Raw genomic sequence first — 144,179 nt, forward strand, 5'->3', positions numbered from 1 at the left:
GCAACAAAACCTTCAAGACTGAACTATTCCAAAGAGTATTTCTAATGATCATCCAACGCATTAGGTTATTAGAGTCTATTTATTGTCTGGACAAATGGCCCATTTGCATTGAAAAGCATTCAAGAGATTGCAAATCCTATCACCAAGATTTCAGGATAACTTCTGGTAAAGAGAAAGGCATCATAAACACGCAAAAGATATGTAACCCATATCAAGGCTTTTCCGATAGCGCATCTGGGTCTAATGTGCAGATCTCAAAGATTAATGCTGCTTCGAGGTATTACACCTTCAGCAAAGCATGCCAAAGCAGAGCAGATATGCAAGGTTGATAATTCGTAAGAAACAGATGTCTATTGTCTTACTTTACCGCTATTCCTTCCTTTTTTCTGAGCTCAAATAATGGTTTGTCTACCAATGGGTTTAGCATGCTTGCTTTTAAGGGCAGAAAGCAAAGGTTAGAAAACTGAAGAGAATTAGCAGTGTATTTTGGATATGATCAAAAATCAATGGCTTCAAGCCGAAAGCTGAGCAGGATTTTGTTGTTGTGTAGACTTATGGTCCCGTGATTGGCAGACGCCGGGTGTCTGTCTCTGCAATCTGTATAACCGGAATTTCAATGGTAAAAGCCGTATACTTTAATGAAGCTCTGCATATGTGTTTCTGTCCCACAAAAATTTGAAACAGTATCAAAGGCCAATTGTTCACATTACGCTTTTAAAACCTGACAATGACATGGCGTGTATAAAACAGGAGCGAAAACTATGACTCTGAAGAAAGAATGTCAAAAGTGGCAAATGAAAACATGGACAGGATGAAATTCATTGAACAAAACAGAAATGCTTACAAAGAAAAGGAACAGTCAAGTGCAGTGGAGCGAGAAAAAATCAATTGCAAGTGAGACAATTAGAGTTAGAAAGTACATTTGAAAGGCTGGAGTTAGAAAGAAGGGCAAGAGAAATATGGAAGGCCCTAGCAGAAGAAATGGCAAAAGAAAGCGTGTTTGAGTTGGAAAAGGTGAAGTTGGAAAATGAAGAAAAAAGACTTCAAATCAAAGGAGAAAGAGTACAAGATAGGAGTGATAGTCAGCAAGCTCAGTTTACCCAACCCCCGAGTAGGGATATGTGCAAATATGTCCAAACATTACCAAATTTCGATGAGAAGGACGCAAAAGGCGTTTTCATCTCATTTGGGAAATTGGCTACATAGATGAAATGGCCAGAGGAGGTGTGGTTAATGCTAATTCAGACCAAGACTGTAGACAGGGCGACTGAGGCGTTTGCAACATTGTCAGAGGAGGTGTCAGGAAAACATGAAGAAGTAAGCAAGGCTGTTTTGAGAGCTTATGAAGTGGAACCAGACGCATAGAGAAAAGAGTTCAGAAATATATGGAAGGAACCAGGTCAGACATATATTGACTTTCAAAGGATTAAGCAGAACAACTTTGAGAGATGGTTGAGAGCATTAAAGATAGAAAATACATCAGGCTATTAGAGACATTATTCTGCTGGAGAAGTTTAAAAACTCACTTCCAGAAGTGATAAGAACTCATAATGAGGAACATAAAGTTGTAACAGCTAAAAGAGCTGCAGAGATGGCAGATGAATACACATTAGTGCATAAGTTGAAATCTAGCTTCCGACAGCAATTTCATTCCGTGAGGGATAGATATTATGAAAGAGGTAGATCCTTCAATCAAAAACGAAATGTAAACCATACTGGAAATATATTATGACCGGCGATGATAGACACCCAAGAAGGTGGAAAAGAGGTGAAAGACCACAGGTGTTTTCACTGTGATAAAGTGGGACACAAAAAATCAAAGTGCTGGTGGCTTAAGAAAGGCACAGGGAAAAAGCATATGGGAAAAGATGCTGAACCAGTGGGATTAGTTAAAACAGTGATGAAAATCTTGAGAGAAGTCGAGGAGCTGAAGTGGAGTGCACAGCCTAGGCATGAGCTGGATAGGAAGGTAATACCCGATCTTCACTTCACTTGTCTGGGTAAGGGTTACTCAGGTCGAGCAGGGGAAATAGGTAAATAAGTTAAAATATGGATACAGGATCTTGTATGTCACTGTTAGGAAGTTACATATGTAAGGTTAAAACTGTGGTGTTTGACAAATGTAAATGTTGAAAAGAAATCCTGAAACTAAAAGAATAAATCATATAGCATTGTTTCTTTGAAGAAAACATATGTCTTTCTGTGGATTTCAAACTGCAGAAGCAAGTTTCCAACATTTGTATCCAATGCCTCGCAGTCCGTGTTCCAACATAGCAAAATAGGCTTTTGAATTGAACCAAAGAGTTTAAAGGAAGTACGCAGCGACAGGGCTAATGGAATGGAAATGTGAGGTTTGTTGGCCGCCTCACGCCATTCAGTTTGCAGGAATGTTGAGGTAATTCCAGGTATTTAAACAGACAAGGGGAAATAACTGTTAGAGTAAGCTTGCCACCTCTTTAGTCGGAAGGAAGGAGAGGCGAGGCTCTCAGACAGATTCCTGCAGTTAAATATGTATATCTTCAGAAAATCACTGTTTGAAGAGAAAGAGATACCAACTCTCAAAGGTGGAAGCAACAGATGAAAGTTCATACTTCTAACTGACGCCTGGTATTACATTATTTGATTGTGACTATATTCCATTAGGATTTATTTCATTATTCCTGAATGAGTCTTGGAATATTCGAACAATATTCCATTGGGGAGCTTATTCAGTCCATGAATTATTTTAATAAGGTTGTCATCAGTTTAAAATAAAGACCTGCTAATTGTTCATGATAGAGAGTGTCTGATCCTGCTTTAATTTACTGAAACTAGTTGCATCCTACTATCTCATACACATTCGTATAATATTACGTGTCAAGGTATATCCCTTTGTGTAGTTCCAAAATCATACAAAGAGAAAAATCACCTCCGCGTCATAACACTAATAGTAAGAGATGAAAATATTTGCACTCCTTTCGAAATATTGCCCGAGAGAGTGGGAATCTGTGGAATAAATGGTGAGATGAGTATTATTCCCTACTGTAAATAAGCTGGAGAGTCCAATTCAGTCTGGGGAAGTGGATAGCGGGAATGATGGAAAACGTGGCTATTCCAGGAATACGGGTTATTCTCGGAAAAAAATATAGCTGGAGCACAGGTGAGAATAATCTTCATGGTGGTGGAGAAGTCAAATTAGGACCAGGGAACTGAGGAGTTAAAAGAAAATACTCGTGATTTTTTTTCCGGACTGTGTGGTGCTAAGATCCCACAGCCTTTAGTTAAAAGAGGAAGGAAGAACAAAAGAGACAGATACATGAGTTGAGATCCAGTTAGGAGACACTCTGCTTGATGAGATGGTAAACGAAAAACCCAAACAGATAGAAGACCGGGCAGAGGTGTTTAGTTCTGAAAGATTAATGTGGTTACAACAGAAAGCTGAGATGATAAAGGATTTATATCATGAAGCCTTTACGGAAAATGAATCAGAGTGTATTCTAGAATGCTATTATCTTAAGGATAAAATGTTAAGGTGGAAATGGAGACGTTGGCGGGTTAGTGCAAATGACAAATGGGCAGAAGTTCACCATACTATGTTGCCGGTAGAATACAGACAGCAAGTATTGTGGGTATCACACAAATTGCATGTAGGAGGTCATCTAGGAATGAGGAAGACACAGGCTCGGATACAGAAACATTTTTACTGGCCTGGATTAGATAAAGATGTGGTTGAAATTTCCTGTACATGTCTCACATGTCAGGTGGTAAGAAAGACGCAGGCAGTGGTAAAACCAGCGGCCTTGATGCCAATTCCCGCATCTGAAGAAACGTTCACACGGATTGTAATTGATTGTGTAGGTCCTCTCCCTAAAACCAAAAGTGGGAACCAGTCTTTATCAACCTTAATGGATGTGTCCACCAGATTTCCAGAGGCAATTCCGTCACAGAATATCAAGGCAAAAAGGTTGTGGAGGAGTTGATTGCTTTCTTTACGCGTTATGTTTTCCCCAGGGAGATTCGGTTAGAACAAGAGTCCAATTTTACTCCCATTAATTTAAGGAGTCATGGATAGTTTTGGCATAAGACACTTTACCTCAAGCATGTACCACCCTGAATTCCAGGGAGCATTGGAAAGGTGGCATCAGACGCTAATTGGAATCAAGGTATCCCCTTTATGTTATTTGCTATTAGAGATGAACCAAATTAATCAATTCAGTTTACTCCATTTGTGTTGATATTCGGACATGAAGTCAGAGGTCCTTTAAAATTAATTAAGGAAACGTTTTTTGTCTGAAGTCAGGTATCTCACAGTTGGATTATGTATGTGAAGTGAGAGAAAGATTTAGCAGAGTGGGTGAATTAGCTAGACAACATTTCAAGGTGGCCCATCACCTAATGAAACAAGAAACAGGTACGAAATCTAAAATTCGCACGTTTGCGAGTGGGGCTAAAGTATTGGTGTTATTACCAATGGTAGGAGATGCCTTGAAAGTTAGATTTAGTGGTCCCGATCAGATGGATAAGAAATTAAATCAGGTTAATTATCTGGCAAAGATGCTAGAAAGGAACAAAATGTACAGGACGTGTCATGTGAACTTGCTAAAACAGTACTACGACAGCAGGGAAAGGAAAACAGAGAAAGAGGTTTTAGTTACTGCCACTCAGAGTGAGGAATGAAATCCAGATGATGTGGATGTTGATGTGCCTCTGAATCAATTGAATAATGAAGAAGTCCTTCAGAAATAGAAGTTGTAAGGGCTTTGGCTCACAGGGCTTTGGGGCAAAGGGCGAAGCGGGGTACGTTTTTTCTTCTCCATTCCTATAAAGGAAAAGCGTAGCTATGAGTGATAGGCCAGTGTGTTGCTTTCGGTGTGGGATGTGGGAGTTCCCGGAAACACCTAGCCGCCCGGAGGTTCACAATTGCACCAGGTGCGTGGAACTGCAGCTCCTGAGGGACCGCGTCAGGGAACTGGAGCAGCGGCTTGATGACCTTAGTCTAGTCAGGGAGAATGAGAGACAAATAGACATGAGTTATAGGCAAGTAGTTACACCGGGGCCTCAGGGGAAGACACGTGGGTTACAGTTAGGAGGAGTAAAGGTCATAAGGGTAACGTACCAGAGAGTACTCCAGTGGCTGTCCACGGCTCGGCGACAGGTGTGAGAGGGGAGCGGTGTGAGCAATTAGTGATGGGGTCACCTGTGGTTGACCCCTCCAAAACAGGTATATTGTTTTGGACAGTGTGGAGGAGGATGACTCTCCACGCGTAAGCCACAGGGACCAGGTTACTGGCACACAGTCAGGCTCTGTGGTCCGGAAAGGAAAGAGAGGGATTAGGAGAGCAATAGTGGTGGAGGACGCGTCGGTTAGAGGCACGGACAGGCGATTCTGTGGGTGCGAACGGGACTCCAGGATGGTAGTCTGCCTACCTGGTGCTGGGGTACTGGATGTCTCCGAGCGGATAAGATGTTTATTAAAAGGGGAGGATAAAGAAACGGATGTCATTGTACACATTGGTGCGAATGACGTAGATAGGAAGAGCAGGGGGATCCTACGAGAGCAATTCAGGGAGTTGGGAAATAGGCTAAAAAGTAGGTCCTCCAGAGTGGCAATCTCTGGGCTGCTCCCAATGCCTAGGGCCAGTGAGGCGAGGAATAGGGAGATAGTACAATTGAACGCTTGGCTAAAGGACTGGTCCAGGAGGGAGGGATTCATATTCCTGGATCACTGGGAAGTTTTCAAGAAATGAGGGCACCTGTACAAGGACGGGTCACAACTAAATTGGAAGGGCACGAATATCTTGGCTGGGAGTTTTGCTAGTGCAATTCGGGTGGGATTAAACTAATATGGCAGGGGGGGTGGGGATCAAAAAATTAGGTCTACAAGTGTAGAGGCTGGGGACAAGCTTGGGGCCAGGACAAGGCTGGCAAAGAAGAAGAGCACTCTGGGGGAGGATGACCTCACTGGGCCTGGAGGACTGGAGTGCATCTCCTTCAGTACAATGAGCGTAGCAGGTAAGACAGACGAATTTAGGGCCTGAATGCTTACGAGGAATTTGGATGTGGTTGCGGTGACAGAGACTTGGTTGAAAGAGGGATAGGACTGGCAGCTGAATATTCCGGGGTACAAGTGTTTTAGGCGAGACAGAGGAGGGGCCAAAAGAGGTGGGGGAGTAGCAGTATTAGTTAGAGAGCATATTACAGCGGTGCAGAGGGAGGATAATTCAGAGGGGGCGTGTAACGAGTCACTGTGGTGGAGCTCAAAAACAGGAAGGGCGCAGTCAGTATGTTGGATGTATGCTACAGGCCCCCCAACAGCCCAAGTGACGTGGAAGAACGGATATGTCAGGAGATAATGGATAGGTGCAGGGAAAATAGGTTGTTGTAGTGGGAGACTTCAATTTGCCTGATATAGACTGGAAATCGCGTAGGGCTGGGAATCTGAATGGAGAGGCATTTGTAAAATGCGTACAGGAAGGTTCTTTGGAACAATATGTAGAAATTCCGATGAGAGAGGGGGCTATACTGGACCTTGTACTGGGGAAGGAGCCCGGTCAGGTCTTCAAAGTTTTGTTAGGGGAACATGTGGCAAATAGTGACCACAATTCTGTTAGCTTTAGGATAGTGATGGAAAAGGAGGAGTGGTGTCCCAAGGGTAAGGTGTTGGATTTGGGGAAGGCCAACTTTAGTGGGATTAGGCAGAATTTGGCAGCCGTTGATTGGGAGAGGCTGTTTGAGGGTAAATCCACATCTGGCATGTGGGAGTGTTTTAAAGAACAGTTGCTAGGGCTGCAGGATAGGCATGTGCCTGTAAAAAAGGATAGGAAGGGTAGGATTCGAGAACCGTGGATAACCAGGGAAATTGAGGGATTGGTCATAAAGAAAAGAGTGGCGTACATTAGGTCCAGGCAAGTAAAAACGGAGGGAGCTCTGGAGGAATACAAAGAAAGTAGGAAAGAACTCAAACGAGGAATTAGAAGGGCAAAAAGGGGTCACGAAATGTCCTTAGCAGACAGGATTAAGGAGAATCCCTAGGCATTTCGTTCATACATTCGGAACAAAAGGGTTGTCAGGGAAAAAATGGGACTCTCAGGGACAAAAGTGGGGAATTATGCTCAGAGCCCAAAGAAGTTGGGGAGATCCTAAATGAATACTTTGCGTTGGTATTCACAAAGGAGAGGGATGTGCTGACTGGGAGTGTCTCGGAGGGGAGTGTTGACCCGTTAGAGAAAATCTCCATTACAAGGGAGGAAGTGTTAGGTTTTTTAGGGAATATAAAGACTGACAAATCCCCAGGGCCTGATGGAATCTATCCCAGGCTGCTCAGGGAGACGAGAGATGCAATCGCTGGGCCTCTGACGCAAATCTTTGTCTCGTCAGGGGAAACAGGTGAGGTCCCAGCGGATTGCAGGATAGCTAATGTGGTCCCGTTATTTAAGAAGGGTAGGAAGGATAACCCGGGAAATTATAGGCCGGTGAGCTTATCGTCCGTGGTGGGGAAGTTGTTGGAGAGGATTCTTAGAGATAGGATGTATGCGCATTTAGAAAGGAATAAACTCATTAATGATAGTCAGCATGGTTTTGTGAGAGGGAGGTCATGCCTCACTCAACTGGTGGAGTTTTTTGAAGAAGTGACTGGAATGGTTGACGAGGGAAGGGCCGTGGATGTCGTATATATGGACTTTAGTGAAGCGTTTGACTAAGTCCCTCATGGTAGGCTGGTGCAAAAGGTTGGATCTCATGGGATAAAGGGGGAGGTGGCTAGATGGGTGGAGAACTGGCTTGGTCACAGAAGACAGAGGATGGTAGTGGAAGGGTCTTTTTCCGGCAGGATGCCTGTGACTAGGGCTGTTCCGCAGGGCTCTGTATTGGGACCTCTGCTGTTTGTGATTTATATAAACGATCTGGAAGAAGGTGTAACTGGGGTGATCAGTAAGTTTGCAGATGGCACAAAAATGGCTGGACTTGCAGATAGTGAGGAACATTGTCAGAGGCTACAGAAGGATATCGATACGCTGGAATTTTGGGCAAAGAAATGGCAGATGGAGTTCAATCCTGATGAATGTGAAGTGATGCATTTTGGTAGAACTAACGTAGCGGGGAGCTATACGATAAAGGGCAGAACCATAAAGGGTGTAGATACGCAGAGGGACCTGGGTGTGCAAGTCCACAGATCCTTGAAGGTGACGGCACAGGTGGAGAAGGTAGTGAAGAAGGCATATGGCATGCTTGCCTTTATAGGACGGGGTATAGAGTATAAAAGTTGGGGTCTGATGTTGCAGTTGTACAGAACGTTGGTTCGGCCGCATTTGGAATACTGCGCCCAGTTCTGGTCGCCACACTACCAGAAGGACGTGGAGGCTTTAGAGAGAGTGCAGAGGAGGTATACCAGGATGTTGCCTGGTGTGGAAGGGCTTAGTTATGAGAAGAGATTGGGTAACTGGGGTTGTTCTCACTGGAAAGACGGAGGATGAGGGGTGACCTAATAGAGGTGTATAAAATTATGAAAGGCATAGATTGGTTGAACGGTGGGAAGCTTTTTCCCAGGTCGGTGGTGACGTTCACGAGGGGTCATAGGTTCAAGGTGAGGGGGGGGGGAGGTTTAACACGGATATCAGAAGGACGTATGTTACACAGAGGGTGGTGGGGGCCTGGAATGCGCTGCCGGACAAGGTGGTGGAGGCGGAGACACTGGGAACGTTTAAGACTTATCTAGATAGCCAAATGAACGGAGTGGGAATGGAGGGATACAAAGGAATGGTCTAGTTTGGACCAGGGAGCGGCGCGGGCTTGGAGGGCCGAAGGGCCTGTTCCTGTGCTGTACTGTTCTTTGTTCTTTGTAATAATGTAGTGAGCCATCTGTCTCAGGAACTAAGAACTGAATTGAAAGACTAGTTACAATACTATGAGGGCTATGTCGAAATAGAAAGGGGAGAACTAATGTCATAGTGCATGAGGTTGACGTAGGGAATGCTGTTCCAATAAAACAACACCCATATTGGTATAATTCTCTTAACGGCAGCGCAGGTCGAGATAGAAGTGGAAGCGATGCAAGAAGACAACATCAAACAGCCAAGTCAAAGCGAGGAGGGTACACCAATTATGTTTCTGATTCAGATGGAAGAGGAGAAAGTTTGGTCCCAAACCAGTGTCCTCTGTTTGAACAGAGGGAAATATGATAGAATGATAGGATGAGGGATGAGGGATGAATTGGCTAAGGTAGACTGGGAGAGCAGGCTGGCAGGTAGGATAGCTGAGGAACAGTTGAGGATTTTTAAGGAGATCCTTTTCAGTTCTCAGCAAAAATATATTCCAGCAAAAAACAAGGATTGTAAGAAAAGGGAGAACCAGTCGTGGATAACGAAGGAAATAAAGGAGAGTATTAAAATAAAAACAGCTGCGTACAGAATGGCCAAAAATAGTTGAGAAACAAGTGATTGGGAAAAATTTAAGAAACAACAAAGAGAGACTAGGAAAGCGATAAAGAAAGGAAGGATAGACTATGAAGCTAGGCTAGCAGTTAATATAAAAAATGATAGTAAAAGTTTTCATAAATATATATAAAAGAATAGAGTGGCTACAGTGAATGTTGGACCCTTGGAGGACGAGAAGGGGGAGTTAATAGTGGGAAATGAGGATATGGCTGAGTCTTTAAATAAGTTTTTTGTGTCGGTCTTCATGGTGGAGGACACAAATAGTTTGCCAAATATTAACGATAGAGGGTTGGCAGCAGGAGAAATACTTAATACAATTAATGTTACCAGAGAGGCAGTGCTGGGTAGACTAATGGGACTGAAGGTGGACAAGTCCCCGGGTCCGGATGGAATGCATCCCAGGGTATTGAAAGAAATGTCAGAGGTAATAGTGGATGCGTTAGTGATTATTTATCAAAACTCGTTGCATTCTGGGGTAGTGCCGGTTGATTGGAAAACGGCTAATGTTACGCCGCTGTTTAAAAAAGGAAGGAGACAAAAGGCGGGTAACTATAGGCCGGTCAGCTTAACGTCTGTAGTAGGGAAAATGCTGGAATCCATTATTAAAGAGGAGATAGCAGGGCATCTGGATAGAAATGGTTCGATCAATCAGACGCAGCATGGATTCATGAGGGGAAAGTCGTGCTTGACGAACATGTTGGATTTTTATGAAGATGTGACTAGGGCGGTTGATGGAGGAGAACCAGTGGATGCGGTGTTTTTGGATTTCCAAAAGGCGTTTGATAAGGTGCCCCATAAAAGGCTGCTGAAGAAGATTAGGGCACACGGAGTTGGGGGTAGTGTGTTAAAGTGGATTGGGGACTGGCTATCCGACAGGAAGCAAAGAGTCGGAATAAATGGGTGTTTTTCCGGTTGGAGGAAGGTAACTAGTGGCGTGCCGCAGGGATCGGTACTCGGGCCGCAACTATTTACCATTTATATCGATGATCTGGAGGAGGGGACGGAGTGTAGGGTAACGAAGTTTGCAGACGACACAAAGATAAGTAGAAAAGTGAATCGTGTGGAGGACGGAGAAGATCTGCAAAGAGATTTGGACAGGCTGAGTGAGTGGGCGAGGATATGGCAAGTGGAGTATAACGTTGATAAATGCGAGGTTATACACTTTGGAGGAAATAATAACAAATGGGATTACTATCTCAATGGAAACAAATTAAAACATTCTACCGTGCAAAGGGACCTGGGGGTCCTTGTGCATGAGACGCAAAAGCCCAGTCTGCAGGTACAACAGGTGATCAAGAAGGCAAATGGGATGTTGGCCTATATTGCGAGGGGGATAGAATATAAAAGCAGGGATGTCTTGATGCACCTGTACAGGGCATTGGTGAGGCCGCAGCTGGAATACTGTGTGCAGTATTGGTCCCCTTATATGAGGAAGGATATATTGGCATTGGAGGGAGTGCAGAGAAGGTTCACCAGGTTGATACCGGAGATGAGGGGTTTGGATTATGAGGAGAGGCTGAGGAGATTGGCTTTGTACTCGTTGGAGTTTAGAAGGATGAGGGGGGATCTTATGGAGACTTATAAGATAATGCGGGGGCTGGATAGGGTGGAGGCGGAGAGATTCTTTCCACTTAGTAAGGAAGTTAAAACTAGAGGACACAGCCTCAAAATAAAGGGGGGTCGGTTTAAGACAGAGTTGAGGAGGAACTTCTTCTCCCAGAGGGTGGTGAATCTCTGGAATTCTCTGCCCACTGAGGTGGAGGAGGCTACCTCACTGAACATGTTTAAAGCGCGGATGGATGGATTCCTGATCGGTAAGGGAATTAAGGGTTATGGGGGTCAGGCGGGTAAGTGGTACTGATCCACGTCAGATCAGCCATGATCTTATTGAATGGCAGGGCAGGCTCGAGGGGCTAGATGGCCTACTCCTGCTCCTATTTCTTATGTTCTTATGTTGCTCTCCAAATCTGATGGTACTCAACAATTCTGCATACATCATCAGAAGATCAACTTTGTGATTAAATTTGAATCATATTCAGTTCCAAGTTTGGAGTATTATGTTGGAAAAGTCAGACAAGCTACTTACATCGCAAAGTTGGACCGACTTTGCAGTTACTGGCAAATACATTTGTCAGAGGGAGCAAAATATGTTTCAGCCTTTGTAACCCCAAATGGGCTGTAACAATTTAAAGTAATGCCCTTTGGGATGGAAAACACACCAGCTGCTTTTCAAATGCTTATGGACAGAATTGTTGCAGGAGTGACTAATTGTGTCGTCTGCATGGATGATTTAGTGATCATTCATAGAAAGATCACGTGGAGCATCTGGCAGAGCTCTTCGAATGACCACGGATGGGAAAGTTGTTCATAAACTTGGTGAAAGCAGAATTTGTGAAAAGAGAAGTGACATTGGATACGGATGGATGACACCGAGAAATGTGAAGACGAAGGCCATCGAGGAATTTCCAAGACCATCATCGAAGAAGGAAGTGCTGCAATTTTTGGGATTGAACGGATTCTACAGAAAATTAATACCAAACTTTAGAAACATAGTGGCACCATTGACGGACTTGTTAAACAAGAACATGGACAGTGCAATGTTAGGAGGGATTTGAGAATTTGGATGCAGTGTTAACCACTGTACCTAGTTTATAGACAGCAAATGTATTAAAACCCTTTAAAGTCGCCATCGATGCCACTGATGTAGGTGTTGGAGCTATGTTGTTAGAGGAGCATGATTGTAGAATCGACAGGCCAATCACTTATTTTTCAAAATAAATCTCAATATCCACCAGACAAAATATTCAACTATTGAAAATGAGTTCTTGAGTTTAGTAATGGTCTTACAACATTTTAGTGTTTACATTGCAAACAATGCATCAGAAATGATTGTGTATACTGATCACAATCCTTTCACATTTCTGAAAAGATTCTCGGGCATGAACGCCAGACTATTTCGTTGGAGTCTTATGTTACAAGCAATTAATTTACAGATTGGACATGTTGCACTTTGTGAAAATGTTATTGCAGATGTGTTATCGCGAATATAAAAGAAAAAGAAATGAAGTTGTCTTTTCATGATGATAGTTCATTTTTATTCCTTAATGGGGAGGTATTGTGAAGTAAGTGTTTGTAAAATTTTAAGAGAACTTGTAAAATGCTAAGAGTTGTGAAATTGCATGGCCTGTTAAAAAAGGTAGATTTCATGCTATGCTTAGAGAGGTAAAAGAGATGCAGATGCAACTGCAATACACAGAGAGCTTAGAGTGGAACATTGCATTGTGAGGATAGTAGTACTGCCAGGAAAATAGGTTGTTTTCGAATTTTAACCAATCATTTTCAACTAGATATTTGAATAACTGCCGCCTATCAGATTTGAATTTGATGTCTTCGTGACCTGTGAAGTAATTCTATTATAGGGATTTTGGTATGTCACCAGGGGGATAGAAGCCAGTTCCCAGCTTCAGAAAGCCAAAGAGCAACTGTGTCAGACAGCAACTGCCTCTCACAGCAATTGCCTCTGATAGCAACTGATTCTGTCAGACAGCCTCTGTCACAGATCACAGCTTGAGAGAGAGATACAGAGCCGGCAACTGTTTCTGCCAGGGCAACAGCCACATTTATGACTTAAAATATAGCCTTATTTCGATAGTGAAGACAGAAGAACTCAGCGAAAATGACAGAAGATTCGGAAGACGACAAACTTGGTTGAAATTTGCGAGTCACGAAGAATTATATTTTCTTTCTTCAAACATTGAGAATTGTAATTATCTAAACAGCATTCCATTAGAATGTTTGTTCTTAGTTTAGTTAACCTGTTCACTGTTAGTTCTATAAATAAAGCGTTACTTGTAGCTTTTACAGAGTGAGTCTCAGGTAGTTATTTTGATTTAACCAGTAAATGCTGCTGAAGCGCTGGTATTACCCCTTCTCACACACTCTTTAACAGATTATGCAGCGAGGTAGTTCTCTTTGAGTTGTTGTGTGTTATTTCTCAGAGAGGAGATCAACCTCCCTATTTATCACAGTAATCTATTCCTAAACTGGAACATTTCATTCAAATCTCACTTTCAGCTTCTGAGTTTCCAGAGGGCAATCATTTAAAAAAATCCTCATCATGGTTGTCACCTAGCTCCGATTCGACATCTTATTTTCAAATGTCTTGGGATACAGGAGAAAGTTTTTTTTTTATTGCGTGCTACACAGCTAAAACCATCCGTTCATAGAATACATAGTGGAGTAGGATAGGGTGCAGAAAATACGACTGTGCTTCAGGTGGGGTGAAGAGAAAGATCAGCTTAAAATGTGATGGGACCAGTCAGACGTCTGATGACAGCAGGGGTGAAGCTGTTCCTGAGTCTGTTGGTACGTGTCTTCAGCCTTTTGTATACATTTTTCCGATGTACTTGAAACTTGCACATCTGATGTGCTTCGTGTAATTTTTCAAGATGTAAATTTTAAATTTAAAGTCCGTGTCTGGTATGTGTGGGGCGCTTGATTATGCTGGCTGCTTTCCCGAAGCAGTGGCTAATGTGGACGGAGTCAATGGATGGGAGGCTGTTTTGTGTAATGGACTAGGACTACGTTCAGACTGTTTTGTAGCTACGTGCCTTCTTGGTCAGATCAGGAGCCATACCAACCTGTGATACCACCGGATATAAAAATGTTCTCTATGGTGCATCAGTAACAAATTGTGAGTGTCATAGTAGACATGCTAATTTTCTTTAGCCTGCTGAGAAAATAGAGGCCTCAATGGGTTTTTTGAACTACAGGGTCGAAGTGGAGGGAAGACAACATATTGTTTTTGATCTGGACACCTAGAAGCCTGAAGCTCCCTCCCAGCTCCACTGCATCACCGTTGATGTGGACAGGGGCATGTCTTCCACTTTGTTTCCTGAAGTTAATAACTCCCTCCTTCATTTTACTGATCAATACAATTTGTTCTAAAGACACCGTCCTTTCCTCTACAAAACCTTTGATTATTTGCCTCTCCCTTCAGTCCTGTGTATGTACCCTAGAACTCCATGTTTGAGTGTCTGAAGTCTGTCTTCCTCTCCCTGCTTAGTATTGAAACAACTTTAGTCAGAGACACAATGATACTCTCTCTGAGAGTGCGGAGCTGTAAGTAAACCCCAGCAACACTGGATTCCTATGCACTCCTTCTGTCTGACCAGTCAGCGGCCGTTAGCAGGTTTTGACCATCAACTCCTCCTCCAATGCCTTGCCATGGTCCTGCAGTTGGGGGTGACTGCACCGTTTCCATTCATGTCTGTTCCAATTCAATCACCGCAAAGACTACTCATCTTTTCCAGGCTTTGGCAAGATAAATTGGAACGATGAGAAACGAGGAGATGTGTGTTCCACATAGGATTGTTCAGATGAAAACGTGAGGAATGAGAATCCATGGGAACCTTGATCAGACAATTGAGCAAATACTTGCAAAGCGATAATTGCAAGATTATGCAAGAAATAAGATTCTGTTGAATTAAATTGGACAGATCGTCAATGCGTGTACCTTTTGTTGTGAGGTGGTGTTCTGTGAATTACTGGAATACATCATTAAATTGCCTGAAATGCATATTTTAAAAATCGAATGTTCGAGAGTCCATCGTCTCTCTCTATTCACTGCAATGAAACAGACAGGATCCGACTTAAAACGTTTGTGAAACATGTAATTGAATCGAGTTGCTGATAAAAATATTGCCATCAAATGTGTTCGACGTGTGGTAACAAACTGTTGCATGATGCTGTTCAAACATATCGTCGACAACTGTGCTCAACGTGTGGTAACAAACCATTGATTTGCGCTTTATAAAAATCGGCTATAAATTCGCAAGCAGCAACATTTAATTCAAACCCACACTCGCCCACACACACGTTCATCAGCACACATAGAGACATAGAGCAAGGAAACAGACACGTTGGCCCAAGTTGACCATGCGACCAAGTTTCTAGCAGGAAGCTAGTCCCGCATTTGGTCCATATCCCTCCATATACTTGTCTCCCATATAACTGTCCAAATGTTTCTTAAAAGACAAAATAGGACCCGCCTCTACTACTGCCCCGGCAGCTCGTTCCAGACATTCACCACTCTCTGATTGACAAAGAAATTGCCCCTCTGTTCCCTTTAGTATATCTCTCCTCTTGCCTAAAAAATATCCGCTCTGGTTTTAGACTCCCATACTTTTGGAAAAAGACTTTGACCAGAAAATTGTGCACATACTTGCAAAGCGATAATTGCAAGATTATGCAAGAAATAAGATTCTGTTGAATTAAATTGGACAGATCGTCAATGCCTGTACCTTTTGTTGTGAGGTGGTGTTCTGTGAATTACTGGAATACATCATTAAATTGCCTGAAATGCATATTTGAAAAATCGAATGTTCGAGAGTCCATCGTCTCTCTCTATTCACTGCAATGAAACAGACAGGATCCGAATTAAAACGTTTGTGAAACATGTAATTGAATCGAGTTGCTGATAAAAATATTGCCTTCAAATGTGTTCAACGTGTGGTAACAAACTGTTGCATGATGCTGTTCAAAAATATCGTCGACAACTGTGTTCAACGTGTGGTAACAAACCATTGATTTGCGCTTTATAAAAATCGGCTATAAATTCGCAAGCAGCAACATTTAATTCAAACCCACACTCGCCCACACACACGTTCATCAAACACACATAGAGACAAAGAGCAAGGAAACAGACACGTTGGCCCAAGTTGACCATGCGACCAAGTTTCTAGCAGGAAGCTAGTCCCGCATTTTGTCCATATCCCTCCATATACTTGTCTCCCATATAACTGTCCAAATGTTTCTTAAAAGACAAAATAGGACCCGCCTCTACTACTGCCCCGGCAGCTCGTTCCAGACATTCACCACTCTCTGATTGACAAAGAAATTGCCCCTCTGGTCCCTTTAGTATATCTCTCCTCTTGCCTAAAAAATATCCGCTCTGGTTTTAGACTCCCATACTTTTGGAAAAAGACTTTGACCAGAAAATTGTGCATATACTTGCAAAGCGATAAGTGCAAGATTCTGCATGAACTAAGATTCTGTTGAATTAAATTGGACAGATCCGTCAATGTGTTTACCTTTTGTTGTGAGGTGGTGTTCTGTGAATTACAGGAATACATCATTAATTTGCCTGAAATGCATATTTTAAAAATCGAATGTTCGGGAGTCCATCGTCGCTCTCCATTCCCTGCAATGAAACAGACAGGATCCGAATTAAAACATTTGTGAAACATGTCATTGAATCGAGTTACTGATAAAAATATTGCCTTCAAATATGTTCAACGTGTGGTAACAAACTGTTGCATGATGCTGTTCAAAAATATCGTCGACAACTGTGTTCAACGTGTGGTAACAAACCATTGATTTGCGCTTTATAAAAATCGGCTATAAATTCGCAAGCAGCAACATTTAATTCAAACCCACACTCGCCCACACACACGTTCATCAAACACACATAGAGACATAGAGCAAGGAAACAGACACGTTGGCCCAAGTTGACCATGCGACCAAGTTTCTAGCAGGAAGCTAGTCCCGCATTTTGTCCATATCCCTCCATTCCTTGTCTCCCATATAACTGTCCAAATGTTTCTTAAAAGACAAAATAGGACCCGCCTCTACTACTGCCCCGGCAGCTCGTTCCAGACATTCACCACTCTCTGATTGACAAAGAAATTGCCCCTCTGGTCCCTTTAGTATATCTTTCCTCTTGCCTAAAAAATATCCGCTCTGGTTTTAGACTCCCATACTTTTGGAAAAAGACTTTGACCAGAAAATTGTGCATATACTTGCAAAGCGATAAGTGTAAGATTCTGCATGAACTAAGATTCTGTTGAATTAAATTGGACAGATCCGTCAATGTGTTTACCTTTTGTTGTGAGGTGGTGTTCTGTGAATTACTGGAATACATCATTAATTTGCCTGAAATGCATATTTTAAAAATCGAATGTTCGGGATTCCATCGTCTCTCTCCATTCCCTGCAATGAAACAGACAGGATCCGAATTAAAACTTTTGTGAAACATGTCATTGAATCGAGTTACTGATAAAAATATTGCCTTCAAATATGTTCAACGTGTGGTAAACTGTTGCATGATGCTGTACAAAAATATCGTCGACAACTGTGCTCAACGTGTGGTAACAAACCATTGATTTGCGCTTTATAAAAATCGGCTATAAATTCGCAAGCAGCAACATTTAATTCAAACCCACACTCGCCCACACACACGTTCATCAAACACACATAGAGTCATCGAGCAAGGAAACAGACACGTTGGCCCAAGTTGACCATGCGACCAAGTTTCTAGCATGAAGCTCGTCCCGCATTTGGTCTATATCCCTCCATATACTTGTCACCCATATAACTGTCCAAATGTTTCTTAAAATACAAAATTGGACCCGCCTCTACTACTGCCCCGGCAGCTCGTTCCAGACATTCACCACTCTCTGATTGACAAAGAAATTGCCCCTCTGGTCCCTTTAGTATATCTCTCCTCTTGCCTAAAAAATATCCCCTCTGGTTTTAGACTCCCATACATTTGGAAAAAGACTTTGACCAGACAATTGTGCATGTACTTGCAAAGCGATAATTGCAAGATACTGCATGAACTAAGATTCTGTTTAATTAAATTGGACAGATCCGTCAATGCGTGAACCTTTTGTTGTGAGGTGGTGTTCTGTGAATTACTGGAATACATCATTACATTGCCTGAAATGCATATTTTAAAAATCGAATGTTCGGGAGTCCATCGTCTCTCTCCATTCCCTGCAATGGACACAGGGGCATCCATATCCGTTACCGACCTACCCTTACACACTACAAATAAAATGATTTATCTGACCGGGATAGCAGGGAACAAAACATCCGCCTACCTGAGCGAGACCACGTGAGTAGAAATAAATAATCTATATATCCCAATGAAGTTCTATGTGTGCAGAAATAATGAGGGAACCATAATGGGGAACGATTTAATGAAAGAATATGAGATCTTGATAGACTGTGGGAAGGCAGAATTAATTTGGCCAAGACAGGACGGTCGAAAAACTAGAATAGGGAAACTCACAAGTCACCTCGAGACCATTAAGGTGGCCACAGTCACCACCAGAAAATGGGAATTAGAGACAGGAGGGTTCGGAGCCATTTGTGCTTCCGTTCCCGGAGTATGGGCTGAAACAAAGTTAGATACCGGTTTATCCAAAACGGACCCAATAAAGGTACCGGGACCAGAGCATAAGCCACACCGGCAGTACCCAATCTAACCAGAAGCAGAGAAAGCTGTAGTAGAAATTGTGAAAGGGTTAGTGGAAAAGGGGATCCTGAGAGAAGCCGCAAGCACCACTAACTCCCCAACATGGCCAGTGAGTAAAGCTGACGGGAGCTATAGGCTCACGATAGATGACACCGGACTTAATAAAGTCACGTCCAAGCTACACCCCATTGTAGCAAGCCCTTCTACAATCCTGAATGGACTGTCACAGGAGCATAAAATATTTACAGTACTGGACATAGCTAATGGATTCTGGTCCTTACCATTGGATCCTGAATCCCAAGACAAATTTGCATTTACAGTAGGGGACAAGCAGTACACCTGGACCCGTTTACCACAGGGATTCCACAACAGCCCCGCTATATTCCATCGAGTGATGAGTGACATCCTAAACAGGGTAGAACTGCCAGAGGGTAACACGACCTTACAATATGTAGACGACATCCTAATAGCTTCAGAGTCCATATATTTATATTTAGTACTGAACGAATTAAAAGCCGCAGGGTTAAAGGTCAGCCCCAAAAAGGCGCAGATCGGGAAATCACAGATCCTATACCTAGGGCACCTTATATCCCAAGGACTTAAAGAAATGCCGGCGGACAGGAAAGAGGCAATACAACAGGTGCCGCGGCCGGTTAGTATAAGAGGGGTTAGAAAGGTGCTAGGACTATTCAACGACAGTCGGAGTTTCATCCCAGGGTTCTCAGAACTCGCAGAACCCATACAGAGACTCGTTAAAGGGGGGAAGCCAGCTTTAGTCCCCGTAGAGTGGGGACCCGAGCAAGAAGAAGCTTACACTAAATTAAAAACAGAACTCATATCAGCCCCCGGACTAGGCTTACCCGATCTTAACAAAGACTTCCACATTTATTGTAATAATGAGGAAGGGTTCTATTCCGCAATAGTAACACAGTACCAGGGCGACAGAAAGAGACCCATAGGATATTATTCCACCTCAGAGGGGCCGGTAGTTACCGGACTGCCAAGGTGCATAGCCGCCTTGGATTGCGCCGCCTGGGCCATGAAGGTTAGCGAGCCAGTAATCATGACAGGGAATATAATCCTCCACACCAAACACACCTTGGTGGAAATGCTGAACACGGGAAAACTAAAGTCAGTCTCCAACATGAGGAGGGCTAAATGGGAAGCTGTCCTCCTACCTCCCAGCAAGTCCGTAACAATAATAAGGGATACGGGAAATAACCCAGCAGAAGGAATCTTAGATGAAGGAGAACCCCACAATTGTGGGGATGTGGATGTGGGAGAAGGGGAAGGTAGGATAAAGGATATGCCCCTGGTAACAGCGGAAGAGACCCTCTTTGTGGATGGGTCACGCAAATATGTGGAAGGATCACCCCGGACAGGATGGGCAGTAGTAAATGATAAACTAGAAACAGTAAGGTCAGGAAGAATTGACGGAAGCTTGTCCGCACAAGTGGCAGAACTGGTGGCACTCACCCAGGCACTTGAGTTGTCCGAGGGTAAAGCGGTAAACATTTATTCAGACAGCCGCTTTGCCTTCGGAGTCATACATGATTATATGACAGCTTGGGGAAGGAGAGGGTTCATAACCACAGGGGGAACCCCTATCAAGCACCAGCAGAGAATTGAGGCATTATTGAGAGCTAGCGAGAGACCTAGAGAAGCCGCAGTAATAAAAATTAAAGCGCACCAGAAAGAGCCCGGAAGAGATAGCCCCGACTGGCTAAATTTCAAAGGGAACCAAGCCCCAGATAGGGCAGCACAGTTAGCCCTAGAGCAAGAAATGATTGATGAATTGCCAATAGCAGCAATAGAACCAACAGACGCCGAAGTAGACATTCAGGGTTTGCATGAGGATACCCCAAAGGAAGAAAAGGAGAAGTGGGAAGCTCAGGGAGCAGTTAAGGGGACCGATAACATTTGGAGACGAGAACATAAGGTAATAGCACCAGAGTGCATACAAAACACCCTATTGGGATTACATCATGGACTCTCACATGTGGGTAGAGAGGCCATGATAACTAATATCGGGAAGGAGTGGTGGTGGAAGGGAATGGGAAAAGATATTGCCCGACACTGTCACCGATGCGTGGCGTGCGCGCAACACAACCCTGGTAGACCCATAAAAATTAAAATGGGACACCAGCCGAGACCCAAGGGACCCTGGGAACATCTACAACTAGATTTTACAGGACCACTGCCACAGTCCCATGGCAAGACTTACCGTCTGGTCATCATAGACCAGTTCACCAGGTGGGTGGAAGCGTTCCCGACTTCAAACTGCACTGCTACCACAATGGCCAGGATATTGGCAGAGGAGGTAATCCCAAGATGGGGGGTACCCCTACAAATTGATTCGGACCAGGGAACGCACTTCACTGGAAAGGTGATAAAAACAGTGTGCCAATTAATGGGGATAAAACAAAAATTTCACATCCACTACCACCCGCAGAGCTCTGGAATGGTGGAGCGTATGAACAGAACACTAAAAAATGCACTTGCTCAGGCCGTGCAGACATCAGGGAGAAGGTGGACAGAGGTATTGCCCACCATACTAATGAAATTAAGAGCTACCACAAACCGGAAACCCGGATTAACCCCTTATGAACTAATGACAGGACGGGCAATGCAGTTACCAGAAAGCATCATAACAGGTGGGACCGATGTCGGTCCACTAAAAGATAAAATCAAAAGATACGTTCTGGACCTGAGCACCCAGCTAAAAGGGATGCGCAAATTGGTAAGAGATCATCAGGAAATAAAAGACGCAGAGAGAGAGCTGGAAACGCTCCCTGACGTCCCAACAGTGGGAAGTCGCGTCCTAGTGAAAACACTACCCGACAAGCCAGGGTTTGCACCAAAGTGGAATGGGCCATATGAAATTATAATTAGTGGGGACACCTGTGCCTGTATAGACATAAGAGGGAAAGGTGTCTGGAAGCACTGGACGCAACTGAAATTACACAAAGGAGATAAGTAGCTAAATTGATGAACTAACAGAACTGCTTTCCTCAACACAAGCAAAGACTGCAAGCAAGAGCCGGCGTGCGCGGGTTAATAAATGAAATAACTGTAAAAAAATTGAATTGTAGTGTTAAGTTTTATAACTGTTGCGAATATGTATGTAATCGCGTATGTAATTGTATTATTTTGCGTTGTGGCAACTGTAAATCTGACTGGGCTCGAAGATAACTTGTTTTACAAAGCCCACATACATTTACACGGGAATCGGACTGTATGTTACCCGTTAACCTAATCTGTAGAAGCCCTATTTGTAGCCACCCCTGGGTGGATCCCTCATGACTTATATACTGAAGATACATCAGAGACCCCCTGTAAGGGACAAATTGGCAAATAAAAAAGAGGTTTACAGGGGAGATGTGTGGGACTTGTAAACTCCACAGATCCTACATGCGAGGGGTCCCAAAAGGAGGGAGGAAAAGCTTGCCCAGATACTGCAAGCTGTCCGCTTTGTTTCACGGGGCAGGGATGGGGATGTGCCTATGCCTTAGTCCCCAACAATGATTCTTGTGTACAGACACAGTGTGTCCGTCAACATTGTCGGATTAACAAGGGACAGATTACTTGTATTTGTGACGAACGGAAATGTTTAAATATAACCGCGGGAAGACAGCTTATTTGCGGGCAATGTAATGGAACTCACGTAAGCTCAGCCAAATGGACATATCCCTTTGATACCTATCAGGTGGTGGGATCAAACGGGAAGCCAAATAAAATGAACAATTGGCAGTATGAGCAAACTCACAATCGGGACACTAAATATTACCGGGCTAAGAAGGGGTATGTATTCCTCTTCAATGGTACCCACATGACAGAAACACCAAACCTCCCAAAACGTTTTGCGGTAGGAACAATCGGGCCACTGACTGTTCTATGCCCTCAGAATACTGGGAAGCCCCGGGTACACTGGGATCCTCACTGGGGTATGGGTTCCTCGGAGCTTTATCTCTAGGGGGGTCAGCCGGTGTAATTGGAGCAAAGAATAGAAACCATATTGTTTGTGGACTAACAATCCTGGGAAACAGCACTTCAAAAGCATTGGAGGCTGTTAACCAAGAAATGGCTGAACTAAGATTGTATGCTCAGCAGACACGATACGCAGTGGACTACCAGTTAGCACAAGGGCGAGTATGTGCAATCATAGGCAACAAATGCATAACCCATGTCACAGATGAGTTTACAATATTACACAGTTCATCAATGACATCAGGACGCAACTTGATAACTTTAGACAGGGACCCAAGAGAGGAAGTAGTTGGCTGGCATGGCTGGTGGGAGAATCCTGGGAATCGTACCTGTTCCATGGATTGGTCATACTCATTGTCATTATAATTGTCTGTTGTCTGACTGTGGGATGCCTTAAAGTCTGTTTTAAGATAATGTTGACAAGAATTGTGCCAGGAGCCAGTGTGTACATCGAAGAAGAGCCCCTAATGAAGATCCCCGAAGACGTCAGAAGAAATGAAGATACTGGAAGCAATAAAGACATCAAAAGAAGCAAAGAAGGAGAGAAGAACGAAGACCTGTATATGTGAATGCATGAATTTTGGTCTGGGGATTGTTCAAGCTATAATCCGACCAAAAAGAGGGACTGTAAGGGGAAAAATACAAGGGAGCTCACTTTAAAATGGCAATACAAGAAAGCACACTTTAAAATGGCTGCCTGGCACATAAAGGGTTAACTGGGAAAGAAGCCAAAAGAGCAGACACAGGCTCCTGCTGTTCAGAAATCACTTTAAATTAAAACCTAACAGACAAGCCATTTCCAAATCACAGACAGTGACTCATAGCAAACAAAAAAGTCAGGAAGCCAAGCCAAGGGTCAAAACATATTTTAAGATAAGGAAAACCCGAAACAAAGAGTTTAGATTAACGTTAGGGAAACACGGGAAAATATGAATGCGAGGAAACCAATTAGTACCTGAATGAGACGAAACTGACCATTGACACATACGGACATGAGGAAATGTACCCATTCATATTATGTTAAATGTCTATATCTGCTTGTACTCACTTAAACATGAAGGAAATGTACCATTCATAAAATGTTAAATGTCTATACCTACTTGTACTCACTTAAACGACGTGATAATGTTCGAATCACCGGTTTACCCATTGTGTAAAGGGTATAAAAATGAACCGCTCCCAACATACGAGTGAGAAAAGGTGTTCTACGAACATGTGCCTTAACTCCCGGAGCTCCGTTTAATAAATCGTAATTTCTGAATCTCGAAGTCTGACTACTAGTGGATTTTTCGCACAACAACACTAATCTATGTGTGGCCTTACCAATGTCTTGTACAACTTCAACAAGACATCCCAGCTCCTGTATCCAATGTCCTGAACAATTGAAACAAGCATTCCAAATATCATCTTCACCATCCCGTCCACCTGCGAGTCCACTTTCAAGGAGTTATGAACCAGTACTCCTTGATCCCTTTTTTCTATAATTCTCCCCAACGCCCTACCATTAATTGAATAGGTCCTGCCCCAATTCAACATACCAAAATATATCACATCGCCTTTATTGAAATTAAACCCCATCTGCCATTCATCGGCCCAGTGGCCCAGTTGATCAAGATCCGGTTGCAATCCTAAAAAAAAAACCTTCCTCATTGTCCATCATTTCACCAATCTTCATGTCATCTGCAAACTTACTAACCATGCCTCCTAAATTCTCGTCCAAATCAATAATATAAATAACAAATGGCAGTGGATCAGCATCAATCCCGCTGCTCACCGGCCTCTAGTTTGAAAAGCAACCCTCGACAACCACCATCTGTTGTCAAGCTAATTTTGTATCCAAATGGCTACCTCACCGTGAATCCCGTGAGATTTAGCCTCATGCAACAACCCACCATGCAGTACTTTGTCAAAGGCATGGCTAAAGTCCATGTCGACAACGTCGACTTCACTGCCCTCATCTACCTTCTTCGTTACCCCTTCAAAAGACTCAATAAAATTCGTGAGGCATGATGTACACTCACAAAGCCATGCTGACTGTTCCTAGTCAATCCTCGCATCTTTGAATGCCTATAGATCCTGCCTCTCAGAGTACCATCTGACAACTTAACACTATAGATGTCAGGATCACTGGTCTGTAGTGCTCAAGATTTTCCATGCATCCATTCTTTAAAAAGGCACAACAGTTGTTCCCCTCCAATTCTATGCACCTCACCTGTGGCTATATATGATTCAAATATCTCTTCTCGGGTGCCCCCAATTTCCTCCCTAGCCCCCTCCCAGAACATCCTGGGATACGTCTCATCAGGTCCCGGGGATCTATCTACCTTAATGCACTTTAAGACTTCCAGCATCTTCTTCTCTGTAATATGTACACTCCTCAAAACTTCACTATTTATTGCCCAAGTTGGCGCACAATCACGTCTTTCTCAACAGTAAATACCGAGGAGAAATATTAAATTGGAATCTCACCCGTCTCTTGTCGATCCACACATAGATCACCTTGTTGAAACCCAAGAGGCCCTAATCTCTCCCTCGTTACTCTTTTTGCCATTTGTGTATTTGTGGAAGCCCTTTGGATTCTCCATTGCATTATCTGCCAAAGGAATCTCATGTGCCTTTTTTGCCGCCCCCCCGCCCCCCCCCCCCCCCCCCCCCGCGAGATTTCTCTGTTAACTCTCCTCTGACAACCTCTATACTCTTCCAGGGTTCCAACTGATCCCAGCTGCCTATGCATGTCATATGCCTCCTTCGTCTTGACCAGAACCTTAATGTCCGAGTCATCCAGGTTTCCCAGCTTCGACCAGCCTTTCCCTTCACTCAAAACGGAATGTGCTAACCCCAAACCCTAGTTAACACACTTAACAGTCGTTAATTTGCCTGCTAGCAAACTCCCCCTATCAACTTTTGAAAGCGCATGTCTAATACCATCAAAATTAACCAAATTTTGAATTTTAACTTTTGGGTCAAACCTAACGTTCTCCATGGCCATCCTAAAACTAATGGAGTTATGCTCACTGGTCCCAAAGCTGTCTCTCACTTACACTTCTGTCACTTGTCTTTTCCTTATTTCCCAAGAGGAGGTCAGATTTTGCCCCATTTTTAGTTGGGTCATCCACATACTAAATGGGATATTCCCCCTGAATACTCTCAACAAATGTCTCTCCATCCAAACCCTCAGTGCCATGGCTGTACCCGGGAAATTTTGGGATATTTAATGTCCCCTGCTATTACCACCTTCTTTTTCTCGCAGCTGTCTGTAATCTCCTTACATATTTACTCCTCCATTTCCCGCTGCCTACTTGGGGGCTTGTAATACAATCCTATCAAAGTGATCTCTCTTTTCTTATTTTTCAGTTCTACCTATCTAGACTCAATGGGCGAACCCACAGAAACGTCCCCTCGCAGTATTGAAGTGATGTTCTCCCTAATCAAAAACGCAACTCCCATTCCACTTTTACCTCCTGCTCTATCTTCCCTATGGCATCTGTACCCTGGAACGTTTTGCTGCCAGTCCTGCCCAGCCCTTCGCCATGTTTCAGTAATAGCTATAGTATTGCAGTCCCATGTACCAATTCATCCCTGAGTTCATCTGCCTTGCCCCTTGGATTGAAATAAATGTAGTTCAGCTGGACTCCCCTTGCTCTCTGCCCTGCTTTCTAGACCATCTGACCGGTCGCACACGCGCGTGCGCACGCGCGCGCACACACACACACACACACACACACACACACATGCACGCACACACACACACACATAAACTCACGCTGACATACATATACACACTCAATCACATATACACACATAAACATACATGCACACACATTCAGACACACGCACATACATATACAGGAACTCACACACACGTCCATGAAACATGCACACATACGTGCAAAGGCATACATACACACATACATTCACATACACACATACATACACATTCACGTAGACTCAGATATACACTCATGTACGCACACGTATATTCAAACTCACATAAACACGCACGTACTGACACATTCATAAACATATAAACACACCCTCAGATGCACACACACATACATGCACACTCACATAGTCACACATACATGCACCATTACACTCAATGCACATGGATACACTCAGACACACACATGCACACACCGACATATACTCAGATACACACACACATACACACACACTCATACACAAAATATACATATGTGCAATCTCACATACACACACAGAACCCAATCTATCCTAAGGAGTGGAATGATATGAAAGTGCTCTATAGACAATTAACTGACACACCAAGTAGAGTGCTTTAAGGTCCTCTGACTTTGCAATACCTGATGGTCCATTCTGTAGATCTGTTGACGTGTGTTGCAGTTGTCACGTAGGTGACTATTTCAGTTACCCTCAAGGTCATGCTGATTTCCTGTCTACTTGGGCTTCGAGAGCATGTTTAGATTTTTGTGCAAATGTGCTGCTTAGCAAAGCAGCAAGCAGTCCCGTGCAAGCAGGAGTGGGAGTCAGAAAATACCGAGTGAGTAGCATGTTCAGATGTTTAAAGTGCGCTTTTCTTATGATCCGAAATCAGTCAAGCACTTGTGAATTGTATGAAAAAAGAAACATTTCATTGTTTTGTTGCCATTGTAAAACTAGTTCTTTTTTTTTCAATTATCAGTCAGAAATGTCAAACATTTTATGCATATTGATTTCATAATTTGTGATATTTTAATGCATTGCTAATGCGATAAATGTTACATCAAATAATATTTAACGACCCGACCTGTACACCTCTCTGCGGTAAAGAACTCAATAAATTCACAATCCACTGAAAGACGAAATTCTTCCTAATCTCGAAAGGGGCGAACCCTTACAATAAGATCATGCTCTTCGGTCCTAGACGCTCCCACAAGATTAAATGAACTCTCATCTTCTATCCTGCCAGGTTTCCTGAGAATTCAAATGTCTCAACAAGGTCGCCTCTCATTCATTCAAATTCCAGTGAGTCCGAGCACGAACTACTCAATGTCGCTTCATAAGAGAAATAGTCTATACTCGGAATCAACCCAATGAACTTTCACTGGACTGCCTCCAATGCCGATAACGTTCCTGAGATAAGCGGACAAAAACTGTTCATAGTATTCTACGTGTGATTTAACTAATGTATTGGCCTCAGGACGGAGGGCAGTTTAAAATTCAGCAAAGGAGGACCGAGCGGTTGATGAAGAAGGGAAAAATAGAATATGAAAGTAAGTTGGCGGGGAACATAAAAAATGACTAAATGTTTCTATAGATATGTAAAGAGAACAAACGTTGACAAAAATGAATATAGACCCCTTGCAGTCGGAAACTGGAGAATTCATAACAGCGAATAAAGGCATGTCTGAGGAATTAAATTTGTACTTTGCTTCAGTTCCCACAACAGAAGACACGAATAATGTGCCAGAAGTGCTGGGAGAAGCATGTTTTAGTGAGGAGCTGAAACAGATCAGTTTTAGTAGAGAAACTGTTTTGGGGAAACTGATGGAATTGAAGGTGGATAAATCTCTAGGTCCTGATAATCTTCATCCCAAATAACTTAAGGACGTAACCCAAGAGTTGTAGATCCATTGGTGATTATTTTTCAAGATTCTTTGGACTCTGGAATAGTTCCGACAGATTGGAGAGTAGCTAATGTAAGCCCGCAATTCAAAAAAGGAGTTAGAGAGAAAACGGGGAACTGTGGACCAGTGAGCCGAACGTTGATACTGGGGAAGTTCGGAGAGTCTATTATCAAGAATTTCACAACTCAGCATTTGGAAGGCAGTGGTACAATCATAAAAGAGTCAGCATAAATTTACAAAAGGTAAATCATGCTTGACGAATCTTTTGGATTTTTTGAGGGTGTAACCAGTATAGTTGACAGAGGAAAAACAAGTGGATGTTGTTTACTTAGATTTTCAGAAGGCTTTCAACAAGTTCTCACATAACAGACCACGATGTAAAATTAAATCACATGTCTTGAGATGGATAGAAAATTGTTAGCATATCGGAAGTAAATAATTGGCGTAAATAGGTATTTTTTTCACATTGGCAGTCTTTGACTCGTGGGGTTCCACCGAGATCTGTGCTAGGACCCCTGTCCACATTATATGTTAATGATTTGGAAGAAGGAACTCAGTGTATTACCTCCAAATTTGCAGATGATGCAAAGTTGAGTAGGAGGGTGAACTGTGAGGAGGATGCAGAGATATTGCAGTGTGATTTGGACAGGCTGAATGTGTGGGCGTCTGCAAGGCAGATTCATTATAGTGTGGATAAATGTGCGGTTTTCCATTTTGGTCGAAATAATAGAAAGACAAATTATTACTTGAATGGGTGTAAATTGAGAGAGGTGGATACTCAACGTCACCTTGGAGTCCTCGCGCATCAATCACTGAAAGTAAGCGTGCCTTAGCGAGAGGAACTAAGTTTCGGGATAGGGATATATTGTTGTAATTGTATAGGACGTTGGTGAGACCACACCTGGAGCATTGTGCACAGTTTTGGTGTCCTTATCTGAGGAAGGATGTCCTTGTTAGAGAGAGAGTGGAGTGAAGGTTTACCAGGCTGATTCCTGGGATGGTAGCTCTGTGATATGAGGAAAGACAAAGTCGGTTGGGTTATATTCACTGACGTTTCGAAGTGTGAGAGCGGATCTCATAGAAATGTATAAAATTCTAACAGGGTTAGACAGGGTAGATTCCAAAAGAATGTCCCCAATGGTGGAGGAGTCCAGAACTAGTGATCATGTTTTGAGGATAAGGGGCAAACATTTTCGAACTGAGGTGGGGAGAAATGTCTCCACCCAGAGGGTTGTGAATTTGTGGAATTCACTACCAGCGGATGTAGTTGAGACTAAAACATTGTCTGATTTCAAGAAGAAATTCGATATAGCACTTGTGGCTAAATGGATCAAGGGATATGGAAGGGAAGGTGGATCAGTATATTGAATTCGATGATCAGCCATGAGCAAGATGAATGGCGGAGCAGGCTAGAAGGGCCGAATGGCCGACTGCTATTTCTAGTTTCTATATGTGTGTATAGTTTTAGCAAGACTTCCCGAATTCCTATCGATATTTTCTTTGAAATAAAGAACAAAATTCCACCAGCTTCCTGATTACCTGCTGAATATACATACTAGTGCTTTGAGAGTTATACAGGATGACCCCTCCTTTTAATAATTATCAGCTCCATTATTCTTCCTACCAAACTATAAATCACTGTCGAATGAACTGACCTGATGCGAGAACAATTCTATTAATAAGGTGTATTTTTTTCTGCCAGTGTCTGTCACTGTCAGTCAGGACAGATTGTCTCCTTAATGAATGTTGAGCAATGTTTTAATGTGCTATTTACCTTCTTGTGCTGATTTGCAAGTGAGTACATACATCTCTGCTTTAAGAGAAGGACAATGGAGTTCTCGACGATATCTGGCCAGATTAATTTCCGCATTGGAAGCTAGTTCCCCTCTGAATTCATCAGCCATTGTATTTTCAGGCGAAGCAACATCAATTGATATTCAAATTCTAATGATAATGGTGGCGACATTCTGTGCATACACAAAATCTAACCGGATTGACGGAGGTCCTCCTCCCTGTGTCATCCTTTAATAAGATATTCCCTTCGTCCACTACCACCTTCACCTTGGCTGCCCAAAAAAAAAAATTCTTATTTACATTCTTGTTTTTCAAAGCTAAGATAATTTTCTTCCACCAGTCTTGCACGCAATGTGGTATAAACATATATGTTTTAAGTTTCATGTTGTTGCTTCTCTTTTTTTGCCAGAAAATTGTTGTACCACTGTCCTCTGGTTATTACTTACCATTTTACTGCAAATTGTTTCTTCCTATCTATTCCATCTACAATGCCGATATCATAGATTTATAGAGTCATAGAAGTCTACAGCACAGAAAAGGACCCTTCAGCCCTTCACATCTGAGCCGATCAGAGGCAAACCATCCAATGATTCCAATCCAACTTTCCAGCTTTTGGCCCATAGTCTTTATGTGTGGTATCGCAAATGCACATCTAGACGCTTTTTAAATATTATCAGGGCCTCTGCCTCCACCACTCTTGCGGAAAGTGAGTTCCAGACACCCATCACCACTTAGGAGGCATTTTTTCCCGATTCCAGAACCACATGCAATACACTAGCTGTGGTCTAACCAACGTTTTATATAGTTCCAGTGTAATCTTCCTATCCATTAGATCACTCCTTCCAACTTTGCAAGAACAAAAGCAGATTCAATAAGCATTCACATATAACTAAAAATATTGATTTCCGGTATCAGTTCTGGAGATCTCCACGTCGGCCTTTGCAATACTTTGGAATTCTCTCTAAATCTGATGTAAAGAACCAGAACCAATAATTCAGCTGTTGCCTAACCAGTTAGTTTTCCAGTTTGAGAATTATGCCATTGCGTTCATATGCTTTCCTCAGTCTGAAGCCACGGGTCGGGGATGCTTTTAATGGAATTTGCTTCACACGTTACTCTATATGCGTCCCCAGGACTATTCTATGTGATTATTGAAAAATAATGCATTTATATTATATCCCTTCTTACTATTTTTCCCATCAGAGATTTCCCGTAAAGATGGATTTGAATAAATATGAAGTCTTCTTGTGTAAGTCCTTAAAATTTGTCTTCCAGTGATTGCTTCAATTAGAGATTATGACATCGAACAGATAATTCTTACCTTTTTACCATTTCCCGGACGATTGCTGTAATTTACCTCCATGAACATAAACCCATTTTCTTAATTTCTGAGATCATTTCACTGTTTTGGAATAGATCCAGTAACACGAAATTTATAACGTATGAAATATGCATTTATAGTTATTGAGGAGGCAGTGGCGTAGTGGTACTGCCACGGGTTTAGAAATCCAGAAGTATTACCTCATATCCAGAGACCCTGGTCCTAATCCTATTCATGGCAGATGATGAAATGAGAAATCAGCTTTTTTTATACATCTACATTACAAGTCTAAATGGTTATATTCGATTTTTGCAAAAAGAAATATGGTTCTCTAACGTAATTTAAGGAATGAAATTCTTATCCGGTGACTCCAGTCCCACATTAATGTGTTTGAATCTGAAATGTTTTGCATTTAGCGACAAATTTAGGATGTGCTATTAATTCCTTCATCACATGAATGAATTTATAACAATTGCATGTGAATTATTGCTATTGTTGTGTTGTTATGATTCACATGAATTTAGCTATTTTTTTTTCGATTTATTTTAGTGCTTCTGATTGGGACTTGCCTTGGTCTTTCCAAAGGTTGGTAAATGTGTTCATCATCAGGTCAATGTCTTTTTACAAACCTCCGGTTGACAAACCCAAAATGTTGATTGGAAACCATGTTTAATTATTACAGATCGATAGCATAATTAAGTTTCCATAAAGTACTATCTTCAAACTGTAGTCATATCTGGCTTACTGCTGTTGCTTCATTGATATTATTTAACTCGATGCTTTCACCATCTAATTGGTATAATACTCCTAACAGTGGAGATTATCATTAATAATAGCGAACATTTTCTTGTGTTAATGACAGAGAACTGAGTGATTCCAAACATCGCTTTCGTGCATATGTTATTTCGTACTAAGCTTTTTCCCTCTGTTAAAAAAAAATATCGTGACGTATTTTCAACTTTTCAATGCTGAACTTGTATTTGAACTGACAAATCGCCTCTCAAATGTCCTTTCTCAAACTTTCTCACATACGATAGCCTCTTGGAGAAATCATTTGCCACTTAACCCTGCATGCTTCTTGGTAGCACCACACATAAACTCCACAAAATTCCATGTCACTTGCATAATGTTCTCTATCAAATTCAATGGTGTTTCAGTTCCTTTACATGTACATTGCAACGGGACATTCAATTGCTGACTCTATTTTGATTTGATTTGATTTATTATTGTCACATGTATGAGGATAGAGTGAAAAGTATTGTTTCTTGCGCTATACAAAGCATACCTTTCATGGAGAAGGAAATGAAAGACTGCAGAATTTAACGTTACAGTCATTGCTAGTGTGTCAAGAAAGATCAATTTATGCGAGGTTGGTCCATTCAAAAGTCTGATTGGCGAAGGGAAGAAGCTGTTCTTGAGTCGATTGTTACGTGACCTCAGAATTTTGGTTTTATTTTCCTGACGGAAGTTGATGGAAGAGAGTATGTCCGGGGTGCGTGGGGTCCTTCATTATGCTGGCTGCTTTGCTGAGGCAACGGGAAATATAGACAGAGTCAATGGATGGGAGGCTGGTTTGCATGATAGTTTGGGCTACATTTACGACATTTTGTAGTTTCTTGCAGTCTTGGGTAGAGCTGGAGCCATGCCAAGCTGTGATACAACCAGAAAGAATGGTTTCAGTGGTGCATCTGTAAAGGTTGGTGAGAGTAGTGGCTGACATGCCAAATTTCCTTCGTCTTCTGAGAAAGTAGAGGCATTCGTGGACTTTCTTAACTATAGTGTCGGCATGGGGGGACGAGGACAGGCTTTTGCTGATCTGGACACTTACAAACTTTAAGTTTTCGACCATTTCTACTTCGTCCCCGTTAATGTGGACAGGGGCATGTTCTCCACTATGCTTCCTGAAGTCGACGACAATCTCCTTAATTTGTGTTGATGTTGAGGGAGACATTATTGTCGTCGTACCAGTTCACCAGATTCTCTATCTCATTCCTGTACTTTGTCTCGTCGCTGTTTGAGATCCCATTCATCATGTCATCAGAGAACTTGAAAATCAAGTTGGAAGGGAATTTGGCTACACAGTCATAGATGTATAAGGATTATAGTAGGGGGCTGAGGACACAGCTTTGTGGGGCACCGGTGTTGATGATGATCGTGAAGGAGGTGTTGTTGCCTATCCTGACTGATTGTGGTCTGTGGGTTAGGAAGTTCAAGATCCAGTCTTGAGAGAGGAGTCGAGCCCTCGGTCGAGGGGTTTGGAGATAGTGGAAAACGGAGAAAACATATTTTTTTAAAAACGAATAAACTTAGTTGAAAAACAAAACACAAGGTGATTTTCCTATCTATTGAAAAGGTGCGACACATTGTGCTCATATAAGGAACCATTATAGTGCACAAGTCTTTGGTGCTACAGCATCCACTTTATGTGTTTGTAAGTCACAACAATGAAATGCGATGTTGATTTAACGTTGGCTTAATTATGTCCCTTTTGACATATTTATGAAGGTCAACTGAAGCCAGTAATCACAATGACTCCATCGTTGGCAGGATTCATTAAGGGCGAACAGGTCACAATCATCTGTACCCTTCATTCTGGGTGTTCATCAGCATGGGTTTCCGTGCACAGATTTGATCAAAATAAATATCTGGGTAGCGGTCGGACTACTGGCGATCAATGCTCTTTCCGCGTCAGAATTGATGTAACTCATACTGCAAGTTACATCTGTGACTACTCACATTTGGATTCTATAAGAAGGAAAACCTCCTTGCAGAGTGACCCTATGATTGTTACAGCAATAGGTACGTGAAAAATTTACGAAATCGAAAAATGCATGCCAACTAATTAACCTGAAATCTTAGCAGACTCGTCAATATTTGCTGAGAATGAAATTATGAGTTGATTTCAAGCCAATGCTTATGGTACTTGAGCAGATAAATTCCAAAATATTTGGTACTGCCAAAGCCTGTTTTTTAGTGACTCACCGCCCATTTTCAATTTTGCCAGTGTGAACATCATAATCAAATGATTAACAGTTGAATCAAACATAGATGTAACACATGTTATCAACATAGTTGGTATAAATATTGAATGGGGAGGTCCCAGATAAGGAACACTGGCTCAGAAAACCGTGAGTTTTACTTTAGAAAATGTGGAGGAACTGATTCAAAGGACTGGCAACACGTTTATACTGAGAAGCAAAATATACTTCACATAAAAAGATTAATTGTAATACAATTCTTCCCTCCCTTACATTTACAAATACATAGTTTTCACTCTGAAATCAAATGGCAAATGCCACTCAAGTGACCTTCCGTGGCTGTGTGTGTGAAGTTTGCATGTTCTCCCCGTGTCTGCGTGGGTTTCCTCCGGGTGCTCCAGTTTCCTCCGACGTCCAAAGATGCGCAGGTTAGGAGGATTGGATACGTTAAATTGCCTGTTATTGTCCAAAGATGCGGAGATTTGCTGGATTGGTAATGGTAAATTGCCCGTTGTTAACTAGCGGTGTGCAGATAGGTAAATTAGCCATGCTAAATTGTCCCTTCGTGTCCCAAGATGCGTAGGTTAGGTAGCCTGGCCGTGCTAAACTGCCCCTTATTAACCAAAGGTATGCAGATGAGATGGAGCAGCCATGCTGTAGTGTCCCGGAGTGACAAAGATTTGCCGGTTCGGTGGATTGTGTTGTTACAGGAATAGAGCGGGGCAGATGACCTCGGCAAAATACCCTGTCAGAGAGAATCGGTGCAGACTCGATGGGCCTAATGGCCTCTTTCACGCGGTAGGGATCCTACGATGCTCAACGATTATTTTCTGTGCACATTTCACAGATCGCCCGAAATCACCGTTAATCGTGATGAACAACCAATTCGCCATTTTAATTAAAGGAGAGTTCGCTAAGTTTACCTGTGCTGTAAGTTCTGCATATTCCTGCCACCAGATGTACCTGCACAGAAACGCTGAAATAATGCACCGGGCTTCCGTTCAAAGCGACGCCAATTATCGTTTTGCCAACTTTGTAATTGTTTCAACAGTCTCTGCAAATTTTACATGTGTTTGCGAAACGCGAGTGTTGGATCAGTTGCTAAAATCGGAGCACAGTGACTTGATCAGTATCGATGTGATCGGTAAGAGGCAGTGTTTATATTTATTCAATGTTACAAGTGCATGGATTTTCTTACAATTGGAGTTCCTCTGTTTCAATATGAATTCCTCCCCAGTATTGCAGGTAACATTTTCATTGTTTTCCTCTCTGACAGACCAGCCCCGGAAGCCGACAATCTCTCTCAATCCCTGGGAAAAAATATTTGTGAGAAGGGAATTAGTGATCATTAATTGCAGTGCCGATTTTCAAGCCTCAGTTTACAGGTTCTTTCTTCACATTAATGGAGAGGAAACTGGCAGTCACCAGGCGGACGTGAACAGCACTTTCGCCACCTTCCCAAGACAGCCAATGTTTTCCGTTGATTACACCTGTACCTGTTGGATAAGGGTGTCGGGCAAATGGAAATATTCTGCGCAGAGTGACACAATCTCAGTCACTGTAATTGGTAATTGAAAGATTTTCAAATTAAGAAGAAACTGTTAACTCCTCGTCCCCTTTCTACCAATTCCAAATGCTCGTTTGCAATTAAAGATAAACGTGGTTTTATTTGTTTGGTTTTTTTTTTCTCCAAATCAGATCGACCACCGAAGCCGTCCATTCGATTGAATGAGTCTGAAAGCATTTTTTTGAAAGGCGAAACAATCAGCATTATCTGTGAGACTGGAGTTCAATCTGCAAGCAGCCAGGTTCATTTGTACCAAGGCAGTGACGGTCATTCCGTCTGTCAGCAGAACAATAACAGTGGATCCAATGTGGTCAGTTTCCGACTGGTGGCCAGGAAAACGGAAGATTACTGGTGTGCTGATCAAACGGCCATACAAGGACGTCTCATAGTCTCCGAAAACAGTACAGCCATGCGCCTTCCTGTAATTGGTGAGTTGAACTTCGTTCTGCAACTTCATAATCATGTTTTGCTATGAAATATCATTCACAATGTAGACCGATTGCTCATGGAAATTCTCTTTAAGAATCGAACCTTATACCCCCAATTTGGAGTACAAATTAAATTTAACAACGCCCCACCTCCCCGCTCACCACCCCGGCTTACTTCAAATGTCTTTAAAAGCTGCAAAATCATTTTCGGCCCCATTGCAATTTAAGCATTCAAACAACTAAGACCCTCTCTATTTACTAATGAATATATTTAAACTTTACTTGCTAACCTCTAAAATCACTTGACCTGAGCGTCATTACAAATGAATAGCTTTAGCTACATCATTTAGGAACACAGAGAAAAAATCATTACAGAATCACATAATGTTCTCATATGTATGTAAACATGTATATATATATATATATATATATATATATATATATATATATATATATGCATCCATTCTCTCATTGTTGTCCGCATGTAATTGATGAAATTGCCCAAGAGTGTATAATGATTCATTTTGCTCACAATCACAATTTTACTTGAGGCTGGTAAGGCTTGGTGCAACTGGAGAGAACTTCTTTCTCTGTGCAGCTCAGCTACAGTAACATTACAGTAGCCTCGAGAATGTTTTTTTTTGGACCAGCCCACTAGCTTTGAGTGATTTGCATATTTGAACGGCAATATCACTTTTTCCAGCGATGTACAGATATTATGATTTACCTTTCTCAGATGCAAAATCGATATCCTACCCCTCCATTGTGCTGCATCTTTAAAGTTGCATTTTCTACCGGTTTGAAAACCATTTGGTTTCTTAGTGAATCCATGGAATAATAAAATACGAAAGTGAGATCATAAATACTTTTGTTCCCAACTAAATAATAAGCAAAGTGCATTTTTTCTCGTTGGCAACTCAATTCATTCGGATTGGCTAACAATAGGAGATTATTGTAAACCTATGTACGGGTGACCATTGTTAATTGTATTCCATTTCAGATCATCCAATAACACCAAAGCTTTCAATTAATCAGACTTTTACCACAATTTTAAGGGGAGAAATGTTGTCATTGACTTGCAAAGCTCCACCTCAAGAATCGGACAAGATATTTTCTGAGAAGATGTTTTTTCTGTACAAGTTGAACAACTCATTTACAGTGGCAGCACTTACGACCGTGACGGGGACAGATTCAGCTATTTTTAACATCACAGCAACAGTGAACCCTGGTGTAGAACATTACTGCTGCATGTATACCACAGAGGTCTCAGGTCGACTGCTTCACTCCAAGAACAGTGACCCTATGATCTTGAATGTAATAAGTAGGTGGATTTTCCTTTGTATTTTATTTAAAGAACACTGATTTCAAACCCAAAATATGTTTTTCTGAGCAAATTATACTTGGCTTCCAAAGTAGAATAGATTTGCTTATTCATTTGAACTAATTGAATAGTTATTGCTATTATTTACACAATTAATTCGAGTTAATTACCTTGTATTTACATCTCATTGGATATTAGTATTCATTACGTCTGAGTGCATTGAGTTCCTTCTTCTTTGCAACTATGTTCTCCTGTATCGTTCATCCATTATTTACCTGGGTGAACTCTTTAATGCAGTAAATAGTTTCTCTCAAATATATTTTATGAGCATCGTTGTCTTGTGTTTATAATATACCAATAAAAAATGTGCTATATATCAAATACAAAATATAATGCAAAGGAAAAATTGCCTTCCATGCCCCACATTCTCCTACCCAATCTGAGAAAGGGAAATCCCTTCCGAAGTCAACGGATCTTCAAATGATCCTTCAAACTTTCCGTCCCTCCTGCCGACACTCTCCCGGAAGGCGTTAGTGGGAAATGTACTACTTTGCATACCTATTTCACCACAGAGCAATATGTGAGGCGGAGTATAATATTGAATTATTTTGTGGTAACCATCTTAAGAATGGATCCCAGCAATTTCGCACTGACAATTACCAACGTCTCTAATAAATCTACAACCACTTCATCGAAGGTGCTCGGATACACTCCACCTGGTCCAGGGAATTGTCAAACTTTAAGTCTATTAGTTGGACCAGCATTTTTCCTTAGATCCGTCTTCCGTTAATCTCTTGAGTTTGAAATATATTTGAAAATTTGGAAGGTTAACAAAAACACAAAATATATATGGACAGCAACAATTCGAGCAACAGAAAAAGAACGAATGTTTTCTTTCTGAAACAAAGAATATCATTTCATGTTATGTAGAAATCATGTTTGTATCGACATTAGCAAATTGGTAGATTATGCTGTAAGAATGTCTGACGAAAAACGATTTTGAGCCCAAAGAGTCTGATTGGATCAGGACCAGAGATATTTTAAGGATGTGCATTATAGAATTTTACAACACGGAAAGAGGCCCTTCGGCCATTCATGGCTGCATCAAACTAGAATCTGTTCTGATCCCATTGTCAACAATTGGTCAGTAGCCTTGCATACTCCGGCGTTTCAAGTGCGCATCTGAACGTATCTAAAATGTTGTGAAATTTGCCGCCTCTCCCATACTTGGGAATTGGCAGGGAGTTTCACATCACCACCACACACTGGGTAAAAACAACTTGCATCAAATCTTCTGTAAATCTTCTTTCCCTTTACTTAAATATATGCTGCTGGTCATTGACGACGCTACCAACAGAACCTTTTATTCCTATCTATCCCAGCTACTTTTGTACACCTTAGTCACGTCCCCGACGTCCATCCCACCATTCGTCCCCACCCTCACTTCTCCTGCCCCCACGAATCACAAGCACTCCCCACCCCCACAGCGTTTTTTGTTCCAAAAAAAACAACCCCAGCCTGCCAGAGCCTCTTAATAGCTTTTATCTCAAACGAGCTCAACAATAACGATTTATTTAATTGTATGTAGTTTCATAGAGAAATAAATCAAGCAAAAAAGTACGTGAGTAACTGAAATAGAAAATATCAAAATGATAAGATGGATTTTATAGATCTGCTACCAGATCATGTTCATACATATTGTTGTCTAATAGTCAGACTTAATGTTTCGTTTTGCACTTTTTAGCCCATCCGTTAAAGCCAACCTGTTTGTTGGAAGCTCAAGGTCCTGCCACTGACAATGACCAGAACGTTACTGTCAACTGCACAGTGCCCAAATCGCACACTTCCGTGAAATTCCATTTCTATGTAAATTCTCAAAAGCAGCCTAATCTTTCTCAAGTAACAGACGGACAAAGTTTTGCTACCATTCAACTGACTGTACCTCGCTTACAGAACAGGACACAATATTATACATGTCGATATGAATTAAAGATTGCTGGAAGAACGTTAGAATCAGAGGCATGTAATCCACAAAGACTTGTCCTGTCAGGTAAGGAGATCGATAATATAATGGAAAACCTGACTTGTATTATTAAATGTGCCTTTGAGTAATATTATTGCATGCTTGAAAACTTTGTAAACTGTGTTTCCTCGCCGTGCTGACTGTTGTGTGATGCAGCAATAACTTAAAAGCCGAGCGTAGAGTAAGCAGGCACATATGGAAGGATACCAGAAATAGGTGGGGATGCAAGTGGTGGGGATGGCACAAAGATTATGCAGAAGAATATAGCCAGGTAAAGTGCGTGGGCAAAACTTGGTGGAATTAATATAATGTAGGAATATGTGAAGTTGGGTCACCAGAGCATGACCTCGGGTATCTGGATTACTCCTCCAGTGACAATAACACTGGCCCACCACACATATCTGCAATGAATGATTTGAGTGCCTCAGTATGTGATTTCCTATTTATTTTCAAGATATATTAACTAGTTGTCAATTTAAAAATAATGAAAAACATGACTACCTGCAAAATATGTTCGACCCTATTATTGTCGTTTGTTTCAGGTGGAATGAACCGATATTTTTTACTTGTAATGGGATCGCCGATTCTTCTCCTTTTGTTGATCATCGTTTCAATATGTAGCATGATGATCATTAAAAATGGTATGCAACCAATTGTGGTGAATACGTGTGATGATTCAGATATGTCTTTCTATTGCCTGATAGATACCAGTAACTTGCTATTTATTTTATTCTCGTGAAATATCATACAGGGCACACTTATTGTGACTCATAGAGGTTTACAGCACATAAAGAGTCCCTTTGGCCCATTGCATCTGTGCAGGCCACCAAATATCTATCTTTCTAATCCCATTGGACCATCGCCATGAATGCTATGACTTTTCAAGTGCTCATATAAATGCGTCTTATATGTTGTGAGGCTTCCCGCCTCTACCAACTTTTCAGACATTGAGTTCCAAATTGGAAAGAATGAGATATCGTTCTTGGGGCTCAATGGATCAAGGGATGTGGGAGGAAGGCGGATCAGAATATTGAATTTGATTATCAACCATGATCAAAACGAATGATGGAACAGGCTTGAAGGCCAAATGGCTTACTCCTGCTTCCATTTTCTATTTTCAATTCCCACAACCCTCTGGGTGAAAAATCTTTTCATCAAATCCCATATATCTAACCTATAAATTATGCCCCCTTGTTATTGACACCTCTACTAATGGGGAAATATTCTTCCTATCTACCTTATCAATGTCCCTTCTAATTTGGTACACCTCGACCATGTTTCCCCACTCGACCTTCTCTGCTCAATGGAAAGAAAATCCAGTCTATCCAGCACCTATTCATAGCTGAAGCACTGCAGCCCAGGCAACATCCCGGTTAATCTCCTCTGCACCCTCTCAAGTGCCGTCACATCCTTCCAATTGAGTGACCACCAGAACTGCACACAATTATCGAGCTGTGGCCTAACGAGTATTTTATACAGCTCCATCGTAACCGACCTGTTCCCATATTAAATGCCTCGGATAAGAAAGACCAGCATCCCATATAGCTTCTTAATCGCCTGCTCCATCTGTCCTGCTGCCTTTAAGGATCCTTAGACATGTGCGCCAAGGCCCCTCTGGTCCTCTGCAATCCCTAGCGTCCTACAATTCATTGTGCATTCACTTACCTTGTTAGTCCTCCCGGAGTACCTCACCACACGCTTACACACTTTTCAGGGTTATAAGGAAACAACATGTCCTAAGTTAATGTCCTATAGCACTATCCTTTTATTAGTTTAACAAACATTATTAAAATAAGTGACGCATTTGTCACTTTGCTAACAATTATTGCTTAGTCAAAAACGAAAGCAATTGCTTGTTTACCTTTAGCAGCAGCATAAACATCATTAGATAATAAGCAAAAGTTGATTGTCAAATTCATTGACGAAATCAAAAGTAACAAACCCACTAATCTGAATAAATAAATCACAAGCAGGAAAGTTGTCAGTCATGTGGCCATGAATGTAATTAATTGGTGTCGATATCATTATCCCCTACTGAGCATGCATGTCATTTTAAAAAGAATAGGTCCCATTTTTAACAAGTTACTGAAGTAACAATTCTAGTTCTTTTGTTGAAGGAAACAGATGGAAAGGCGACCACCTGGAAGTTCATTTCCAAGCGGTTAGCCATTCTGACTTGGAGATATATTGTTTCAAAATCATGATAACCCCTCCCTCACATCAGTACGGGTGTACCCACATCACATGCACTGCAATACTTCAAGAAAGCAGCTCACCACCACCTTCTCAATGGCAATTGGGGATAGACAATAGATGTGTGTCCAGCCAGCAGAGTCCATAACTCTGAGAACATTTAAGAATCAACTGCATTGCTATGGATCTGGAGTCATACGTAGGCTCGAATGGGATAATTTCCTTCCGTAAAGCACCTTAGTGAGCAATGTCTGTTTACAAAAATCGACCATTCTTTCATGCTTATCATTAGACTTTTAAATCCAGATTTTAGTTGTATTCAAATTTCACCATATGCCATTGAGGGATTCGAACCTGGGACCCAAGAGGATTACATTGTATCTTTGCATTACTAGTCCAGCGGCAACACAACTATAGCACTAACTCTCCTAAAATGTGTCAGAACCGACGAGTGAATACCTCTTGATTTAGTGCCACAATTGTTAGGAACCCAGTCAATGTTTTAATTGCACAGAAAGATCCTCGAATGGAATCCTGGCTGGAAAAAAAAAGCTTTTATTTTTCTCATGTAACGTTGAAGAGCAGAGTCACAGGACCACTAATTAGTTTTATCAACAAGAAAAATACATTTAGTACAAATAAAAAGTTGGATTATTATACAGTACCTCATTTACTCTCCCCCCCCCCCCCCCCCCCCCCCCCGCGGCCCTCCTGCACGCTTTAGCAAATACACACAGATTTTAAGATTAACAAGGATTACAAATTACTTTTTAAACGACAATATCCCCCTTAACGCAAAGTCCCTTTTAAGCATACAAATTGGCTTTGGTCAGATACCTGCACTCCGCCCTGAAACCAAGTTAGTGCCTGTGGTTTCCTCTTCAGAATTCCCCTCGATAATTGTCACATTGGAATATCCAAACTCCACTCCCAAACATCACACTTTAAAATCTTCTCTCACAGCAATGCTTTCACATTGCAGTTTGCATTCCAAACTCCAGTTCAGGATTTCCACATTAGACCTTTTAAACAATGCTGCTAATCCACTTTCAACAGTAAATCAGGCCCAGGTTTTACACCAGCCATTTTAGGATTTCTTTGTCTGGAATGTTATACACACTGTCCACAATTGCTTTAACTCTTAAGTCCCAGACTCTAGGAAAACGACATCAACATTTTCTATTGACTGCTGTCCCACTTCAAAACTGAATACTGCAATTGTCTCTTAAACTCTCAACACTATTTATTCTTCCTTGAGGTCTTGTGAACAATACATTAGTATCTGTTCTCTCATCCTCAATCGTCTGAACAAAGTCTTTCTGTCTCAATTCACTGGTTATCTGCACTGTTACCTGTTTGTTAGGAAGCTTGCATCGTTGCAATCATCTTGTCCTGCCCATCTTCTCCTGACGAGAAGAGAGATGTTCGAGTCGAGAGATAATTCCCCTGTGTCCTGTCTCGAACTGCAATATATCCAGCCAAAGAAACACCTTAAAAGTGTGTCTGCCCTGGCAAGGGCCTCCAGTTACTACTACTTATTCTTCTCGATGCAACCCTCTTAAGAAGAAGCGAATCGCAGCTGGAATTCAGGAAGTCACCCAAACATACAAACACCCTTTTCCGACCCGAATCTAACTATATGTTTTACCTTTCCAGGCACAAAAGTATTACATTAAACCACTTAATACTGTACGTTGTTTCTAATGATTACCAGCATAAATTTAAATCACTTAAAACTACCTTTGTTTGTTTTTCTACCATAAAGCACTGCTCAATCCAAATATTTCCGTTTTGTATTCAATATTAATTCGTCTGGAAATCTACATGTGTGAAAATATTTTATTCGACTTAACTATTGTTCATTTTCTATTTATTCAATAGTGCAATCGAACAATTCAGGGAGAATAAGGTAAAATACATTATCTTTACATGTTTGCTTGACAGCAGAAGTTTTAATTTGCACAGATTGCAGAGTCCTGAGCTGCATGGAGGGTCTGAATGTCTTAGTGCATGTATCACAAAACACTCGTATGCAGGTAGAGCAAGGAATTGGAAAAGCTAATAGAATGTTATCATATATGTAAGGGAATTGATTACGTATATAGGCAGGTTATGCTTCATTTCTGCAGGAAATTGACGAGACCACATCTGCAGCATTGTGTAGAGTATTGAATTCCTTATTTAAGGAACGATGTAAATGTGTAAGAAGAAGTTCAGAGGTTTACGAGACGAATTCTAGGAATAGGTTGGGTGTCTTTTGAGGTAAAGGTGGAGAGATAAGGTTGGTATCCGCTCGAATTTGGAAGAGTATGTGGCGACTTGATCAAAGCTTTAATATTCTGAGGGGTATTGACGGGATGGAAGTGGAGAAGATGTTTCCTCTTGTGAGAGAACCTAAAACTCGGGGCTAATGTTGAAAAATAAGCGATCACCCAGGTAGGAGAGATATAAGGAGATTTTATTTTCTTTCAGAGGGTCTTACATCACTTGAACTCTTCCTCATAAGGCAGTTGAAGCAGTCGTTCAATATTGTTAAGGCAGAGCGAGATAGATCTCTGATATCATTGGAGGGAGTTGTGAAAGTTTATCGGGGGTAGGCAGGAATGTAAGGTTGGGATAACAATTAAATCAGTCATGATTTTATTCAGGGGTGGTGCAGGCTTGAAGGGTCGAGTGGCCTACTCCTGCTCCGAATTCACATGTTCGTATGTTTGCAAAATGCTCATATATTAATGACATCCAAATGTAAAAATAATCGTAATGCAAAACATTTTAGTAATTTTAATAGCACATTAGCATTGTGAGAAGATGTATAATGAAATGCTGATCCAGAATTTGATAGCACTTGGTGACATGTGGAATAAAATATAGTGGCATAATAGTTAGATTAACAACCGAAAGTCAACGAATATGATAAAATTCTCACTGGACTCCAAATATGTTCTGGACATCAGACCTTAGAAAGGATATCAAGAAAGTATATGGATAGAGGGAAATGTGCGAAGGAGAATAGTGTCTGAGTGGAGTGGATTCAGTTATCTAGTAATCGGAGGAAAATAGTTGTTTCGATGCTTCTTGAAGTTTAGTTGAGGTGTCATAACCTGTGTGAGTTTTGATAGAGTGCATGGGAAGTGATTAATTACCCTTGAATGAATATAGGCAAACAAGAAATACATAGTTAAATCAATCTGTCATCAACATTTTCACATCGTGGTGTTTAATGATTGAAACACTGCCTTATAAAATTTGAATATATTGCAAGATTAAAATGCAAAATGGTGCAGAGGTCAAAAGGGCAAGTCGTGCCTCACAAATTTGATAGAATGTTTTGAGGAGGGAACGAAGTGAGTTGATGAAGGTCGGGCAGTTGATGTCATATACATGGATTTCACTAAGGCATTTGATAAGGTCCCCCATGGTCGGCTTATGATGAAAGTAATGAGGTGTGGAATAGAGGGAAAGTTGGCCGATTGGATAGGTAACTGGCTATCTGATCGAAGACAGAGGGTGGTGGTGGATGGAAAAATTTCGGACTGGAGGCAGGTTGCTCGCGGAGTGCCACAAGGATCAGTGCTTGGTCCTCTGCTCTTTGTGATTTTTATTAATGAGTTAGAGGAGGGGGCTGAAGGGTGGATCAGTAAATTTGCTGATGACACCAAGATTGGTGGAGTAGTGGATGAGGTGGAGGGCTGTTGTAGACTGCAAAGAGACATAGATAGGATGCAAAGCTGGGCTGAAAAAGGGCAGATGGAGTTTAACCCCGATAAATGTGAGGTGATTCATTTTGGTAGGACAAATTTAAATGTGGATTACAGGGTCAAAGGTAGGATTCTGAAGAATGAAGAGGAACAGAGAGATCTTGGGGTCCATATCCAGAGATCTCTGAAGGTTGCCACTCAAGTGGATAGAGCTGTGAAGAAGGCCTATAGTGTGTTAGCTTTTATTAACAGGGGGTTGGAGTTTAAGAGCCGTGAGGTTATGCTGCAACTGTACAGGACCTTGGTGAGACCACATTTGGAATATTGTGTGCAGTTCTGGTCACCTCACTATAAGAAGGATGAGGAAGCGCTGGAAAGAGTGCAAAGGAGATTTACCAGGATGCTGCCTGGTTTGGAGGGTAGGTCTTATGAGGAATGGTTGTGGGAGCTGGGGCTGTTCTCTCTGGAGCAGAGGAAGCTGAGGGGAGACTTAATAGAGGTTTATAAAATGATGAAGGGGATAGATAGAGTGAACATTCAAAGACTATTTCCTCGGGTGGATGGAGCTATTACAAGGGGGCATAACTATAGGGTTCATGGTGGGAGATATAGGAAGGATGTCCGTGGTAGGTTCTTTACTCAGGGAGTGGTTGGGGTGTGGAATGGACTGCCTGCAGTGATAGTGGTGTCAGACACTTTCGGAACATTTAAGCGGTTATTGGATAGGCACATGGAGCACACCAGGATGATAGGGAGTGGGATAGCTTGATCTTGGTTTCAGATAAAGCTCAGCACAACATCATGGGCCGAAGGGCCTGTTCTGTGCTGTACTGTTCTATGTTCTATGTCATGAACGCAGTGAAAATTGTGTACTTGTTTTCAAGAAGAAAGCATTGATAGGGGTATGTTCTCATTATGGAAGTTTATTTTCATAAAGAGGACAAAAGTACTTTTCCACTGGTCTGGGAAAGGGAACACAAAGGCCAGCAAAACAATTTAGTCACCAAACAAATAGAAATTAAACCGAGGATTCAAAGCTTAGCATCAAGAAATTTGCGATTGTGGAACTCAAGACCGCAGAAACTGGTTGAAGGGGATATTGTGGATGCATTGAACGGCGGCGGGGTGGGGGCGGTGCAAGGGAATCACATGACAGGGGAGGGGGAGCTGGCCATGCAGATTAGTTGAGATGAGAAAATATGGAGGATGTTTGAGTGGAGTGTACAAGCTTGCATTGGTTGCTTGTGCCAAATGATCTGTTTCACAGTGAACATACTTTCCAATCTTTTCCCATCCCAACATTTTCATCCTAATAGACAGTGCCAAGGTATAGAGTCAGTCCATCAAATGTGCTTTGGCCAAGTCTTAGTACAACATGAGTACAATTTCCAACTGAATGTATTCCATTCCAAATGCCTGTATTTCATTCGATTGAGATGAAGACGAGTTATCCTTTTGAATGAGTTTCCACAGTCCATTTGTACTACCAATTGCACGACATGGATAACTTTCTGTGTTCGTTCTGGGGATGTGGGCATCGCTGGGAGGGTATTTATTGCCCATTACTTATTGTCCTTGAAACTGAGAGGTTTGCTAGACCATTTAAGAGTCATCCACATTTCTGTGTCTGGAGTTACATGCAGGCCAGACGATGTAACGAATTCACTCTCTAAAGAGCACTGGTGAACCAGGTGGGTTTTGACAACAATCGTCATCGGTTGCATGATCATCATTAAACATTTTAATTCCAGTTTTATATTGATTTCAAATTTACCAATCTAACCTGGGACTTGAACTCTGTTCCCCAGAACATCACCAAGGAAATTGGATTATTAGTCCAGTGGATGAATTGAAAACGTTCCCACTTGTTGCAATTGTACAGGGAGTTGGTGAGGCCTCAGTTGGAATACTGTGTACAGTTTTGCTCCCTTCACCTTAAAAATGAAATACTAGCATTTGAGGCAATCCAAAGGAAATTCATCGGGGTGACTACTTGGATGAGTATTATCCTTTCAAGAGAGACTAAGTCGTCCGGGTCTGTATTCCTTGGAGCTCAGAAGAGTGAGCGATGATCTTATTCAAACATATAAGATCCCGAGGAGGTTTGACTGGGTAGATGGTGAGATGGTTTCACCAGTGGGAGAATTTTCAACAACAGGACGGACCGACAAGATAAAGGGCCAGTCATTTAAAACTGATGTGAGTAGAAATTGCTTCTCGCAGACGGTGGTGAATCTCTGGAATTCTCAGCCCCAAAGAGTAGTGAAGGCTGAATCACTAGAAGAATTTAAAGTGGAGGTGAATGAATACTTGATAGACCGAGGAATAAAAGGCCATGGGGAAATGGCACAGTAAAGCAGTTGAGGCCGGCATAGATCAGCCATGATCGTGTGGAATGGCTGCACATGCTTGAAGGGTCTGGTGGCCTACCCCTATTTCTTGTGTTCGTGCCCCTAGATTTTCCCTGCACAGCAATTGAGATGAATTGGTTGTAATCCATTCAGCCAAGCATTTGCGAGTCCACAAATCCGTTCGTAGCCTTTTCTTTCACTGTGAGATTAGAACCAATGAATGAACTTGAAAATAAAATAAAAACTGTGCATTGTCAGTTCCAGAGGACAATCTTCACCTTTGGAGCAAGACAACTGGAATGTGACACCTGGCTGTGAGTACCCACTGAACTGAATATACCGTGCATGAAGCCATAACCAATGTAAGGCAGAAACGCAAGCCTAGATTTCACCCATGTTTATTGCTGCCATGAATAAAGGAGAACCAAGAGTTCATTGCCACTAATGTCATCAGTCATAGAATCATCACATCAGCGAAGAAGAGGTGCCTTGGCCCATCGAATCTGCAATGATACATTAAAAAAATCTGACCTCCCATCTAATCCCATTTACCAGCACTTGGTCCATAACCTTGAATGTCATGATACAACAAGTGCTCATCCAGATACTTTTTAAAGGATGTGATGCAACCCACCTCTACCACCCTTCCAGGCAGCACATTCGAAACCATCAGTGCCTTTTTAAAAAAGTTTTTCCTCACTAAACCTCCTGCACCTCACCCTGAACTTGTGTCCCCTATGATTTTTCCTTCACCTAAGTGGAACAGCTGCTCCTTATCAACTCTGTCCATGCCCCTCATGATCTTGTACACCTCAAACAGGTCGTAACTCAGTCGTCTCAACTCGAATGAAAATAAACAGAGGCTATCCAACCTCTCTTGATAAGTTAAATATCCAATCCCAGCATGCTCGTGAATGTACTCTGCACCTCCTCCAGTGCAATCGCATCGTTCCTATATCTCTATGTGGAATACAAGTGAATGGTGCTAGAACATTCAACATTCCAGATGATTGGCTTATGGTCAGAGATGAATGTAACAAATAATTCATTCTGGAGCGATACCCCCGATTTTCGCCCTCCTCTCATAATTGCTTTTGAATGGGAAGAGTTTATACAATCAGAGTTTGCTCTTTCTCAACTTTCTTTCTAGAAAGAAAAAGTTGTATTTTTTTCACAATTTATCCCTCGCTCTCATGTTTTGAACGCTATTCTCTGTCTATTAACATTGTGCTAACGTTATCACTGTATGTTTAGAACTGTATCCCTGGCAATTTGTACAATTGACACCATTCCTCAAGTATAATGTGGTCCAGAAGAGGAAAGAAAATGCCTTCATAATTGGCAGGCAGTTCCCCGGGCATTGTGGTCTTGACTCCCCGCTAAATTTAACGGGAGGAGCATTCTGGACAGTGGTATCCCCAATAGCACCATCCTAACAGCGGTTTTGCACTAAAACGGCAACCTGAAATGTAACCCCTATCGAGTTGCAATTGTAATTGAAGTTCGCATTGCATGGCTTTGACAGGTCGCGGGTCCGGTGACTGGATTTCTTGGGCATGTGAACAATGGTCCATTCATAACTAGATGTACATTTGTTAACATCTGTTTTGCAGATTCATCGATCGGCTGGAGCCTCACCACGGTCCCGGAAAATGTACGATTGTTTACCTTTGCAATAATTTAGAGAGTTTCTTCAGCCATTGGTTATCCCAGGAATTTACCCCCACGTTCCATTTTGAACAATGATGGACCGAGTGGCAGCCTGGAGTTTTAGGGAAAAGAGTGGTATTTTCCAACAGCGGGATTCTCCACTCTCACCGAGGTCAATGGTCTTCTGACTGGATCACCACATTTTACAGCACCACCCTTTCCATGAGGGGGCCATCCTACTGAACCTACATTTAATTTGTATGGGCCGAATTCTCTGACCCCGTCTGCAGTTGGGATTCGCCGGTCCTGCTGCAGCGAATGGAGATGTGGCTGAGAGCCAAAATTTCTCTCTTCGCTGGCAGCAAGAATGGGTGTTTTACCAAGCTTCTCAAGGGGAGTTAGGTCGGAATGGTAAATGTCTATATTGCCAACAACTCCCCCATCTCCTTGATGAGGAGCAAAACGCAGAATGCACACAAACGACTAATCATTTAAATTAACTGTCATTAGCCAATTGCAATTATCATTTTTTTTCAGTTTGGACACACGGATGATATGGTCGATTTGACGGATTTAAACACAGCATCTCTTGGACGATGGAGAAGGGAGACATCCCTTTATGCCAATATAAAATAGAGACAGGCTCAAGGCTGCTGTAATCACCCAGTTGGAGCACGATTAGAACAAACATTCACAAACGCTCTGGCTTCTGACATCTGGAATCTTTCAATTCCGAGCTCTCTGCAAAGTATGTTTTCACTCCTCTCTCACTGTCAACATTGTACATTCAACGTTTATTAGATTTTTGCTTCTTTGTTTATTTTTTTACGCGCTTCATTGAAGTCTTTCCTGACTGACGTCCAGACAATTTTTACATAAATGCTGGGCCAGCAATCATTGCTCATTGTAAATTGCCACTTGAATGGACAACGAGTCAACGATATGGCTGAGGATCTAGAGTCACACGTAGGCCAGACCAGGTAAGGACTGAAGATTTCCTTCCCTAAAGAGAAGTGAACTAAGTTTTTTTTAAAAAACAATAATCGGCAATGGTTTCATGGCCACTTAAATTCCAGATTTGTATTGAATAGATGTACCACCATTTGCAGTGGCGAGGTTTGAACCTGGGAACCCATTTTGACAATACCACAATGCTACTCAAAACTGGTCTGACCTGCATTTAATTCCAGATCTACCGCTGTGTTTGACTGTTAACTGCCATTTGTTCTCCCTTAGGCCTTTGTCTACCAGCCTTATATGAGGTTTGTCATGGACCACGTTCTATGTATTACTGCCCACTGTCCATCGCAAACCTCCTCTCAGCATTATCAAAAGTGTTGAGATGTTAGTTGAAGTTTTAAAGTGATCCAGATTAAGAAAATAAAATTTCAACAGAAGACAAGCAGATTGTTTATAGTGGTTTTAACATACTGTCTTCAGTTTAAATATCCATGTTTGCAACAATAAGCCAACTGATAAATGAACGGAAGATGTTTATACTTCTCACATCATTAGATTTCACACACTATTTCAATCCACGCTCCATTCTTAGAAAGAATATTGCAATTAATATCAGCTAATTCCCCTCTCAAGCATTTCCCAATTGGTTTGTGCATGACCAATAGCTCAAAGTGGCAGAGCGGTCCAGTATACTGGCATTAATTAGGATTCAGATGGAAGAAATTTGTTTGAGGGTGTAACCGGAAGAGTTGTTCAAAGCGAACTGGAGAATTTGTTCTATTCAGGATATCAGAACGCTTTTGACAACCTCACACACAGCAGATTACGATGTAAAGTTAAAGCATATGGGATTGAGGGCAGTGTGCTCAGATGGATAGAAAGATGGTCAGCAGACAGGAGACTGTTGGCATGAATGAGCATTTTTCCAAGTTGCAGACAGTGACTGGTTGGATGCTGCAAGGATCTGTGTTAGGACACGAACTCTTCACATTACATATTAATTATTTTGAAGAGGGAAACGAATGTATTATCTCCAAATTTGCAAAGTTGGTTTGGAGGGTGAACTGTGGGGAGGATACAGAGATTGTTCAGGATGCTTTGTGCAGGCTGACTCAGTGGACAGATTTATTTGCAGATGCAGTATAATGTGGACAAATGTGAGGTTATCCACTTCAATAGAGGTGGATACTCAGTGAACAATCTCTGCATCCTCCCCACAGCTCACACTCTCAACCAACTTTGCAAATTTGGAGAGAATACATTAGTTTCCCTCGTCAAAATAATGAATATATAATGTGAACAGTTAGTGTCCTAAGACAGATCCCTGCAGCATCCCACTAGTCACTTTCTGCCAATTGGAAAAAGGTTCATTCATCCCAACTGTCTCCTGTCTGCTGACTTTGGTGTCTTCATGCATCAGTCACTGTCAGTATGCGTGCAGATAGAGCAGGCAGTAAGGAAGGGAAATGAAATGTAGACCTTCATATGAAATGATTTGATTAGAGGAATAGGGAAGTTTTACTGTAGTTGTATTGGGCATTGGTGCGGCCACACCAGGAGCATTGTGTGCAGTTTTCGTGCCCTTACCTGAAGAAGGATGTCCTTGCTATAGAGGGAATGCAATGAATATTTATGAGGTTGATTCCTGAGGTGGCAGGTCTGTCATATGAGAGACAAAGTCGGTGAGGATTTTATTCACTGGAGCTTAGAAGAGTGAGAGACGATCTCACTCATAGCAACTTAAAAACAATCGTGTTTGACAGGATAGATTCAGAAAGAATGTTCCCGATGGTGGGGGAGTACAGAACTAAGGGTCATAGTTTGAGGATAAGGGACAAATCGTTTAGGACTCGGGTGAGGAGACGTTTCTTCACCCAGACAGCAGTGAATATGTGGAATTCGCTACCACAAGATGTCGTCGAGAACCAAAGATTGCGTGATTTCAAGACAAAATTAGGTGAAAGGAATCAAGGGATATGGGAGAAAGATGGGATCGAAGTATTGATTTTGATGATCAGCCATGATCAAAATGAATAGCAGAGCAGGCTCAAGGGAGCGACTGGCCTCGAATTTTCCCATTGTGAAGACCACATAACACTTTCGTTCTTCACCACCTGCTGCACCCGCATGCATACTTTCAGTCACTGTTGCACAGCGATACCCAGATCTCGCTGCACATTCCCCTCTCAATCTATCTTCCTGTTTTTGCTACCAGAGGGGATAATCTCACACTTATCCACACTATATTGTAACTATCATGCATTTGGCCACTCATTCCACTTGTCCAAATCACACTGAAGAATGTATGCCTTGCACATTCACTAGCTGCTGCCTGCCATTCGGAAAGGGATCTGTTTAGTGCGCCTGTAGATAAAAACACCCACTCAACTACCTAAAAGTGGCCTAACAGTAAATCCTTCAATCACAGCAAGCGAGCACAAGGATTGAGTCGATAATTAATGGACATGCCAGGGACATAGATTGTAATACCCAGAGTCATGTAGCAGAAATGGGCAAGTACTGAATAGAATGTATACTCCGATAGAAGACAAAGATAAATCCCCACACTCAATCATACAACTGAGGAAAATAAAATCTGAGAAATGAAAAGAACATCCGCAGTATCATGCAAACAACTGACTGGTAAGGTATACTGATCGCCCACTGACAAAACTGAACCACCAGGTGGCACTGGTGGCACGGTGGTTAGCAATGTGTGTTTTTTATATTAGCGTCACAAGTCGGCTTATGAACACTACAATGAAGTAACTGTGAAAATTCCCTAGTCACCACAGTCCAGTGCCTGTTCGGGTACACCGAGGGAGAATTTAGAATGACCAATGCACCTCAACAGCCCAGCTTTCAGACTGAGGGAGGAAAATAGAGCACCCGGAGGAAACTCTTGCAGATACGGGGAGAACGTGCAGACTCCACACAGATAGTGACCCAAGCCGGGAATCGAACTTGAGTCCCTGGCGCTGCGCAGCAGCAATGTTAACCATTGTGCCACCATGCCACCTGCACTGCTGCCTCACAATGCCAGGGCCCCGGGTTCGATTTGTACATTTTCCCATATCTGCTTTGCTTTCCTCCCACCTTTCAAAGAGATGTATAAGTTAGGTGGATTAGTCATAGAAAATGTGTGAGGTGACAGGGATAGGGTGGATGAGTTTGATTGGGTAAGATAGTCTGTCAGAGATTCGGTGTAGACTTGGGCCGAATTAATTCTTCAGCACTGTGATTCTAACAAGGATGTATTAATATCTGCACCAACATAACATGCACACAAATATGAGCAAATTGATACAAAGAACAGAAACTGACACATACAGAATAGAATCTCAGATCCGGCAAGGGGTTGAAAGTTAGAGGGTATAATCTAAGAGGACACACCAGCGAATGAGATGTACATTGTGAAATCCACTCTCCTGCACCAAGAATATATGGGATGGGAGCTAAATACACACTGTACCAGAGACTGAGTAATACAGAAGGAAAGTACACACGCATCTCAGATACTGACAGAGAAATGGTAAAACCCATGCTCAGAATGCAAAAGCTTCTAAATGAAACCAGCTCTCTGACGCAGAGAATGGGGACTTGAATATAAAAACATTTCAGATACATTGTGAAATTCATAACCATGTCTCAGACTCTTGCAGGCAACAAATGATCAAAATACTCTCCCATCAGAGACTGACAAGGTCAGACTACTACTCAAAGTTAGAAAGCAGAAACTTGGTGGGTGCAATTTAAAATCTACAATAACCTAGTGGACATGGACAGACCAGTGTGAAACTCACACCCATGCAGTGGGGACAGAGTACAAATCAAAATCACACTTGCAAACTTCACAGGAACACGGTACGGTGGTGCAGTAGCTGCCTCACAGCTCCAAAGACCTGGGTTCGATTCCAGACTTGGATCATTGTCTGTGTGGAGTTTGCTCATCCTCCCCATGTCTGCGTGGCTTTCCTTTGGGTGCTCCAGTTTCAACCCAAACTCCAAAGATATCTGTAACTTTAGGTTGATTGGCCATGATAAATTGTCCCTTGGTGTCCCAAGATGCTTAGATTAGAGGGAGTAGCAGGGTAAATATGTGGGGTTGTGATGATAGGGCCTGGGTGGGATTGTTGTCGGTGCAGACTCAATGTGCCGAATGGCCTCCTTCTGCACTGCAGAGATTCTTCTAAAAATCAGGGCTCACATATCAGAGTCTGATAGATGCTCTCACATAACAAAACAGGTACTGAATAAAACACAGCATTTACCAGAATAAAATAGACAGGTACAGAGTGAAAATCATCACTCGCAAACCAGAGGAATAAACCCACACTCCATAAAGTGAGAATTAGACTAAATACCACACCCACATAACAGAAACCGACAAGCACAAAAATGTTGAAGTAAACTGAGGGTTTGGATAGAAAAATGAATACAGAAATTGACGAACATTTTACCTTTAATATCTAAAAATTGACAGCAAGATTCAAAGTGCAAGATTCAGAATCACATTCTGAAGTTCAGCAGGAGCAAAGTAAACCAAATACTCCTCTAACAGAGATTGGTAAGGTGAGTGTGTCACTCAAATTTCAGACATCAAAAACTTGCTAACTACTTTTTCAAATCCACAACCAGCTTCTAGATATGGACAGGACAGTGTGAACCTCAAAGCTGCATAGCAGGGGCTCAATACAAATCAAAACTGCACTCACAAACAAGTTTGACAGGTATTCTGGTGAATCAGTACTCACACAGCAGAGCGTGAGAGATCCAAAGTGAAATCTACTCAGGTACAAAACAGATATTCTCTGATCTTGTACACCTCACCACCATTGCCAGTGAGAACAGCGAATTTGGCACTAAGCCAAATCTCCATTCACTGCAGCAGATCTGGGAACCCCAACCAGAGGCAATTCAGAGAATTCCAGCAGGAATTGAAACAAACACCCAATTAGCCAGCGAAAATTGACAGATTCAAAGTAAACTCCTGGCTTGTGTACCAGAAAGTGGCAGATCTGGGATAAATCCCACACTCCACAAAGTGAGAATTACAGATTAATTTGCACATTCTCGCGACAGAGATGGAGAGGAACAAAAATACTGAAGTGTACCATACACTGACAAAAAGACAAAATATTTTACCAGAGACTGAGAGGCAGATCATTAACACACATTCATATACTAGAGGCAGACAGAGAGTAAGTCAACACTCAGCCCAGGAGCTGGCCAGTATGGAAGGTGAGCAAAACACCAATACCAGACACTGACGAGGACAATATTATGTGTAGATTCTTATACCAGAAAGTAAATAGCGCAACACAAAACCCACACGACTAACACAGTGGATCGAAATACTGATTCACAGAGTAAAGACTGCTAAAATACAAATCAGAAACCTCCAACATATGTTCTGGAGCCACACTAGACACCAACAGTTTTTCTGTTTTGACACAAGCAAGGATAAGGTGTTCCACTCCAGGTTTGATATGTTGGCACACTCGGAAGCTTTCAATAAACCAAAATTTGTTTAACAATAGCTTAGCTTTTACCAATTGAAATACTTAAAAATGACAAGACAATTCTTAACTGCTAATCTATCTATTAGTTTCAATTCAAGCAATAATTCTCCTATAGCCTTAAACTCTTCTTCGAAATCAGTGAGCAACAACCCCAGCCTCTCTTTGTAGCTGAAATACTGAAGCCAAAGCAACATCCTGGTGAATTCCTTCTGCATCCTCTCTAGTGCAATCGCATCATTTCCATCGTGTGCCGACGAGAACTGGACACAGTGTTCGAGGTGTAGCCTTGGCATTATTTTATGCAGCACCATCCTAAACTCTCTGCTCTGACATTCTATGTCTTGACTAATCAAGGCAAGAATCCGATATGCCTTCTTAACTGTTTTATATACCAGTCCTGCTGCCTTGAAGGCTGTTTGGAATCATAGAACTCCGACAGTGAAGAAGGATGCCATTCGGCACGTCGAGTCTGTGCAGACTCTCCAGAAGAGCATTTTATCCAGTCCACTCCACCACCCCCGCTCCGCACCCCCCCCCCCCCCCCGGCACCCCGCACCCCCCCACCCCGCACCCCCCCACCCCGCCCCCCCCGCCCCACCCCGCACCCCCCCCACACCCCCGCCCACCCCGCACCCCCCCCACCCCGCACCCCCCCCACCCCACCCCAGATAAAATCCTCGAACTCTCTCCCTCACTGGCTCCCTAACTGCTTCAAAGTCCAACGTACACATAGCATGTGTCTGCGCCATAAGGACTGCAGTGGTTCAGCAAGGCAGCTCAGGCCAACCTTCTGAAAGGCAATTAGGTGTGGGCAAAGCCGGCATTCCATAAATGAGAAAGAATAGTCATGAAAAAATGATTTTTCCAATAGAAATTGGAGCTTTAGATTGGTTTTCAATGAGGAAATGGTAATTCGGGAATGTTGGCTCGGAGAACTGGAACAAATAAATAAAGAGCTTCAAAATGTGCTTAGAATATGTTATTGCTTGATGGCCTGGACAGACACGATGGGACAAAGGGCCTATTTCTCTGCTGTGAAACTCCATGAACCTATGACTATGTCATTTCCTCCCTTGCTGGATTGATTTACATTGACGATTCACCGTTCCTGTGCATTTCCTTCCTAAACGGCGTTAGTAAATCAAGTCGGCTTTAACGAGAATCATTTCATGGTCCAGGTCTGTAACCGGATTCAAAATTCATCATCTTCCGTATTGGGTTTCGAACCTGGGTTCCCGAAGCAATCCCGGAATCAGTTGTCTCATTACCATTACTCCATCGCCATTCCCTGAACTGATGGATATTTTAAAATAACAGAAATCAGCGCCTTCATCTAGGTTTTCTGCTGACCTTCTATGGACATGCCCAACATTTCACACCAGCAACAACCACGTTATAATTACAACAATTGATCTAAATGGTGTATGTAGCCCAAAGAAATTGAGCCGGTGCCAATTGACGCAAAACTGGCCAGGGCCTCGCAAACCGATATCAGCGCAGATGCCCAGAATCTTTCACAAAGAGGTAGCCTTAAAGTAGCTATGAAGAAGGTAATTAGATGACCAGATGCTGAGAAGTTTATTGAAGAGATTTCAGAGTTTAGAAGCCAGAGAGTCTTAGACACGGACATTAATAATGGAACATTTCTTCCTGAGGGGTGTGGTGTGATTGGGATAGAAGAATCGGGGTGCACATGAGGCCATGTCTGGATATTGAACAGAAGTAAAAATGAAACACAACAGACAGGACTCTGCAAATGGGGACGAATGATTTTGTTTTAAAAATGCGAAAATGTAATGGGAAGACTCAACATGTGTTGCTGCATCTACATGTAGAGAAAGCATATGAAAAACGGTAGATTGGTAAAGATGTATGTGTGATTCGGACACCCTCCAGTCAGGGATAGGTTGGCAAAAGTGTGTGTGTGACTCCGATATTCTGCACTAGAGCGTAGATTGGCAAAGGTGTGTGTGTGTGTGTGTGTGTGTGTGTCTGTCTGTCTATCTGTCTCCGTGTGTGTGTGCGTGTGTGTGATTCTGGAATTGTGCACGATGAGGTTGATTGATAAAGGTGTGTGAGTATGTGATTCTGACATTCGCCATTAGGGATTAGATTGGTAAAGGTGTGTGTGACTCTGACATTTTCCACTCGGTTGTAGATTGGTAAACATGTATGTATGATTCTGACACTCTCCAATAAGGGATATATTTGCAACTGTGTGCGTGTGTGTGTGTGTGCGATTCTGATATTCTCCACTAGATGGTAGATTGCAACAAAATATGGCTGTGTTTGTCTTTGCAAAGTCTGCACTGTGAGTTGGAAATATGGTTCCTTTCTCATTTCGGCACAGTTCTAAGTCTGACCTCGATGTCTCAGCACCTCTCAATGCCCATTGCAGATAGAGAGTGCCTTTGGTACATTGGCCTTTATAAATCGGAGTATCGAGTATAAAAGTTGGAGTGTTATCGTAAGGTTATATAAGGCATTGGTGAGGCCGAATTTAGAGTGTTGTGTACAGTTTTGGCTACCTAGTTACAGGAAGGATGTAAATAAGGTTGAAAGAGTGCAGAGAAGGTTCACAAGGATGTTGCCGGGACTTGAGTTGCAGAGTTGCAGAGAGAGATTGAATAGGTTGACACTTTATTCCCTGGAGCCCTAGAAGAATGAGGAGAGATTTGATCGAGGTGGATAAGATTTTGATGGGTATAGATAGAATGAATGCAAGCAGGCTTTTTCCACTGAGGCCAGGGGAGAAAAAAAACCCAAAGGGCATGGGTTAAGGGTGAAAGGAGAAAAGTTTAAAGGGAATATTAGGGGGAGCTTCTTCACGCAGAGAGTGGTGGGAGTGTGGAATGAGCTGCCGGATAAAGTGGTAAATGCTTTTAACATTCAAGAAAAACTTGGACGGGTTCATGGATGAGAGGGGTGTGGAGGGATATGGTCCAAGTGCAGGTCAGTGGGACGAGGCAAAAACTAATTCGGCACAGGCAAGAAGGGCCGAAAGTCCTGTTTCTGAGCTGTAATTGTCTATGGTTCTATGTTTGCAGCCCTTCCTTGGGCAGTGAACATTTCCTGAGGCCAACAGTGCGCTGAAAATGGGGGAGACAAGAATGCATTGAGCATTGTTCTAATTTTAACATTTTCCATTTCTCTCCCACATCACTGGGAATTCACCGCAGTATCTTTTTTGTGTTGGAATGGTTTTGCCGGACCTGATTTGACTTGAAAATGATTTGTTAGCCTCTACATAGGAAATCCAGTCTTCCAATGAAATTATCTGCCAATTATCGCCGCGTTGCACCTTTAATGTGTAAAGCGTCTTTAGATTCCTTCACCTATTGTTTAACGGGTGAGTCTGCTTGATTGTAGTTAAGCTTAGAATCATATAATCCCTACAGTGGAGAAGCAGGCCATTCGGCCCACGGAGTATGCACCGCCACGACAGAGTAACGTGCCTCTTCCCCCCTCTCCATCTGTCACTCTCTCTTCACAAAACTGGTGCCGCTGTCTCTCCCCCCGTCCCTCTGTCATGTACTACCACTCTATATATATTTGAGTAAGAATGCCGCAGGAACATTTGATTTGAAATGGACTTGAGTGCTCCCTGCTGACGGCTGTATGCAATTGCCTGTTTGAATTTGGAAATGCATGCACACTTGCAACAAAACCTTCAAGACTCAACTATTCCAAAGTGTATTTCTAATGATCATCCAACGCATTAGGTTATTAGAGTCTATTTATTGTCTGGACAAATGGCCCATTTGCATTGAAAAGCATTCAAGAGATTGCAAATCCTATCACCAAGATTTCAGGATAACTTCTGGTAAAGAGAAAGGCATCATAAACACGCAAAAGATATGTAACCCATATCAAGGCTTTTCCGATAGCGCATCTGGGTCTAATGTGCAGATCTCAAAGATTAATGCTGCTTCGAGGTATTACACCTTCAGCAAAGCATGCCAAAGCAGAGCAGATATGCAAGGTTGATAATTCGTATGAAACAGATGTCTATTGTCTTACTTTACCGCTGTTCCTTCCTTTTTTCTGAGCTCAAATAATGGTTTGTCTACCAATGGGTTTAGCATGCTTGCTTTTAAGGGCAGAAAGCAAAGGTTAGAAAACTGAAGAGAATTAGCAGTGTATTTTGGATATGATCAAAAATCAATGGCTTCAATCCGAAAGCTGAGCAGGATTTTGTTGTTGTGTAGACTTATGGTCCCGTGATTGGCAGACGCCGGGTGTCTGTCTCTGCAATCTGTATAACCGGAATTTCAATGGTAAAAGCCGTATACTTTACTGAAGCTCTGCATATGTGTTTCTGTACCACAAAAATTTGAAACAGTATCAAAGGCCAATTGTTCACATTACGCTTTTAAAACCTGAAAATGACATGGCGTGTATAAAACAGGAGCGAAAACTATGACTCTGAAGAAAGAATGTCAAAAGTGGCAAATGAAAACATGGACAGGATGAAATTCATTGAACAAAACAGAAATGCTTACAAAGAAAAGGAACAGTCAAGTGCAGTGGAGCGAGAAAAAATCAATTGCAAGTGAGACAATTAGAGTTAGAAAGTACATTTGAAAGGCTGGAGTTAGAAAGAAGGGCAAGAGAAATATGGAAGGCCCTAGCAGAAGAAATGGCAAAAGAAAGCGTGTTTGAGTTGGAAAAGGTGAAGTTGGAAAATGAAGAAAAAAGACTTCAAATCAAAGGAGAAAGAGTACAAGATAGGAGTGATAGTCAGCAAGCTCAGTTTACCCAACCCCCGAGTAGGGATATGTGCAAATATGTCCAAAAATTACCAAATTTCGATGAGAAGGACGCAAAAGGCGTTTTCATCTCATTTGGGAAATTGGCTACATAGATGAAATGGCCAGAGGAGGTGTGGTTAATGCTAATTCAGACCAAGACTGTAGACAGGGCGACTGAGGTGTTTGCAACATTGTCAGAGGAGGTGTCAGGAAAACATGAAAAAGTAAGCAAGGCTGTTTTGAGAGCTTATGAATTGGAACCAGACGCGTAGAGAGAGTTCAGAAATATATGGAAGGAACCAGGTCAGACATATATTGACTTTCAAAGGATTAAGCAGAACAACTTTGATAGATGGTTGAGAGCATTAAAGATAGAAAATACATCAGGCTATTAGAGATATTATTCTGCTGGAGAAGTTTAAAAACTCACTTCCAGAAGTGATAAGAACTCATAATGAGGAACATAAAGTTGTAACAGCTAAAAGAGCTGCAGAGATGGCAGATGAATACACATTAGTGCATAAGTTGAAATCTAGCTTCCGACAGCAATTTCATTCCGTGAGGGATAGATATTATGAAAGAGGTAGATCCTTCAATCAAAAACGAAATGTACACCATACTGGAAATATATTATGACTGGCGATGATAGACACCCAAGAAGGTGGAAAAGAGGTGAAAGACCACAGGTGTTTTCACTGTGATAAAGTGGGACACAAAAAATCAAAATGCTGGTGGCTTAAGAAAGGCACAGGGAAAAAGCATATGGGAAAAGGTGCTGAACCAGTGCGATTAGTTAAAACAGTGATGAAAATCTTGAGAGAAGTCGAGGAGCTGAAGTGGAGTGCACAGCCTAGGCATGAGCTGGATAGGAAGGTAATACCCGATCTTCACTTCACTTGTCTGGGTAAGGGTTACTCAGGTCGAGCAGGGGAAATAGGTAAATAAGTTAAAATATGGATACAGGACCTTGTATGTCACTGTTATGAAGTTACATATATAAGGTTAAAACTGTGGTGTTTGACAAATGTAAATGTTGAAAAGAAATCCTGAAACTAAAAGAATAAATCATATAGCATTGTTTCTTTGAAGAAAACATGTTTTTCTGTGGATTTCAAACTGCAGAAGCAAGTTTCCAACATTTGTATCCAATGCCTCGCAGTCCGTGTTCCAACATAGCAAAATAGGCTTTTGAATTGAACCAAAGAGTTTAAAGGAAGTACGCAGCGACAGGGCTAATGGAATGGAAATGTGAGGTTTGTTGGCCGCCTCACGCCATTCAGTTTGCAGGAATGTTGAGGTAATTCCAGGTATTTAAACAGACAAGGGGAAATAACTGTTAGAGTAAGCTTGCCACCTCTTTAGTCGGAAGGAAGGAGAGGCGAGGCTCTCAGACAGATTCCTGCAGTTAAATATGTATATCTTCAGAAAATCACTGTTTGAAGAGAAAGAGGTACCAACTCTCAAAGGTGGAAGCAACAGATGAAAGTTCATACTTCTAACTGACGCCTGGTATTACATTATTTGATTGTGACTATATTCCATTAGGATTTATTTCATTATTCCTGAATGAGTCTTGTAATATTCGAACAATATTCCATTGGGGAGCTTATTCAGTCCATGAATTATTTTAAGAAGGTTGTCATCAGTTTAAAATAAAGACCTGCTAATTGTTCATGATAGAGAGTGTCTGATCCTGCTTTAATTTACTGAAACTAGTTGCATCCTACTATCTCATAGACGTTCGTATAATATTACGTGTCAAGGTATATCCCTTTGTGTAGTTCCAAAATCATACAAAGAGAAAAATCACCTCCGCGTCATAACACTAATAGTAAGAGATGAAAATATTTGCACTCCTTTCGAAATATTGCCCGAGAGAGTGGGAATCTGTGGAATAAATGGTGAGATGAGTATTATTCCCTCCTGTAAATAAGCTGGAGAGTCCAATTCAGTCTGGGGAAGTTATAGCGGGAGTGATGGAAAACGTGGCTATTCCAGGAATACAGTTTATTCTCGGAAAAAAGTATAGCTGGAGCACAGGTGAGAATAATCTTCATGGTGGTGGAGAAGCCAAAATAGGACCAGGGAACTGAGGAGTTAAAAGAAAATACTCGTGATTTTTTTCCGGACTGTGTGGTGCTAAGATCCCACAGCCTTTAGTTAAAAGAGGAAGGAAGAACAAAAGAGACAGATACATGAGTTGAGATCCAGTTAGGAGACACTCTGCTTGATGAGATGGTAAACGAAAAACCCAAACAGATAGAAGACCGGGCAGAGGTGTTTAGTTCTGAAAGATTAATGTAGTTACAACAGAAAGCTGAGATGATAAAGGATTTATATCATGAAGCCTTTCCGGAAAATGAATCAGAGTGTATTCTAGAATGCTATTATCTTAAGGATAAAATGTTAAGGTGGAAATAGAGACCTTGGCGGGTTAGTGCAAATGACAAATGGGCAGAAGTTCACCATACTATGTTGCCGGTAGAATACAGACAGCAAGTATTGCGGGTAGCACACAAATTGCATGGAGGAGGTCATCTCGGAATGCGGAAGACACAGGCTCGGATACAGAAACATTTTTACTGGCCTGGATTAGATAAAGATGTGGTTGAAATTTCCTGTACATGTCTCACATGTCAGGTGGTAAGAAAGCCGCAGGCAGTGGTAAAACCAGCGGCCTTGATGCCAATTCCCGCATTTGAAGAAACGTTAACACGGGTTGTAATTGATTGTGTAGGTCCTCTCCCTAAAACCAAAAGTGGGAACCAGTCTTTATCAACCTTAATGATGTGTCCACCAGATTTCCAGAGGCAATTCCGTCACAGAATATCAAGGCAAAAAGGTTGTGGAGGAGTTGATTGCTTTCTTTACGCGCTATGTTTTCCCCAGGGAGATTCGGTTAGAACAAGAGTCCAATTTTACTCCCATTAATTTAAGGAGTCATGGATAGTTTTGGCATAAGACACTTTACCTCAAGTATGTACCACCCTGAATTCCAGGGAGCATTGGAAAGGTGGCATCAGACGCTAAAGACCATGTTGAGGACTTATTGCCAGGATTATCCAACTGATTGGAATCAAGGTATCCCCTTTATGTTATTTGCTATTAGAGATGAACCAAATTAATCAATTCAGTTTACTCCATTTGTGTTGATATTCGGACATGAAGTCAGAGGTCCTTTAAAATTAATTAAGGAAACGTTTTTTGTCTGAAGTCAGGTATCTCACAGTTGGATTATGTATGTGAAGTGAGAGAAACATTTAGCAGAGTGGGTGAATTAGCTAGACAACATTTCAAGGTGGCCCATCACCTAATGAAACAAGAAATAGGTACGAAATCTAAAATTCGCACGTTTGCGAGTGGGGCAAAAGTATTGGTGTTATTACCAATGGTAGGAGATGCCTTGAAAGTTAGATTTAGTGGTCCCGATCAGATGGATAAGAAATTAAATCAGGTTAATTGTCTGGCAAAGATGCCAGAAAGTAACAAAATGTACAGGACGTGTCATGTGAACTTGCTAAAACAGTACTACGACAGCAGGGAAAGGAAAACAGAGAAAGAGGTTTTAGTTACTGCCACTCAGAGTGAGGAATGAAATCCAGATGATGTGGATGTTGTTGTGCCTCTGAATCAATTGAGTAATGAAGAAGTCCTTCAGAAATAGAAGTTGTAAGGGCTTTGGCTCACAGGGCTTTGGGGCAAAGGGCGAAGCGGGGTACGTTTTTTCTTCTCCATTCCTATAAAGGAAAAGGGTAGCTATGAGTGATAGGCCAGTGTGTTGCTTTCGGTGTGGGATGTGAGAGTTCCCGGAATCACCTAGCCGCCCGGAGGTTCACATTTGCACCAGGTGCGTGGAACTACAGCTCCTGAGGGACCGCGTTAGGGAACTGGAGCAGCGGCTTGATGACCTTAGTCTAGTCAGGGAGAATGAGAGACAAATAGACATGAGTTATAGGCAAGTAGTTACACCGGGGCCTCAGGGGGAAGACACGTGGGTTACAGTTAGGAGGAGTAAAGGTCATAAGGGTAACGTACCAGAGAGTACTCCAGTGGCTGTCCACTGTTCGGCGACAGGTGTGAGAGGGGAGGGGTGTGAGCAATTAGTGATGGGGTCACCTGTGGTTGACCCCTCCAAAACAGGTATATTGTTTTGGATAGTGTGGAGGAGGATGACTCTCCACGCGTAAGCCACAGTGACCAGGTTACTGGCACACAGTCAGGCTCTGTGGTCCGGAAAGGAAAGAGAGGGATTAGGAGAGCAATAGTGGTGGGGGACGCGTCGGTTAGAGGCACGGACAGGCGATTCTGTGGGTGCGATCAGGACTCCAGGATGGTAGTCTGCCTACCTGGTGCTGGGGTACTGGATGTCTCCGAGCGGATAGGAGGCATATTAAAAGGGGAGGATAAAGAAACGGATGTCATTGTACACATTGGTGCGAATGACGTAGATAGGAAGAGCAGGGGGATCCTACGAGAGCAATTCAGGGAGTTGGGAAATAGGCTAAAAAGTAGGTCCTCCAGAGTGGCAATCTCTGGGCTGCTCCCAATGCCTAGGGCCAGTGAGGCGAGGAATAGGGAGATAGTACAATTGAACGCTTGGCTAAAGGACTGGTCCAGTAGGGAGGGATTCATATTCCTGGATCACTGGGAAGTTTTCAAGAAATGAGGGCACCTGTACAAGGACGGGTCACAACTAAATTGGAAGGGCACGAATATCTTGGCTGGGAGTTTTGCTAGTGCAATTCGGGTGGGATTAAACTAATATGGCAGGGGGGGTGGGGATCAAAAAATTAGGTCTACAAGTGTAGAGGCTGGGGACAAGCTTGGGGCCAGGACAAGGCTGGCAAAGAAGAAGAGCACTCTGGGGGAGGATGACCTCACTGGGCCTGGAGGACTGGAGTGCATCTCCTTCAGTGCAATGAGCGTAGCAGGTAAGACAGACGAACTTAGGGCCTTAATGCTTCCGTGGAATTTGGATGTGGTTGCGGTGACAGAGACTTGGTTGAAAGAGGGACAGGACTGGCAGCTGAATATTCCGGGGTACAAGTGTTTTAGGCGAGACAGAAGAGGGGCCAAAAGAGGTGGGGGAGTAGCAGTATTAGTTAGAGAGCATATTACCGCGGTGCAGAGGGAGGATAATTCAGAGGGGTCGTGTAACGAGTCACTGTGGTGGAGCTCAAAAACAGGAAGGGCGCAGTCAGTATGTTGGATGTATGCTACAGGCCCCCCAACAGCTCAAGGGACGTGGAAGAACGGATATGTCAGGAGATAATGGATAGGTGCAGGGAAAATAGGGTTGTTGTCGTGGGAGACTTCAATTTGCCTGATATAGACTGGAAATCGCGTAGGGCTGGGAGTCTGAATGGAGAGGCATTTGTAAAATGCTTACAGGAACGTTCTTTGGAACAATATGTAGATAGTCCGATGAGAGAGGGGGCTATACTGGACCTTGTACTGGGGAAGGAGCCCGGTCAGGTCTTCAAAGTTTTGGTAGGGGAACATGTGGCAAATAGTGACCACAATTCTGTTAGCTTTAGGATAGTGATGGAAAAGGAGGAGTGGTGTCCCAAGGGTAAGGTGTTGGATTTGGGGAAGGCCAACTTTAGTGGGATTAGGCAGAATTTGGCAGCCGTTGATTGGGAGAGGCTGTTTGAGGGTAAATCCACATCTGGCATGTGGGAGTGTTTTAAAGAACAGTTGCTAGGGCTGCAGGATAGGCATGTGCCTGTAAAAAAGGATAGGAAGGATAGGATTCGAGAACCGTGGATAACCAGGGAAATTGAGGGATTGTTCATAAAGAAAAGAGTGGCGTACATTAGGTCCAGGCAGGTAAAAACGGAGGGAGCTCTGGAGGAATACAAAGAAAGTAGGAAATAACTCAAACGAGGAATTAGAAGGGCAAAAAGGGGTCACGAAATGTCCTTAGCAGACAGGATTAAGGAGAATCCCTCGGCATTCTGTTCATACATTCGGAACAAAATGGTTGTCAGGGAAAAAATGGGACTCTCAGGGACAAAAGTGGGGAATTATGCTTAGAGCCCAAAGAAGTTGGGGAGATCCGAAATGAATACTTTGCGTTGGTATTCACAAAGGAGAGGGATGTGTTGACTGGGAGTGTCTCGGAGGGGAGTGTTGACCCGTTAGAGAAAATCTCCATTACAAGGGAGGAAGTGTTAGGTTTTTAAGGGAATATAAAGACTGACAAATCCCCAGGGCCTGATGGAATCTATCCCAGGCTGCTCAGGGAGACGAGAGATGAAATCGCTGGGCCCCTGACGCAAATCTTTGTCTCGTCAGGGGAAACAGGTGAGTTCCCAGCGGATTGCAGGATAGCTAATGTGGTCCCGTTATTTAAGAAGGGTAGGAAGGATAACCCGGGAAATTATAGGCCGGTGAGCTTGACGTCCGTGGTAGGGAAGTTGTTGGAAAGGATTCTTAGAGATAGGATGTATGCGCATTTAGAAAGGAATAAACTCATTAATGATAGTCAGCATGGTTTTGTGAGAGGGAGGTCATGCCTCACTCAACTGGTGGAGTTTTTTGAAGAAGTGACTGGAATGGTTGACGAGGGAAGGGCCGTGGATGTCGTCTATATGGACTTTAGTGAAGCGTTTGACTAAGTCCCTCATGGTAGGCTGGTGCAAAAGGTTGGATCTCATGGGATAAAGGGGGAGGTGGCTAGATGGGTGGAGAACTGGCTTGGTCACAGAAGACAGAGGATGGTAGTGGAAGGGTCTTTTTCCGGCAGGATGCCTGTGACTAGGGCTGTTCCGCAGGGCTCTGTATTGGGACCTCTGCTGTTTGTGATTTATATAAACGATCTGGAAGAAGGTGTAACTGGGGTGATCAGTAAGTTTGCAGATGGCACAAAAATGGATGGACTTGCAGATAGTGAGGAACATTGTCAGAGGCTACAGAAGAATATTGATACGCTGGAATTTTGGGCAAAGAAATGGCAGATGGAGTTCAATCCTGATGAACGTGAAGTGATGCATTTTGGTAGAACTAACGTAGCGGGGAGCTATACGATAAAGGGCAGAACCATAAAGGGTGTAGATACGCAGAGGGACCTGGGTGTGCAAGTCCACAGATCCTTGAAGGTGACGTCACAGGTGGAGAAGGTCGTGAAGAAGGCATATGGCATGCTTGCCTTTATAGGACGGGGCATAGAGTATAAAAGTTGGGGTCTGATGTTGCAGTTGTACAGAACGTTGGTTCGGCCGCATTTGGAATACTGCGCCCAGTTCTGGTCGCCACACTACCAGAAGGACGTGGAGGCTTTAGAGAGAGTGCAGAGGAGGTTTACCAGGATGTTGCCTGGTATGGAAGGGCTTAGTTATGAGAAGAGATTGGGTAACTGGGGTTGTTCTCACTGGAAAGACGGAGGATGAGGGGTGACCTAATGGAGGTGTATAAAATTATGAAAGGCATAGATAGGTTGAACGGTGGGAAGCTTTTTCCCAGGTCGGTGGTGACGTTCACGAGGGGTCATAGGTTCAAGGTGAGGGGGAGGGAGGTTTAACACGGATATCAAAAGGACGTATTTTACACAGAGAGTTGTGGGGGCCTGGAATGCGCTGCCGGGCAAGGTGGTGGAGGCGGAGACACTGGGAACGTTTAAGACTTATCTAGATAGCCACATGAACGGAGCGGGAATGGAGGGATACAAAAGAATGGTCTAGTTTGGACCAGGGAGCGGCGCGGGCTTGGAGGGCCGAAGGGCCTGTTCCTGTGCTGTATTGTTCCTTGTTCTTTGTTCTTTGTAATAATGTAGTGAGCCATCTGTCTCAGGAACAAAGAACTTAATTGAAAGACTAGTTACAATACTATGAGGGCTCTGTCGAAATAGAAAGGGGAGAACTAATGTCATAGTGCATGAGGTTGACGTAGGGAATGCTGTTCCAATAAAACAACACCCATATTGGTTTAATTCTTTTCACGGCAGCGCAGGTCGAGAGAGAAGTGGAAGCGATGCGAGAAGACAACATCAAACAGCCAAGTCAAAGCGAGGAGGGTACACCAATTATGTTTCTGATTCAGATGGAAGAGGAGAAAGTTTGGTCCCAAACCAGTGTCCTCTGTTTGAACAGAGGGAAATATGATAGGATGATAGGATGAGGGATGAATTGGCTAAGGTAGACTGGGAGAGCAGGCTGGCAGGTCGGATAGCTGAGGAACAGTGGAGGAATTTTAAGGAGATCCTTTTCAGTTCTCAGCAAAAATATATTCCAGCAAAAAACAAGGATTGTAAGAAAAGGGAGAACCAGCCGTGGATAACGAAGGAAATAAAGGAGAGTATTAAAATAAAAACAGCTGTGTCCAGAGTGGCCAAAAATAGTGGAGAAACAAGTGATTGGGAAAAATTTAAGAAACAACAAAGAGAGACTAAGAAAGCGATAAAGAAAGGAAGGATAGACTATGAAGCTAGGCTAGCAATTAATATAAAAAATGATAGTAAAAGTTTTTATAAATATATAAAAAGGAATAGAGTGGCTAGAGTGAATGTTGGACCCTTGGAGGACGAGAAGGGGGAGTTAATAGTGGGAAATGAGGATATGGCTGAGTCTTTAAATAAGTTTTTTGTGTCGGTCTTCACAGTGGAGGACACAAATAGTTTGCCAAATATTAACGACAGAGGGTTGGCAGCAGGAGAAATACTTAATACAATTAATGTTACCAGAGAGGTCGTGCTGGGTAGACTAATGGGACTGAAGGTGGACAAGTCCCCGGGTCCAGATGGAATGCATCCCAGGGAATTGAAAGAAATGTCAGAGGTAATAGTGGATGCGTTAGTGATTATTTATCAAAACTCGTTGCATTCTGGGGGAGTGCCGGTTGATTGGAAAACGGCTAATGTTACGCCGCTGTTTAAAAAAGGAAGGAGACAAAAGGCGGGTAACTATAGGCCGGTCAGCTTAACGTCTGTAGTAGGGAAAATGCTGGAATCCATTATTAAAGAGGAGATAGCAGGGCATCTGGATAGAAATGGTTCGATCAATCAGACGCAGCATGGATTCATGAGGGGAAAGTCATGCTTGACGAACATGTTGGATTTTTATGAAGATGTGACTAGGGCGGTTGATGGAGGAGAACCGGTGGATCGGTGTTTTTGGATTTCCAAAAGGCGTTTGATAAGGTGCCCCATAAAAGGCTGCTGAAGAAGATTAGGGCACACGGAGTTGGGGGTAGTGTGTTAAAGTGGATTGGGGACTGGCTATCCGACAGGAAGCAAAGAGTCGGAATAAATGGGTGTTTTTCCGGTTGGAGGAAGGTAACTAGTGGCGTGCCGCAGGGATCGGTACTCGGGCCGCAACTATTTACCATTTACATCGATGATCTGGAGGAGGGGACGGAGTGTAGGGTAACGAAGTTTGCAGACGACACAAAGATAAGTGGAAAAGTGAATCGTGTGGAGGACGGAGAAGATCTGCAGAGAGATTTGGACAGGCTGAGTGAGTGGGCGAGGATATGGCAAGTGAAGTATATCGTTGATAAATGCGAGGTTATACACTTTGGAGGAAATAATAACAAATGGGATTACTTTCTCAATGGAAACAAATTAAAACATGCTACCATTCAAAGGGACCTGGGGGTCCTTGTGCATGCGACGCAAAACCCAGTCTGCAGGTACAACAGGTGATCAAGAAGGCAAATGGGATGTTGGCCAGTATTGCGAGGGGGAAAGAATATAAAAGCAGGGATGTCTTGATGCACCTGTACAGGGCATTGGTGAGGCCGCAGCTGGAATACTGTGTGCAGTATTGGTCCCCTTATATGAGGAAGGATATATTGGCATTGGAGGGAGTGCAGAGAAGGTTCACCAGGTTGATACCGGAGATGAGGGGTTTGGATTATGAGGAGAGGCTGAGGAGATTGGCTTTGTACTCGTTGGAGTTTAGAAGGATGAGGGGGAATCTTATGGAGACTTATAAGATAATGCGGGGGCTGGATAGGGTGGAGGCGGAGAGATTCTTTCCACTTAGTAAGGAAGTTAAAACTAGAGAACACAGCCTCAAAACAAAGGGGGGTCGGTTTAAGACAGAGTTGAGGAGGAACTTCTTCTCCCAGAGGGTGGTGAATCTCTGGAATTCTCTGCCCACTGAGGTGGAGGAGGCTACCTCACTGAATATGTTTAAAGCGCGGATGGATGGATTCCTGATCGGTAAGGGAATTAAGGGTTATGGGGATCAGGCGGGTAAGTGGTACTGATCCACGTCAGATCAGCCATGATCTTATTGAATGGCGGGGCAGGCTCGAGGGGCTAGATGGCCTACTCCTGCTCCTATTTCTTATGTTCTTATGTTGGTCTCCAAATCTGATGGTACTCAACAATTCTGCATACATCATCAGAAGATCAACGTTGTGATTAAATATGAATCATATTCAGTTCCAAGTTTGGGGTATTATGTTGGAAAAGTGAGACAAGGTACTTACATCGCAAAGTTGGACCTATTTTGCAGTTACTGGCAAATACATTTGTCAGAGGGAGCAAAATATGTTTCAGCCTTTGTAACCCCAAATGGGCTGTAACAATTTAAAGTAATGCCCTTTGGGATGGAAAACACACCAGCTGCTTTTCAAATGCTTATGGACAGAATTGTTGCAGGAGTGACTAACTGTGTCGTCTGCATGGATGATTTAGTGATCATTCAGAGAAAGATCACGTGGAGCATCTGGCAGAGCTCTTCGAATGACCACGGATGGGAAAGTTGGTCATAAACTTGGTGAAAGCAGAATTTGTGAAAAGAGAAGTGACTTTGGATACGGATGGATGACACCGAGAAATGTGAAGACGAAGGCCATCGAGGAATTTCCAAGACCATCATCGAAGAAGGAAGTGCTGCAATTTTTGGGATTGAACGGATTCTACAGAAAATTAATACCAAACTTTAGAAACATAGTGGCACCATTGACGGACTTGTTAAACAAGAACATGGACAGTGCAATGTTAGGAGGGATTTGAGAATTTGGATGCAGTGTTAACCACTGTACCTAGTTTATCGACAGCAAATGTTTTAAAACCCTTTAAAGTCGCCATCGATGCCAGTGATGTAGGTGTTGGAGCTATGTTGTTAGAGGAGCATGATCGTAGAATCGACAGGCCAATCACTTTTTTTTCAAAATAAATCTCAATATGCACCAGACAAAATATTCAACTATTGAAAATGAGTTCTTGAGTTTAGTAATGGTCTTACAACATTTTAGTGTTTACATTGCAAACAATGCATCATAAATGATTGTGTATACTGATCACAATCCTTTCACATTTCTGAAAAGATTCTCGGGCATGAACGCCAGACTATTTCGTTGGAGTCTTATGTCACAAGCAATTAATTTACAGATTGGACATGTTGCACTTTGTGAAAATGTTATTGCAGATGTGTTATCGCGAATATAAAAGAAAAAGAAATGAAGTTGTCTTTTCATGATGATAGTTCATTTTTATTCCTTAATGGCGAGGTATTGTGAAGTAAGTGTTTGTAAAATTTTAAGAGAACTTGTAAAATGCTAAGAGTTGTGAAATTGCATGGCCTGTTTAGAAAGGTAGATTTCATGCTATGCTTAGAGAGGTAAAAGAGATGCAGATGCAACTGCAATACACAGAGAGCTTAGAGTGAAACATTGCATTGTGAGGATAGTAGTACTGCCAGGAAAATAGGTTGTTTTCGAATTTTAACCAATCATTTTCAACTAGATATTTGAATAACTGCCGCCTATCAGATTTGAATTTGATGTCTTCGTGACCTGTGAAATAATCCTATTATGGGGATTTTGGTATGTCACCAGGGGGATAGAAGCCTGTTCCCAGCTTCAGAAAGCCAAAGAGCAACTCTGTCAGACAGCAACTGCCTCTCACAGCAATTGCCTCTGATAGCAACTGATTCTGTCAGACAGCTTCTGTCACAGATCACAGCTTGAGAGAGAGATACAGAGCCGGCAACTGTTTCTGCCAGGGCAACAGCCACATTTATGACTTAAAAGATAGCCTTATTTCGATAGTGAAGATAGAAGAACTCAGCGAAAATGACAGAAGATTCGGAAGACGACAAACTTGCTTGAAATTTGCGAGTCACGAAGAATTATATTTTCTTTGTTAATACATTGAGAATTGTAATTATCTAAACAGCATTCCATTAGAATGTTTGTTCTTAGTTTAGTTAACCTGTTCACTGTTAGTTCTATAAATAAAGTGTTACTTGTAGCTTTTACAGAGTGAGTCTCAGGTAGTTATTTTGATTTAACCAGTAAATGCTGCTGAAGCGCTGGTATTCCCCCTTCTCACACACTCTTTAACAGATTATGCAGCGAGGTACTTCTCTTTGAGTTGTTGTGTGTTATTTCTCAGAGAGGAGATCAACCTCCCACTTTATCACAGTAATCTATTCCTAAACTGGAACATTTCATTCAAATCTCACTTTCAGCTTCTGAGTTTCCAGAGGGCAATCATTTAAAAAAATCCTCATCATGGTTGTCACCTAGCTCCGATTCGACATCTTATTTTCAAATGTCTTGGGATACAGGAGAAAGTTTTTTTTTTATTGCGTGCTACATAGCTAAAACCATCCGTTCATAGAATACATAGTGGAGTAGGATAGGGTGCAGAAAATACGATTGTGCTTCAGGTGGGGTGAAGAGAAAGATCAGCTTAAAATGTGATGGGACCAGTCAGAAGTCTGATGACAGCAGGGGTGAAGCTGTTCCTGAGTCTGTTGGTGCGTGTCTTCAGCCTTTTGTATACATTTTTCCGATGTACTTGAAACTTGCACATCTGATGTGCTTCGTGTAATTTTTCAAGATGTAAATTTTAAATTTAAAGTCCGTGTCTGGTATGTGTGGGGCGCTTGATTATGCTGGCTGCTTTCCCGAAGCAGTGGCTAATGTGGACGGAGTCAATGGATGGGAGGCTGTTTTGTGTCATGGACTAGGACTACGTTCAGACTGCTTTGTAGCTACGTGCCTTCTTGGTCAGATCAGGAGCCATACCAACCTGTGATACCACCGGATATAAAAATGTTCTCTATGGTGCATCAGTAACAAATTGTGAGTGTCATAGTAGACATGCTAATTTTCTTTAGCCTGCTGAGAAAATAGAGGCCTCAATGGGTTTTTTGAACTACAGGGTCGAAGTGGAGGGAAGACAACATATTGTTTTTGATCTGGACACCTAGAAGCCTGAAGCTCCCTCCCAGCTCCACTGCATCACCGTTGATGTGGACAGGGGCATGTCTTCCACTTTGTTTCCTGAAGTTAATAACTCCCTCCTTCATTTTACTGATCAATACAATTTGTTCTAAAGACACCGTCCTTTCCTCTACAAAACCTTTGATTATTTGCCTCTCCCTTCAGTCCTGTGTATGTACCCCAGAACTCCATGTTTGAGTGTCTGAAGTCTGTCTTCCTCTCCCTGCTTAGTATTGAAACAGCTTTAGTCAGAGACACAATGATACTCTCTCTGAGAGTGCGGAGCTGTAAGTAAACCCCAGGAACACTGGATTCCTATGCACTCCTTCTGTCTGACCAGTCAGCGGCCGTTAGCAGGTTTTGACCATCAACTCCTCCTCCAATGCCTTGCCATGGTCCTGCAGTTGGGGGTGACTGCACCGTTTCCATTCATGTCTGTTCCAATTCAATCACCGCAAAGACTACTCATCTTTTCCAGGCTTTGGCAAGATAAATTGGAACGATGAGAAACGAGGAGATGTGTGTTCCACATAGGATTGTTCAGATGAAAACGTGAGGAATGAGAATCCATGGGAACCTTGATCAGACAATTGAGCAAATACTTGCAAAGCGATAATTGCAAGATTATGCAAGAAATAAGATTCTGTTGAATTAAATTGGACAGATCGTCAATGCGTGTACCTTTTGTTGTGAGGTGGTGTTCTGTGAATTACTGGAATACATCATTAAATTGCCTGAAATGCATATTTTAAAAATCGAATGTTCGAGAGTCCATCGTCTCTCTCTATTCACTGCAATGAAACAGACAGGATCCGACTTAAAACGTTTGTGAAACATGTAATTGAATCGAGTTGCTGATAAAAATATTGCCATCAAATGTGTTCGACGTGTGGTAACAAACTGTTGCATGATGCTGTTCAAAAATATCGTCGACAACTGTGCTCAACGTGTGGTAACAAACCATTGATTTGCGCTTTATAAAAATCGGCTATAAATTCGCAAGCAGCAACATTTAATTCAAACCCACACTCGCCCACACACACGTTCATCAGCACACATAGAGACATAGAGCAAGGAAACAGACACGTTGGCCCAAGTTGACCATGCGACCAAGTTTCTAGCAGGAAGCTAGTCCCGCATTTGGTCCATATCCCTCCATATACTTGTCTCCCATATAACTGTCCAAATGTTTCTTAAAAGACAAAATAGGACCCGCCTCTACTACTGCCCCGGCAGCTCGTTACAGATATTCACCATTCTCTGATTGACAAAGAAATTGCCCCTCTGTTCCCTTTAGTATATCTCTCCTCTTGCCTAAAAAATATCCGCTCTGGTTTTAGACTCCCATACTTTTGGAAAAAGACTTTGACCAGAAAATTGTGCACATACTTGCAAAGCGATAATTGCAAGATTATGCAAGAAATAAGATTCTGTTGAATTAAATTGGACAGATTCGTCAATGCCTGTACCTTTTGTTGTGAGGTGGTGTTCTGTGAATTACTGGAATACATCATTAAATTGCCTGAAATGCATATTTGAAAAATCGAATGTTCGGGAGTCCATCGTCTCTCTCTATTCACTGCAATGAAACAGACAGGATCCGAATTAAAACGTTTGTGAAACATGTAATTGAATCGAGTTGCTGATAAAAATATTGCCTTCAAATGTGTTCAACGTGCGGTAACAAACTGTTGCATGATGCTGTTCAGAAATATCGTCGACAACTGTGTTCAACGTGTGGTAACAAACCATTGATTTGCGCTTTATAAAAATCGGCTATAAATTCGCAAGCAGCAACATTTAATTCAAACCCACACTCGCCCACACACACGTTCATCAAACACACATCGAGACAAAGAGCAAGGAAACAGACACGTTGGCCCAAGTTGACCATGCGACCAAGTTTCTAGCAGGAAGCTCGTCCCGCATTTGGTCCATATCCCTCCATATACTTGTCTCCCATATAACTGTCCAAATGTTTCTTAAAAGACAAAATAGGACCCGCCTCTACTACTGCCCCAGCAGCTCGTTCCAGACATTCACCACTCTCTGATTGACAAAGAAATTGCCCCTCTGGTCCCTTTAGTATATCTCTCCTCTTGCCTAAAAAATATCCGCTCTGGTTTTAGACTCCCATACTTTTGGAAAAAGACTTTGACCAGAAAATTGTGCATATACTTGCAAAGCGATAAGTGCAAGATTCTGCATGAACTAAGATTCTGTTGAATTAAATTGGACAGATCCGTCAATGTGTTTACCTTTTGTTGTGAGGTGGTGTTCTGTGAATTACAGGAATACATCATTAATTTGCCTGAAATGCATATTTTAAAAATCGAATGTTCGGGAGTCCATCGTCGCTCTCCATTCCCTGCAATGAAACAGACAGGATCCGAATTAAAACATTTGTGAAACATGTCATTGAATCGAGTTACTGATAAAAATATTGCCTTCAAATATGTTCAACGTGTGGTAACAAACTGTTGCATGATGCTGTTCAAAAATATCGTCGACAACTGTGTTCAACGTGTGGTAACAAACCATTGATTTGCGCTTTATAAAAATCGGCTATAAATTCGCAAGCAGCAACATTTAATTCAAACCCACACTCGCCCACACACACGTTCATCAAACACACATCGAGACAAAGAGCAAGGAAACAGACACGTTGGCCCAAGTTGACCATGCGACCAAGTTTCTAGCAGGAAGCTAGTCCCGCATTTTGTCCATATCCCTGCATTCCTTGTCTCCCATATAACTGTCCAAATGTTTCTTAAAAGACAAAATTGGACCCGCCTCTACTACTGCCCCGGCAGCTCGTTCCAGACATTCACCACTCTCTGATTGACAAAGAAATTGCCATTCTGGTCCCTTTAGTATATCTCTCCTCTTGCCTAAAAAATATCCGCTCTGGTTTTAGACTCCCATACTTTTGGAAAAAGACTTTGACCAGAAAATTGTGCATATACTTGCAAAGCGATAAGTGTAAGATTCTGCATGAACTAAGATTCTGTTGAATTAAATTGGACAGATCCGTCAATGTGTTTACCTTTTGTTGTGAGGTGGTGTTCTGTGAATTACTGGAATACATCATTAATTTGCCTGAAATGCATATTTTAAAAATCGAATGTTCGGGATTCCATCGTCTCTCTCCATTCCCTGCAATGAAACAGACAGGATCCGAATTAAAACTTTTGTGAAACATGTAATTGAATCGAGTTGCTGATAAAAATATTGCCTTCAAATATGTTCAACGTGTGGTAACAAACTGTTGCATGATGCTGTACAAAAATATCGTCGACAACTGTGTTCAACGTGTGGTAACAAACCATTGATTTGCGCTTTATAAAAATCGGCTATAAATTCGCAAGCAGCAACATTTAATTCAAACCCACACTCGCCCACACACACGTTCATCAAACACACATAGAGTCATCGAGCAAGGAAACAGACACGTTGGCCCAAGTTGACCATGCGACCAAGTTTCTAGCATGAATCTCGTCCCGCATTTGGTCCATATCCCTCCATATACTTGTCTCCCATATAACTGTCCAAATGTTTCTTAAAATACAAAATTGGACCCGCCTCTACTACTGCCCCGGCAGCTCGTTCCAGACATTCACCACTCTCTGATTGACAAAGAAATTGCCCCTCTGGTCCCTTTAGTATATCTCTCCTCTTGCCTAAAAAATATCCCCTCTGATTTTAGACTCCCATACATTTGGAAAAAGACTTTGACCAGACAATTGTGCATGTACTTGCAAAGCGATAATTGCAAGATACTGCATGAACTAAGATTCTGTTTAGTTAAATTGGACAGATCCGTCAATGCGTGAACCTTTTGTTGTGAGGTGGTGTTCTGTGAATTACTGGAATACATCATTACATTGCCTGAAATGCATATTTTAAAAATCGAATGTTCGGGAGTCCATCGTCTCTCTCCATTCCCTGCAATGAAACAGACAGGATCCGAATTAAAACTTTTGTGAAACATGTAATTGAATAGAGTTGCTGATACAAATATTGCCTTTAACTGTGTTCAACGTGTGGTAACAAACCGTTGCATGATGCTGTACAAAAATGTCGTCGACAACTGTGTTCAACGTGTGGGAACAAATAATTGATTTGCGCTTCATAAAAATCGGCTATAAATGCGCAAGCAGCCACATTTAATTCAAAACCACCCTCTATCTACCGATCTATGCCCCTCATTATTTTAGAGACCTCGAAAAGATCACCCTTAATCCTCCTGCTTTCCAGGGAAGAAAGTCGCAGTTAATTCAGCCTCTCCTTAGAAATAAAACCATCATGTTACGGTAGCAACCGAGTAAATCGTTTCCTGCACTCCTTCGAGTTTAATAATATATTTCTATAATAAGGTGACCAGAAGTGTACACACTGTTGTGGGAAAAATCCACTAGTAGTCAGACTTCGAGATTCAGAAAATACGATTGATTAAAACCTAACAGACAAGCCATTTCCAAATCACAGACAGTGACTCAAAGCAAACAAACACCTCAGGAAGCCAAGCCAAAGGTCAAAACATCTTTTAAGATAAGGAAAACCCGAAACAAAGAGCTTAGATTAACGTGAGGGAAACGTGGAAAAATATGAATGCGAGGAAACCAATTAGCACCTGAATGAGACGAAACTGACAATTGACACATACAGACATGAGGAAATGTACCCATTCATATTATGTTAAATGTCTATATCTGCTTGTACTCACTTAAACATGCAGGAAATGTATCCATTCATAAAATGTTAAATGTCTATACCTACCTGTATTCACTTAAACGATGTGATAATGTTCGAATCACCGGTTTACCCATTGCGTAAAGGGTATAAAAATGAACCGCTCCCGACACACGAGTGAGAAAACATGTGCCTTATCTCCCGGAGCTCCGTTTAATAAATCGTATTTTCTGAATCTTGAAGTCTGACGACTATTGGATTTTTCCCACAACAATTGGCGTAGTCGGCTAGGATCCAATTACTGGTGAGATCGATTGGCTACGGTCGCAGCCGGGTTAGAGATCGTGGAATCTGTGACAGTCAGACTGGATCAGAAAATACAGTTTATAAGGGGAAATATTTGTACTGTGTATCTGTGATGGTATTTTGTTATAGTGATAAGTACTAACTGCTGATAGGAATAAATAACTATGATTTGTGCTGATCAACAAAAAGACAAGGTAGTGCCTATCTCAAAACCTCTGCCTTCGACTGGCTATTAAGAGCTGAAATCTGCCACGTGAAGGTCAGGAATTGAAGTGATTGAGAGACACCAAGGGCACTAAAGGATTGTGAAGCACAAAAGGGCAGAAGTCGGTTTAACATCACCCTCTGTAGTGGCAAACAGACGCAGAGGTGCCAGCTGATTGCATGAAAGTATTGAAAAGTTGAGAACTGTACTGTCAATGTTGTGAAAAGCGGGGCGGAACAGGAGTTTGATCAACTCTGACCTAAACCGGACTCCGGTGGAGAAGCATATTGCCGAAGTGGTAATCATGGAAGCCGTGAGTATAACTTGAAACCCTGTGACGGCTGTGAAACACGATGTGAGAATAGCAATAGTGGCCGGGGGTAGTGAAGTCCCTACGGTAGAGAGCACACTTTGCTAAGAATAGTAATAGTGGCCGGGGGTAGTGATGTCCCTACGGTAGTTAGCACACTTTACTAAAGAATAATCGTGGCCGGGGTTAGTGAAATCTGCGAAATGGCAGATAGTGAAGTTAAAAGGGGATCTGCAGGTTCCCTGATTGAAATCTACATGACAGACAGGAAGTAGTTAATAAAGAGAATGCAAAAGGATGGCTGGGATACTTCTCAAACCCTAGAGCAGCAGAGAAAGTGGATAGATAAAGAAAAAAGAAACAGAACGAAGAAAATAGGAATAATGTTAACACATCAGTTAGCAGGTTCCTCTACAAGGAAATGGAGGGAGAATAAAGAAAGAATTAGAGAACTAGAATCCCAAGTGAGGGAATTGGAAAAACAAAATCAGGTTTTAGCAAGGTAAGGGGGAGGAGAAACTGATCCTCTACCTTCTTATGAGTCTACCCAGCAAGGACCAACCGCACCCTCAGAAGAATGGGAACAGCTGGAACACAACTTAGCGCCCATCACTAGAGGGGGGACAGCAGCGCGACCAAAGGCAAATTATAAACCCTTTACCCCAGGGGAGAGACAGCAGATAATGGCTTCCCTGGGCAAATTACAAACTAGAAGCGCGAACACTACATTCTGGGTAGAATTAGACACAATCTGGGTAGGACACCAATTACACCTAAGAGACGTACACCAGCTGGTCAGGGCAGCCTGTCCAGCGGATAAGTGGAGGCAGGTAGTAGGTGGACCCGCAGCCCCTATAGCACAGGATTATAGTGGGGGACGGTGGGCACATGTAATCCCCCTAACAGCAGAAATAGATGCCCAATAGGCACCCTTCTTACAGTTTAAAGAAGAAATTCAGAGGGTCTTAGGAAATGCTCCCACTAACTGGAGCAGAATTACCACCACTAAGCAGCTAAAAGGAGAAGGAGCCTCTGAGTACGGGGAACGATTGTTCCGAATATACCAAGAGTGCTCAGGACAAGGGAATCCAGGGCGAGGAGATCGAGCGTTCATCCAAGCTTTTAAGGATGGACTCTCTAATGCCCACCAGATCATCCTAAATATGGGAGTGATTATGTCCCAAAATTACGATGAGCTGGTGGAATGGGCAACCGGCGTCCCAGGGGAAGAGAAACCCCAGGCAAGAGCAAGGTTTGAAAGAGTAGCAGCCTACAGTAACGGGAGTGGAACAAAACCCAAATTGATTTGCCACAATTGTGGACGACAGGGGCACTTTGCGAGGGATTGCGGGACTCCACGGAGAAAGAACAAAACTGGGAACAGTGGTCAGCATTGCAGCCACTGTAATAAACACGGACATACGGAAGCAGTATGTTGGAATAAGCATGGGAGACCGCCAGCCCAATTCATGTCCCCAGCTGAACCCCAGGAGCAAAAGAACACCCAGGGTCAGCAAGATTGACGGTCTGCAGCCTCCGTTCACAAGGGTAAAAAGGAGGGAAGGATTTATGTGTCAGCACTGGTAGGGGGCAGACAATGCGAGATGCTAGTGGACACAGGGGCATCCATATCCGTTACCGACCTACCCTTACACACTACAAATAAAATGATTTATCTGACCGGGATAGCAGGGAACAAAACATCCGCCTACCTGAGCGAGACCACGTGAGTAGAAATAAATAATCTATATATCCCAATGAAGTTCTATGTGTGCAGAAATAATGAGGGAACCATAATGGGGAACGATTTAATGAAAGAATATGAGATCTTGATAGACTGTGGGAAGGCAGAATTAATTTGGCCAAGACAGGACGGTCGAAAAACTAGAATAGGGAAACTCACAAGTCACCTCGAGACCATTAAGGTGGCCACAGTCACCACCAGAAAATGGGAATTAGAGACAGGAGGGTTCGGAGCCATTTGTGCTTCCGTTCCCGGAGTATGGGCTGAAACAAAGTTAGATACCGGTTTATCCAAAACGGACCCAATAAAGGTACCGGGACCAGAGCATAAGCCACACCGGCAGTACCCAATCTAACCAGAAGCAGAGAAAGCTGTAGTAGAAATTGTGAAAGGGTTAGTGGAAAAGGGGATCCTGAGAGAAGCCGCAAGCACCACTAACTCCCCAACATGGCCAGTGAGTAAACCTGACGGGAGCTATAGGCTCACGATAGATTACACCGGACTTAATAAAGTCACGTCCAAGCTACACCCCATTGTAGCAAGCCCTTCTACAATCCTGAATGGACTGTCACAGGAGCATAAAATATTTACAGTACTGGACATAGCTAATGGATTCTGGTCCTTACCATTGGATCCTGAATCCCAAGACAAATTTGCATTTACAGTAGGGGACAAGCAGTACACCTGGACCCGTTTACCACAGGGATTCCACAACAGCCCCGCTATATTCCATCGAGTGATGAGTGACATCCTAAACAGGGTAGAACTGCCAGAGGGTAACACGACCTTACAATATGTAGACGACATCCTAATAGCTTCAGAGTCCATATATTTATATTGAGTACTGAACGAATTAAAAGCCGCAGGGTTAAAGGTCAGCCCCAAAAAGGCGCAGATCGGGAAATCACAGATCCTATACCTAGGGCACCTTATATCCCAAGGACTTAAAGAAATGCCGGCGGACAGGAAAGAGGCAATACAACAGGTGCCGCGGCCGGTTAGTATAAGAGGGGTTAGAAAGGTGCTAGGACTATTCAACGACAGTCGGAGTTTCATCCCAGGGTTCTCAGAACTCGCAGAACCCATACAGAGACTCGTTAAAGGGGGGAAGCCAGCTTTAGTCCCCGTAGAGTGGGGACCCGAGCAAGAAGAAGCTTACACTAAATTAAAAACAGAACTCATATCAGCCCCCGGACTAGGCTTACCCGATCTTAACAAAGACTTCCACATTTATTGTAATAATGAGGAAGGGTTCTATTCCGCAATAGTAACACAGGACCATGGCGACAGAAAGAGACCCATAGGATATTATTCCACCGCAGAGGGGCCGGTAGTTACCGGACTGCCAAGGTGCATAGCCGCCTTGGATTGCGCCGCCTGGGCCATGAAGGTTAGCGAGCCAGTAATCATGACAGGGAATATAATCCTCCACACCAAACACACCTTGGTGGAAATGCTGAACACGGGAAAACTAAAGTCAGTCTCCAACATGAGGAGGGCTAAATGGGAAGCTGTCCTCCTGCCTCCCAGCAAGTCCGTAACAATAATAAGGGATACGGGAAATAACCCAGCAGAAGGAATCTTAGATGAAGGAGAACCCCACAATTGTGGGGATGTGGATGTGGGAGAAGGGGAAGGTAGGATAAAGGATATGCCCCTGGTAACAGCGGAAGAGACCCTCTTTGTGGATGGGTCACGCAAATATGTGGAAGGATCACCCCGGACAGGATGGGCAGTAGTAAATAATAAACTAGAAACAGTAAGGTCAGGAAGAATTGACGGAAGCTTGTCCGCACAAGTGGCAGAACTGGTGGCACTCACCCAGGCACTTGAGTTGTCCGAGGGTAAAGCGGTAAACATTTATTCAGACAGCCGCTATGCCTTCGGAGTCATACATGATTATATGACAGCTTGGGGAAGGAGAGGGTTCATAACCACAGGGGGAACCCCTATCAAGCACCAGCAGAGAATTGAGGCATTATTGAGAGCTAGCGAGAGACCTAGAGAAGCCGCAGTAATAAAAATTAAAGCGCACCAGAAAGAGCCCGGAAGAGATAGCCCCGACTGGCTAAATTTCAAAGGGAACCAAGCCCCAGATAGGGCAGCACAGTTAGCCCTAGAGCAAGAAATGATTGATGAATTGCCAATAGCAGCAATAGAACCAACAGACGCCGAAGTAGACATTCAGGGTTTGCATGAGGATACCCCAAAGGAAGAAAAGGAGAAGTGGGAAGCTCAGGGAGCAGTTAAGGGGACCGATAACATTTGGAGACGAGAACATAAGGTAATAGCACCAGAGTGCATACAAAACACCCTATTGGGATTACATCATGGACTCTCACATGTGGGTAGAGAGGCCATGATAACTAATATCGGGAAGGAGTGGTGGTGGAAGGGAATGGGAAAAGATATTGCCCGACACTGTCACCGATGCGTGACGTGCGCGCAACACAACCCTGGTAGACCCATAAAAATTAAAATGGGACACCAGCCGAGACCCAAGGGACCCTGGGTACATCTACAACTAGATTTTACAGGACCACTGCCACAGTCCCATGGCAAGACTTACCGTCTGGTCATCATAGACCAGTTCACCAGGTGGGTGGAAGCGTTCCCGACTTCAAACTGCACTGCTACCACAATGGCCAGGATATTGGCAGAGGAGGTAATCCCAAGATGGGGGGTACCCCTACAAATTGATTCGGACCAGGGAACGCACTTCACCGGAAAGGTGATAAAAACAGTATGCCAATTAATGGGGATAAAACAAAAATTTCACATCCACTACCACCCGCAGAGCTCTGGAATGGTGGAGCGTATGAACAGAACACTAAAAATGCACTTGCTAAGGCCGTGCAGACATCAGGGAGAAGGTGGACAGAGGTATTGCCCACCATACTAATGAAATTAAGAGCTACCACAAACCGGACAACCGGATTAACCCCTTATGAACTAATGACAGGACGGGCGATGCAGTTACCAGAAAGCATCATAACAGGTGGGACCGATGTCGGTTCACTAAAAGATAAAATCAAAAGATACGTTCTGGACCTGAGCACCCAGCTAAAAGGGATGCGCAAATTGGTAAGAGATAATCAGGAAATAAAAGACGCACAGAGAGAGCTGGAAATGCTCCCTGACGTCCCAACAGTGGGAAGTCGCGTCCTCGTGAAAACACTACCCGACAAGCCAGGGTTTGCACCAAAGTGGAATGGGCCATATGAAATTATAATTAGTGGGGACACCTGTGCCTGTATAGACATAAGAGGGAAAGGTGTCTGGAAGCACTGGACGCAACTGAAAGTACACAAAGGAGATAAGGAGCTAAATTGATGAACTAACAGAACTGCTTTCCTCAACACAGGCAAAGACTGCAAGCAAGAGCCGGCGTACGCGGGTTAATAAATGAAATAACTGTAAAAAAATTGAATTGTAGTGTTAAGTTTTATAACTGTTGCGAATATGTATGTAATCGCGTATGTAATTGTATTATTTTGCGTTGTGGCAACTGTAAATCTGAGTGGGCTAGAAGATAACTTGTTTTACAACGCTCACATACATCGACACGGGAATCGGACTGTATGTTACCCGTTAACCCAATCTGTAGAAGCCCTATTTGTAGCCACCCCTGAGTGGACCCCTCATGACTTATATACTGAAGATACATCAGAGATCCCCTGTAAGGGACAAATTGGCAAATAAAAAAGAGGTTTACAGGGGAGATGTGTGGGACTTGTAAACCCCACAGATCCGACATGCGAGGGGTCCCAAAAGGAGGGAGGAAAAGCTTGCCCAGATATTGCAAGCTGTCCGCTTTGTTTCACGGGGCAGGGATGGGGATGTGCCTATGCCTTAGTCCCCAAGAATGATTCTTGTGTACAGACACAGTGTGTCCGTCAACATTGTCGGATTAACAAGGGACAGATTACTTGTATTTGTGACGAACGGAAATGTTTAAATATAACCGCGGGAAGACAGCTTATTTGCGGGCAATGTAATGGAACTCACGTAAGCTCAGCCAAATGGACATATCCCTTTGATACCTATCAGGTGGTGGGATCAAACGGGAAGCCAAATAAACTGAACAATTGGCAGTATGAGCAAACTCACAATCGGGACACTAAATATTACCGGGCTAAGAAGGGGTATGTATTCCTCTTCAATGGTACCCACATGACAGAAACACCAAACCTCCCAAAACGTTTTGCGGTAGGAACAATCGGGCCACTGACTGTTCTATGCCCTCAGAAGGGGTACATTCGGAGGAGAATAGTAACCCGGGCTATTAGCAGGGAATTCTGCGCTGACTGGGAAGCCCCGGGTACACTGGGATCCTCACTGGGGTATGGGTTCCTCGGAGCTTTATCTCTAGGGGGGTCAGCCGGGGTAATTGGAGCAAAGAATAGAAACCATATTGTTTGTGGACTAACAATCCTGGGAAAAAGCACTTCAAAAGCATTGGAGGCTGTTAACCAAGAAATGGCTGAACTAAGATTGTATGCTCAGCAGACACGATACGCAGTGGACTACCAGTTAGCACAACAAGGGGGAGTATGTGCAATTATAGGCAACAAATGCATAACCCATGTCACAGATGAGTTTACAATATTACACAGGTCATCAATGACATCAGGACGCAACTTGATAACTTTAGACAGGGACCCAAGAGAGGAGGTAGTTGGCTGGCATGGCTGGTGGGAGAATCCTGGGAATCGTACCTGTTACATGGATTGGTCATACTCATTGTCATTATAATTGTCTGTTGTCTGACTGTGGGATACCTTAAAGTCTGTTTTAAGATAATGTTGACAAGAATTGTGCCAGGAGCCAGTGTGTACATCGAAGAAGCGCCCCTAATGAAGATCCCCGAAGACGTCAGAAGAAATGAAGATACTGGAAGCAATAAAGACATCAAAAGAAGCAAAGAAGGAGAGAATAACGAAGACCTGGATATGTGAATGTACGATTGTTGGTCTGGGGATTGTTCAAGCTATAATCCGACCAAAAAGAGGGACTGTAAGGGGAAAAATACAAGGGAGCACACTTTAAAATGGCAATACAAGAAAGCACACTTTAAAATGGCTGCCTGACACATAAAGGGTTAACTGGGAAAGAAGCCAAAAGAGCAGACACAGGCTCCTGCTGTTCAGAAATCACTTTAAATTAAAACCTAACAGACAAGCCATTTCCAAATCACAGACAGTGACTCATAGCAAACAAACACGTCAGGAAGCCAAGCCAAGGGTCAAAACATCTATTAAGATAAGGAAAACCCGAAACAAAGAGTTTAGAATAACGTTAGGGAAACACGGGAAAATATGAATGCGAGGAAACCAATTAGTACCTGAATGAGACGAAACTGACCATTGACACATACAGACATGAGGAAATGTACCCATTCATATTATGTTAAATGTCTATATCTGCTTGTACTCACTTAAACATTAAGGAAATGTACCCATTCATAAAATGTTAAATGTCGATACCGACTTGTACTCACTTAAAGGACGTGACAATGTTCGAATCACCGGTTTACCCATTGTGTAAAGGGTATAAAAATGAACCGCTCCCAACATACGAGTGAGAAAAGGTGTTCTACGAACATGTGCCTTAACTCCCGGAGCTCCGTTTAATAAATCGTAATTTCTGAATCTCGAAGTCTGACAACTAGTGGATTTTTCGCACAAGAACACTAATCTATGTGTGGCCTTATCAATGTCTTGTACAACTTCAACAAGACATCCCAGCTCCTGTATCCAATGTCCTGAACAATTGAAACAAGCATTCCAAATATCATCTTCACCATCCCGTCCACCTGCGAGTCCACTTTCAAGGAGTTATGAACCAGTACTCCTTGATCCCTTTTTTCTATAATTCTCCCCAACGCCCTACCATTAATTGAATAGGTCCTGCCCCAATTCAACATACCAAAATATATCACATCGCCTTTATTAAAATTAAACCCCATCTGCCATTCATCGGCCCAGTGGCCCAGTTGATCAAGATCCGGTTGCAATCCTAAAAAAAAAACCTTCCTCATTGTCCATCATTTCACCAATCTTCATGTCATCTGCAAACTTACTAACCATGCCTCCTAAATTCTCGTCCAAATCAATAATATAAATAACAAATGGCAGTGGACCAGCATCAATCCCGCTGCTCACCGGCCTCTAGTTTGAAAAGCAACCCTCGACAACCACCATCTGTTGTCAAGCTAATTTTGTATCCAAATGGCTACCTCACCGTGAATCCCGTGAGATTTAGCCTCATGCAACAACCCACCATGCAGTACTTTGTCAAAGGCATGGCTAAAGTCCATGTCGACAACGTCGACTTCACTGCCCTCATCTACCTTCTTGGTTACCCCTTCAAAAGACTCAATAAAATTCGTGAGGCATGATGTACACTCACAAAGCCATGCTGACTGTTCCTAGTCAATCCTCGCATCTTTGAATGCCTATAGATCCTGCCTCTCAGAGTACCATCTGACAACTTAACACTATAGATGTCAGGATCACTGGTCTGTAGTGCTCAAGATTTTCTATGCATCCATTCTTTAAAAAGGCACAACAGTTGTTCCCCTCCAATTTTATGCACCTCACCTGTGGCTATATATGATTCAAATATTTCTTCTCGGGTACCCCCAATTTCCTCCCTAGCCCCCTCCCAGAACATCCTGGGATACGTTTCATCAGGTCCCGGGGGTCTATCTACCTTAATGCGCTTTAAGACTTCCAGCATCTTCTTCTCTGTAATATGTACACTCCTCAAGACTTCACTATTTATTGCCCAAGTTCGTGCACAGCCACGTCTTTCTCAACAGTAAATACCGAGGAGAAGTATTCAATTGGAATCTCACCCATCTCTTGTCGATCCACACATAGATCACCTTGTTGAAACCCAAGAGGCCCTAATCTCTCCCTAGTTACTCTTTTTGCCATTTGTGTATTTGTGGAAGCACTTTGGATTCTCCATTGCATTATCTGCCAAAGGAATCTCATGTGCCTTTTTTGCCCCCCCCCCCCCCCCCAGATTTCTCTGTTAACTCTCCTCTGACAACCTCTATACTCTTCAAGGGTTCCAACTGATCCCAGCTGCCTATATATGCCATATGCCTCCTTCGTCTTGACCAGAACCTTAATGTCCGAGTCATCCAGGTTTCCCAGCTTCGGCCAGCCTTTCCCTTCACTCAAAACGGAATGTGCTAACCCCAAACCCTAGTTAACACACTTAACAGTCGTTAATTTGCCTGCTAGCAAACTCCCCCTATCAACTTTTGAAAGTGCATGTCTAATACCATCAAAATTAACCAAATTTTGAATTTTAACTTTTGGGTCAAACCTAACGTTCTCCATGGCTATCCTAAAACGAATGGAGTTATGCTCACTGGTCCCAAAGCTGTCTCTCACTTACACTTCTGTCACCTGTCTTTTCCTTATTTCCCAAGAGGAGGTCAGATTTTGCCCCATTTTTAGTTGGGTCATCCACATACTAAATGGGATATTCCCCCTGAATACTCTCAACAAATGTCTCTCCATCCAAACCCTCAATGCCATGGCTGTACCCGGGAAATTTTGGGATATTTAATGTCCCCTGCTATTACCACCTTCTTTTTCTCGCAGCTGTCTGTAATCGCCTTACATATTTACTCCTCCATTTCCCGCTGCCTACTTGGGGGCTTGTAATACAATCCTAACAAAGTGATCTCTCTTTTCTTATTTTTCAGTTCTACCTATCTAGACTCAATGGGCGAACCCACAGAAACTTCCCCTCGCAGTATTGAAGTGATGTTCTCCCTAATCAAAAACGCAACTCCCATTCCTCTTTTACCTCCTGCTCTATCTTCCCTATAGCATCTGTACCCTGGAACGTTTTGCTGCCAGTCCTGCCCAGCCCTTCGCCATGTTTCAGTAATAGCTATAGTATTGCAGTCCCATGTACCAATTCATCCCTGAGTTCATCTGCCTTGCCCCTTGGATTGAAATAAATGTAGTTCAGCTGGACTCCCCTTGCTCTCTGCCCTGCTTTCTAGACCATCTGTCCGGTCGCACACGCGCGTGCGCACGCGCACACACACACACACACACACACACACACACACACACACACACACACACACACACACACACACACAGACACACACACACATGCACGCACACACACACATAAACTCACGCTCACATACATATACACACTCAATCACATATACACACATAAACATACATGCACACACATTCAGACACACGCACATACATATACAGGAACTCACACACACGTCCATGAAACATGCACACATACGTTCAAAGGCATACATACACACATACATTCACATACACACATACATACACATTCACTTAGACTCAGATATACACTCATGTACGCACACGTATATTCAAACTCACATAAACACGCACATACAGACACATTCATAAACATATAAACACACCCTCAGATACACACACACATACATGCACACTCACATAGTCACACATACATGCACGATTACACTCAATGCACATGGATACACTCAGACACACACATGCACATACCTACATATACTCAGATACACACACTCATACACAAAATATACATATGTGCAATCTCACATACACACACAGAACCCAAACTATCCTAAGGAGTGGAATGATATGAAAGTGCTATATAGACAATTAACTGACACACCAAGTAGAGCGCTTTAAGGTCCTCTGACTTTGCAATACCTGATGGTCCATTCTGTAGATCTGTTGACGTGTGTTGCAGTTGTCACGTAGGTGACTATTTCAGTTACCCTCAAAGTCATGCTGATTTCCTGTCTACTTGGGCTTCGAGAGCATGTTTCGATTTTTGTGCAAATGTGCTGCTTAGCAAAGCAGCAAGCAGTCCCTTGCAAGCAGGAGTGGGAGTCAGAAAATACCGAGTGAGTAGCATGTTCAGATGTTTAAAGTGCGCTTTTCTTACGATCCGAAATCAGTCAAGCACTTGTGAATTGTATGAAAAAAGAAACATTTGATTGCTTTGTTGCCATTGTAAAACTAGTTCTTTTTTTTTCAATTGTTATCAGTCAGAAATGTCAAACATTTTATGCATATTGATTTCATAATTTGTGATATTTTAATGCATTGCTAATGCGATAAATGTTACATCAAATAATATTTAACGACCCGACCTGTACACCTCTCTGCGGTAAAGAACTCAATAAATTCACAATCCACTGAAAGACGAAACTCTTCCTAATCTCGAAAGGGCGAACCCTTACAATAAGATCATGCTCTTCGGCCCGAGACTCTCCCACAAGATGAAATGAACTCTCATCTTCTATCCTGCCAGGTTTCCTGAGAATCCAAATGTCTCAACAAGGTCGCCTCTCATTCATTCAAATTTCAGTGAGTCCGAGCACGAACTACTCAATGTCGCTTCATAAGAGAAATAGTCCATACTCGGAATCAACCCAATGAACTTTCACTGGACTGCCTCCAATGCCGATAACGTTCCTGAGATAAGCGGACAAAAACTGTTCATAGTATGCTACGTGTGATTTAACTAATGTATTGGCCTCAGGACTGAGGGCAATTTAAAATTCAGCAAAGGAGGACCGAGCGGTTGATGAAGAAGGGAAAAATAGAATATGAAAGTAAGTTGGCGGGGAACATAAAAAATGACTAAATGTTTCTATAGATATGTAAAGAGAACAAACGTTGACAAAAATGAATATAGACCCCTTGCAGTCGGAAACTGGAGAATTCATAACAGCGAATAAAGGCATGTCTGAGGAATTAAATTTGTACTTTGCTTCAGTTCCCACAACGGAAGACACGAATAATGTGCCAGAAGTGCTGGGAGAAGCATGTTTTAGTGAGGAGCTGAAACAGATCAGTTTTAGTAGAGAAACTGTTTTGGGGAAACTGATGGAATTGGAGGTGGATAAATCTCTAGCTCCTGATAATCTTCATCCCAAATAACTTAAGGACGTAACCCAAGAGTTGTAGATCCATTGGTGATTATTTTTCAAGATTCTTTGGACTCTGGAATAGTTCCTACAGATTGGAGAGTAGCTAATGTAAGCCCGCAATTCAAAAAAGGAGTTAGAGAGAAAACGGGAAACTGTGGACCAGTGAGCCGAACGTTGGTACTGGGGAAGTTCGGAGAGTCTATTATCAAGAATTTCACAACTCAGCATTTGGAAGGCAGTGGTACAATCATAAAAAAGTCAGCATAAATTTACAAAAGGTAAATCATGCTTGACGAATCTTTTGGATTTTTTGAGGGTGTAACCAGTATAGTTGACAGAGGAAAAACAAGTGGATGTTGTTTACTTAGATTTTCAGAAGGCTTTCAACAAGTTCTCACATAACAGACCACTATGTAAAATTAAAGCACATGTCTTGAGATGGATAGAAAATTGTTAGCATATCGGAAGTAAATAATTGGCGTAAATGGGTATTTTTTCACATTGGCAGTCTTTGACTCGTGGGGTTCCACCGAGATCTGTGCTCGGACCCCTGTCCACATTATATGTTAATGATTTGGAAGAAGGAACTCAGTGTATTACATCCAAATTTGCAGATGATGCAAAGTTGAGTGGGAGGGTGAACTGTGAGGAGGATGCAGAGATATTGCAGTGTGATTTGGACAGGCTGAATGTGTGGGCATCTGCAAGGCAGATTCATTATAGTGTGGATAAATGTGCGGTTTTCCATTTTGGTCGAAATAATAGAAAGACAAATTATTACTTGAATGGGTGTAAATTGAGAGAGGTGGATGCTCAACGTGACCTTGGAGTCCTCGCGCATCAGTCACTGAAAGTAAGCGTGCCTTAGCGAGAGGAACTAAGTTTCGGGATAGGGATATATTGTTGTAATTGTATAGGACGTTGGTGAGACCACACCTGGAGCATTGTGCACAGTTTTGGTGTCCTTATCTGAGGAAGGATGTCCTTGTTAGAGAGAGAGTGGAGTGAAGGTTTACCAGGCTGATTCCTGGGATGGTAGCTCTATAATATGAGGAAAGACTAAGTCGGTTGGGTTATATTCACTGACGTTTCGAAGTGTGAGAGCGGATCTCATTGAAATGTGTAAAATTCTAACAGGGTTAGACAGGGTAGATTCCAAAAGAATGTCCCCAATGGTGGAGGAGTCCAGAACTAGTGATCATGTTTTGAGGATAAGGGGCAAACATTTTCGAACTGAGGTGGGGAGAAATGTCTCCACCCAGAGGGTGGTGAATTTGTGGAATTCACTACCAGAGGATGTAGTTGAGACTAAAACATTGTCTGATTTCAAGAAGAAATTCGATATAGCACTTGTGGCTAAATGGATCAAGGGATATGGAAGGGAAGGTGGATCAGTATATTGAATTCGATGATCAGCCATGAGCAAGATGAATGGCGGAGCAGGCTAGAAGGGCCGAATGGCCGACTGCTATTTCTAGTTTCTATATGTGTGTATAGTTTTAGCAAGACTTCCCGAATTCCTATCGATATTTTCTTTGAAATAAAGAACAAAATTCCACCAGCTTCCTGATTACCCGCTGAATATACATACTAGTGCTTTGTGAGTTATACAGGATGACCCCTCCTTTTAATAATATTCAGCTCTATTATTCTTCCTACCAAACTATAAATCACTGTCGAATGAACTGACCTGATGCGAGAACAATTCTATTAATAAGGTGTATTTTTTTCTGCCAGTGTCTGTCACTGTCAGTCAGGACAGATTGTCTCCTTAATGAATGTTGAGCAATGTTTTAATGTGCTATTTACCTTCTTGTGCTGATTTGCAAGTGAGCACATACATCTCTGCTTTAAGAGAAGAACAATGGAGTTCTCGACGATATCTGGCCAGATTAATTTCCGCATTGGAAGCTAGTTCCCCTCTGAATTCATCAGCCATTGTATTTTCAGGCGAAGCAACATCAATTGATATTCAAATTCTAATGATAATGGTGGCGACATTCTGTGCATACACAAAATCTAACCGAATTGACGGAGGTCCTCCTCCCTGTGTCATCCTTTAATAAGATATTCCCTTCGTCCACTACCACCTTCACCTTGGCTGCCCAAAAAAAAAAATTCTTATTTACATTCCTGTTTTTCAAAGCTAAGATAATTTTCTTCCACCAGTCTTGCACGCAATGTGGTATAAACATATATGTTTTAAGTTTCATGTTGTTGCTTCTCTTTTTTTGCCAGAAAATTGTTGTACCACTGTCCTCTGGTTATTACTTACCATTTTACTGCAAATTGTTTCTTCCTATCTATTCCATCTACAATGCCGATATCATAGATTTATAGAGTCATAGAAGTCTACAGCACAGAAAAGGACCCTTCAGCCCTTCACATCTGAGCCGATCAGAGGCAAACCATTAAATGATTCTAACCCAACTTTCCAGCTTTTGGCCCATAGTCTTTATGTGTGGTATCGCAAATGCACATCTAGACGCTTTTTAAATATTATCAGGGCCTCTGCCTCCACCACTCTTGCGGAAAGTGAGTTCCAGACACCCATCACCACTTAGGAGGCATTTTTTCCCGATTCCAGAACCACATGCAATACACTAGCCGTGGTCTAACCAACGTTTTATATAGTTCCAGTGTAATCTTCCTATCCATTAGATCACTCCTTCCAACTTTGCAAGAACAAAAGCAGATTCAATAAGCATTCACATATAACTAAAAATATTGATTTCCGGTATCAGTTCTGGAGATCTCCACGTCGGCCTTTGCAATACTTTGGAATTCTCTCTAAATCTGATGTAAAGAACCAGAACCAATAATTCAGCTGTTGCCTAACCAGTTAGTTTTCCAGTTTGAGAATTATGCCATTGCGTTCATATGCTTTCCTCAGTCTGAAGCCACGGGTCGGGGATGCTTTTAATGGAATTTGCTTCACACGTTACTCTATATGCGTCCCCAGGACTATTCTATGTGATTATTGAAAAATAATGCATTTATATTATATCCCTTCTTACTATTTTTCCCATCAGAGATTTCCCGTAAAGATGGATTTGAATAAATATGAAGTCTTCTTGTGTAAGTCCTTAAAATTTGTCTTCCAGTGATTGCTTCAATTAGAGATTATGACATCGAGCAGATACGTCTTACCTTTTTACCATTTCCCGGACGATTGCTGTAATTTACCTCCATGAACATAAACCCATTTTCTTAATTTCTGAGATCATTTCGCTGTTTTGGAATAGATCCAGTAACACGAAATTTATAACGTATGAAATATGCATTTATAGTTATTGAGGAGGCAGTGGCGTAGTGGTACTGCCACGGGTTTAGAAATCCAGAAGTATTACCTCATATCCAGAGACCCTGGTCCTAATCCTATTCATGGCAGATGATGAAATGAGAAATCAGCTTTTTTTATACATCTACATTACAAGTCTAAATGGTTATATTCGATTTTTGCAAAAAGAAATATGGTTCTCTAACGTAATTTAAGGAATGAAATTCTTATCCGGTGACTCCAGTCCCACATTAATGTGTTTGAATCTGAAATGTTTTGCATTTAGCGACAAATTTAGGATGTACTATTAATTCCTTCATCACATGAATGAATTTATAACAATTGCATGTGAATTATTGCTATTGTTGTGTTGTTATGATTCACATGAATTTAGCTATTGTTTGTTTCGATTTATTTTAGTGCTTCTGATTGGGACTTGCCTTGGTCTTTCCAAAGGTTGGTAAATGTGTTCATCATCAGGTCAATGTCTTTTTACAAACCTCCGGTTGACAAACCCAAAATGTTGATTGGAAACCATGTTTAATTATTACAGATCGATAGCATAATTAAGTTTCCATAAAGTACTATCTTCAAACTGTAGTCATATCTGGCTTACTGCTGTTGCTTCATTGATATTATTTAACTCGATGCTTTCACCATCTAATTGGTATAATACTCCTAACAGTGGAGATTATCATTAATAATAGCGAACATTTTCTTGTGTTACTGACAGAGAACTGAGTGATTCCAAACATCGCTTTCGTGCATTTGTTATTTCGTACTAAGCTTTTTCCCTCTGTTAAAAAAAAATATCGTGACGTATTTTCAACTTTTCAATGCTGAACTTGCATTTGAACTGACAAATCGCCTCTCAAATGTCCTTTCTCAAACTTTCTCACATACGATAGCCTCATAGAGAAATCATTTGCCACTTAACCCTGCATGCTTCTTGGTAGCACCACACATAAACTCCACAAAATTCCATGTCACTTGCATAATGTTCTCTATCAAATTCAATGGTGTTTCAGTTCCTTTACATGTACATTGCAACGGGACATTCAATTGCTGACTCTATTTTGATTTGATTTGATTTATTATTGTCACATGTATGAGGATAGAGTGAAAAGTATTGTTTCTTGCGCTATACAAAGCATACCTTTCATGGAGAAGGAAATGAAAGACTGCAGAATTTAACGTTACAGTCATTGCTAGTGTGTCAAGAAAGATCAATTTATGCGAGGTTGGTCCATTCAAAAGTCTGATTGGCGAAGGGAAGAAGCTGTTCTTGAGTCGATTGTTACGTGACCTCAGAATTTTGGTTTTATTTTCCTGACGGAAGTTGATGGAAGAGAGTATGTCCGGGGTGCGTGGGGTCCTTCATTATGCTGGCTGCTTTGCTGAGGCAACGGGAAATATAGACAGAGTCAATGGATGGGAGGCTGGTTTGCATGATAGTTTGGGCTACATTTACGACATTTTGTAGTTTCTTGCAGTCTTGGGTAGAGCTGGAGCCATGCCAAGCTGTGATACAACCAGAAAGAATGGTTTCAGTGGTGCATCTGTAAAGGTTGGTGAGAGTAGTGGCTGACATGCCAAATTTCCTTCGTCTTCTGAGAAAGTAGAGGCATTCGTGGACTTTCTTAACTATAGTGTCGGCATGGGGGGACGAGGACAGGCTTTTGCTGATCTGGACACTTACAAACTTTAAGTTTTCGACCATTTCTACTTCGTCCCCGTTAATGTGGACAGGGGCATGTTCTCCACTATGCTTCCTGAAGTCGACGACAATCTCCTTAATTTGTGTTGATGTTGAGGGAGACATTATTGTCGTCGTACCAGTTCACCAGATTCTCTATCTCATTCCTGTACTTTGTCTCGTCGCTGTTTGAGATCCCATTCATCATGTCATCAGAGAACTTGAAAATCAAGTTGGAAGGGAATTTGGCTACACAGTCATAGATGTATAAGGATTATAGTAGGGGGCTGAGGACACAGCTTTGTGGGGCACCGGTGTTGATGATGATCGTGAAGGAGGTGTTGTTGCCTATCCTGACTGATTGTGGTCTGTGGGTTAGGAAGTTCAAGATCCAGTCTTGAGAGAGGAGTCGAGCCCTCGGTCTAGGGGTTTGGAGATAGTGGAAAACGGAGAAAACATATTTTTTTAAAAAACGAATAAACTTAGTTGAAAAACAAAACACAAGGTGATTTTCCTATCTATTGAAAAGGTGCGACACATTGTGCTCATCTCAGGAACCATTATAGTGCACAAGTCTTTGGTGCTACAGCATCCACTTTATGTGTTTGTAAGTCACAACAATGAAATGCGATGTTGATTTAACGTTGGCTTAATTATGTCCCTTTTGACATATTTATGAAGGTCAACTGAAGCCAGTAATCACAATGACTCCATCGTTGGCAGGATTCATTAAGGGCGAACAGGTCACAATCATCTGTACCCTTCATTCTGGGTGTTCATCAGCATGGGTTTCCGTGCACAGATTTGATCAAAATCAATATCTGGGTAGCGGTCGGACTACTGGCGATCAATGCTCTTTCCGCGTCAGAATTGATGTAACTCATACTGCAAGTTACATCTGTGACTACTCACATTTGGATTCTATAAGAAGGAAAACCTCCTTGCAGAGTGACCCTATGATTGTTACAGCAATAGGTACGTGAAAAATTTACGAAATCGAAAAATGAATGCCAACTAATTAACCTGAAATCTTAGCAGACTCGTCAATATTTGCTGAGAATGAAATTATGAGTTGATTTCAAGCCAATGCTTATGGTACTTGAGCAGATAAATTCCAAAATATTTGGTACTGCCAAAGCCTGTTTTTTAATGACTCACTGCCCATTTTCAATTTTGCCAGTGTGAACATCATAATCAAATGATTAGCAGTTGAATCAAACATAGATGTAACACATGTTATCAACATAGTTGGTATAAATATTGAATGGGGAGGTCCCAGATAAGGAACACTGGCTCAGAAAACCGTGAGTTTTACTTTAGAAAATGTGGAGGAACTGATTCAAAGGACTGGCAACACGTTTATACTGAGAAGCAAAATACACTTAACATAAAAAGATTAATTGTAATACAATTCTTCCCTCCCTTACATTTACAAATACATAGTTTTCACTCTGAAATCAAATGGCAAATGCCACTCAAGTGACCTTCCGTGGCTGTGTGTGTGAAGTTTGCATGTTCTCCCCGTGTCTGCGTGGGTTTCCTCCGGGTGCTCCAGTTTCCTCCGACGTCCAAAGATGTGCAGGTTAGGAGGATTGGATACGTTAAATTGCCTGTTATTGTCCAAAGATGCGGAGATTTGCTGGATTGGTAATGGTAAATTGCCCGTTGTTAACTAGCGGTGTGCAGATAGGTAAATTAGCCATGCTAAATTGTCCCTTCGTGTCCCAAGATGCGTAGGTTCGGTAGCCTGGCCGTGCTAAACTGCCCCTTATTAACCAAAGGTATGCAGATTAGATGGAGCAGCCATGCTGTAGTGTCCCGGAGTGACAAAGATTTGCCGGTTCGGTGGATTGTGTTGTTACAGGAATAGAGCGGGGCAGATGACCTCGGCAAAATACCCTGTCAGAGAGAATCGGTGCAGACTCGATGGGCCTAATGGCCTCTTTCACGCGGTAGGGATCCTACGATGCTCAACGATTATTTTCTATGCACATTTCACAGATCGCCCGAAATCACCGTTAATCGTGATGAACAACCAATTCGCCATTTTAATTAAAGGAGAGTTCGCTAAGTTTACCTGTGCTGTAAGTTCTGCATATTCCTGCCACCAGATGTACCTGCACAGAAACGCTGAAATAATGCACCGGGCTTCCGTTCAAAGCGACGCCAATTATCGTTTTGCCAACTTTGTAATTGTTTCAACAGTCTCTGCAAATTTTACATGTGTTTGCGAAACGCGAGTGTTGGATCAGTTGCTAAAATCGGAGCACAGTGACTTGATCAGTATCGATGTGATCGGTAAGAGGCAGTGTTTATATTTATTCAATGTTACAAGTGCATGGATTTTCTTACAATTGGAGTTCCTCTGTTTCAATATGAATTCCTCCCCAGTATTGCAGGTAACATTTTCATTGTTTTCCTCTCTGACAGACCAGCCCCGGAAGCCGACAATCTCTCTCAATCCCTGGGAAAAAATATTTGTGAGAAGGGAATTAGTGACCATTAATTGCAGTGCCGATTTTCAAGCCTCAGTTTACAGGTTCTTTCTTCACATTAATGGAGAGGAAACTGGCAGTCACCAGGCGGACGTGAACAGCACTTTCGCCACCTTCCCAAGACAGCCAATGTTTTCCGTTGATTACACCTGTACCTGTTGGATAAGGGTGTCGGGCAAATGGAAATATTCTGCGCAGAGTGACACAATCTCAGTCACTGTAATTGGTAATTGAAAGATTTTCAAATTAAGAAGAAACTGTTAACTCCTCGTCCCCTTTCTACCAATTCCAAATGCTCGTTTGCAATTAAAGATAAACGTGGTTTTATTTGTTTGGTTTTTTTTTTCTCCAAATCAGATCGACCACCGAAGCCGTCCATTCGATTGAATGAGTCTGAAAGCATTTTTTTGAAAGGCGAAACAATCAGCATTATCTGTGAGACTGGAGTTCAATCTGCAAGCAGCCAGGTTCATTTGTACCAAGGCAGTGACGGTCATTCCGTCTGTCAGCAGAACAATAACAGTGGATCCAATGTGGTCAGTTTCCGACTGGTGGCCAGGAAAACGGAAGATTACTGGTGTGCTGATCAAACGGCCATACAAGGACGTCTCATAGTCTCCGAAAACAGTACAGCCATGCGCCTTCCTGTAATTGGTGAGTTGAACTTCGTTCTGCAACTTCATAATCATGTTTTGCTATGAAATATCATTCACAATGTAGACCGATTGCTCATGGAAATTCTCTTTAAGAATCGAACCTTATACCCCCAATTTGGAGTACAAATTAAATTTAACAACGCCCCACCTCCCCGCTCACCACCCCGGCTTACTTCAAATGTCTTTAAAAGCTGCAAAATCATTTTCGGCCCCATTGCAATTTAAGCATTCAAACAACTAAGACCCTCTCTATTTACTAATGAATATATTTAAACTTTACTTGCTAACCTCTAAAATCACTTGACCTGAGCGTCATTACAAATGAATAGCTTTAGCTACATCATTTAGGAACACAGAGAAAAAATCATTACAGAATCACATAATGTTCTCATATGTATGTAAACATGTATATATATATATATATATATATATATATATATATGCATCCATTCTCTCATTGTTGTCCGCATGTAATTGATGAAATTGCCCAAGAGTGTATTATGATTCATTTTGCTCACAATCACAATTTTACTTGAGGCTGGTAAGGCTTGGTGCAACTGGAGAGAACTTCTTTCTCTGTGCAGCTCAGCTACAGTAACATTACAGTAGCCTCGAGAATGTTTTTTTTTGGACCAGCCCACTAGCTTTGAGTGATTTGCATATTTGAACGGCAATATCACTTTTTCCAGCGATGTACAGATATTATGATTTACCTTTCTCAGATGCAAAATCGATATCCTACCCCTCCATTGTGCTGCATCTTTAAAGTTGCATTTTCTACAGGTTTGAAAACCATTTGGTTTCTTAGTGAATCCATGGAATAATAAAATACGAAAGTGAGATCATAAATACTTTTGTTCCCAACTAAATAATAAGCAAAGTGCATTTTTTCTCGTTGGCAACTCAATTCATTCGGATTGGCTAACAATAGGAGATTATTGTAAACCTATGTACGGGTGACCATTGTTAATTGTATTCCATTTCAGATCATCCAATAACACCAAAGCTTTCAATTAATCAGAATTTTACCACAATTTTAAGGGGAGAAATGTTGTCATTGACTTGCAAAGCTCCACCTCAAGAATCGGACAAGATATTTTCTGAGAAGATGTTTTTTCTGTACAAGTTGAACAACTCATTTACAGTGGCAGCACTTACGACCGTGACGGGGACAGATTCAGCTATTTTTAACATCACAGCAACAGTGAACCCTGGTGTAGAACATTACTGCTGCATGTATACCACAGAGGTCTCAGGTCGACTGCTTCACTCCAAGAACAGTGACCCTATGATCTTGAATGTAATAAGTAGGTGGATTTTCCTTTGTATTTTATTTAAAGAACACTGATTTCAAACCCAAAATATGTTTTTCTGAGCAAATTATACTTGCCTTCCAAAGTAGAATAGATTTGCTTATTCATTTGAACTAATTGAATAGTTATTGCTATTATTTACACAATTAATTCGAGTTAATTACCTTGTATTTACATCTCATTGGATATTAGTATTCATTACGTCTGAGTGCATTGAGTTCCTTCTTCTTTGCAACTATGTTCTCCTGTATCGTTCATCCATTATTTACTTGGGTGAACTCTTTAATGCAGTAAATAGTTTCTCTCAAATATATTTTATGAGCATCGTTGTCTTGTGTTTATAATATACCAATAAAAAATGTGCTATATATCAAATACAAAATATAATGCAAAGGAAAAATTGCCTTCCATGCCCCACATTCTCCTACCCAATCTGAGAAAGGGAAATCCCTTCCGAAGTCAACGGATCTTCAAATGATCCTTCAAACTTTCCGTCCCTCCTGCCGACACTCTCCCGGAAGGCGTTAGTGGGAAATGTACTACTTTGCATACCTATTTCACCACAGAGCAATATGTGAGGCGGAGTATAATATTGAATTATTTTGTGGTAACCATCTTAAGAATGGATCCCAGCAATTTCGCACTGACAATTACCAACGTCTCTAATAAATCTACAACCACTTCATCGAAGGTGCTCGGATACACTCCACCTGGTCCAGGGAATTGTCAAACTTTAAGTCTATTAGTTGGACCAGCATTTTTCCTTAGATCCGTCTTCCGTTAATCTCTTGAGTTTGAAATATATTTGAAAATTTGGAAGGTTAACAAAAACACAAAATATATATGGACAGCAACAATTCGAGCAACAGAAAAAGAACGAATGTTTTCTTTCTGAAACAAAGAATATCATTTCATGTTATGTAGAAATCATGTTTGTATCGACATTAGCAAATTGGTAGATTATGCTGTAAGAATGTCTGACGAAAAACGATTTTGAGCCCAAAGAGTCTGATTGGATCAGGACCAGAGATATTTTAAGGACGTGCATTATAGAATTTTACAACACGGAAAGAGGCCCTTCGGCCATTCATGGCTGCATCAAACTAGAATCTGTTCTGATCCCATTGTCAACAATTGGTCAGTAGCCTTGCATACTCCGGCGTTTCAAGTGCGCATCTGAACGTATCTAAAATGTTGTGAAATTTGCCGCCTCTCCCATACTTGGGAATTGGCAGGGAGTTTCACATCACCACCACACACTGGGTAAAAACAACTTGCATCAAATCTTCTGTAAATCTTCTTTCCCTTTACTTAAATATATGCTGCTGGTCATTGACGACGCTACCAACAGAACCTTTTATTCCTATCTATCCCAGCTACTTTTGTACACCTTAGTCACGTCCCCGACGTCCATCCCACCATTCGTCCCCACCCTCACTTCTCCTGCCCCCACGAATCACAAGCACTCCCCACCCCCACAGCGTTTTTTATTCCAAAAAAAACAACCCCAGCCTGCCAGAGCCTCTTAATAGCTTTTATCTCAAACGAGCTCAACAATAACGATTTATTTAATTGTATGTAGTTTCATAGAGAAATAAATCAAGCAAAAAAGTACGTGAGTAACTGAAATAGAAAATATCAAAATGATAAGATGGATTTTATAGATCTGCTACCAGATCATGTTCATACATATTGTTGTCTAATAGTCAGACTTAATGTTTCGTTTTGCACTTTCTAGCCCATCCGTTAAAGCCAATCTGTTTGTTGGAAGCTCAAGGTCCTGCCACTGACAATGACCAGAACGTTACTGTCAACTGCACAGTGCCCAAATCGCACACTTCCGTGAAATTCCATTTCTATGTAAATTCTCAAAAGCAGCCTAATCTTTCTCAAGTAACAGACGGACAAAGTTTTGCTACCATTCAACTGACTGTACCTCGCTTACAGAACAGGACACAATATTATACATGTCGATATGAATTAAAGATTGCTGGAAGAACGTTAGAATCAGAGGCATGTAATCCACAAAGACTTGTCCTGTCAGGTAAGGAGATCGATAATATAGTGGAAAACCTGACTTGTATTATTAAATGTGCCTTTGAGTAATATTATTGCATGCTTGAAAACTTTGTAAACTGTGTTTCCTCGCCGTGCTGACTGTTGTGTGATGCAGCAATAATTTAAAAGCCGAGCGTAGAGTAAGCAGGCACATATGGAAGGATACCAGAAATAGGTGGGGATGCAAGTGGTGGGGATGGCACAAAGATTATGCAGAAGAATATAGCCAGGTAAAGTGCGTGGGCAAAACTTGGTGGAATTAATATAATGTAGGAATATGTGAAGTCCTGCACTTTGGAAGGAACAGAAAGGGAGGCCGTGTCATATTCAAGTGGAAAAAGGCTGCAGAAAGTTGCGGCATAGGACAATTTGGGGATCTTTCAGCACTAATCCAAAAAAAGTTAGCATGCAATTTTAAAAGGTAATAGGGAAGACAAACGGATTATTGTCTTCTATTAAAAGAGAATTGAATATGTTAAAAACATATAAACCTTGTTAAAACTATGCAAGGCACTAGTCAGGCCAGGCCTGGAATGCCGTGAACATTTACGATCCCCACATCGATGGGTAGATATTCCAGTTTTAGAGGCAATCTGGAGAGTTCCCTAGTTTGTAACGAACGAATGTCTTGGAACGAGAAGTTGAGAATGCTGGCCTCCATACCTTGGAGTTGAGGAGAATGAGAGGCCACCTTATCGAGACATAAAGGATTCTCTGAGGGCTTGACAAGGTCGATACTAAGAGGTTGCTTCTCCTTGTGGTCGAGTCTAGATCTAGAGGGCATAATCTCAGATTAAGGGGCCGCCTATTTAAGAGAAAGATGAGGAGGAATTTCCTCTTTCAGAGGGTAGTGAATCTGTGGAATTCTTTACTGCAGAGGGCTGCAGAAGTATGCTCAAGGTTGAGGAGGGCAGATTACTCTTTGATCCAGAATGGAATCAAGGCGTAGGGGATAAAGTGGACAAGAAGATTATCGTATCCAATCAGTCATATTCCCATTTAATGACGGAAAGTTTCAATTGTCCGCATGGCTTAACTCCACTACTACGGCTTATGGTCTTATGCCCTGATAACAATTTGCCAGACAGCAAATGCAAGGTTCATTCTATTAGAATCAGTTTTGTATTGAAAGTTTTTTTTACATATTCAGTCATGTGATATAGAGATCTCTGGCAGGAATTGCATTTATTCTCCACCCCAATTGCCCTTGAAATAAGGCAATTTCAGTTGGCACTGAGGACCCACATTGCTGACATCCGCAGTCATACATAATCCAGGATGGATGAAGACAGCAGATTTCCTTCCATAAAGGAAATAGTGAACCAGATTTTCTTTTATGACGATTGGCAATTTATGTCATTTTTCTCCAAATTCAGGTGTTTTCTTTTTCGAACATGGGTCACCAGAGCATGACCTCGGGTATCTGGATTACTCCTCCAGTGACAATAACACTGGCCCACCACACATATCTGCAATGAATGATTTGAGTGCCTCAGTATGTGATTTCCTATTTATTTTCAAGATATATTAACTAGTTGTCAATTTAAAAATAATGAAAAACATGACTACCTGCAAAATATGTTCGACCCTATTATTGTCGTTTGTTTCAGGTGGAATGAACCGATATTTTTTACTTGTAATGGGATCGCCGATTCTTCTCCTTTTGTTGATCATCGTTTCAATATGTAGCATGATGATCATTAAAAATGGTATGCAGCCAATTGTGGTGAATACGTGTGATGATTCAGATATGTCTTTCTATTGCCTGATAGATACCAGTAACTTGCTATTTATTTTATTCTCGTGAAATATCATACAGGGCACACTTATTGTGACTCATAGAGGTTTACAGCACATAAAGAGTCCCTTTGGCCCATTGCATCTGTGCAGGCCACCAAATATCTATCTTTCTAATCCCATTGGACCATCGCCATGAATGCTATGACTTTTCAAGTGCTCATATAAATGCGTCTTATATGTTGTGAGGCTTCCCGCCTCTACCAACTTTTCAGACATTGAGTTCCAAATTGGAAAGAATGAGATATCGTTCTTGGGGCTCAATGGATCAAGGGATGTGGGAGGAAGGCGGATCAGAATATTGAATTTGATTATCAACCATGATCAAAACGAATGATGGAACAGGCTTGAAGGCCAAATGGCTTACTCCTGCTTCCATTTTCTATTTTCAATTCCCACAACCCTCTGGGTGAAAAATCTTTTCATCAAATCCCATATATCTAACCTATAAATTATGCCCCCTTGTTATTGACACCTCTACTAATGGGGAAATATTCTTCCTATCTACCTTATCAATGTCCCTTCTAATTTGGTACACCTCGACCATGTTTCCCCACTCGACCTTCTCTGCTCAATGGAAAGAAAATCCAGTCTATCCAGCACCTATTCATAGCTGAAGCACTGCAGTCCAGGCAACATCCCGGTTAATCTCCTCTGCACCCTCTCAAGTGCAGTCACATCCTTCCAATTGGGTGACCACCAGAACTGCACACAATTATCGAGCTGTGGCCTAACGAGTATTTTATACAGCTCCATCGTAACCGACCTGTTCCCATATTAAATGCCTCGGATAAGAAAGACCAGCATCCCATATAGCTTCTTAATTGCCTGCTCCATCTGTCCTGCTGCCTTTAAGGATCCTTAGACATGTGCGCCAAGGCCCCTCTGGTCCTCTGCAATCCCGAGCGTCCTACAATTCATTGTGCATTCACTTACCTTGTTAGTCCTCCCGGAGTACCTAGAACATAGAACATAGAACATTACAGCGCAGAACAGGCCCTTCGGCCCACGATGTTGCACCGACCAGTTAAAAAAAAAAACTGTGACCCTCCAACCTAAACCAATTTCTTTTCGTCCATGAACCTATCTACGGATCTCTTAAACGCCCCCAAACTAGGCGCATTTACTACTGATGCTGGCAGGGCATTCCAATCCCTCACCACCCTCTGGGTAAAGAACCTACCCCTGACATCGGTTCTATAACTACCCCCCCTCAATTTAAAGCCATGCCCCCTCGTGCTGGATTTCTCCATCAGAGGAAAAAGGCTATCACTATCCACCCTATCTAAACCTCTAATCATCTTATATGTTTCAATAAGATCCCCTCTTAGCCGCCGCCTTTCCAGCGAAAACAATCCCAAATCCCTCAGCCTCTCCTCATAGGATCTCCCCTCCATACCAGGCAACATCCTGGTAAACCTCCTCTGCACCCTCTCCAAAGCCTCCACATCCTTCCTGTAATGTGGGGACCAGAACTGCACACAGTACTCCAAGTGCGGCCGCACCAGAGTTGTGTAGAGTTGCAACATAACGCTACGACTCCTAAATTCAATCCCCCTACCAATAAACGCCAAGACACCATATGCCTTCTTAACAACCTTATCTACTTGATTCCCAACTTTCAGGGATCTATGCACACATACACCTAGATCCCTCTGCTCCTCCACACTATTCAAAGTCCTCCCGTTAGCCCTATACTCAACACATCTGTTATTCCTACCAAAGTGAATTACCTCACACTTCTCCGCATTAAACTCCATCCGCCACCTCTCGGCCCAACTTTGCAACCTGTCTAAGTCTTGCTGCAAACTACGACACCCTTCCTCACTGTCTACCACACCACCGACTTTGGTGTCATCAGCAAATTTGCTAATCCACCCAACTATACCCTCATCCAGATCATTAATAAATATTACAAACAGCAGTGGCCCCAAAACAGATCCCTGAGGTACACCACTTGTAACCGCACTCCATGATGAATATTTACTATCAACCACCACCCTCTGTTTCCTATCCGCTAGCCAATTCCTGATCCAATTTCCTAGATCACCCCCAATCCCATACATCTGCATTTTCTGCAGAAGCCTACCATGGTGAACCTTATCAAACGCCTTACTAAAATCCATATATACCACGTCCACTGCCTTGCCCCCATCCACCTCCTTGGTCACTTTCTCAAAAAACTCAATAAGGTTAGTAAGGCACGACCTACCTGCCACAAAACCATGCTGACTATCACCTATCAATTCATTACTCTCCAAATAACTATAAATCCTATCCCTTATAATTTTTTCCAACATCTTGCCGACAACAGAAGTGAGACTCACCGGTCTATAATTCCCGGGGAAGTCTCTGTTCCCCTTCTTAAACAATGGGACAACATTCGCTAACCTCCCATCTTCTGGTACTATACCAGAGGCCAACGACGACCTGAAGATCAGAGCCAGAGGCTCTGCAATCACTTCTCTTGCCTCCCAGAGAATCCTTGGATAAATCCCATCCGGACCAGGGGATTTATCTATTTTCAGACCCTCCAGAATATCCTGCACATCCTCCTTATCAACTGTAATACTGTCTATTCTACTCCCTTGCAACCCAGTGTCCTCCTCAGCTATATTCATGTCCCCTTGCGTGAACACCGAAGAGAAATATTGGTTCAATGCTTCACCAATCTCCTCCGGTTCCACACATAACTTCCCTCTGCCATCTATAACTGGCCCTAAACTTGCCCTAACCAACCTTCTGTTCTTGACATACCTATAGAACGCCTTAGGATTCTCTTTAACCCTATCCGCCAAAGTCTTCTCATGTCCCCTTTTAGCCCTTCTAAGCTCGCTCTTCAACTCCCTCTTAGCCAATCTAAAGCTTTCTAGTGCACTACCCGAGTGCTCACGTCTCATCCGAACATAAGCCTCCTTTTTCTTTTTAACCAACAAAGAAACTTTTTTGGTGCACCACGGTTCCCTAGCCCTACCAATTCCTCCTTGCCTGACAGGGACATACCTATCACAGACTCGCAGTAGCTGCTCCTTGAAAAAACTCCACATGTCGGACGTTCCCAGTCCCTGTAATCTCCTAGTCCAACCTATGTTTCCTAATTCTCTCCTAATAGCCTCATAATTACCCTTCCCCCAGCTAAAACCACTGGCCCGAGGTTCATGCCTATCCCTTTCCATCGCTAAGGTGAACGTAACCGAATTGTGGTCACTATCACCAAAATGCACACCAACTTCCAAGTCTAGCACCTGGTCTGGCTCATTTCCCAGCACCAGATCCAATATAGCCTCACCTCTAGTTGGCCTGTCTACATACTGAGTCAAAAAACCTTCCTGCACGCTTTGAACAAAAACTGACCCCTCTAACGAGCTAGAGCTATAACAATTCCAGTCAATATTAGTCAAGTTAAAATCCCCCATAACAATTGCCCTATTACTTTCACTCCTAAGCAGGATTGACTCCGCAATCCTTTCCTCAACCTCTCTAGAACTTTTAGGAGGTCTATAAAAGACTCCCAACAGGGTGACCTCTCCTCTCCTATTTCTAATCTCCGCCCATACTACCTCAACAGATAAGTCCTCATCAAACCTCCTCTCTGACACTGTGATACAATCTCTGACCAATAATGCTACCCCTCCCCCTCTTCTACCTCCTTCCCTACTTCGACTAAAACATACCTCACCACACGCTTACACACTTTTCAGGGTTATAAGGAAACAACATGTCCTAAGTTAATGTCCTATAGCACTATCCTTTTATTAGTTTAACAAACATTATTAAAATAAGTGACGCATTTGTCACTTTGCTAACAATTATTGCTTAGTCAAAAACGAAAGCAATTGCTTGTTTACCTTTAGCAGCAGCATAAACATCATTCGATAATAAGCAAAAGTAGATTGTCAAATTCATTGACGAAATCAAAAGTAGCAAACCCACTAATCTGAATAAATAAATCACAAGCAGGAAAGTTGTCAGTCATGTGGCCATGAATGTAATTAATTGGTGTCGATATCATTATCCCCTACTGAGCATGCATGTCATTTTAAAAAGAATAGTTCCCATTTGTTAAAAGTTACTGAAGTAACAATTCTAGTTCTTTTGTTGAAGGAAACAGATGGAAAGGCGACCACCTGGAAGTTCATTTCCAAGCGGTTAGCCATTCTTACTTGGACATATATTGTTTCAAAATCATGATAACCCCTCCCTCACATCAGTACGGGTGTACCCACATCACATGCACTGCAATACTTCAAGAAAGCAGCTCACCACCACCTTCTCAATGGCAATTGGGGATAGACAATAGATGTGTGTCCAGCCAGCAGAGTCCATAACTCTGAGAACATTTAAGAATCAACTGCATTGCTATGGATCTGGAGTCATATGTAGGCTCGAATGGGATAATTTCCTTCCGTAAAGCACCTTAGTGAGCAATGTCTGTTTACAAAAATCGACCATTCTTTCATGCTTATCATTAGACTTTTAAATCCAGATTTTAGTTGTATTCAAATTTCACCATATGCCATTGAGGGATTCGAACCTGGGACCCAAGAGGATTACATTGTATCTTTGCATTACTAGTCCAGCGGCAACACAACTATAGCACTAACTCTCCTAAAATGTGTCAGAACCGACGAGTGAATACCTCTTGATTTAGTGCCACAATTGTTAGGAACCCAGTCAATGTTTTAATTGCACAGAAAGATCCTCGAATGGAATCCTGGCTGGAAAAAAAAAGCTTTTATTTTTCTCATGTAACGTTGAAGAGCAGAGTCACAGGACCACTAATTAGTTTTATCAACAAGAAAAATACATTTAGTACAAATAAAAAGTTGGATTATTATACAGTACCTCATTTACTCCCCCCCCCCCCCCCCCCGCGGCCCTCCTGCACGCTTTAGCAAATACACACAGATTTTAAGATTAACAAGGATTACAAATTACTTTTTAAACGACAATATCCCCCTTAACGCAAAGTCCCTTTTAAGCATACAAATTGGCTTTGGTCAGATACCTGCACTCCGCCCTGAAACCAAGTTAGTGCCTGTGGTTTCCTCTTCAGAATTCCCCTCGATAATTGTCACATTTGAATATCCAAACTCCACTCCCAAACATCACACTTTAAAATCTTCTCTCACAGCAATGCTTTCACATTGCAGTTTGCATTCCAAACTCCAGTTCAGGATTTCCAAATTAGACCTTTTAAACAATGCTGCTAATCCACTTTCAACAGTAAATCACGCCCAGGTTTTACACCAACCATTTTAGGATTTCTTTGTCTGGAATGTTATACACACTGTCCACAATTGCTTTAACTCTTAAGTCCCAGACTCTAGGAAAACGACATCAACATTTTCTATTGACTGCTGTCCCACTTCAAAACTGAATACTGCAATTGTCTCTTAAACTCTCAACACTATTTATTCTTCCTTGTGGTCTTGTGAACAATACATTAGTATCTGTTCTCTCATCCTCAATCGTCTGAACAAAGTCTTTCTGTCTCAATTCACTGGTTATCTGCACTGTTACCTGTTTGTTAGGAAGCTTGCATCGTTGCCATCATCTTGTCCTGCCCATCTTCTCCTGACGAGAAGAGAGATGTTCGAGTCGAGAGATAATTCCCCTGTGTCCTGTCTCGAACTGCAATATATCCAGCCAAAGAAACACCTTAAAAGTGTGTCTGCCCTGGCAAGGGCCTCCAGTTACTACTACTTATTCTTCTCGATGCAACCCTCTTAAGAAGAAGCGAATCGCAGCTGGAATTCAGGAAGTCACCCAAACATACAAACACCCTTTTCCGACCCGAATCTAACTATATGTTTTACCTTTCCAGGCACAAAAGTATTACATTAAACCACTTAATACTGTACGTTGTTTCTAATGATTACCAGCATAAATTTAAATCACTTAAAACTACCTTTGTTTGTTTTTCTACCATAAAGCACTGCTCAATCCAAATATTTCCGTTTTGTATTCAATATTAATTCGTCTGGAAATCTACATGTGTGAAAATATTTTATTCGACTTAACTATTGTTCATTTTCTATTTATTCAATAGTGCAATCGAACAATTCAGGGAGAAGAAGGTAAAATACATTATCTTTACATGTTTGCTTGACAGCAGAAGTTTTAATTTGCACAGATTGCAGAGTCCTGAGCTGCATGGAGGGTCTGAATGTCTTAGTGCATGTATCACAAAACACTCGTATGCAGGTAGAGAAAGGAATTGGAAAAGCTAATAGAATGTTATCATATATGTAAGGGAATTGATTACGTACATAGGCAGGTTATGCTTCATTTCTGCAGGAAATTGACGAGACCACATCTGCAGCATTGTGTAGAGTATTGAATTCCTTATTTAAGGAACGATGTAAATGTGTAAGAAGAAGTTCAGAGGTTTACGAGACGAATTCTAGGAATAAGTTGGGTGTCTTTTGAGGTAAAGGTGGAGAGATAAGGTTGGTATCCGCTCGAATTTGGAAGAGTATGTGGCGACTTGATCAAAGCTTTAATATTCTGAGGGGTATTGACGGGATGGAAGTGGAGAAGATGTTTCCTCTTGTGAGAGAACCTAAAACTCGGGGCTAATGTTGAAAAATAAGCGATCACCCAGGTAGGAGAGATATAAGGAGATTTTATTTTCTTTCAGAGGGTCTTACATCACTTGAACTCTTCCTCATAAGGCAGTTGAAGCAGTCGTTCAATATTGTTAAGGCAGAGCGAGATAGATCTCTGATATCATTGGAGGGAGTTGTGAAAGTTTATCGGGGGTAGGCAGGAATGTAGGGTTGGGATAACAATTAAATCAGTCATGATTTTATTCAGGGGTGGTGCAGGCTTGAAGGGACGAGTGGCCTACTCCTGCTCCGAATTCACATGTTCGTATGTTTGCAAAATGCTCATATATTAATGACATCCAAATGTAAAAATAATCGTAATGCAAAACATTTTAGTAATTTTAATAGCACATTAGCATTGTGAGAAGATGTATAATAAAATGCTGATCCAGAATTTGATAGCACTTGGTGACATGTGGAATAAAATATAGTGGCATAATAGTTAGATTAACAACCGAAAGTCAACGAGTATGATAAAATTCTCACTGGACTCCAAATATGTTCTGGACATCAGACCTTAGAAAGGATATCAAGAAAGTATATGGATAGAGGGAAATGTGCGAAGGAGAATAGTGTCTGAGTGGAGTGGATTCAGTTATCTAGTAATCGGAGGAAAATAGTTGTTTCGATGCTTCTTGAAGTTTAGTTGAGGTGTCATAACCTGTGTGAGTTTTGATAGAGTGCATGGGAAGTGATTAATTACCCTTGAATGAATATAGGCAAACAAGAAATACATAGTTAAATCAATCTGTCATCAACATTTTCACATCGTGGTGTTTAATGATTGAAACACTGCCTTATAAAATTTGAATATATTGCAAGATTAAAATGCAAAATGGTGCAGAGGTCAAAAGGGCAAGTCGTGCCTCACAAATTTGATAGAATGTTTTGAGGAGGGAACGAAGTGTGTTGATGAAGGTCGGGCAGTTGATGTCATATACATGGATTTCACTAAGGCATTTGATAAGGTCCCCCATGGTCGGCTTATGATGAAAGTAATGAGGTGTGGAATAGAGGGAAAGTTGGCCGATTGGATAGGTAACTGGCTATCTGATCGAAGACAGAGGGTGGTGGTGGATGGAAAAATTTCGGACTGGAGGCAGGTTGCTCGCGGAGTGCCACAAGGATCAGTGCTTGGTCCTCTGCTCTTTGTGATTTTTATTAATGAGTTAGAGGAGGGGGCTGAAGGGTGGATCAGTAAATTTGCTGATGACACCAAGATTGGTGGAGTAGTGGATGAGGTGGAGGGCTGTTGTAGACTGCAAAGAGACATAGATAGGATGCAAAGCTGGGCTGAAAAAGGGCAGATGGAGTTTAACCCCGATAAATGTGAGGTGATTCATTTTGGTAGGACAAATTTAAATGTGGATTACAGGGTCAAAGGTAGGATTCTGAAGAATGAAGAGGAACAGAGAGATCTTGGGGTCCATATCCAGAGATCTCTGAAGGTTGCCACTCAAGTGGATAGAGCTGTGAAGAAGGCCTATAGTGTGTTAGCTTTTATTAACAGGGGGTTGGAGTTTAAGAGCCGTGAGGTTATGCTGCAACTGTACAGGACCTTGGTGAGACCACATTTGGAATATTGTGTGCAGTTCTGGTCACCTCACTATAAGAAGGATGAGGAAGCGCTGGAAAGAGTGCAAAGGAGATTTACCAGGATGCTGCCTGGTTTGGAGGGTAGGTCTTATGAGGAATGGTTGTGGGAGCTGGGGCTGTTCTCTCTGGAGCAGAGGAAGTTGAGGGGAGACTTAATAGAGGTTTATAAAATGATGAAGGGGATAGATAGAGTGAACATTCAAAGACTATTTCCTCGGGTGGATGGAGCTATTACAAGGGGGCATAACTATAGGGTTCATGGTGGGAGATATAGGAAGGATGTCCGAGGTAGGTTCTTTACTCAGGGAGTGGTTGGGGTGTGGAATGGACTGCCTGCAGTGATAGTGGTGTCAGACACTTTCGGAACATTTAAGCGGTTATTGGATAGGCACATGGAGCACACCAGGATGATAGGGAGTGGGATAGCTTGATCTTGGTTTCAGATAAAGCTCAGCACAACATCATGGGCCGAAGGGCCTGTTCTGTGCTGTACTGTTCTATGTTCTATGTCATGAACGCAGTGAAAATTGTGTACTTGTTTTCAAGAAGAAAGCATTGATAGGGGTATGTTCTCATTATGGAAGTTTATTTTTATAAAGAGGACAAAAGTACTTTTCCACTGGTCTGGGAAAGGGAACACAAAGGCCAGCAAAACAATTTAGTCACCAAACAAATAGAAATTAAACCGAGGATTCAAAGCTTAGCATCAAGAAATTTGCGATTGTGGAACTCAAGACCGCAGAAACTGGTTGAAGGGGATATTGTGGATGCATTGAACGGCGGCGGGGTGGGGGCGGTGCAAGGGAATCACATGACAGGGGAGGGGGAGCTGGCCATGCAGATTAGTTGAGATGAGAAAATATGGAGGATGTTTGAGTGGAGTGTACAAGCTTGCATTGGTTGCTTGTGCCAAATGATCTGTTTCACAGTGAACATACTTTCCAATCTTTTCCCATCCCAACATTTTCATCCTAATAGACAGTGCCAAGGTATAGAGTCAGTCCATCAAATGTGCTTTGGCCAAGTCTTAATACAACATGAGTACAATTTCCAACTGAATGTATTCCATTCCAAATGCCTGTATTTCATTCGATTGAGATGAAGACGAGTTATCCTTTTGAATGAGTTTCCACAGTCCATTTGTACTACCAATTGCACGACATGGATAACTTTCTGTGTTCGTTCTGGGGATGTGGGCATCGCTGGGAGGGTATTTATTGCCCATTACTTATTGTCCTTGAAACTGAGAGGTTTGCTAGACCATTTAAGAGTCATCCACATTTCTGTGTCTGGAGTTACATGCAGGCCAGACGATGTAACGAATTTACTCTCTAAAGAGCACTGGCGAACCAGGTGGGTTTTGACAACAATCGTCATCGGTTGCATGATCATCATTAAACATTTTAATTCCAGTTTTATATTGATTTCAAATTTACCAATCTAACCTGGGACTTGAACTCTGTTCCCCAGAACATCACCAAAGAAATTGGATTATTAGTCCAGTGGATGAATTGAAAACGTTCCCACTTGTTGCAATTGTACAGGGAGTTGGTGAGGCCTCAGTTGGAATACTGTGTACAGTTTTGCTCCCTTCACCTTAAAAATGAAATACTAGCATTTGAGGCAATCCAAAGGAAATTCATCGGGGTGACTACTTGGATGAGTATTATCCTTTCAAGAGAGACTAAGTCGTCCGGGTCTGTATTCCTTGGAGCTCAGAAGAGTGAGCGATGATCTTATTCAAACATATAAGATCCCGAGGAGGTTTGACTGGGTAGATGGTGAGATGGTTTCACCAGTGGGAGAATTTTCAACAACAGGACGGACCGACAAGATAAAGGGCCAGTCATTTAAAACTGATGTGAGTAGAAATTGCTTCTCGCAGACGGTGGTGAATCTCTGGAATTCTCAGCCCCAATGAGTAGTGAAGGCTGAATCACTAGAAGAATTTAAAGTGGAGGTGAATGAATACTTGATAGACCGAGGAATAAAAGGCCATGGGGAAATGGCACAGTAAAGCAGTTGAGGCCGGCATAGATCAGCCATGATCGTGTGGAATGGCTGCACATGCTTGAAGGGTCTGGTGGCCTACCCCTATTTCTTGTGTTCGTGCCCCTAGATTTTCCCTGCACAGCAATTGAGATGAATTGGTTGTAATCCATTCAGCCAAGCATTTGCGAGTCCACAAATCCGTTCGTAGCCTTTTCTTTCACTGTGAGATTAGAACCAATGAATGAACTTGAAAATAAAATAAAAACTGTGCATTGTCAGTTCCAGAGGACAATCTTCACCTTTGGAGCAAGACAACTGGAATGTGACACCTGGCTGTGAGTACCCACTGAACTGAATATACCGTGCATGAAGCCATAACCAATGTAAGGCAGAAACGCAAGCCTAGATTTCACCCATGTTTATTGCTGCCATGAATAAAGGAGAACCAAGAGTTCATTGCCACTAATGTCATCAGTCATAGAATCATCACATCAGCGAAGAAGAGGTGCCTTGGCCCATCGAATCTGCAATGATACATTAAAAAAATCTGACCTCCCATCTAATCCCATTTACCAGCACTTGGTCCATAACCTTGAATGTCATGATACAACAAGTGCTCATCCAGATACTTTTTAAAGGATGTGATGCAACCCACCTCTACCACCCTTCCAGGCAGCACATTCGAAACCATCAGTGCCTTTTTAAAAAAGTTTTTCCTCACTAAACCTCCTGCACCTCACCCTGAACTTGTGTCCCCTATGATTTTTCTTTCACCTAAGTGGAACAGCTGCTCCTTATCAACTCTGTCCATGCCCCTCATGATCTTGTACACCTCAAACAGGTCGTAACTCAGTCGTCTCAACTCGAATGAAAATAAACAGAGGCTATCCAACCTCTCTTGATAAGTTAAATATCCAATCCCAGCATGCTCGTGAATGTACTCTGCACCTCCTCCAGTGCAATCGCATCGTTCCTATATCTCTATGTGGAATACAAGTGAATGGTGCTAGAACATTCAACATTCCAGATGATTGGCTTATGGTCAGAGATGAATGTAACAAATAATTCATTCTGGAGCGATACCCCCGATTTTCGCCCTCCTCTCATAATTGCTTTTGAATGGGAAGAGTTTATACAATCAGAGTTTGCTCTTTCTCAACTTTCTTTCTAGAAAGAAAAAGTTGTATTTTTTTCACAATTTATCCCTCGCTCTCATGTTTTGAACGCTATTCTCTGTCTATTAACATTGTGCTAACGTTATCACTGTATGTTTAGAACTGTATCCCTGGCAATTTGTACAATTGACACCATTCCTCAAGTATAATGTGGTCCAGAAGAGGAAACAAAATGCCTTCATAATTGGCAGGCAGTTCCCCGGGCATTGTGGTCTTGACTCCCCGCTAAATTTAACGGGAGGAGCATTCTGGACAGTGGTAACCCCAATAGCACCATCCTAACAGCGGTTTTGCACTAAAACTGCAACCTGAAATGTAACCCCTATCGAGTTGCAATTGTAATTGAAGTTCGCATTGCATGGCTTTGACAGGTCGCGGGTCCGGTGACTGGATTTCTTGGGCATGTGAACAATGGTCCATTCATAACTAGATGTACATTTGTTAACATCTGTTTTGCAGATTCATCGATCGGCTGGAGCCTCACCACGGTCCCGGAAAATGTACGATTGTTTACCTTTGCAATAATTTAGAGAGTTTCTTCAGCCATTGGTTATCCCAGGAATTTACCCCCACGTTCCATTTTGAACAATGATGGACCGAGTGGCAGCCTGGAGTTTTAGGGAAAAGAGTGGTATTTTCCAACAGCGGGATTCTCCACTCTCACCGAGGTCAATGGTCTTTTGACTGGATCACCACATTTTACAGCCCCACCCTTTCCATGAGGGGGCCATACGACTGAACCTACATTTAATTTGTATGGGCCGAATTATCTGACCCCGTCTGCAGTTGGGATTCGCCGGTCCTGCTGCAGCGAATGGAGATGTGGCTGAGAGCCAAAATTTCTCTCTTCGCTGGCAGCAGGAACGGATGTTTTACAAAGCTTCTCAAGGGTAGTTAGGTCGGAATGGTAAATGTCTATATTGCCAACAACTTCCCCATCACATTGATGAGTAGGAAAAAGCAGAATGCAAACAAATGACTAATCATTTAAATTAACTGACATTAGCCAATTGGAATTATCATTTTTTTTCAGTTTGGACACACGTATGACATGGTCGATTTGACGGATTTAAACACAGCATCTCTTGGACGATGGAGAAGGGAGCCATCCCTTTATGCCACTATAAAATAGAGACCGGCTCAAGGCTGCTGAAATCACCCAACTGGAGCACGATTAGAACGAACTTTCACAAACGCTCTGGCTTCTGACATCTGGAATCTTTCAATTCCGAGCTTTCTGCAAAGTATGTTTTCACTCCTCTCTCACTGACAACATTGAACATTCAACGTTAATTAGATTTTTGCTTCTTTGTTTAATTTTTTTACGCGCTTCATTGAAGTCTTTCCCGACTGACATCTGGACAATTTTTACATAAATGCCGGGCCAGCAATCATTGCTCATTGTAAATTGCCACTTGAATGGACAACAGCGAGGCAACGATATGGCTGAGGATCTAGAGTCACACGTAGGCCAGACCAGGTAAGGACTGAAGATTTCCTTCCCTAAAGAGAAGTGAACTAAGTTTTTTTTAAAAAACAATAATCGGCAATGGTTTCATGGCCACTTAAATTCCAGATTTGTATTGAATAGATGTACCACCATTTGCAGTGGCGAAGTTTGAACCTGGGAACCCATTTTGACAATACCACAATGCTACTCAAAACTGGTCTGACCTGCATTTAATTCCAGGTCTACCGCTGTGTTTGACTGTTAACTGCCGCTTGTTCTCCCTTAGGCCTTTGTCCACCAGCCTTATATGAGGTTTGTCATGGACCACGATCTATGTATTACTGCCCACTGTCCATCGCAAACTTCCTCTCAGCATTATCAAAAGTGTTGAGATGTTAGTTGAAGTTTAAAAGTGATCCAGATTAAGAAAATAAAATTTCAACAGAAGACAAGCAGATTGTTTATAGTGGTTTTAACATACTGTCTTCAGTTTAAATATCCATGTTTGCAACAATAAGCCTACTAATAAATGAACGGAAGATGTTTATACTTCTCACATCATTAGATTTCACACACTATTTCATTCCACGCTTCATTCTTAGAAAGAATATTGCAATTAATATCAGCTAATTCCCCTCTCAAGCATTTCCCAATTGGTTTTTGCATGACCAAGAGCTCAAAGTGGCAGAGCGGTCCAATATACTGGCATTAATTAGGATTCAGATGGAAGAAATTTGTTTGAGGGTGTAACTGGAAGAGTTGTTCAAAGCGAACTGGAGAATTTGTTCTATTCAGAATATCAGAACGCTTTTGACAACGTCTCACATAGCAGATTACGATGTAAAGTTAAAGCATATGGGATTTAGGGCAGTGTGCTCAGATGGATAGAAAGATGGTCAGCAGACAGGAGACAGTTGGCATGAATGAGCATTTTTCCAATTGGCAGACAGTGATGAGTGGGATGCTGCAAGGATCTGTGTTCGGACACGAACTCTTCACATTACATATTCATTATTTTGAAGAGGGAAACTAATGTATATCTCCAAATTTGCAAAGTTGGTTTGGAGGGTGAGCTCTGGGGAGGATACAGAGATTTTTCAGTGTGCATTGTGCAGGCTGACTAAGTGGACAGATTTATTTGCAGATGCAGTATAATGTGGACAAATGTGAGGTGGATACGCAGTGAACAATCTCTGCATCCTCCCCACAGCTCGCTCTCCAAACCAACTTTGCAAATTTGGAGATAATACATTAGTTTCCCTCTTCAAAATAATGAATATATAATGTGAGCAGTTAGTGTCCTAACACAGATCCCTGCAGCATCCCACTAGTCACTGTCTGCCAATTGGAAAAAGGCTCATTCATGCCAACTGTCTGCTGACTTTGGTGTCCTCATGCATCAGTCACTGTCAGTATGTGTGCAGTTAGAGCAGGCAGTAAGGAAGGGAAATGAAATGTAGACCTTCATATGAAAGGATTTGATTAGAGGAATAGGGAAGTTTTACTGTAGTTGTGTTGGGCATTGTTGCGGCCACACCAGGAGCATTGTGTGCAGTTTTCATGCCCTTACCTGAGGAAGGATGTCCTTGCTATAGAGGGAATGCAATGAATATTTATGAGGTTGATTCCTGAGATGGCAGGTCTTTCATATGAGAGACGTAGTCGGTGAGGACTATATTCACTGGAGCTTAGAAGAGTGAGAGACGATCTCACTCATAGCAACTTAAAAACAATAGTGTTTGACAGGATAGATTCAGAAAGAATGTTCCTGATGATGGGTGAGCCCAGAACTAAGGGTCATAGTTTGAGGATAAGGGACAAATCGTTTAGGACTTGGCTGAGGAGACCTTTCTTCACCCAGAGAGCAGTGAATATGTGGAATTCGCTACCACAAGATGTCGTCGAGACCAAAAGATTGCGTGATTTCAAGACAAAATTAGGCGAAAGGAATCAAGGGATATGGGAGAAAGATGGGATCGAAGTATTGATTTTGATGATCAGCCATGATCAAAATGAATAGCAGAGCAAGCTCAAGGGAGCGACTGGCCTCGAATTTTCCCATTGTGAAGACCACATAACACTTTCCTTCTTCACCACCTGCTGCACCTGCATGCTTACTTTCAGTCACTGTTGCACAGCGATACCCAGTCACTGTTGCACATTCCCCTCTCAATCTATCTTCCTGTTTTTGCTACCAGAGGGGATAATCTCACACTTATCCACACTATATTGTAATTATCATGCATTTGGCCACTCATTCCACTTGTCCAAATCACACTGAAGAATGTATGCCTTGTACATTCACTAGCTGCTGCCTGCCATTCGGAAAGGGACCTGTTTAGTACGCCTGTAGATAAAAACACCCACTCAACTACCGAAAAGTGGCCTAAAAGTAAATCCTTCAATCACAGCAAGCGAGCACAAGGATTGAGTCGATAATTAATGGACATGCCAGGGACATAGATTGTAATACCCAGAGTCATGTAGCAGAAATGGGCAAGTACTGAATAGAATGTATACTCCGATAGAAGACAAAGATAAATCCCCACACTCAATCACACAACTGAGGAAAATAAAATCTGAGAAATGAAAAGAACATCCGCAGTATCATGCAAACAACTGACTGGGAAGGTATACTGATCGCCCACTGACAAAACTGAACCACCAGGTGGCACTGGTGGCACGGTGGTTAGCAATGTGTGTTTTTTATATTAGCGTCACAAGTCGGCTTATCAACACTGCAATGAAGTAACTGTGAAAATTCCCTAGTCACCACAGTCCAGTGCCTGTTCGGGTACACCGAGGGAGAATTTAGAATGACCAATGCACCTCAACAGCCCAGCTTTCAGACTGAGGGAGGAAAATAGAGCACCCGGAGGAAACTCTTGCAGATACGGGGAGAACGTGCAGACTCCACACAGATAGTGACCCAAGCCGGGAATCAAACCTGAGTCCCTGGCGCTGCGCAGCAGCAATGTTAACCATTGTGCCACCATGCCACCTGCACTGCTGCCTCACAATGCCAGGGCCCCGGGTTCGATTTGTACATTTTCCCATATCTGCTTTGCTTTCCTCCCACCTTTCAAAGAGATGTATAAGTTAGGTGGATTAGTCATAGAAAATGTGTGAGGTGATAGGGATAGGGTGGGTGAGTGTGATTGGGTAAGATAGTCTGTCAGAGATTCGGTGTAGACTTGGGACGAATGAATTCTTCAGCACTGTGATTCTAACATGGATGTATTAATATCTGCACCAACATAACATGCACACAAATATGAGCAAATTGATACAAAGAACAGAAACTGACACATACAGAATAGAATCTCAGATCCGGCTAGGGGTTGAAAGTTGGAGGGTATAATCTAAGAGGACACACCAGCGAATGAGATGTACATTGTGAAATCCACTCTCCTGCACCAAGAATATATGGGATGAAAGCTAAATACACACTGTACCAGAGACTGAGTAATACAGAAGGAAAGTACACACACATCTCAGATACTGACAGAGAAATGGTAAAACCCATGCTCAGAATGCAAAAGCTTCTAAATAAAACCAGCTCTCTGACACAGAGAATGGGGACTTGAATATAAAAACATTTCAGATACATTGTGAAATTCATAATCATGTCTCAGACTCTTGCAGGCATCAAATAATCAAAATACTCTCCCATCAGAGACTGACAAGGTCAGACTACTACTCAAAGTTAGAAAGCAGAAACTTGGTGGGTGCAATTTAAAACCTACAATAACCTAGTGGACTTGGACAGACCAGTGTGAAACTCACACCCATGCAGTGGTGACAGAGTACAAATCAAAATCACACTTGCAAATTTCACAGGTACACGGTACGGTGGTGCAGTAGCTGCCTCACAGCTCCAAAGACCTGGGTTCGATTCCAGACTTGGATCATTGTCTGTGTGGAGTTTGCTCATCCTCCCCATGTCTGCGTGGCTTTCCTTTGGGTGCTCCAGTTTCAACCCAAACTCCAAAGATATCTGTAACTTTAAGTTGATTGGCCATGATAAATTGTCCCTTGGTGTCCCAAGATGTTTAGATTAGAGGGAGTAGCAGGGTAAATATGTGGGGTTGTGATGATAGGGCCTGGGTGGGATTGTTGTCGGTGCAGACTCAATGTGCCGAATGGCCTCCTTCTGCACTGCAGAGATTCTTCTAAAAATCAGGGCTCACATATCAGAGTCTGATAGATGCTCTCACATAACAAAACAGGTACTGAATAAAACACAGCATTTACCAGAATAAAATAGACAGGTACAGAGTGAAAATCATCACTCGCAAACGATAGGAAGAAACCCCATACTGCATAAAGTGAGAGTTACAGACTGAATACCACACCCACATAACAGAAACCGACAAGCACAAAAATGTTGAAGTAAACTGAGGGTTTGGATAGAAAAATGAATACAGAAATTGACGTACATTTTACCTTTAATATCTAAAAAATGTCAGCAAGATTCAGGATGCAAGATTCAGAATCACATTCTGAAGTTCAGCAGGAGCAAAGTAAACCAAATACTCCTCTAGCAGAGATTGATAAGGTGAGTGTGTCACTCAAATGTCAGACATCAAAAACTTGCTAACTACTTTTTCAAATCCACAACCAGCTTCTAGATATCGACAGGACAGTGTGAACCTCACAGCTGCATAGCAGGGGCTCAATACAAATCAAAACTGCACTCACAAACCACAAGTTTGACAGGTATTCTGGTGAATCAGTACTCACACAGCAGAGCCTGAGATCCAAAGTGAAATCTACTCAGGTACAAAACAGATATTCTCTGATCTTGTACACCTCACCACCATTGCCAGTGAGAACAGTGAATTTGGCACTCAGCCAAATCTCCATTCACTGCAGCAGATCTGGGAATACCAACCATAGGCAATTCAGAGAATTCCAGCAGGAATTGAAACAAACACCCAATTAGCCAGATTCAAAGTAAACTCCTGACTTGTGTACCAGAAAGTGGCAGATCTGGGATAAATCCCACACTCCACCAAGTGAGAATTACAGATTAATTAGCACATTCTCGTGTCAGAGAATTAACAATATTGTTTAACAATAGCTTAGCTTTTACCAATTGATATACTTAAAAATGACAAGACAATTCTTAACTGCTAATCTATCTATTAGTTTCAATTCAAGCACTAATTCTCCTAGAGCCTTAAACTCTTCTTCGAAATCAGTGAGCAACAACCCCAGCCTCTCTTTGTAGCTGAAATACTGAAACCAAAGCAACATCCTGGCGAATTCCTTCTGCATCCTCTCCAGTGCAATCGCATAATTTCCATCATATGCCGACGAGAACTGGACACAGCGCTCGAGGTGTAGCCTTAGCATTATTTATGCAGCTCCATCCTAAACTCTCTGCTCTGACATTCTATGTCTTGACTAATCAAGTTTAACAACACCAGGTTAAAGTCCAACAGGTTTATTTGGTAGCAAAAGCCACACAAGCTTTCGAGGCTCTGAGCCCCTTCTTCAGGTGAGTGGGAATTCTGTTCACAAACAGAACTTATAAGACACAGACTCAATTTACATGAATAATGGTTGGAATGCGAATACTTACAACTAATCCAGTCTTTAAGAAACAAAACAATGGGAGTGGAGAGAGCATCAAGACAGGCTAAAAAGATGTGTATTGTCTCCAGACAAGGCAGCCAGTGAAACTCTGCAGGTCTGCATTCGGCCTCTGATATTCGGGTTTCTGTTATGTGGGTGTGGTATTCAGTCTGTAACTCTGCAACTCACGGGCATTCGGCCTCTGATATTCGGGTAAGCGTTCTCCAAGGCGGCCTTCGCGACACACGACAGCGCAGAGTCGCGGAGCAGAAACTGATAGCCAGGTTCCGCACACACAAGGACGGCCTCAACCGGGATATTGGGTTTATGTCACACTATTTCACATAAATATTTCTGCTTTTTTCCTCCTGAGTCTTTATCATGCGATCCTAGAATCAGAATTTATGTCACACTATTTGTAACTCCCACAGTTGCGTGGACCTGCAGAGTTTCACTGGCTGTCTTGTCTGGAGACAATACACATCTTTTTAGCCTGTCTTGATGCTCTCTCCACTCCCATTGTTTTGTTTCTTAAAGACTGGATTAGTTGTAAGTATTCGCATTCCAACCATTATTCATGTAAATTGAGTCTGTGTCTTATAAGTTCTGTTTGTGAACAGAATTCCCACTCACCTGAAGAAGGGGCTCAGAGCCTCGAAAGCTTGTGTGGCTTTTGCTACCAAATAAACCTGTTGGACTTTAACCTGGTGTTGTTAAACTTCTTACTGTGTTTACCCCAGTCCAACGCCGGCATCTCCACATCTTGACTAATCAAGGCAAGAATCTCATATGCCTTCTTAACTGTTTTATATACCAGTCCTGCTGCCTTGAAGGCTGTTTGGAATCATAGAACTCCGACAGTGAAGAAGGATGCCATTCGGCACGTCGAGTCTGTGCTGACTCTCCAGAAGAGCATTTTATCCAGTCCACTCCACCACCCCTCCCCCACTCCGCACCCCCCCCCCCCCCCCACCCCACCCCAAACCCACCTAAATTACACATCTTTGGACAATAAGGGGCAATTTAGCATGGCTGATCCACCGAGCGCACGCATTGCTAAAATCTGTGGGAAGAAAGCCATGATGTGGAGATGCCGGCGTTGGACTGGGGTAAACACAGTAAGAAGTCTCACAACACCAGGTTAAACTCCAACAGGTTTATTTGGTAGCAAAAGCCACCAGCATTCGGAGCGCTCACTGCCCTTTCATCAGGTGAGTGGGAGATGTGTTCACAAACAGGGCATATAAAGACACAAACTCAATTTACAAAATAATGGTTGGAATGCGAGTCTTTACAGGTCATCAAGTCTAAAAAGGTACTGACGATGTGAGAGGAGAGAGTGTTAAGCACAGGTTAAAAAGACGTGTATTGTCTCCAGACAGGACAGTCAGTGAGATTTTGCGAGCCCAGGCAACTTGTGGGGGTTACACAGAGTGTGACATGAACCCAAGATCCCGGTTAGGGTCGTCCTCAAGTGTGTGGAACTTGGCTATCAGTCTCTGCTCAGCGACGTGGCGCTGTCGTGTGTCGTGAAGGCCGCATTGGAGAACGCTTGCCCGAACATCAGAGGCCTAATGCCCGGGACTGCTGCAGTTTTCCCCAACAAGAAGAGAACACTCCTGCCTGGTGATTGTTGAGCGATGTTCATTCATCCATTGTCATAGCATCTGCATGATCTCCCCAATGTACCATGTCTCCGGACATCCTTTCCTGCAGCATATCAGGGAGACAACGTTGGCCAAGTTGCAAAAGTATGTACCGCGTACCTGGTGGATGGTGTTCTCATGTGAAATGTTGGCATCCGTGTCGATGATCTGGCATGTCTTGCAGAGGTTGCTGTGGCAGGGTTTTGGGGTGTCATGGTCACTGTTCTCCTGAAGGCTGGGTAGTTTGCTGAGGACAATGGTTTGTTTGAGGTTGTGCGGTTGTTTGAAGGCAAGAAGTGGGGGTGTGGGGATGGCCTTGGCGAGATGTTCGTCTTCATCAATGACATGTTGAAGGCTCCGGAGAAGATGTCGTAGCTTCTCTGCTCCGGGGAAGTACTGGACAACGAAGGGTGCTCTGTCCGCCTTGTCCGTCTTCTGGGGAGGTCGGTCCGGTTTTTCGCTGTGGCATGTCGGAACTGTCGATCGATGAGTCGAGCACCTGTTCTGATGAGGGCATCTTTCAGCGTCTGGAGGTGTCTGTTGTGATCGTCCTCATCTGAGCAGATCCTGTGTATATGGAGGGCTTGTCCATAGGGGATGGCTTCTTTAATGTGTTTAGGGTGGAAGCTGGAGAAGTGGAGAATCATGAGGTTATCCGTGGGCTTGCGGTACAGTGAAGTGCTGAGGTGACCATCCTTGATAGAGATGCGTGCATCCAAGAATGCAACTGATTCCGGAGAGTAGTCTATGGTGTCTGATGGTGGGATGGAACTTGTTGATGTCATCATATAGTTGTTTCAATGATTGTTCACCATGAGTCCAAAGGAAGAAAATGTCATCAATTCTTGGTTTCAGATAAAGCTCGGCACAACATCGTGGGAAGAAGGGCCTGTTCTGTGCTGTACTGTTCTATGTCCTATGTATCTTGTGTAGCATCGGTTGAAGGTCCTGTGCACTGAAGAGGTCTTGCTCAGATGAGGAGGATCGCAACAGACACCTCCAGACGCTGAAAAACGCCCTCATAAGAACAGGTGCTCGACTCATCGATCGACAGTTCCGACGTGCCACAGCGAAAAACTGCACCGACCTCCTCAGAAGACAAACATGGGACACGGCGGACAGAGCACCCTTCATCATCCAGTACTTCCCCGGAGCGGAGAAGCTGTGGCATTTTCTCCAGAACCTTCAACATGTCATTAATGATGAAAATGAACATCTCGCCAAGGCCGTCCCCACACCCCCACTTCTTGCCTTCAAACAACTGCACAACCTCAAACAGACCATTATCCATCGCAAGCTACCCAGCCTTCAGGAGAACAGTGACCACGACGCCACACAACTCTGCCACAGCAACCTCTGCAAGACGTACCAGATCATTGACACAGATGCCATCATTTCACATGAGAACACCATCCACCAGGTACACGGTACATGTTCTTGCAACTCAGCCAACGTTGTCTACCTGATATGCTGCAGGAAAGGATGTCCCGAGGCATGGTACATTGGGGAGACCATGCAAATGCTACGACAATGGATGAATGAACACCGCTCGACAGTCACCAGGCAAGAGTGTTCTCTTCCTGTTGGGGAACACTTCAGCGGTCACGGGCCTTCAGCCTCTGAACTTCAGGTAAGCATTCTCCAAGGCGGCCTTCACAACACACGACAGCGCAGAGTCGCTGAGCAGAGACTGATAGCCAAGTTCCGCACACATGAGGATGGCCTCAACCAGGATCTTGGTTCATACTATCCGTAACCCCCACGACTTGCAAAATATCACTGACTGTCCTGTCTGGAGACAATACACATCTCTTTAAAGAACAAAGAACAGTACAGCACAGGAAACAGGCCCTTCGGCCCTCGAAGCCTGTGCCGCTCCTTGGTCCAACTAGACCAATCGTTTGTATCCCTCCATTCCCAGGTTGCTCATGTGACTATCCAGGTAAGTCCTAAACAATGTCAGCGTGCCTGCCTCCACCACCCTACTTGACAGCGCATTCCAGGCCCCCACCACCCTCTGTGTAAAAAACGTCCCTCTGATATCTGAGTTACACTTCGCCCCTCTCACCTTGAGCCTGTGACCCCTCATGATCGTCACCTCTGACCTGGGAAAAAGCTTCCCACTGTTCACCCTATCTATTCCCTTCATAATTTTGTACACCTCTATTAGATCTCCCCTCATTCTCCGTCTTTCCAGGGAGAACAACCCCAGTTTACCCAATCTCTCCTCATAGCTAAGACCCTCCATACCAGGCAACATCCTGGTAAACCTTCTCTGCACTCTCTCTAACGCCTCCACGTCCTTCTGGTAGTGCGGCGACCAGAACTGGACGCAGTACTCCAAATGTGGCCTAACCAGCGTTCTCTACAGCTGCATCATCAGACTCCAGCTTTTATACTCTATACCCCGTCCTATAAAGGCGGCACGGTAGCACAGTGGTTAGCACTGCTGCTTCACAGCTCCAGGATCCCGGGTTCGATTCCCGGCTCGGGTCACTGTCTGTGTGGAGTTTGCACATTCTCCTTGTGTCTGCATGGGTTTCCTCCGGGTGCTCCGGTTTCCTCCCACAGTCCAAAGATGTGCGGGTTAGGTTGATTGGCCAGGTTAAAAATTGTCCCTTAGAGTCCTGGGATGCGTAGGTTAGAGGGATTAGCGGGTAAAATATGTGGGGGGAGGGCCTGGGTGGGATTGTGGTCGGTGCAGACTCGATGGGCCGAATGGCCTCCTTCTGCACTGTAGGGTTTCTATGTTTCTATACCATATGCCTTCTTCACCACCTTCTCCACCTGTGTTGCCACCTTCAAGGATTTGTGGACTTGCACACCTAGGTCCCTCTGTGTTTCTATACTCCTGATGACTCTGTCATTTATTGTATAACTCCTCCCTACATTATTTCTTCCAAAATGCATCACTTCGCATTTATCCGGATTAAACTCCATCTGCCACCTCTCCGCCCAATTTTCCAGCCTATCTATATCCTGCTGTATTGCCCGACAATGAACCTGTGCTTAACGCTCTCTCCACTCACATTGTCTGTACCTTTGAGACTTGATTACCTGCAAAGACTTGCATTCCAACCATTATTTTGTAAATTGAGTTTGTGTCTTTATATGCCGTTTGTGAACACATCTCCCATTCACCTGACGAAGGGGCAGCGAGCGCTCCGAAAGCTAGTGGCTTTTGCTGCCAGATAAACCTGTTGGACTTTAGCCTGGTGTTATGAGACTTCTTAATGGAAGAAACCCAAGCAGTCACGGGGAGATTGAGTGCACACTGTTACGCAGGGCTGTGCAGCAGCAGTGCTAAAAAGTGTACCGCCCACATATCTTTCCCAATCTGAGCATTCAGTACTTACGATATTGCCCATGTGCATTCCTTCACAGGCATACAAAACCAGTTAGGTTTATATCAAAGTTCACTCGAGATTGCGGCCGCACTGGAAGTTGAAGGGATAAGGGTCGCAGAAAGTGCTGGAATTAAGTCAATCCTTCAGCTATCCTTTATTTGCATCGTCGCATGATGGACTGTGCCAGGCTAGCGTGAGAATGCGCTGTCAGTTCGCATGTTAATCATAACGCCCGTGCAGTGGTTCGCACTTATGCCTCTTAATTCCAGCCTTGTTTGACTGAGGCAGAATGCGTCTGCGTGCGTTTTCCGGATACTCGGGTTTGCTCCCAGTCGAAAGATATGTAGGTTAGGTTGATTCGCCATACCAAATTGCTCCTCCGTGGTCAGAGGTGTAGGGAGGAAATAGCACGGATCATACGGGGAAGAGCGCCTGTGTTAAATGCTGTGTCAAGAGTCGGTTTAAACCCGATGGACCGAATGGCCTGCACTACAGCATTCTATAAAACCGCACGCAGCTTCCAAACGAACGGCACTCACTCGGCTATTTGCGAGCAAATGTGATTCCTGCATAGATGCTGCATGGCGGAAGAGGGGAGGCAGTGGCGTAGGATAATGCTGTCGAATATACGGGATCGAATCCAAATACGCAGGTTAAATGTGAAGAAAAAATTAAATCCTAACCCATGCGAATCCGAGATCGACACATTCAATTCCGGTCAATAAAAGCGCACTTAGTAATCTGGAACCCAAGAATTTAACATGAATTTGTAGATCAGAAATTCTCACTTTAGATTTTTGCAAGTATTGTACCATCAGCTCCTTCGACAGGGCCGAATTAAAACCCATTAAAGTTTACAACCCCACCTGCGCAGGCTTTCAATGACAAAACTGAACAGTCATCATGTGAACAAAAAAATTGGAATAAGTTAACATAACCTCAGTTGTTACTTATGCACCTTACTCCAATTACAGCTCCGTTTGATGGATTTAGTGGCTCTTAAAAGAGCCTTTGGTTTCTATTTCTCGCGCTATTCAAATTTTAAAAGTGGGTCCGGGCAGTTTAGGCGCGCTCCCCGCGGATGCGGCGGGCCAGCTGGATGTCTTTGGGCATGATGGTGACTCGCTTGGCGTGGATGGCGCAGAGGTTGGTGTCCTCAAAGAGCCCCACCAGGTAAGCCTCACTGGCCTCCTGCAGGGCCATGACGGCCGAGCTCTGGAAGCGCAGGTCGGTCTTGAAGTCTTGAGCGATTTCCCGCACCAGGCGCTGGAAGGGCAGCTTGCGGATCAGCAGCTCGGTGGATTTCTGGTAGCGGCGGATCTCCCGCAGAGCCACAGTGCCGGGCCGGTAGCGGTGAGGCTTCTTCACTCCGCCCGTGGCTGGAGCGCTCTTGCGGGCAGCTTTGGTAGCCAGCTGCTTGCGGGGAGCTTTCCCTCCGGTGGACTTGCGCGCTGTCTGCTTGGTTCTGGCCATCTCTTCAAACGCAGCAACTCGGAATGTCAGAGCGGCTTCCAGCCTCCCTTTTTCAACTGGCTGAAGCACCGCCCAGCGCCACTGATTGGCTCCCGCCACAGCCCTATCCAATCACCCTCATAGCAACCACAGGCTGCCAGCTCTGATTGGCTGAGCTCGGATAACGCCTGATTTTCAAACTTCACCGCCAAAAAGACCGCCAATTTCACTGTAAATCAAACCGTGTTGGTCAAAGCAACTCTTTCAAATGTGTTTTATTTAAAAAATGTACACTTATAAGTACATATTATACATACATATAAATAATATATTTAGATATGTGCAATATATATTGTAACGCATAAATGCGTTATAAATTTAGATAAGATATATTGCGATATATTGTAAATATAAATTTATATAATATAGATGCAATAGATGTACATATGCATGAATGCAAATACATTTATGTAATATACCTATTACCATACAAGCACTATACACATGCAGAAATGCATATTATAAATGTATAATATACATGTTACGATATAATTTTATATTTAAGCAATAGTGAGGAATGTTCGAAATCTAATATAAAACACAAGTTCTGGGAGATATGTATGTATACACACACGCACATTTATAATATTGTCAAGTAGCTGTTGAAATTTGTGACAGACGTATGCGGAGGTTAAGTCCCTCCAATATCCGGCACCCTGAGGTCTCTGCACGAAAGGAAATGCATGGTTCATCTAATGTGTGGATTCTACGGATTCATTCTCCGGCACATATCGTTCTCGTGTGTTCCACATCTCCCTCTGTGCAGCACGAGGGGGTCCTTTCGGGGTTTATTTTTGTTGCAAATATATATTCTATTAATTTAATATCTGAAAGGACATTACAAAATATTGACAATTTTAACTTCCCAATAAAGCCATCTTGTCCAGTCAGGCCTTCACAGAATAAACAGCCTCCCAATTTTATCCTTGTTCCGAAACGGAGAGGATTTATTTTCCAGGCATACAAAGTATTCGCGGCTCGAATCAGGAATTGTCTTTTTGAAAAATGCCAGACGCTATATTTGGACAGAGCACACCCCACCAATCTCACGCAGCCAGCTCGCATTAACATGGACATTTCTCACCCGCTCCTCTCACCAATTCTACAGCAATTGTGCTCCAAAGCACATGAAAAGTGAACAATATTTAAAACAACGCGCAACACCAACAATTGAAAAAAAAACAATTTTGCTATCCTAGATCTCCTATTCGCTGTGGATACATATATTGAAACTAGTACATTCGGCCTTCAAAACTGTTCTAAACTACTGTCCCACACTGAACTTCTGCACATTCGAGTCAGCGACACAGAACGAAGCCATTCGGTCCATTCTGTCTGCGCCCGCCATCATCCACCGATGCATTCCGATCCCATTCTCCAGCACTTGGTCCGTAGCCTTGTATGGTATGGCGTTGTGTGTTCATCCAATCGCTTCTTATTGATGAAAAGTGGGAAGTTATGTTAACCAATTTGTAATAACTAGCCTGTTTGAGGGGACACTCGGGGGTCTCGGCTCTTTTGGCGGATGTAGTGGCTCTGAAAAGAGCCTTTGGGTTCAGAATTGTCACTTTTTGCAACAAGTTGAGGGGTCACTTCACTTCTTGCTGGTTCTTTTGCCCTTTGCGGCGGTGGCAGCCTTGGGTTTAGGTGCTTTGGCTGCTTTCGCCTTTTTGGGGGCAACCTTCTTGGGAGCGGGGGCAGCCTTCTTGACGGACGTCTTCTTGGCAACTTTCTTGGCCAATTTCTTGGCCACAGCTTTCTTGGCCGGAGATTTCTTGGCCGGAGATTTCTTAATGGGAGTTTTCTTAGCCAGTTTCTTGGCGGGAGATCTCTTGACGATGGTTTTCTTGGTCGCCGGTTTCTTCGCCGTCTTGGCCGCCTTGGCCTTTGTCATCTGCTTGGCGAGTTTCAAGGATCCGGAGACGCCGTGACCCGTGCTTTGCACCAAGATGCCTTGCTCCACGCTCTTCCTGATGGCTAGCTTGATGCGGCCGCGGTTCTTGTCCACGTCCAGCCCGCTGATGGCCAGTGCCTTTCTGATGGCCGCCCCGGACATCCCACGGCGCTCGGTGTTGTCCGCCACCAACTTGCGGATCTGCTCCGTGAGTTTGGGAGCGGTGGACTTGGAGCGGACGGGCGCCGCCTTCTTCTTCTTCTTGGGGCTCTTGACTGGAGCGACGGGGGCGACAGCCGGAGCCGTCTCGATTGCTGCAGCGTCTGCCATAGCTGGATCTGTGTCCGAAAGCTGTCTCGAGTTCAGAGAGAGTTAAATCTGGAATGAAGCGAGAGGCGGCAGCACAGAGCAAGTTAAAGGCAAGGAGCGGACGTGAACGGTGACTGGCAGCTCTCAGCTCCCAGAGCTGCCTCTCTGTCTGTGCTTCTCTCCCACTTAAACCCCCCGATCCCCATTCAAATAGGACCCCGAAAAACTCCAACGCCTATCCCTCCGTGTGCCCAAGCCGGGATACCTCACACTGCATCAGAATCCCCCCGGAATTATCCCTGTGTTGATCAGTTAAACCCACATAAATGTTGCACAGAGCTCTCCGCCAGAGCAGCTCCGACGACATCTCCTCTCCCTTTTCACCCAAATCGCCCAAAAAACGCTAGGCTTTGCCCCCAATTCCCATCCGGACTTTGGACGGGATATCTGTGCTCTGCCCAGGCAGGGCTTTCAAACCCTTCGCTTCAAAGGCGGCGGGGAAAGGCTACATTGAAGCTGGGCACACAAGCACAGGGAGAGCGGAAATCTCTTAAAGAGATCCCAGGAGCTCGGACTTCCCTCCTCCCAGTAGAGTTTATATAATAGATACTTCTGCCTCTTATGTTCTAAGGTAGTCATGAAGTTTCCCAGAGCAGAAAGACGCCCTTCGGCCCATTGTGTCCGAGTTTCCCATGAAGTACCTGTATATTCTAATCCAATTTTCAAGCACTTCATGTGTAGCCTTGTGTGCTATGGCGTTTGTTGTCCATTGAATCATAGAATCCCCACAGTGCAGAAGATCATTTGGTCTATCATGTCTGCACCAACTCTGCGAAAGAGCATCCCACCCAGGCCCTATCCTTGTAACCTCACGTATTTACCTGGCTGATCCCATAACCTGCACCTCGAGGGACACCAAGGGGCAATCCAGCATGGCCAATCCACATAAAATGCATGTCTTTCGGACCATGGGAGGAAACCAGATCACCCGGAGGAAACCCACGCAGACACAGGGAGAATGTGCAAACTCCTGCAGACAGACACCCAAGGCCAGAATTGAACCTGGGTCCCTGGTGCTGTGAGACGGTAGCCATGATGTGGAGATGCCGGAGTTGGACTGGGGTAAGCACAGTAAGAAGTCGCACAACACCAGGTTAAAGTCCAATAGGTTTATTTGGCAGCACTAGCTTTCGGAGTCCCAAGCTCCTTCATCAGGTGAGTGAGGACTTGTGTTCACAAACAGAGCATATAAAGACACAAACTCAATTTACAGTGGTTGGAATGCGAGTCTTTACAGGTAATCAAGTCTTAAAGGTACAGACAATGTGAGTGGAGAGGGGGGCAAGCACAGATTGAAGAGATGTGTATTGTCTCCAGCCAAGACAGTTAGTGAGATTTTACAAGCCCAGGCAAGTCGTGGGGGTTACAGATAGTGTGACATGAACCCAAGATCCCGGTTGAGGCCATCCTCAGTCTTCTCTGCTCCAAGTAAAACATCCGCAACCTAAGCAGCTTCTCCTTATAGCTGAAACGCTCCAGCTCAGGCAACATCTTGGTGAATCTCCTCTGCACCCTCTCCAGTGCAATCACATTCTTCAAATAGTGTGGCGACCAGAACTGCACTCAGTACCCGAGCTGTACCCTAACCAGTGTTTTATAGGCTCCATCATAACCTCCCAGCTCTTATATTCTATGCCTCAGCTAATAAAGATAAATGTCTCATATACCTTCTTAACCACTTACTATCTGTCCTGCTGCCTTGACAGACCTAAGGACATGTACCCCAAGCTCCCTCTGATCCTCTGTCCCAGCATGCTACCGTTCAGTCTGTATTCCCTTGCCTTGTTAGTCCTCCCAAAATGCATCACCTCACACTTTTCAGGGTTAGATTCTATTTTCCACTGTTCTGCCCATCTCACCAGCCCCATTCTATATCTTCTTGTATATTCTGAGGCTTACATCTCTTCAAGACTCACATCTCCTTGTTGTACCAGTGACAGAACACATTTTTGACTGTATTTGCCAGATCTAGCTTTCAGATTGTTCACAGGAAGAATGGGATGGGATGTCACACACCTGGAGATCTTATCCGATTGGTCAAGTGAGACATTTTACATGGAATCCCTCCAGTGCAGCCCCACAAGGCTGTGGTCTCAGCCCCCTACTATACTCCTTGTACACCTATGACTGTGTGGCAAATTCCCCTCCAATTCAATTTTCAAGTTTGCTGACGACACCACCATGTTGGGTCGGATCTCAAACCATGGCGAGACAGAGTACAGGAATGAGATAGAGAATCTGGTGAACTGGTGTGGCAACAATAATCTCTCCCTCAATGTCAACAAAATGAAGGATATTGTCATCGACTTCAGGAAGCGCAAAGGAGAGCATGCCCCTGTCTACATCAATGGGGACGAAGTAGAAAGGGTCAAAATTTTCAACTCTTCAGGTGTTCAGATCACCAACAACCTGTCCTGGTCCCCCCATGCCGACGCTATAGTTAAGAAAACCCACTAATGCTTCTACTTTCTCAGCAGACTAAGGAAATTTGGCATGTCAGCTACGACTCTCACCAACTTTTACAGATGCACCATAGAAAGCATTCTTTCTGGTTGTATCACAGCTTGGTATGGCCCCTGCTCTGCCCAAGACCGCAAAGAACTACAAATGGTCATGAATGTAGCCCAATCCATCGTGCAAACCAGCCTCCCATCCATTGACTCTGTCTACACTTCCCGCTGCCTGGGCAAAGCAGCCAGTGTAATTAAGAACCCCATGCACCCCGGACATTCTCTCTTCCACCTTCTTCCTTTGGGAAAAAGATACAAAAGTCTGAGGTCATGTACCAACGACTCAAGATGCTTCACAGCTCCAGGGACCTGGGTTCGATTCCTGGCTTGGGTCACTGTCTGTGTGGAGTTTGCACATTCTCCTCGTTGGCCCAGGAGAGGCCTGGGAAGGTTTTTTGGTGGGTTTAAAAAGGGCTTACCTTGGAGGTTTCAGCCTCATTGTTCCACAGGAGCAGGCTGAGGGTACGAGAGTTTGTTTCTAGACTTGATTCATTTATTTATTTTTCTGTGATTTTTTGTGTTTAAAATCGGAGGTTTTTTCCGAAACCAGAAGTAGGCCCAGGAGAGGCCTGGGAAGGTTTTTTGGTGGGTTTAAAAGCAGGCCGCACTTTTGAGCGGGCAGCGTTTTAGCAGGCAGTGGTGTGAGCAGGGAGCAGAGTGAGAGCCATAAGGGCTTTGGCTCACAGGGCTTCGGCGAAAAACAGGCGGAGGCAAAGAAGGTTGTTGTTATTTTTCCAAAACTATAAAGGAAATGGCAGGTATGAGTAAGAGGCCATTTCGCTGTGTTCGGTGTGGGATGTGGGAGTTCCTGGAGACAACTTGCCTCCCGGAGGTCCATGTCTGTGCCAGATGCATGGAACTGGAACTCCTGAGGGACCGTGTAAGGGAGCTGGAGCTGCGGCTCGATGACCTCAGTTTAGTCAGGGAAAATGAGAAAATAATAGATATAAGTTATAAGCAGGTAGTCACACCAGGGCCTCAGAAGGAAGACAAGTGGGTCACAGTTAGGAAGGGTAAAAGTCATAAGGGTGTTGTACCAGAAAGTACCCCAGTGGCAGTCTCCCATAATAGTAAGGGCTGGGCAACAGATGGGAGAGGGGAAGGGAGTGAGCAGTCAGTGGAGGGATGACCTGTGGTTGCCCTCCAAAATAGGTATGTTGTTTTGGATTCTGTGGAGGGGGATGACCCTCCAGGGGTAAGCCACGAGGACCAGTTCACCTGCACAGAGACAGGCTCAGAGGCCCAGAAGGAGAGAAATAGTGGTGGGGGATGCGATGGTTAGAGGCATGGACAAGCGGCTCTGCGGGCGCGAACGAGACTCCAGGATACTAGTCTGCCTCCTTGGTGCCGGGGTACTGGATGTCTCCGAGAGGATAGGAAGCATATTAAAAAGGGAAGGTAATCAAACAGATGCAATTGTACACATTGGTGAAAATGACGTAGGTAGAAAGAGCAGGGGGGTCATACGAGAGCAATTCAGGGAGATGGGTGCTTGGTTAAAAAATAAGGCCTCTAGGGTAGCAATCTCTGGACTGCTCCCAGTGCCTAGTGCTAGTGAGGCCAGGAACAGGGAGATTCTACAATTGAACACGTGGCTAAAGGACTGGTGCAACAGGGAGGGTTTCAAATTCATTGATCATTGGGAAGTCTTCATGAGAGGATGGCATCTGTACGGAAAGGATGGGTTACACCTTAACTGGAAGGCCACAAATATCCTGGCTGGGAGCTTTGCAAGAGTGTTTCGACAGGGTTTAAACTCGTGTGGCAGGGGGGGTGGGGATCAAAACAGTAGGTCAGTAAATACTGAGGCTGGGGTCGAGCTGGGGGCCAGGGCAAGGCTAGCTAAGAAGAAGTGCATTCTGCAGCAGGATGACCTGAGTGGGTCTCGAGGTCTGGAGTGCATCTGCTTCAATGCAAGAAGCGTAATGGGTAAGACAGACGAACTTAGGGCCTTAATACTTACGTGGAATTTGGATGTGGTTGCAGTGACAGAGACATGGTTAAAAGAAGGACAGGACTGGCAACTGAATATTCCGGGTATGTGTTTTAGGCGAGATAGAGGAGGGGCTAAAAAAGGTGGGGGAGTAGCGGTATTAGTTCAGGAGCATATTACAGCGGTGCAGAGGGTGGACAATTTAGAGGGGTCATGTAATGAGTCGCTGTGGATGGAGCTCAGAAACTGGAAAGGTGCAATCACTATGCTGGGGGTATACTACAGTAAGAAGTCTCACAACACCAGGTTAAAGCCCAACAGGTTTATTTGGTAGCAAATACCATAAGCTTTTGCTACCATTTGCTACCAAATAAACCTGTTGGGCTTTAACCTGGTGTTGTGAGACTTCTTACTGTGCTTACCCCAGTCCAACGCCGGCATCTCCACATAAGGTATACTACAGGCCACCCAACAGCCCATGGGAAGTGGAGGAATGGATATGTCAGGAGATTCTGGATATGTGCAGAAAAAATAGGGTTGTTGTCGTGGGAGACTTCAATTTCCCTGGTATAGACTGGAAAGAGTTTAGGGCTGGGGGTCTGGACGGGGAGGAACTTGTAAAATGCATACTGGAATGTTCTTTGGAACAGTATGTAGATAGCCCAACTCGAGAGGGGGCTATACTGGATCTAGTTCTGGGAAATGAGCCCGGTCAGGTCGTCAAAGTTTCGGTAGGGGAACATGAAACATAGAAACCCTACAGTACAGAAAGAGGCCATTCGGCCCATTGAGTCTGCACCGACCACAATCCCACCCAGGCCCTACCCCCATATCCCTCCATATTTTACCCACTAATCCCTCTAACCTACACATCTCAGAACACTAAGGGCAATTTTTCACATGGCCAATCAACCTAACCCACACATCTTTGGACTGTGGGAGGAAACCGGAGTACCCGAGGAAACCCACGCAGACACGAGGAGAACGTGCAAACTCCACACAGACAGTGACCCAAGCCGGGAATCGAACCCAGGTCCCTGGAGCTGTGAAGCAGCAGTGCTAACCACTGTGCTACCGTGCCGCCCTGTGGCAAATAGTGTGGCAAATAGTGACCACAACTCTGTTAACTTTAGGATAGTAATGGACAAGGACAAGTGTTCTCCTAAGGGTAGGGTGCTAAATTGGGGGAAGGCTAACTATAGCCGGATTAGGCAGGAATTGGTGGCCGTTGATTGGGAGAGGCTGTTCGGGGGTAAGTCCACTTCTGGCATGTGGGAGTCTTTTAAGGAACAGTTGATAAGGCTGCAGGGCAGGCATGTGCCTGTAAAAAGGAAGGCGAGGAAAGGTAGGATTCGAGAGCCGTGGATAACCAGGGAAATTGAGGATCTGATCAACAAGAAAAGAGAGGCGTACGTTAGGTCCAAGCAACTGAAAACAGATGGAGCTCTGGAGGAATACAGAGAGAGTAGGAAAGAACTCAAACGGGGAGTTAGAAGGGCAAAAAAAGGTCACAAAATGTTCTTGGCAGTCAGGATTCAGGAGAACCCGAAGGCATTTTATTCATATGTTAGGAACAAAAGAGTTGTCAGGGAAAAAGTCAGACCTCTCAGGGACAAAGGAGGGGAATTATGCTGAGAACCCAAGGGAATAGGGGAGATCCTAAATGAATACTTTGCATCGGTATTCACAAAGGAGAGGGACTTGTTGACTGGGAGTGTCTCAGAGGAAGGTGTTGACCCATTAGAGAGAATCTCCATTACAAGGGAGGAAGTGTTAGGTTTTTTAGGGAAATTAAAACTGACAAATCCCCAGGGCCTGATGTCATCTTTCCAGACTGCTCAGGCAGACAAGAGATGTAATTGCTGGGCCTCTGACAGAAATCTTTGTCTCTTCGTAGGACACAGGTGAGGGCCCTGAGGATTGGAGGATAGCGAATGTGGTACCGTTATTTAAGAAGAGTAGCAGGGATAACCCGGATAATTATAGGCCAGTGAGCTTGACATCCGTGGTAGGGAAGTTGTTGGAGAGGATTCTTAGATACAGGATGTATGCGCATTTAGAACGGAACAATCTCATTAGTGACAGACAAATTTGGTGGAGTTTTTTGAGGAAGTGACAAAAATGGTTGACGAAGGAAGGGCCGTGGATGTCATCTATATGGATTTCAATAAGGCATTTGACAAAGTCCCTCATGGCAGGTTGGTTAAGAAGGTTAAGGCTCAAGGGATACAAGGACAGGTGGCTAGATGGGGAGAAAACTGGCTTGGCCACAGGAGACAGAGGATAGCAGCCGAAGGGTCTTTTTCCAGCTGGAGGTCTGTGACCAGTGGTGTTCCGCAGGGCTCTGTACTGGGACCTCTGCTATTTGTGATATTTATAAATGATTTGGAAGAAGGTGTAACTGGTGTTATCAGCAAGTTTGCGGATGACACGAAGATAGCTGGACTTGCGGATAGCGATGAACATTGTCGGACAATACAGCAGGATATAGATAGGCTGGAAAATTGGGCGGAGAAATGGCAGATGGAATTTAATCCAAATAAATGCAATGCGATGCATTTTGGAAGAAGTAATGTATGGGGGAAGTTATACAATAAATGGCAGAGCCATCAAGAGTACAGAAACACAGAGGGACCGAGGTGTGCAAGTCCACAAATCCTTGAAGGTGGCAGCACAGGTGGAGAAGGTGGTGAAGAAGCCATATGGTATGCTTGCCTTTATAGGATGGGGTATAGAGTATAAAAGCTGGAGTCTGATGTTGCAGCTGTATAGAACGCTGGTTAGGCCACATTTGGAGTACTGCATCCAGTTCTGGTCGCCGCACTACCAGAAGGACATGGAGGCTTTAGAGAGAGTGCAGAGAAGGTTTACCAGGATGTTGCCTGGTATGGAGGGTCTTAGCTATGAGGAGAGATTAGGTAAACTGGGCTTGTTCTCCCTGGAAAGGAGAATGAGGGGAGACCTAATAAAGGTGTACAAGATTATGAAGGGTATAGATAGGGTGAACAGTGGGAAGCTTTTTCCCAGGTCGGAGGTGACGATCATGAGGGGTCACAGGCTCAAGGTGAGAGGGGCGAGGTATAACTCAGATGTCAGAGGGACGTTTTTTACACAGAGGGTGGTGGGGGCCTGAAATGCGCTGCCAAGTAGGGTGGTGGAGGCAGACACGCTGGCATCGTTTAAGACTTACCTGGATAGTCTGGGACTGGAGGGATACAAACGAATGGTCTAGTTGGACCAAGGAGCGGCACAGGCTTGGAGGGCCAAAGGGTCTGTTTCCTGTGCTGTACTGTTCTTTGTTCTTTGTTCGTGTCTGCGTGGGTTTCTTCCGGGTGCTCCGGTTTCCTCCCACAGTCCAAAGATGTGCGGGTTAGGTTGATTGGCCATGCTAAAATTGCCCTTAGTGTCCTGAGATGCGTAGGTTAGAGGGATTAGTGGGTAAAATATGTAGGGGTATGGGGGTAGGGCCTTGGTGGGATTGTGGTCGGTGCAGACTCGATGGGCCGAATGGCCTCTTTCTGTGTTGTAGGGTTTCTATGATTCTATGATTCTAACAGCTTCTTTCCTGCTGCTGTTAGACTTTTGAATGGACTTACCTTGCATTAAGTTGATCTTTCTCTACCCCCCAGCTATGAATGTAACAGTACATTCTGCACCCTCTCGTTTCCTTCTCGATGAACAGTATGTTTTGTCTGTATTGCGCGCAACAAAAAATACTTTTCACTGTATATTAATACATGTGACAATAATAAATCAAATCAAATCAAAGGATGGAGGCCATTCAGCACATCAAATCTGCACCGACTCTCCGGCAGAGCATGTTTTGCAGGCTCTATCCCCGTAGCCACACATATTTACCCTGATAATTCTCCGAACCTACATCCCTTTGGACACTAATGAGCAATTTAGTATGGCCAATCCACGGAACCTACCCATCATGGGCCCCTAAGAGGCAATTTAACATGATTAACCCACCTAACCTACACATCATTGGACTGCAAGAGGAAACCGGAGCACCCAAAGGAAACCCACACAGTCACGGGTAGAATGTACAAACTACTCAGATCAAACTTGCAGGGCTGAAGAACTGAAGACAGATAAATAATCATGAGGGCAACATGGTGGCACTGTGGTTAGCACTACTGCCTCACAGCACCAGGGACCTGGCTTCAATTGCAGCCTTGAATGACTGCCTTTGTGGAGTTTGTATGTTCTCCAGTGTCTACTTGGCTTTCCTCTGGGTGCTCTGGTTTTCTCCCACATTCCAAAGATATGCAGGTTAGGTTTATTGGCCATGCTAAATTGGCTGATAGGGGGATTACCATATGTGGGATTACAGGATAGGGCCTGGATGGAATTTTTGTTGGTGCAGGCTCGATGGGCTGAATGGTCTCGTTCTACACTACAGGGATGATATGATTCATGTACAAGAACAATGGGGATAAAAAAGGTTGGAATCTGTCTGGTTTGTATTTACTACAGGGAAGGTAATGGCTCAGTGACATTCTGACTGGACTACAATCCACAGACCCTAGGAAATGCTCTGAGGACCGGGTTCAAATCCCCAATGGCGTTGTCGATTTTTTAAAAAAACTGGTTCGCACATGGGGGAAGGAAATCTGCCGTCCTTACCTGGTCTGGCCTATATGTGACTCCAGAGCCAAAGCGATGTGGTTGATATTTAAATGTCAGCCAAGGACAGCTGACTTCCACCCTTCAAGCACTTCAGTGACTCTGAATGTTCTGATCTCAAATCGTGGCGTTTGCTCCTTCAGCATCACGGAGTACCTCGATCCTGAATTGTGGCACAGTGGTTAGCACTGCTGCTTCACAGCTCCAGGGACCGGGGTTCACTTCTGGTCTTAGGTGAATATGCGTGCGGAGTTTGCACGTTCTCCCCATCTCGACCTGAGTTTTTTTCCCACAATCCAAAGATTAGGTGGATTGTCCATGCTAAACTGTCCTTTAGTGTCCCAATATGTGTGGGTTCGATGGATTAGCCATGGAATGTCCTCCGCAAGACCTGCTTCTTTGAACAGGGTATTTGAGAGCGATTCTAATTGTGCATTGTGGACAGATTGCCTTTGCTGACAACCCTGAAAAGCGCTTTGAGCCAGTGTGTGAGGTTGCAGGCGCTATACAAATCGAATCGCTTGTTGCTGTTGGATTCTCTGATGTCTGCGATTGCCTGCTAACTCCTCGCCTGCTGTGCGCAGTTTTACATTGCCAGCAAGGGCGCATGCGCCTTTACTGCCCCTCCCCCAGGCCAGCAGATTTTGCTCTTGTGCTGGGCTGTGTGTGTGGAGAGTTCACGTCAGAGGCAAAGGGAGGGAGTTAAACAGCTCCAGTGAAGAGCAGCAAATCGCCTTGTTTCTCTATGGACTGCACGGCCTTTGGTGAAATCCGCGGAACACAAGCTGAACTGGACCTGGAAGCTGCAGTGAGTGACGGGGAAGAGGGGGAGTCTATGCTTGGGGGCAGTGCATACCTTGCAAGTTAACAGAGATAACAGATCATAATGTCCTTTCAAAGCATGGTTTGTATCTTACTTTCACAAACTAGGTGTGTCCGAATGTTATTAGAAGCAGAAAATTTCGATAAACTCAGCATCTGTGGAGCACAGAAAAGGTCAATTGAATCTGCATCGAAAATAACTACCATTACAGTCGCGCTAATCCCATTTCCCTACACTTAGAACATAGAACAGTACAGCACAGAACAGGCCCTTCGGCCCACGATGTTGTGCCGAGCTTTATCTGAAACCAAGATCAAGCTATCCCACTCCCTATCAACCTGGTGTGCTCCATGTGCCTATCCAATAACCGCTTAAATGTTCCTAAAGTGTCTGACTCCACGGTCACTGCAGGCAGTCCATTCCACACCCCAACCACTCTCTGCGTAAAGAACCTACCTCTGATATCCTTCCTGTATCTCCCACCACGAACCCTATAGTTATGCCTCCTTGTAATAGCTCCATCCACCCGAGGAAATAGTCTTTGAACGTTCACTCTATCTATCCCCTTCATCATTTTATAAACCTCTATTAAGTCTCCCCTCAGACCTCCTCCGCTCCAGAGAGAACAGCCCTAGCTCCCTCAACCTTTCCTCATTAGACCTACCCTCCAAACCAGGCAGCATCCTGGTAAATCTCCTCTGCACTCTTTCCAACGCTTCCACATACTTCTTTATAGTGAGGTGACCAGAACTGCACACAATATTCCAAATGTGGTCTCACCAGGGTCCTGTACAGTTGCAGCATAACCCCACGGCTCTTAAACTCCAACCCCCTGTTAATAAAAGCTAACACGCTCTAGGCCTTCTTCACAGCTCTATCCACTTGAGTGGCAACCTTCAGAGATCTGCGGATATGGACCCCAAGATCTCTCTGTTCCTCCACAGTCTTCAGAACCCTACCTTTGACCCTGTAATCCACATTTAAATTAGTCCTACCAAAATGAATCACCTCACATTTATCAGGGTTAAACTCCATTTGCCATTTTTCAGCACAGCTTTGCATCCTATCTATGTCTCTTTGCAGCCTACAACAGCCCTCCACCTCATCCACTACTCCACCAATCTTGGTGTCATCAGCAAATTTACTGATCCACCCTTCCGCCCCCTCCTCTAAGTCATTAATAAAAATCACAAAGAGCAGAGGACCAAGCACTGATCCCTGCGGCACTCCGCTAGCAACCTGCCTCCAATCCGAACATTTTCCATCCACCACCACCCTCTGTCTTCGATCAGACATGATCGATCAGACAGCCAGTTACCTATCCAATCGGCCAACTTTCTCTCTATCCCACACCTCCTCACTTTCATCATAAGCCGACCATGGGGGACCTTATCAAACGCCTTACTAAAATCCATGTATATGACATCAACTGCCCTACCTTCATCAACACACTAAGTTACCTCCTCAAAAAATTCTATCAAATTTGTGAGGCACGACTTGCCCTTCACGAATCCGTGCTGACTATCCTGGATTAATCCGCATCTTTCTAAATGGTCGTAAATCCCATCTCTAAGGACCTTTTCCATCAATTTACCAACCACCAAAGTAAGACTAACCGGTCTATAATTACCAGGGTCATTTCTATTCCCTTTCTTAAACGGAGGAACAACATTCGCCATTCTCCAGTCTTCTGGCACCATCCCCGTGGACAGCGAGGACCCAAAGATCAAAACCAAAGGCTCTGCAATCTCATCCCTTGCCTCCCAAAGACTCCTAGGATACATTTCATCAGGCCCAGGGGACTTATCGACCTTCAGTTTATTCAAAACTGCCAGGACATCCTCCCTCCGAACATCTATTTCCTCCAGCCTATTAGCCTGTAACATCTTCTCTTCCTCAAAAACATGGCCCCTCTCCTTGGTGAACACTGAAGAAAAGTATTCATTCATCACCTCGCCTATCTCTACTGACTCCATACACAAGTTCCCACTACTGTCCTTGACCGGCCCTAACCTCACCCTGGTCATTCTTTTATTCTTCACATAAGAGCCAAGGACTTCTCGTGTCCCCTCCTAGCTCTCCTAAGCCCCTTTTTCAGCTCATTCCTTGCTAACTTGTAACCCTCAATCGAGCCATCACTTGTCCCACATACTTGAATGTTGAGATATTTCAAGTGCTCAACCAAATACTTTGTTAAAGGTTGTAACGTTTCTGGCCTCCACTACCTTCCCAGACAGTGCATTCCAGATTCCCAACAAACTCAGTGATTTTCTTTCTCAAATCCCTTCTCAATCTCCTGTCCCTTAACTTAAATCTATCCCCCCTCGTGATTGACCCGTCAACCAAGGAGAAGAGGTGGCATAGTGGTTAGCATTGCTACTTCACAACACCAGGGAATCAGGTTCAATTCCTAGCTTTGGTAATCATTTGTGCGGAGTCTGCATATTCTCACAGTGTCGCATGGATTTCCTCCGGGTACTCTGGTTTCCTCCCAACAGTCCAAAAGATGTGCTGGTCAGGTGCATTGTCACGCTAAATTCTCCCTCAGTGTACCTGAACAGGCGCTGCAGTGTAGAAACTAGGTGATTTTCACAGAAACTTCATTTCAGTGTTAATGTAAGCCTACTT

The 144,179-nt window shown here is 43.1% G+C and overlaps 3 protein-coding genes across 3 annotated transcripts; 1 reads left to right on the top strand and 2 right to left on the bottom strand.

Annotated features, from left to right (window-relative positions):
• Nucleotides 1-1,738: 1,738 nt before the first annotated feature.
• On the top strand, nucleotides 1,739-117,850 carry LOC144494055 (Fc receptor-like protein 5). The gene is made up of 12 exons (XM_078213633.1): nucleotides 1,739-2,033; nucleotides 35,182-35,478; nucleotides 36,033-36,329; nucleotides 39,395-39,700; nucleotides 98,164-98,460; nucleotides 99,015-99,311; nucleotides 102,365-102,670; nucleotides 104,295-104,393; nucleotides 110,534-110,561; nucleotides 114,960-115,015; nucleotides 116,315-116,355; nucleotides 116,889-117,850. Exons 1-12 carry the CDS (start codon nucleotides 1,739-1,741, stop codon nucleotides 116,985-116,987), a joined length of 2,418 nt encoding a protein of 805 aa, XP_078069759.1. The 3' UTR covers nucleotides 116,988-117,850.
• An 11,088-nt stretch (nucleotides 117,851-128,938) lies between these two features.
• On the bottom strand, nucleotides 128,939-129,459 carry LOC144493900 (histone H3). Its single transcript, XM_078213486.1, has one exon. It carries the CDS (start codon nucleotides 129,349-129,351, stop codon nucleotides 128,941-128,943), a length of 411 nt encoding a protein of 136 aa, XP_078069612.1. The 5' UTR covers nucleotides 129,352-129,459; the 3' UTR covers nucleotides 128,939-128,940.
• Nucleotides 129,460-129,593: 134 nt separating this feature from the next.
• LOC144493895 (histone H1-like) lies at nucleotides 129,594-131,666 on the bottom strand. Its single transcript, XM_078213480.1, has one exon. The coding sequence runs from the start codon at nucleotides 131,612-131,614 to the stop codon at nucleotides 130,985-130,987; it is 630 nt and encodes a 209-aa protein (XP_078069606.1). The 5' UTR covers nucleotides 131,615-131,666; the 3' UTR covers nucleotides 129,594-130,984.
• Nucleotides 131,667-144,179: the final 12,513 nt, after the last annotated feature.

Source organism: Mustelus asterias, chromosome 5 (assembly GCF_964213995.1).
Source record: "Mustelus asterias chromosome 5, sMusAst1.hap1.1, whole genome shotgun sequence".
Taxonomy (NCBI): domain Eukaryota; kingdom Metazoa; phylum Chordata; class Chondrichthyes; order Carcharhiniformes; family Triakidae; genus Mustelus; species Mustelus asterias.

Coding starts and splice junctions, on each gene's coding strand:
- LOC144493895 (XM_078213480.1), bottom strand. CDS start 131,614: ATGGCAGACGCTGCAGCAATCGAGACGGCTCCGGCTGTCGCCCCCGTC.
- LOC144493900 (XM_078213486.1), bottom strand. CDS start 129,351: ATGGCCAGAACCAAGCAGACAGCGCGCAAGTCCACCGGAGGGAAAGCT.
- LOC144494055 (XM_078213633.1), top strand. CDS start 1,739: ATGATAGACACCCAAGAAGGTGGAAAAGAGGTGAAAGACCACAGGTGT. Junction 35,479..36,032: donor GATCAGTATCGATGTGATCG/GTAAGAGGCAGT, acceptor TCTCCAAATCAG/ATCGACCACCGAAGCCGTCC. Junction 39,701..98,163: donor ACAAAGACTTGTCCTGTCAG/GTAAGGAGATCG, acceptor CACATTTCACAG/ATCGCCCGAAATCACCGTTA.